Source organism: Citrus sinensis, chromosome 3 (assembly GCF_022201045.2).
Source record: "Citrus sinensis cultivar Valencia sweet orange chromosome 3, DVS_A1.0, whole genome shotgun sequence".
In the NCBI taxonomy this organism is placed as follows: domain Eukaryota; kingdom Viridiplantae; phylum Streptophyta; class Magnoliopsida; order Sapindales; family Rutaceae; genus Citrus; species Citrus sinensis.
Genome location: NC_068558.1, coordinates 7955156 through 8059083, shown reverse-complemented (window position 1 = coordinate 8059083; position 103928 = coordinate 7955156). Strand labels below are relative to the sequence as shown.

Below are 103928 nucleotides of genomic sequence, written 5' to 3'. Positions count from 1 at the left end.
TTATGAATTTAATTTAACATATTGAATTTACTCAACCCCTTATTCGTATTTGAAAACTAAAGGTGAGAACCACTTAAATTACGTGCAGTAATTTATTTTATGATAGTGAACATTTTTTAAGATATATGGAATGCTCGAGATCTTTTAAAAGGTTTGGCAGTACAACCGATTTTTGTCTTCAAAAGTCTTTCCGCTGAAAGAAAAAAAAGAAAAGAGTACAATGCAATTCAATTTTTTTTTAAAAAAAATTTGTGGTGAAATTTGAATTCAAATTCCGATCATATGATTATAAAGCATTAATGAAATGAAAAGAGACGAAACTAGCAGAGGCATGAAATGAATCTGAGTTATACAGGCTTTTAACTTCTTGTTACTCGTAGGCTTTGCCTTTATAAATCCAACGATCATAGCTGGCCGTGGACCCTACCTTGCTGCGCTCTTTCTTGCTCTCCATCATCGTGTCCTTTGATCCTTTCATCTCGATCCGATCGTCCTCACAACATTTATGGTCCTTATTTTTTTTGTTTTGTTTTATTTTTTTAAAAATTATCAATAATATATCATCGAAATTAAATTTATTATAACACTTTTAAAGAATATCAATTGTCTATCCTAAATTAATAAAATATATATATCGTTCACTAAATTATTAGTTATTGTTTAAATATAATAATATTAGAAGAGTAATTTAATCTTTTCATATGATATAAGTAATAATTTAAGGATATTAGTAATTTTAAAAATATACAAGTGATAATTTTTAAGGGTAAAATTATCAATTTATTATAGTTCCGTTAACTTTCAAATAACCGCTAACGATTTAGTAGTCGATAGATAACTTTTATCAATTTAAGATAGATAATTAATACACCCTTAAAATATTATAATATTTTTTTATAAAAACACAAATTTAAAGTATGCGAATGACAACTTCTTTTTTATTATAACACTTTTAAAGAATATCAATTGTCTATCCTAAATTGATAAAATATATATATCGTCTACTAAATTATTAGTTATTGTTTAAATATAATGATATTAGAAGAGTAATTTAACCTTTTCATATGATATAAGTAATAATTTAAAGATATTAGTAATTTTAAAAATATACAAGTGATAATTTTTAAGGGTAAAATTATCAATTTATTATAGTTTCGTTAACTTTCAAATAACCGCTAACGATTTAGTAGTCGGTAGATAACTTTTATCAATTTAAGATAGATAATTAATACACCCTTAAAATATTATAATATTTTTTTTATAAAAACACAAATTTAAAGTATGCGAATGACAACTTCTTCTTTTTTTTTGGTCACCAACTTCTCCCTCTTACCTCAAATTATGAAATATTCTTATTGACTGAATATTAATTACTCAATAAATTAATAAATTATTAATTTATGGGAAGCTCTTAACTTTGAAAATTTTGATCATGTCTATAATATTTTTGTAGGTAAGACTATTTGTGTTCTAAAACAAATACCCTTTATTTTTAAAATATTTTTATTACAAGAATTTTTTTATGAAATTACTTAAAAGAACATAATTATTTTTATTTTCTTGCAATAAAATTTGATTGTTCTTTTAAAGAGTCCGTCTCCCCGAAAAAAAAAAAATACAAACACTCAATATCATATCGATAATTTGTATAATTTCTTGTTGCCAAAACATATGAAATCTAAGTGAAAAAAAAAACACAAACACTCAATATCATATCGATAATAAGTAAGCAACATTTTGATTATCTTTTGTGGGGATGGGCAGAGGGCACAACATGAATTAGCCTGAAAATTATGAGAGATTGGCTCTAGAAGCTATGGCCTGGCATGTGACAAAAACTTATTTTTATTATGTAAAGATATATAAAATAGTAAATAAATTAATTAAAAAAGGAAAAAAGGTAGAAGAAGCAGTCTCCCACTGTCAGTATCTTTCTTGCCTGGGGTTCGTAAGATTGATGTTACAGGCCTAGGGCTGGGTAACAAACATCTAATATGGAGCGCCGAGCGAGCAGCGATTTTAATTTTTGATAGCGGTGAAAGATCGCTTTATGCCCTAAAAGAATTGGTGGATTACAGCTGAGCTGAGCGTCGATTCATCTCTCTGTCGGCCCCACTCAAAAGTTTTGCTCGCTCTTTTTTTATTTTTTTATTCTTTTTTTTTTCGAATCTCTTTTTTATTTATTTACTTTTTCATCCATATTATTAACCAAATGATTTTTTTTAACACTTAGAAAAATACGTGAAAGAAACAATTTCAGAGCATATAAATATCGACGTTGGCAATGATTTTCTGCAATGTCAGATCTGCTTGATGTGCCCAGCTCTTACAAACCACAAGCCCACATCAAATTTTCATAAAAGATTAGGCATTTTGACGCCTCTTTAAATTCTTTATAAAATCAATTTTTAATTAAAACTACTTAAATAATTAAAAATAAATTAATTTATTTTTTATTCTGAAAGAAAATTGAATTTAATACTTAAATAAATTATTCATTTAATAATTTTTGTACCCGTTTTGTAATTTATAGTTTTATTTAAATTTTGACTAAAAATATTTTTTAAGAAAGTAATAAGAATTTAGATTTTGGAGATAAAAATTATATAATGAAAATAAAATAATTTAAGATTTTATGACTTGTATGGATTTTTATGAATAGAAACTTAAAAGAAGTATTCTTTTTAGGGTATAATTTTATGGCTACGATGTTAATTTTAATTTATAGATTCCATTTTTCAAAACCCTTCAATAACGACACGCAATAAATAGGCCAATTCTGCAGCCTTTTGCTCAATTTCTTGCGGAGTCAAATTCTCATAGGTATGATTATTTTATCAATTTAGTTAAGGGTAATTTGCGAAATAAAATTCTAAAGGAGTGTTTTGAGGATTTTGGAAGGGTGTTAGAAGCTCCACTCTTGGTAAAAATTCATTGCAGATTAGGTTTACTTAAAAAATATGCTGCGATGTATTTGAAAACAGTAGTGCTACACATCTCAAATTTTTTATTTTAAAATGTTATTCTAAATGATGTATCATTAATTGAGTGGTTAATAATTCTTTACAAGATCCAAGTGAATTAATTGTATTATCTCACCAACCAATTGATAAATAACACATCATTTGAGATAATTTTTTAAAATAAAAAATTTAAAATATGTAACATTACTCATTTGGAAACTCTTTCAATATTAGTTTTTATGCCCATTTCTGCCTAACGTACAAAGTTAAAAAAAAAAAAAAATCCCTATTTGAAGTTTGAATGATGTGAGGGGTGCATGTGCCATGTGGTACAAAGTACAAACCCAGCTGCCGTTTATTTGTTGTTGTTGTTATTTTATTATTATTATTTTAAAGCAAATGCATACTTGAATTGCAATCCATAATCAAAGAGATGAAATCAGCTCAACAGGCCAAATTCTCAAGCTAGACAAGACAAGGGAGGGCTTAGAAGTTGAATTTTACCATGTATGAAGAAAATATTATAAGAACCCGGACATGTACGCCAAAGTTGAAAATTGTTTCGCGTTTCCGTTAGCGGAACACTTTTTTTTCATCGTGATATCAAGTTCCGTACATGTTTGAAGAATTGCATATGTGTATTGAAGAATTAACGTGTATGTATTTTGTACATTTGTACGTTGTCCATATCTATAATTTCATTTAATTGTCTAATCACTAACGTTTCTCATTTGATTAAAATAGGTCATGTAAAATAGTTTTTTTTTTCGCCCTTTTCGGACGGAATTTGAAATTTCATTAACATAAACACAGAACTCATTTGTAACTTGCACTACTCAAATATTATATGTAGGAGTACATTGAACCAATTTAGTCAGATGACATACAGTCTCGTTATAAGATTGCCGAGTAAAAACCACTTTGAAAGAGTTTTTAAGAGAGGGCAAGACTTTTTGAATTTAAGAGATTAAAGACCCAATTGATATTGTAGTGAAATGGCTAGTTTTTAAGTTATAGTCCTAAAGTTTTTAATAAACACTTATAACTGTTTATTCAAAAGTTAAAGTAATTTTATTTCACAAAAATATGTAAAATATTTGCATTATCTCTATAATTTATCAAAAATATAATTATATTTTTGAATTTTTAATAAATATTTAAATTCCATTACAATAAAAAAACAAAAACCAACAGTGATCGTCACCTGCCAAAAATTTCGAAAAAATAAAATCTACCGAATGATTACATTGTCGGCACCTTCATAATCCTTTTCTTGCGATCTATCCAACGGTGCAATTACCAGTGCCAAACGATCATTAGAGAAGGAGTAGTTGTCGCCCAAATCCGTGGCCTCACTGTGAAGTCATTGTTAGAGGTGAAGATTTACAGTTCACCACCACCTTTTAAACGGTAGATTCTGGAAGGGCGGCTCTTCCAATTGAGGGTAGAAGTACACCTTGACTCGCCGCCATTTAATGGCAACATCACGGCGAGGCCACAATTTTGAGTGGCGACAATACTGTCTTTGATGGTTTTTTGAATTTAGTGATTGTATTGTTGAATAGATTATGGAAAACAGAATCCAACGATGCCTAATTTACTGCCTTTGAGGTCACATCAGCAATTGTCATTGGCCGAAAGTTTGCGATAGCAAAATAAATTATAATGATTTAATAATTGATTTAAATAATAACTATTAATTTAAAAATTAATACATTGATTTAATAATTACATAATTTATTAAATTTAGTTTAATAAAAATTTATAGGGATATAATCATTTTATGACTAAAGTTATTCTGACATATTATGTCAGTACCACGGTTTGGCGAATATAGTATTTTAGCACTAAATGTTTGCGATATTATCAATTTACTACCATTCCGTTAAACAAATTAAAAATTTGCTGATGTTTTGCTGATGTCATAAGGGCATCAAAAACATTTTCTATTGAAGCCAAAAAACTCTATTGCAAGTGTAAAATGAACAATAAAACAAAGAAAAAAAATTCAAGGGAAATAATTAGAGAATTAAGAAATTGATAACCCTAAAATTGACCCCTCTCTCTCATTAATTTTTTTCCTTTAATTAAATTGTTATTGTTTTTAGTTGTGATTAATACTTGAATTTCATAGATTATAATAATAATTTTGAAGCATAATTTTTTTTTATTATTTTTGTTATTTGTCATGATTTTGCATATTCTTTATTATTTTTATTAATTAGAAATTTCAATTGTTTTCCAAATCTTATTAAATTGTTATTATTTTTAGTTGTGATTAATACTTGAATTTCATAGGTTATAATATTAATTTTGAAACATAAATTTTTATTAATTGTTCTTTGCCGTTTATCGTAATTCTACATATTATTCATTATTTTTTATTAATTACAATTTTTAGTTGTTTTCTAAATCTTATTTTTATTAATTATTTCTTTTATTTCAAAGGGTAAAATTATCTTTTATTCTCTTAGCGGTAAAATCGACTTTTAACTCATTTTATATTAAACATTAACATTTTTCTAACGGAATGGTGGTAAATTGATAACAGCGCAAAACGTTTGATGCTAAAATGTTATGTTCACCAAACCGTGATACTGACATGATATGTCAGAATAACTTTAGTAGTAAAATGATAATATTCCTAAAGTTTTATTAAAGACTTTTACATCATAACCGATGGTATTTACCAAACATTAACCGACTTTGATTTTACAGCTACGACTTTGATCTCCTTTGATCTCCAGCAGCTACTACAACTTTAAAGCTGTTTCACCTAAATCTCAAACAAGCTCTAACTACCCTACCTCCCATCTGCTTGCTGTGAAGGATCAACAGCAATAGCCGCAAAGAGTACGATAGAACTCCCCAGTACAGTCATTCGCGAAGTCCCCTCGAGGACGGCTCCTATACAATTTTTTTGAGAGCTAAAGAAGCATCTACGGGTAAAAGCATCGTCTCCATATAACGGCTTGCCACCTACACTCTGCCATCTGTTCCAAGTTCAAAAACCTAGGTGGTAGTATCTTGATCAAACTATAATAAAATGAACCGCATTGAAACAGGATCTGAATCAATTATAGCTGGAATCAGCAGTTTCCAATGCAAGTAGAACTATAATTAAGGAAATTATAGATGCTGTTTGTCAAAATTATACTTGAAAAATTTGTGACCAGATAATCAGGAAATCATTGAAAATGTAACTTAATAGAATACATTAAAAAAAAGAAAATTTAAATGCCTGAAGCAAAGAGCTGTCATCAATCATAATGGCCCATCCCATGTAACTTTGGTCAACACTAAGCCCAAGCCCATTATTGGGCCGGGGCCGGGTGACCCGAAACTTTTATATACAGAAACGGGCGCCCAAAACTCATCCCCAGACTTCAGATGAATCAGATCGTCAAGAATCGATCTTGTTGTATTTAATTGGTCCCCAAGTTTCTCCTCTCTCCTCTACTGAATACTGATCAGCCAAACAAAACCCTCCCTGGGTTTAAATATAAAGCCGTTACAGCAACGATTAAAAGCAAAACCAAAAAATCAGAAAAAAAGGAAAGAATATATAAATTAAAATCAAAATAAAGAGAAAGTAAGCAAGAGGAAGAAGAGCAAAGAAAGAATGTTGCTACAACTTCCTCGCTTGACAAATTCTCTGAGAGAGCCGTTCGATATCGACCAGGCCTATCTCCAACGCAAATCGATTCTCCAGAATCTTCAGAAGCCGCGCAAGTAGAATTCAGAAACTCCTCCCTAATGTTTACTTTCACATTTAATTCAATTTAATTTTTCAAATAATTTTTTTTTTCCCTTGCTGTTTGGTGACGTGATAACGGAATTACATAAGTTCGACGTCAAGAAAATAATTAAATGGATTCTCTTACATAATTGAATTTTTTTTTTTTACATTTAACGATTCTTTTATTTATTGGTTGCTGAGAAAATGCAAGAAAAGGAAAAGATATAGTATTTCGATGTCAAGAAAATGAAATTTGTCAATCAAATGGCTTCTTGTTTATTTTGTTTTTCCTTCATTTCTAGCTTTGATTGTGGAACTGGTATAGGTACGTTTTAATTGTTTTTTAATCTAAAGATTCATTTAGTTACTGTTTGATTCCAAGGAAATGTTAGAAAACAAAGAAACCCCAAGAATATTAAATTTATTAGTTAAATGGCTTCTTGTAGGTTTTTCTTTCTTTTGCTCTAGCTTTCACCGTGGAACTGCTAAATGTATTTTAGCGTTCTACTTCTTTAATTTAATGATTCTCTTACTATGGTTTGGTTGCCTGGGGAAGATAGGAAAATAAAGAAATCTGACATCAAGAAATGAAATTTGTTATTTAAATGGCTTATTGTTTGTTTTTCCTTTTGTTATATAGCTTTGATGATAGAACTGCTATTTACGTTTTTTTTTTTAATTTACAACAAAGATTTATTTGGTTACTGTTTGGTTGCCAAGGAAATGCAAGAAAATTTGAGAAATATAGAATTTCAACTTCAAGAAAATGAGATTTACTAGTTAAATGGTTTTGTTCTGGCCTTAAGTTTAAAACTGCTGTGTCAGTGATATTATAGAAATACTTTCTAAAAGCTCCTAATTATTTGATTTAGTACCACAAACTCGCTTGATGAGTCAGAGACTGCACGAAAGATAGTATATCGATGGGAAGAAGGTATTGTAACACCTTAATTACTTACAGTGTTGTCAATATGTTGTGAAGATGTTTGTATTGGTTGAAATTTGATTCTTACTTTCCGATTTTGAACTGAATGCTGTGGAGTAGCTTCAACCGAAGTGCGACAAGTTTACAAACAATTTATTGGGGCGGTTGTGGAATTTATTGATGGAGAAATGCCTTCTGAAGAGTTTGGTGAGATTGCATTGTCTGCTTACCATCTTTTTGGTAGGCCAGCAGAGGAGGAGGATAACAGTGTTAATAGAAACATTGTTGAGAAGAAGTAAGTATTTAATTTTCGAACACTCGATGCTATGACTATGATCATTTTGATGGCAGTATAGGTGTATTTTTATGCAATTGCATTGGGTCATATTGTTGTACCATTATGGTAATGCACCAATTGATTGAGGACTTTGCATTATCTGGTGTAAAATGTGTGATTTGTGTAATGCATGTATTGGAAATGCTGGTTGATATGTTACAATAAAGCTGGCTTCTTTAGTTTTTAGATGTCTTACATTTGATACTTTCCAGATTTGTGATTGAGCTAATTGATGCTGGAATGCAGGTCAAAAATGCAAACATTAATTGGTCATGCTGTTTCTGACGCGAGCGTGTATAAAGTTGCTTCTCTAGCACAAAGGCTTTCTAAATTGCAGCCTAGTGAACATAATGTTACTCTTTTTTCAGAAAGCCTTGGGAATGGAAGTAGTGATGATTTTGAATTTGGCTCAGATCTCGTTTTTCAAGCACCTGCTAGGTTTCTGGTTGATGGTTCTTTCGAAGATGGGGCATTAATGGGTGATGAAAGCATTGCACCTTCCTCATTTCATGACGGCTGGTATGATGGTAGTGATTCTATGGATTATAATTCTGCTGCTGATGGACGAAATTTCAATTTAAGTTGGTTAAGAGATGCATGTGATCGGATAGTTAGACAAAGTATTTCACAGCTTTCTCGAGATGATCTAGCAATGGCCATTTGTCGAGTACTTGACTCAGACAAACCCGGCGAGGAGGTACTAGTTGATAGTTATTCTTCTTAGAAGTTTATTGGTGCAGCTGTCAACACATCTTTCACGAAAAATATGTTGTTAGTAATTTTGTAAATCCTTTTGTGTAGATAGCTGGTGATTTATTAGATCTGGTTGGTGATAGTGCATTTGAAACTGTTCAAGACCTTATATCGGTATGAATGAGTATTACGTTCAAGTTTATTATATTCATCTGTTAATAGATTCAAAGGATCTATTTTTTTTTTCTAATTTCATTAAATACCTTTTTTTTGGGATTATAATTGATACCTGCATCCTACTTTCCAGCATCGAAAGCAACTTGTTGATGCCATACGTCATGGAATGCTGTTACTGAAATCTGAGAAGACAGCTTCAAATTCTCAATCACGCATGCCTAGTTATGGAACACAGGTATATCTGGATTATCCCTCAAAAAGAAACAGCTTTGGCATTGAGTTTTGAGTCACCAAATGCTCCAACAAGTAGTCACTTGCTGCTCCTCTTTTAGGTTACTGTTCAAACAGAATCTGAACGGCAAATTGATAAACTTCGGCGCAAGGAAGAGAAGCGACATAGACGTGGAACTGAATATGCAGCTGAGAATGATGTGTCATCTACAAGTTTTTCTTCTTTAATTGAAGCAAGTGAAAGGAAAAATCCATTGGATGGTTTGATTGGATCTGGCCAAGGGTCCATGGCAGTTACTGCTCTTCCTCAAGGAACTGTGCGAAAGCACTTGAAGGGCTATGAGGAGGTTATTATCCCCCCAACACCTACGGCACAAATGAAACCTGGAGAAAAGCTGGTACCTCCCATCTGATAAGATATTATTCCTATCCTTAATGGTTAATAATTGATAATTTTGTCTGTTGATTCATTTTGACATGTTACAGATATGCTGATCAATTTGTTGACCAAGATTGCTCAAAAAAAAAAAAAAGGAAATAGAAAAAGACAAAAGAGAACTTGTTAGGAGAACAAAATAAAAAAAAAAAAAAAAAAAAATAAAGTTAAAGATAAATGGTCAGTAAGCACTTCTTTCATGCGAATGTAATTGTAAATATTTAGAGTCTGAAAAATACTATTTTCCTTATTTCATTCATTCTACAAGTTACACTTAAATAGAATGTAGAAAACAAACTCCTAATAGCTGAAAAATCCCCTAATTGTAGGATACTTATCTGAACTTGAATTTAAAAAAATGATTATCGAAAACTTTATTCCGATAAGACTTTAAAACTAAACTAATTATCTAAAACTTTATTCTGATAAGACTTTCAAACTAACTGAAAAATCCTAACCTCTTGACACTCCCCCTCAAGTTGGTGCGTAGATGTCAATCATTCCCAACTTGCTGACAAGATGTCCAAAGTTAGTTTTGAGGAGTCCCTTGGTTAGGATATCTGATGTTTGTTGTTTTGTTGGAACAAACAATAGGCAGATAATCTTATTCTCAAGTTTCTCCTTGATGAAGTGACGGTCAATTTCAACATGCTTGGTCCTATCATGTTGCACTGGGTTATGTGCAATACTGATTGCTGCTTTGTTGTCGCAGTATAACTTCATAGGTAGAACTATAGGTCTTCTCAAATCCTCTAGAACTTGTTTCAGCCACAATACTTCACAAAGCCCATGTGCCACAGCTCTAAATTTAGCTTCAACAGTACTTCGTGCAACCACATTTTGTTTTTTACTCCTCTAAGTCACTAAATTACCCCATACAAAAGTGCAATAGCCAGTAGTAGACTTCCTGTCTGTAACTGAACCTGCCCAATCAGCATCAGTGTATACCTCAATACCTCTATTCTCTGTTTTTCTAAACAAAAGTCCCTTTCTTGGAGTACTTTATAGATATTTGAGAATTCTGTAAACAGCTTCAAAATGTTCTTCCCGAGGATGATGCATGAAGCGACTTACTATACTGACTGCAAAGCGATGTCTGGTCTAGTATGAGACAAGTAAATAAGTTTTCCCACCAAATTCTGATATCATCGTGCATCCACTAAGGCTTTTTCTCCTTCACCTAGTTTTAGATTGTACTTCATAGGTGTATCAATTGGTTTGCAGCCACTTATTCCAGTTTCCTTCAATAAATCAAGGATGTATTTCCTTTGTGAGACAACTATACCTTTCTTGGAACGAGCAACTTCCATTCCAAGAAAGTATTTCAAGGCACCTAAGTCCTTGATTTCAAAATCAGTGGCTAGGCTTTGCTTTAATCTGTCCATTTCAACTAAATCATCTCTAGTAAGAATAATGTCATCCACATACACTATAAGCACAGTGATTTTACCTTTAGCTGAAACTCTAGTGAACATTGTGTGATCAGCCTGACTTTGTCTGTAACCTTGTCTATTTACAGCTGTAGTAAATTTCTCAAACCAAGCCCTAGGCGATTGTTTGAGACCATATAAGGACTTTTGCAACTTGCACACATTTGACCTAAATTTTTCAAAGAAACCAAGAGGAGGATCCATGTATACTTCCTCTTTTAAATCCCCGTTGAAAAATGCATTTTTCACATCCAATTGTTGTAATGGCCAATTTAGGTTTGTAGCAATAGACAAGAGAACTCGTACCGTGTTTAACTTTGCTACTGGTGCAAATGTCTCTGAATAGTCAATCCCATAGGTTTGAGTAAACCCCTTTGCCACTAAGCGAGCCTTGTATCTCTCAAGTGAACCATCTGAATTGTATTTGATAGTAAATACCCACTTGCAGCCAAGTGTTGACTTCCCTTTAGGCAAATTGACCACCTTCCAAGTCTGATTCTTCTCAAGAGCATTCATCTCTTCAAGGATAGTTGCCTTCCATTCAGGTACACTTAGAGCATCCTGTACATTCTTTGGAATTTCTACACTAGAAAGTTGTGAGGTAAATGCATAGAAAGGAGGTGATAGGTTGTGATACGAAACAAAGTGAGACAATAGGTATTTGGCACAACTTCTAGTGCCTTTCCTAAGAGCAATAGGTATGTCCAGATCACTAAAAACCTGAGAATTTGAATTTAACTCACAAGAAGGATTAGAATTAGAATTACTTGAGGAAGAAGAAGTCTGATTTGACCTTGGATTGGAATCATGGCCTTGCTGCAAAGTAGGGTTCTCTCTTCTTTGATTAGTACCCTTTCTTGAGTAAACATTAAACTCAAATTGTTTATTACCCTGTCTTGCACACAAATCTGGTTCTAATGGCACATTAGAGGGCTGTCCAGGTTGATTAGCATTTACATTATTAGATTTAGTGAGGTTTTCTTGTGGTTCGGGTGCATTATGTTCTAATATGGGATCAAGAATGGTAGAACCAGGTATAGCAGTGTTTGGAACATGTACGACAATATTAGGTTCAGGTATGGTAGCCTCGAGACTTTTTTCTGGACGGAGTGAGTCTAGCACAGAAGAAATTGAAGGGGTTTCTAGGTGAATAGTGTTAAAGATAGAATCTTCACTTCTATTCTCCCCTTGAAGATGATTATCTACATAATATCTTCGTTTTTCAAAAAATGTAACATCCATGGTAACAAACATTTTTTTAAAAATAGGATCAAAACATCTATAACCCTTTTGTGTAGGAGAATATCCAACAAAAATGCATTTTCTAGCCTTTGGAGCAAGTTTGCCCCGATTCTGGTTGTGAATATGGACAAAAGCAACACAACCGAATATTTTGGGCGGAAGTGACTGAAATTCTTGAGGTAGAGAAACATTGATTAAAGAAATCAGATGGAGTTTGAAATTGTAGAACTTTTGAAGGCATTCGATTATTAAATAGGCAGCGGTGAGTACAGCTTTCCCCCACAAATACATAGGAACTTGAGTTGTAAAAAGTAAAGGTCTAGCAACTTCAAGGAGATGCTTATTTTTGCGTTCAGCAATTCCATTTTGTTGGGGGGTATCCGTACATGAACTTTGATGAAATATGCCATTTTCCACAAAATAATCTCCCAAAAACTTGTTAAAGTATTCTTTCCCATTGTCAGTTCGGAAAACTTGAATTTTAGTTTGAAACTGAGTTTGTACCATGTTGTTAAAAGTTTTAAAAATCATTCCCACATCTGATTTTTCCTTCATTAAATATACCCAAGAAATACGGGTATGATCATTAATGAAGGTAATAACCCATCTTTTTCTTGTTAATGTAGAAATTCTATTAGGTCCCCAAACATCACTATGAATCACAGAAAAAGGTTTTGAGGCTTTGTAGGGTTGGGAAGGAAATGATGCACGATGATGTTTTGCTAATTCACAAATTTCACATTTAAAGGAAGAAGAACTTTTATTAGCAAACAAGTTGGGAAATAAATATTGCAAATACTGAAAACTAGGATGGCCTAACTTAAAGTGCCACAACAAAACTTCATTGTCATTATTAACAGCAGAAACAGAATTGAAACAAGTACGTGGAGGTTGTCGTCTCAAACTTGGTACTTCTTCAAAGAAATACAGCCCCCCACTTTGTCTAGCACTGCCAATCATCTTCCCCGAGGTCAAATCCTGAAATTCACAATGATTTTGGAAGAAATTAGCACAACAGTTCAGGTCAAGAGTTAATTTGCTAATAGACAAAAGATTGCAAGATAGGTTAGGAACATGCAGAACATTATGAAGAGTGAGAGTGGAAGAAAAAATGATAGACCCTTTTCCAGCAATAGCCGAAAGGGATCCGTCAGCGATCTTAATTTTTTGATTTCCTGCACATGGCTTATAGGCAGAAAACAAAGATGGAGAGCCTGTCATGTGATCGATTGCTCCTGAATCGATAATCCAAGAACAAGGATTCGAATGATGACAAACAAGGGCAGCAGAAAGATAATTACCTTTTTGAGCTAATGAACAAGAGGGAGTAGATGAATTGAAGGATGAGGATTGAAACAATTTATACAAGTGCTCTAATTAATCCTTGGTGAAAGGTGATGACTCTGAAGAACCTGATTGCTCTTGATCTGAAGTAGCTTGGAAGGGCTCGTCCATCACCTCCTTGTTTCTTCTTCACATGAGGAGGCTTGCCATGTAGCTTCCAGCAAGTTTCTCTTGTATGCCAAGACCTTTTATAGAAGTCGCATAAAGGTTTCTTTGAATTCCTTTGATCTCCATCAGGTTCAGGTGCCTTTGAAACAAGAGCAGAACTCTCTGAACTCTCTACTTCTCTGGTGGCTTTAACATCATTAAGCATGACATTCCGTCGTGCTTCTTCGCTTCTTACCTCAGAAAACACTTCTCGAATAGATGGAAGGGGTTTCCTGCTCAGAATTCTGCCTCTCACTTCGTCTAAATCACGGTTTAGCCCAGCCAAGAACACATATACTCTGTCATTTTCCAACATCTTCTTATACCTTACACTATCACTCGAACAGTCCCACTGCTCATCATAGCAGAGATCTAATTCCTGCCAAAGGATCAACAGTTCATTATAGTAAGTTGTGACCTCCCGATTGAGTTTATCAACCACGCAATAACCATCGAATTTGCTGATCTCCAGGTCGGAAGAGAAGGATCTCCAGCAGCTGGTTTTGTTACTTCACCAGTCAAATGCCCCAGCTTTCCCTTTACATCAATTACCAACTTAACGCTGCAACAGCGGCTGAGGAGTTCTGGTGTTACTATCATCATCTTCGGCGGTAGATGCCGATGAGCTCTTTGTAGCTCCAGTCATGGCAGTTTTCACCACTGAAAAATAGACCTCTAAATATTCATAGCTCTGATGCCGTGTAAATATTTAGAGTCTGAAAAATACTATTTTCCTTATTTCATTCATTCTATAAGTTACACTTAAATAGAATGTAGAAAACAAACTCCTAATAGATATCCCCTAATTGTAGGATACTTATCTAAACTTGAATTTAAAAAAATGATTATCTAAAACTTTATTCCGATAAGACTTTAAAACTAAACTAATTATCTAAAACTTTATTCTGATAAGACTTTCAAACTAACGGAAAAATCCTAACTTTTTGACAGTAATTATTGGTGTAGTACTTGGTTGCCAGTTTGTTTTAATTATGTTTAGAAACTATTTATTTAAATGACGTTTGTAAAGCTTTAGTTAGTACCATATAAAAGAAGAAATGCCTACTAGGTCCGTGAATTTTGAAATGTTTATTTTTATTATGTAGAATTGAACTTTGAAATGTTGAAGGACCTTGAGGGGATCTTTTGTTTGCATTATCTCTGGACCTCGGGGATTTAGGGTATTTTCCAACATGGGTGTTGAGCACAATATTATGTTGGCCAATCTCTATAAATTCTGAGCCTTACTTTAAATAAACTGTAGTATTGAGCCTATATCTATTACAAGGGGAAATTTGCCATTTTTTCCTTCTCTTTTTTCCTTAAAGAAACAAAGTAAATTCTATCAGCGATGACAAATGGTTAAGTGCAAGAAGCAAGATTTATGTAGAGCTTTATGCAGCAGGAAATTGGCATCTTTAGCCAAAAATGGGCATTAAGGAGGAGATTTTGTGCATGTTTATCTGTTTTTTGACATCATGTGAATCTCACTTCAAAGTTGATTATTTTAGCCTTGCTCGCCAATTATATATAGAAGGTTTACCTGGAATTTATATTACCTGTCAGCTGGGGCTTAGGGATAATACTTTCATTTGAGACAAATTGCCTAATAGATTGCAATAATATGTTACCACCTTCTTTATAGTAATGAGATGTTGGTCAAATGTTTAATGTATTGTTATGTGATTACTTTTTGCTGAGTTTTTGTAAAGCTAGTCAGCCCATTGCTTGTTTTATTATCGCTGTTACTTGCTGAGCTTGATGCTTCTCTGACTGCATTTCTTCACTGTAACATGTCAGATTGAGATAAAGGAATTAGATGAGTTTGCTCAAGCTGCTTTTCATGGCTATAAATCGCTGAACCGCATTCAGAGTCGGATATTTCAAACTGTTTATTACACAAATGAGAACATTCTAGTGAGTCATCAGCACTGTAGTTACATATTAAACAATAGTGGTATGAGGGATTTAACCAATCTGATTTTCATGCATTTACAGGTTTGTGCTCCAACTGGAGCTGGCAAAACAAATATAGCTATGATTTCTATTCTACATGAGGTGTGCAATCTCTGGGTGTACCAGAAACTTTCTGTCTTTATTTGTGATCTGAATTTCTCTTCTCTTCTTTTCTTTATTTATTTTTGTTTGATTTCGGATGGAAGACTCTTTATTGTCTTTGTTGTATGGTTTCTTACTGGGTTTTGTGTTTACATTCAGTTATGTGGAGTCGTTGTCTTTGCATATGTATAGGCAGAAATGAAGTTCCATTTTTTCTTTAGTTATCTAAATCTACTAACTAAAACAAGGGAAGTTTTTGGTTATTTTATTCTACTGGTGTGGTGATTGATATTTAGATCATTTGCTCTATTGTGGTACTGTAACATGTGATATTTTCAGTCTTAGAAATAACCGTATGTAGCCTTCCGAAAAAATGAGAGGCTATATGCTGCAGGGACAGGAGTCCAATGTTGTATTGTGAGCTCTTTTGCCTGATTTCATTTGGATATATAAAATTATATTGGCTTTAGGTTTGTGGAACTTTTAAACTAAAATCTCTCTCTCTCTCTCTGTCTGCCTTTATTTTTTTCAAAAATTTTATAAGGAAACTTTTCAGCTGAAATAAAAATGAGGAATTTGATATCATATCCAATCAATAGTGGCTCTGCAATCATGGATATTGAAGTTTCGTTTTAGGTGTAGGTGTTGAGATCGCTAGCTTTGTATTTGATCACATTAAGTTATAGAATTTATCTTTATGATATTGTAGCATATGATGTATGTGAGAAATTTATGAGGTCAACGAAAGATGTTCTTTTGCAGATAGGACAGCACTTTAGGGATGGATACTTACATAAAGATGAATTTAAGATAGTTTATGTTGCCCCTATGAAGGTAAAACCCAGTCGTACCGTACTTTGGATCCTTTTTATGTATATGGGATTCTGGGTAGATAATAATTCCTTATTCTATGCGTTGATTTCCTAGGCATTAGCTGCAGAGGTCACAAGAACATTCAGCAGTCGTTTGTCCCCACTAAATATGATTGTGAGAGAGCTTACTGGAGACATGCAACTTTCTAGGAATGAACTTGAAGAAACTCAGGTTGCTTGTCAAATTAAGTATGTTTTGTCTTGTTGTGACTATCTGTAGTATTAATGCTTCACCTCAACTTTCTACATGTACATTTTGTGAATCAGATGATAGTGACAACACCTGAGAAATGGGATGTTATTACTCGCAAGAGCAGTGACATGTCCCTCTCAATGCTGGTGAAGCTCTTAATTATTGATGAAGTGCATCTTTTAAACGATGACAGAGGCCCTGTTATAGAGGCACTTGTTGCTCGGACCCTGCGTCAGGTATATAATTTAATTTATCTCTGATTACTTTATTTAATGGTTGTCGGTTGTTTGATCTAAGCTGGAACCATTGTAACTTATGGCTGTGATGTTGACTGCCAAATTTGTTCTTGCTTTTACTCCCAGATTTTGATGACTATTTGACATTTGAAGCCAAGAATCCACATGCCTTTATTTAACCATTTCTCCTTTCTGCCAGCTTAGAGAATTCAGATATTTTAGATATGTAGCTTGGCTATTCTGAGCATTATTTTGTTGTTTTCACTTCATTGGGAGTGTTTATATAATTCTGTTCTTGTTTTTGGTTGGTAAGGTATGAGAAATTTAGATTATTGATGATATGAAAGTTTAAGGTACAGTAGTGTATGATGTATACATACATACATACTAAAGAGAAAATACCTTTTATTTCTCAGCTTATTTTATTTACAGTAATACATGAGTATTATATAGATTAACTTAACTACTAACACGTAACTATTAATTAGTCTAACCACTATCTACTGACACTCAACCACTAATAGTAGTTAATTAACAACTGTTGACTAATTGAAGCTACATAACAACTGTTATATTTACAGTTCCCAACATAGCACTTTCCAGCACTCCCCCTCAAGCTCATGCAAAGATACTTTGCGTTCCAAGCTTGCTGATTAAATGCTGGAACATGGTAGTGGGTAGTCCTTTTGTAAGCACATCTGCTAGTTGACTCTTGGAAGGAACATATGGAATACAAATTTTCCCCGAGTCAAGTTTTTCTTTGATGAAGTGTATCAATTTCAACCTACTTAATCTAGTCATGTAGAAAGGGTTGTGAGCAATACTTATTGTGGCCTTATTGTCACAATAAAGCATCGTAGGACTTTCTGTCTTGATCTTCAAGTAAGATAGAATTGTCTTTAACCACGATAGCTTACATATACTCAATTTCAACCTACTTAATCCAGTCATGTTGAAAGGGTTATGAGCAATACTTATTGCGGCTTATTGTCACAATAAAGCATCGTAAGACTTTCTGTCTTGATCTTCGAGTCAGATAGAATTATCTTTAACCACGTTAGCTTGCATATACTGTGTGCCATGGTGCGAAACTCTAACTATGAACTAATGCAAGCCGCCACAAGTTGTTTTTGCTCCTCCAAGAAATTATGTTTCCTCCAATAAATTTACAATACCTGGTAGTTGACCTTCAGTCTATCTTAGATCCAGGCCAATCTGCATCTGTGTAAGCTTCTAGTTGAAGTTCTTCTCCCTTGTGAAATAGAAGCCTTTACCTGGTAATCCCTTCAAATGCCACAAAATCTTATAGATCGCTTCAAGGTGTGACTTTAGAGGAGCATGCATAAAGTAACTAATTATACTCACGGCATAAGCAATGTCTAGCCTTGTGTGAGATAGGTATGAGAAAAAATATTGGGAAGATATTTCTCATTCATAGGAGTTGCAATCTTTACATTATATACTAGTCTGACTAGGCTATATAAGGAAGCTATAGGAAATTAAGAAAAAATAAGCTATACAAGGAAAGAATAAATATATGTACACAAAATTAGGCTATAATCTCTGACTTTCAACACTCCCCCTCAAGCTGGCTCGAAGATATCTGTCATTCCCAGCTTGGAATTAGTGATTGAAAAACTTGTTTTGATAATCCCTTGGTGAGAATATCAACTACTTGCTTTTGAGTAGTAACATATGGAATGCTTATTAGACCTCTCTCTAGCTTCTCTTTATAAAGTGCCTATTAATCTCAATATGTTTTGTCCTATCATGTTGGATTGGATTGGATTGGATTATGAGCAATGCTAATGCCAGCTTTATTATCACAATACAGTCTCATTGACCCAGCTTTCCACACCTTCAACTACATTAAAAACATTCTTAGCCACATAAGCTCGCAAATCCTCAATGTCATTGCTCTAAACTCAGCTTCAGCACTTGATCTTGCAACCACTGGTTGTTTCTTACTTCTCCAAGTAACTAGATTTCCCCCAACAAATGTACAATAACCCAATGCTGACTTTCTGTCAACAAAGGATCCAACCAAATCTGCATCTGCATATGCCTCAACCCTTAGGTGATTATTCTTAGAAAATAAAATGCCTTTTCTTGGAGATGGCTTCAAATATTTCAGTATCCTAAACACAACTTCCATGTTCTCTATATTAGAAAAATGCATAAATTGGCGCACAACACCTGTTGCAAATGTAATGTCTGGATTAGTATGACACAAATAGATTAACTTTTCAACTAACCTTTGGTATTGTTCCTTATTAACCAAATTGCTTTTAGTAGTTGCCCCAAGTCTATGATTGGATTCTATAGGAACATCGCTAGGTTTGCATCCTAACATCCCAGTTTCTTCCAAGAGATCCAAAATATATTTCCTTTGTGACAAAAATATCCCTTTTTGAGACCTAGCCACTTCAATTTCGAGGAACTATTTCAGAGAACCTAGGTCTTTAGTTTCAAACTCTTTGGTTGACAACATCTTGAGTCTTTCAATTTTATCTCTGTCATTTCTAGTCAAGATGATATCATCCACATACACGATAAGGACAGTGAACTTATCTTCTTTACCATGCTTAAGAAACATGGTATGATCACTATGGCTTTGTTGATATCCACATTTGAGAATAAATCTTCCAAATCTGTCAAACCAGGCTCTTGGTGATTGCTCGAGCCCATATAAGGACTTTTTTAGCTTGCAAACTTTTCTTCTTCCAAACATAATACCTCTTCTAAATCTCTATGGAGAAATGCATTCTTCACACCTAGCTGTTTAGTGGCGATTCTAAATTTGCAGCAAGTGACAGTATGTCCTGAATAGAGTTCATTTTTGCAACACGGGCAAATGTCTCTTGGTAATCAATTCCATATGTCTGAGTATACACGAGCAAATGTCTCTTGGTAATCAATTCCATATGTCTGAGTATATCCCTTAGCCACCAGCCTAGCCTTGAATCTTTCAATTGATCCATCAGCCTTATGCTTAACCGTAAATACTGATTTACAACCCACGGTTTTCTTTCCAAAAGGCAAGTCTGCAAGAGCCCAAGTTCTATTTTTATATAATGCTCTCAGTTCTTCATGAATCGCTTCTCTCCACTTTGGATTTGCAAGAGCATCCTGTACTGTTCTAGGAATAGTTACATATGATAGATTAATAGCAAAAGCTTTAAACAATGGTGACAATCTATGATAATAGGCAAACTTAGAAATAGGATGTTTAGTACCAGTTCTAACACCTTTTCTATGAGCAATAGGCAAATTTAAATCTAAATCAAGTGATGGAAGAGAATTTAAATTCAAACTCAGATTGAACAGTACCTGTGTCTTCCAACAACTCTATGTTCGGTTTAGAATTTTGGCAGTCAGGAGATGTACAAACTGTTTTATTTCGTTGAGAATACACCTTTAGCTTTTGAGCATCCTCTTGATTTTGTGAGGTGGATGGTTGAATTTGTGAAGACACTTGCTGGTCATCACTTGGGTCAGGCTGTTTCTGTGGGAAAGAACAATATTGTTCTTGCTGGTTGTTATTGAAAGGTGGCAGATTTTGTGGAGAGCAAACTATCAAAGGAGGAGTTGAATTTTTGATATTATCTTTGAAATATAGCTCATCTGGGTGTGTGGATTTTGGAAAAATTTTAAAAAGCTGATCTTTAATATTATATTCCTCCCCCTGCAGAGAGGTTTTGGAGAAATAAGGCTTGGTTTAAAAAAAAGTCACATCCATGGTTACAAAATATTTCTTAGTTGGAAGATGAAAACACTTGTACTCTTTTTGTGTAGGAGAATAACCCACAAACACACACTTAAGAGACCTAGGATCAAGCTTACTTTTGTTATGATTCTTATCATGAACAAAAGCAACACACCCAAAAACCTTAGGAGGAAGAGAAGTAAAGGACTGAGACATGGGATAAAGTTGCTGAAGAAGTTTGATTGGAGTTTTAAACTTCAAAGCACTAGTAGGCAATCTATTTATGAGATAATAGGCAGTTAAAATTGCTTCACCCCAAAAATAATTTGATACCCCCATAGTAAACATCAAAGATCGAGCAACTTCTAGTAAATGTTTATTTTTTCTTTTTGCAACTCTATTTTGTTGGGCAGTATCAACACAAGAGGATTGATGAATAATTCCATTCTTAGTTAAATAATTTCCCAACATAGAAGAAAATTTTTTTTTGCCATTGTCAGTTTGAAACACTTGAATTTTTACTTGAAATTGGGTTTGAACCACTTTATAGAAGATTTAAAAAATTTTAGAATCTTCAGATTTTTCTTTTAATAAATATACCCAACAAACTGAGTGTGATCAGCAATAAAAGTGACAAACCACTTGGCTCCAAAATTATTGGGAAAACAGAGGGGACCCTATACATAACTATGTATAAGAGAGAAAGGTTAGGAAACTTTATAAGTTTGGGCAGGAAAATGAGTACGATGATGCTTGGACAATTCACACAATTCACATTTAAAATTAATGTCACTTTTATTCTTAAACAATGTCGGGAACAACATCTTTAAATATGAAAAATTTGGATGTCCTAATCTGAGATGCACCAAATTAATTTCATTCTCACTAGGCACTTGAGAAACAATTTTGTCAACTAGTCTTCTTTCTTGTACACAAGTCCTGAAATTCATAAATTGAAGGAGAAAATTTAGCCATTCAGTTCAAGTCTTTTGTAAGTTTACTGACAGACAAAAGATTACAAGACAGATTAGGGACATGCAACACTGATTTTAAGATCAGTTTTTTAGAAATTGAAATTGAACCTTTTCCTGCGATTGAAAAAAGAGACCCATCAACAATTTTCACCTTTTGTTAACCAAAAAGAAGTTTTTAAGTAGAGAATAATTTGGACAAACCAGTCATATGATCAGTTGTGATGAAGAGTAGGAATTCATATTATACTAGGATTAGTTTCCTTATTAACTAAAGTTTAAGACTTTTAAATTCCTTTCTAATTTAGAATTTTGTTTCCCTTTCAATTTAGGATTTTGTTTTACTTCATGAATTAGGATAATTACTACTACTATAAATAGCTCCCTCTTGTAGCCTTTGAGGGCAGAGAATTTTGAGTTTAATAATATTTCAATTTTCAAATCTCTTTGTGAGTATTTGAACAGTTAATTCTCGGTATTCTGCGGCATCAACGAGTCTTAACCCCTAAATTCGCGGTATTCTTTTGAATCAACGTGAATTTAATTGTTCTTTTGTTCCGGTATTCTCTAGAATCAACGGAATATTTTGAACATTAAACTTACGCTGCATCAAGTTGCCCCTGAATCAATGATCTAAGGGCAAGAAGTATTTGAGAAGATGCTGAAAGCATTTAGAAAATTACCTGTTTGGGCTAGATTAGCAGAAGGTGTTTGACTCATGAACCTGACAAGTTGCTCAAGTTGTTCCTCAGCGAACATATTTGATCCTTGATTCCCTGAGTTTGCATTGGCATTATCAGTTGCAGCTTGAAAGCCTTTTGAATTTTGTCCAAAAGACTTGGTACCCGTCCCTGAGTTTTGAGGCCTTCCATGCAGCTTCCAACAAAACTCTTTGGTATGTCTCGGCTTATGGCAATAATCACACCAAAGTTTATCCTTGTCATTTTTCTTCTTGCTCATATATTTTTGTTCACTTACCAATGCTGAATCAATAGCACAAGTAATCAAGGCAGAATTATCAGTATTAGAACTGTTCATCATTACCTTTCTTCTACTTTCTTCCCTTCTCACATATGCATAGACTTCCCTAATTGCGGGAAGAGGTTCTTTGTTTAGTACTCGTCCTCTAACTTCATCTAAATTTGGATTCAAACCAGCCAAAAATTCAAACACCCTCTCCTTCTCTTGTAATCTCTTAAATCTTTTACTGTCATCTCCACACTTCCATTCTCCATCATAGTACAAATCCAATTCTTGCCATAAGCTATTCATGATATTGTAATATGCAGCCACAATGTCACTTCCTTTTTTGGTTTCATGAATAAGACACTTAAATTCATACAAGTGTGCAGTATTTTCAAGATAAGAATATGTCTCTGTGGCTGCATCCCATAAATTTCGTGCTGACGGTAAGAAAAGAAACACTTGACTAATGTGAGGATTCATTGAATTAATAAGCCATGACATTACCATAGAGTTCTGTTCATCCCAGATTTTATACGAAGGGTTGTCAGCCTCTGGTATGTCTATTGACCCATCAAGATAGCCCATTTTACATTTTCCCTTCACATACAACTTCATAGACTGTGACCACTGTAGAAAATTTTGGCCATTCAATTTGTGAGTTGTAATATGCAATGACGGATTTTCAACAGAACTATTGGCTTGAACATGTTTAACGTTGATGCTAGAGCTGAATTTGCTCCCATCTGACATTTTAAATCAGAATTTTAAAATCACATAACAAGATAAAACCCTAAAGGTATTGGCGGCTGAAAATTTGTTGACAAAAAAAACTTGTGTAGAAACCCTAACTTGGGCTCTGATACCATGAAAAAAAATATTGGGAAGATATTTCTCATTCATAGAAGTTGCAATTTTTACATTATATACTAGTCTGACTAGGCTATATAAGGAATCTATAGGAAATTAACAAAAAATAAGCTATACGAGGAAAGAATAAATATATGTACGCAAAATTAGGCTATAATCTGTGACTTTCAACAAGGTAGATAAGTTTGCCCACGATTCTTTGATATTATTCTCTGCCCATAGGTTCTTCTCTTTCTATTAGTTCTCCAAGTCCATGATTTGCATTAATTGGAGTATCAATTGGTCGACAACCAGTCAATCCGACTTCTTGTAGTAGATCTTGGGTATATTTCTATTGAGAGAGGTGGATTCCATGTTGTGACCTAGCTACCTTAATTCCCAAGAAATATCTCATGTTTTTGAGATATTTAATTTCAAATTGGTTTGCAAGATTGGCTTTTAAACGAGCTATTTCATCGTGATCATCATCTGTCACAATGATGTAGTCTACATGCACAATCAAGGCTGCAATTTCCTTTTTCATTGCATTCTTAATGAAAAGAGCGTGTCACCTTGACTTTGGAAATAGCCCCAATTTCTTATTGCTCTATTAAACCTCCGAAAACATGCTCATGGTGATTGCTTCAAACTATAAGAGGACCTTTCCAACTTTCATATTTTGTTTCTTCTCAAGTTCTCACGGTATCCTGTGGAATATCCATGTAGACTTCTTCTTCCAAGTCTCCTTGGAGAAATGCATTCTTCATATCCAATTGGTACAACGACCATTCCTTCATTGTTGCCAAGGACAACAAAATTCAGATTGTGTTAATATTTGCCACAGGTGTAGATGTCTCATAATAGTCTATTCCATAAGTTGCGTGTATCATTCGCACCCAGTCTTGCTTTGTATTCGTCCAATGACCTATTAGCCTTGTATCTTATAATGTAGATCCACTTGTAACCAATAATTTTCTTATCTTTGGGTAAGTCCACAATCTGCCATGTCTGGTTTTTCTCTAAGGCTTTTAGTTCGTCATTTAGTGCCTTTTTCCATGGCTTTTGAGGTTAAGGCCTCCTGAACAAATGTAAGAACTGTTTGGGACAACAGAGTTGTGAGAAAAGCATTATATTGTGGAGAAAAGTTTTGCAAAGACACAAAATGAGACATAGGGTGTTGGGTGCAACTCTGAACCCTTTTTTTTAAAGCAATAGGTAAATCAACATCATCTTGAGGAAGAGAATTAGGAATGAGAATTAAAGCATTGTTTTCATTACCTGATTCAAGGTTAACAATTGGAGTATGGGAAGCAGTGACAATCCTTTTCCTCTGGAATACGTTCGTAGAGTGGGTGTTTTCTGAGCCTCAATATCTATCTTTGCATCTGTTGTCAGTTAAGAGGGTATTTTAGGTGGAATAATACACTCAGGTTGGTTGGAGTGGTGGCAGTTAAGCTGAATTGTGGTCTCAAGTGGAACAGTAAAAGAAAGATCCTTTGTGGTAGGATCTCTAGTGGCTGTTACTTATGATTCCTCAGTGACTGACTCCACGCTTGGAGGGTCCTTTGTGGTAGTATCCTTAATGACTTTTACTTTTAATTCTCCAATAGCTGACTCCATGTTTGCTTTGTTACTTGGCTGCACAATGTCCTTCACATTCCAATCCCACCTATCTTCCTCTTTTGTTAAGTCACTCCCCCTAAAGATAGGTCTTACTAAAGTAATATTGACTTTCCACAAAGGTTACATCCATAGTAACGTATGTCTTCTTTGTAGGAGGATGATAACATTTGTACCCCCTTTTTTTGTTGGAGAGTAGCCTAGGAAAACACACTTCACAGATCCAGGATCAAGTTTACTCCGTAAATGGGGTTGAACAAGAGCATATGACACACAACCAAATACCTTTAGTGGTAAAGATCCAATTCCCTGAAAGCTTGGAAACAATGTTAGAGTTTCTTCACAAGGCTTTGATTAACAAGAACTTTGGTTGGCATTCTGTTGATTAGGCAAGTTGTAGTAAGAGTGGCATCCCTCCAATAGCATTTCGATTCTCCAACTTGGAGCAAAAGGATCGAGCAATTTCAAGGAGATGTTTATTCTTTGTTTCAGCATCACCATTTTGTTGAGGTGTATCAATGTAAGTTGACCGATGTAGAATGCCCTTATCTGATAGGTATGTCTTGAGTTCTTGATTAAAGTATTCTTTTTCATTGGTAGATCGCAGAGTCTAGATATAGACCCTTAACTGATTCTTGATAAACTTATGGAATGAAGGAAAACTGGATGAAACCTCTGACTTATTTTTCATAAGTAGACCCATATGATCCTGGTACAGTCATCAATAAAGGTGAAACCACCGAAGGCTAGAAATATTGGTAAAACAGGATGGTCCCCATGCATCAGAATGAACTAGACTAAATGGTGTAGAAGTCTGACTCTCTTCTATTGGAAAAATAAAGCAATGATGTTTAGCAAACATACAAGATGCACAATGTGAACTGTTAGCATCTAATTTCTAAAATAACTTGGCAAACAATTTCTTTAAAAGGGTAAAAGGTGGGTAGCCTAGACAGTTATGCCAAAGATAAATCTGGTCAAAATTGTCTGGATGAGAGATTAGACATTGAGGCTCTTCTTCACCACTTCTCCTATTAGCATCCAAGTAGTAAAGTCCATCTCTTAGGTTACCAGCCCTAATCATCTTCCCTGATCGAACCTGAAAGCAACAACCAGATGGAATAAATTTAACTGAAAAAATTTAGGTCTTTTATGAGTTTTCCAATCGACAACAAATTATAATCCAAGTTTGATTGAAGTTTATGGTAGTTGAGATTTTGACAGTTCCCTGACCAGCAACCGAGGAAGAAGCCCCATCAGCTACACTTTAATTTTTAGTCTACCTGAACATGGTAAGTAATCAGAAAAGATATTAGACATGCTTGTCATATGATCAGAAGCACTTGAATCAATGATCCAGCACAAGAATCAGGTTATGGGAGCATTGAGGAGGCTTTTATACCTGCGAAAGCCGTGGAACAAGAACTTGTAATGGTGGGTTTAGGTTTGGTATTAAAGCAGCCAAGTTGGTTCAACAATTATCAGAGCTTGTCCATTGCTTCCATCAACAGTTGAGGCCTGATTTGGTCGGTCTGTCCAGTTAGGCTGAAATTATCTTTAGTTGCCAAGTTGCTTCACATTTTGTGGCTTCTCATGTAGCTCCCAACATGTAGCCCGTATGTGTCTCTGTTTATTGCAGTAGTCACACCAAAGCTTGTCCATTGAGTTAAGTAACCCAGACATTACCATGTAATGCTCAGTATCCCATGTCTCAAATTTGGGATCCTTCTCATGCGGTGGCATTTCACTCACATATTTAAACTTTTTCAGGGAGATTTTCGCAGACTGAAACTATTATATGAAGTTCATTCCATCAAGTTTGGAGGTGGTAATCTAGAGGGTGGGATTCTCAGAATGGATAAGGTTGAAAGAGGTGTTAGATTGGTCATTTCTGACATGATTTCAGAAAGAATTAGTTGGCAATGAAGGCCAAGAATAAAATGGCAATTGAGGTCGGAGAAGAAAATCGCTACGAAAGCTGTGAATAACACTAGGCAGAAAATCTAAAGCTCTGATACCATGAGAGAAAAGACCTTCTATTTCTTAGCTTATTTTATTTACAATAATTACATGCGTATGTATATAGATTAACTTAACTACTGACACCCAACTATTAATTAATCTAACCACTGTCTACTGACACCCAACCACTAATAACAGTTAATTAACAACTGTTGACTAATTGAAGCTAGATAACAACTATTATTTTTGTAACTCTGTACCTTTTTTTTTTTTCTTTTTTTGATAGGAAGCAAAGAAATGAGTCCACAAGGAAAGAACTCCCCAAAAGATCACTAAGAGTCTAATAGATCTATATAGTTGAGAGCTAATCAGATAACAATAGAAGTATAGGATCTAAAAGACAATGGAAGCTTTGCAACAAAAACATAACAAAAAACACAGAATTAAGCCAACACCCCTTCCCAGTTTAGACGAATGAAGAAGAAAGAAGAATCTTGAAATTACTTTGTAACCGAGGCCCAAAGAGAAGCTAATAACCGCACTCTTTCCCACAAATAGATGATATCTTCCTCTGAATCTTCAAAAATCCTTCTACTTCTTTCAATCCAAAACACCCAAAAGGTGGCTGTAACTGAACATTTCCGCAGCACTCTAGCTTTTTCATCTTTTCCAAAAGCACGAATAAACTCTGAAAGCATAGACATAGTAGAAGCTTGCATCACCCAAGAGATTTTAGCTGCCTGAAACAATCCTTTCCCCAGCTGGGCAGCATTGTGACAATGCAAAAACAAATGATCTGCACTTTCGCCATATTAGGATTCCGCCTTTGAATAATGTCACCAGTATCAAGTTTACCAAGAGCTAATGACCAAGCAAAAATTTGAACTTGGGACTTTAGCTTTCCAAATCATATGGGCAGGCTGAAAGTTCAAAAGAACTTGATCATCAATCAAGTTATTGAAAAAGGATTTGCAAGAAAAGATCCTTGAAGGACTTAACTGCCAAATTCTTCTATCCTGTACTCTTGATTGGTTTAATCTATATCTGATGGTGTCACTAATGCTTTGCATTTTTATGATGTTTCTTCTCACGGCTTCCATTTCATTTGGACAGGTGGAGTCAACACAGAGGATGATACGTATTGTGGGCCTGTCAGCCACTTTACCAAATTATTTGGAGGTTTCTGGCCATTTAGTTGAAATCAATTTTTTTTTTTTTGGTTCATTTGCTCTGATCGCTTTGATGTCACATTCACTTCCGTAGTTTTAATTATGTATCTTTTTACGATGTCTAGGTTGCGCAGTTTTTGAGAGTGAATCCAGAGATGGGCCTCTTCTTCTTTGATTCTAGTTATCGTCCCATTCCACTTGCACAACAGTATATTGGAATTAGTGAGCCGAATTTTGCAGCTCGAAATGAATTATTGAGTGAAATATGCTATAAGAAGGTTCTCCTTTAGAACTTAGCTTTCCTATATGCAATTGGAGGTTTTGATGGTAATTTATTGAGTTGATGATACTCTTTTGCTGCTAGGTTGTTGATTCATTAAGGCAAGGTCATCAAGCTATGGTATTTGTTCATTCACGGAAGGATACTGTAAAAACAGCTCAGAAACTGGTAATCTTTGTCAATTTGTTAATAGAGCTTTTATTGTGTGAACTGACATCAATGCACATACATGCTATTCATACATCCCTATATGTCATTTTTAACAGGTTGATCTTGCTCGAAGATATGAAGATCTCGAGGTCTTTAACAATGATACACATCCCCAGCTTTCCTTAATCAAGGTAAGAAACATAAATGCTTCACTGTTTTTGGGGTTCCATCATATTCACAGTTAACTTTTTGTCATGGATTTCCCATTCTATGCGTTTCAGAAGGACGTTATGAAGTCCAGAAATAAAGATCTTATTGAACTTTTTGGACTTGCTGTTGGTGTTCATCACGCTGGGATGTTACGTTCTGATAGAGGTCTGACTGAGCGTCTTTTTTCGGAAGGACTCTTGAAGGTATAGCTTCTTCAACTTATATATATGACTTTTATATATATAACTTATATATATATATATATATAGAGAGAGAGAGAGAGAGAGAGAGAGAGAGAGAGTTATTTTGGATTTTGGCCAAAATAATTTGTAAGACGATGTTACTTGCTGTTTCAGGTGCTTGTCTGCACTGCCACATTGGCATGGGGTGTTAATCTGCCTGCTCATACTGTTGTCATTAAGGTCTGTGCATGTGTACTTTCTTGAGAAATTATATGCTTTATTGGAAAGAGAAAGTTGAAACCAGGTGCAAGGAACCTGGGATATATTATCCACGTGTATGAAGGACATCCGTTGATCTTATATGTTCATATTTTTGGCAGCTAAACCAAATGCGCCAGTTTGGCTTTGAAAGTTGGCCCAGCTGTTTTTTTTTTTTAAATAAATTTAATATTAGTTGAAAAGAATGTTATAAATCATATTATTTGATAAATTTTGATAATTATGTTTACAAACATCATCAACTTCTATCTTAAAGCTAGTGATTTACCAAACAGCGGACAATTGTAGGTTTTTTCCCACAGTAGCTCAATACTGAACAGACTCTTTAAGTATACAGCACTGCAATAGTAAACAGACTCTTCATTATATTGATATATCTTGATATTTTTATCCATCAAAGAGGAAGAGGGAAAGAACTTACTGTGGGTAAAATTTTACCTCGATTTTTCTGCTTTATGCTACTATACCTTTTTACTCTGTTTTCAAAATTAAGAAAGAGTTGAGTGTTGGTTTCTTAACTTCATTCTTCTAAAAATAAAACCAGTGCAAATGTAGAATCTCCTTGCGGTCAGCTTGTTTTGATGGCTTGACCCTTAATTTGCTCAACTAAGTGTTTGAAACCTGCACGTGAGAAACTTTTCTTACCAAAGTCAGAATTCTGAGTTTTTTATTAAGCAGATGTCTAGGGTATTAAGATTAAATGTAGATGACATTATATTGTTCTGGTAAAGATGATGATAGAATCTCGAAGTTATGTCTCTTGCAAGTCAATACTTTTCGTGGTTGGTATAAGACAATTCTAATCTTGATTTCATTGAATTTGGGATGGTCTGGAAAGTAACTGTTCCTCCTAAAGTCCAAATTTTTGCATGGACAGTAGCTCTTGGAATAATTAAGACTAGAGAGAAGATTGGAGGAGAAATCCTAAGATATGTCTTTCACCTTCCTGGGGTGTTATGTGCAGAAAGAATGAAGAAACCAGCAACCATCTTTTTCTTCATTGTGATGTTGCCTCCTCTATATGGGCTCGTTTATGTGCTGCAGCTAATATTTTTTGGCAGCTTCAGCCTCTTGTGAGGCTTTGTTGATGGGTAATATTTTTGCTTTCGGAGGAGGAATGAAAGATACAACTTTATGGAAATGTGTTGTCCTAGCTCTCTTTTGGGTGATTTGGCAAGAAAGAAATAGTCGTTTTTTTTAGGGTAAAGAGAGGAAGATATCAATGGGTTATATGAGACAAGATTTGATTATTTTCTTCAATCTGGTTGTCGACTTCCAAGGATTTTCCAGATTCCCCATTCTTTTAATTCAGTTTGATTGTGATGCAGTTTTTGGGTTAATTTTGTTGGTTTGGATTCTTATTCCCATATCTCCGGTTTCAAAGGTTCTTTTTTTTGTGTATAGATTTTGGGGTTTTACACTGTAAGGAAGATTTTAGGTTGTGGACCTCCGGTTCACTTTTGTAATATTAATTCTCTTATATTATTCTATAAAAAGTATCTCTGTTTCCTCTCAAAAAAGAAAAAAAAAATTATATTGTTCTGAAAATTTTCTTGCTTGCGCTTGGTTTCTAGAAAGATGGTACATTTGACTGAATTTCAGTGGTAAGTTTCCAATAGCTTTCTTTGTATCATTAGTTTTTATCTGTTTTGTATCATCCTCCAGGGGACCCAATTATACGATCCAAAGGCTGGTGGGTGGCGAGACCTGGGAATGCTTGATGTTATGCAGGTTGGCCTAAATTCCCTTTCAAAAATACATACAAAAATAAGTTGATATTAGATTTTGACTTGCAGTGTATCTGTCTTCTATGGTCTTTTTGTACTGCTTTTTCAGATCTTTGGAAGGGCTGGGAGACCTCAGTTTGACAGAAGTGGTGAAGGCATCATAATCACCTCTCATGATAAATTGGCTTACTATCTCCGGTTGCTGACAAGTCAACTGCCAATAGAAAGTCAGGTAAGTACTTGGATGTTGATTGATTTCAGCATCTACAAAATTATGCTAAATGCATTGTTATCATTTTAGGCACACAAATATTTGTATATTTTAATATGGTTGATTGTTGCGAGTGCTGGTGAGATAACTTCAGGAAAAAGTAATTTTGATGTGTCGTATTAAGAACTTTCCCTTTGAATTCAAGAGACTGTTCTTGCATGTGACAAGCTCACTTACTGACAAAAAGAATGAAAAACTCGTGATGCTTTAGGTGCAGAAGTTTTGAATTGTACACTGTGATTTACTTACCTTTTGGGTTGTTGTCACCCCTTATCATCTTTTCAAAGAGTGCTCCTGGATGGCTTGCCTGTGTAGTGGAATTACTTACTTTGTCCTATCTATTATGCTTCCAAAATGATCATCTTGCTACTGCATATTTGTTCGCTGTTACAAATGGAAGTTCTCTGTTCTGGCGTTTGGTCAAATTTACTTACTAAGGAGTGTTTTCCAATGATTATGTTTAAGATCTTTAGTGCTCAAAAAAGTCTGGATAAGACATAACAAGATGCTGAAAATCAGGGACTGGCTTCGCTTTATATTTTTAGGTCATCAAATAAATATTTAAATCAAATTAAGAGGGCGAAAAAGTGGTTATCCCTTGGTTACAGAACTGACAAAAAGGGACAGAACCCTGCAAATTTATTCAGTATGAACAGAACATGATGGTGCTTTATTGTAAACTAATTTGTCATTTTGAATAGGATTAAAATGAAAAGGATTATATGTTTTTGTGAATATTATTGCATGAGATTTCTGCTGGACTTCTATTTGTTCCTTTTAACTTTTTACTTTTTACTTTTTTGCCTCTCTGGATAAATCCGAAGGATATTATGTTGAGTACTCTTCTCTGTTTGCTTACAATGTTTTCTTCATGCTTGCAGTTTATTAGTTCCTTGAAAGATAATCTAAATGCTGAGGTGGCATTGGGTACTGTGACCAATGTCAAGGAAGCTTGTGCATGGCTTGGTTATACCTATCTTTCTATCCGGATGAAATTAAATCCTTTGGCATATGGTATAGGATGGGACGAGGTATGGTCTATACATTTCTGTTTTCTGTAAATACGCGTCTGTTGATGTAACTGAAGTGGATTAACTGAGCTAGATAAGATAGATTTTTATCAGCTTTTCTTTTTTTCTTTTTTTTTGGGAGGGGGGGCCGATTAATTGGTTCACCTATGTGAAATTAGAATTTTGGTTCTGTTAATCTTAAATTATCCACTAAGGAGTCCAAAAGATAGCTTATCTCATCATTTATAAATGCTAAGGGGCAAGCCATCATGCGAGGCTCCTGTCTGGAAGAGGAAATTTATGCACTATTAGGTCTTCTAGATGTTTGGCCATGTGATTGAGGCATATAATTTCCTCTCAACACCAAAAGTTACAGAACTTGACAGAAGTGGAAGAAAATGTTCATGAGCAGGTCTAAAATGTGGGATGTCAGCAATAGGTTAGCTGGTAGAAATCGTTTCAACTGATGAAATAATGTTTCGTAACTTGTATGTGGTAGATTTACCAATTAACTGTCAAATGAAACAATTTTGTCACCATTTTTTTTTTTCATTTTTCTCTCTTTTCCAAGTGATGCATGAATGGAGACCATTCATATGGAGCCCCCTCCCCACCATTCGAGAGTTTCTACCAATTTACCTACTAACATCCACACTTATGTGGGGTTTAAGAGACAGAATTTGTGCATATTTGTATCTCATCAATTCTGCTGTTTGGTCTTACAAACTCTAGGAAAGATGAAAGATCTGAGGATCATACCAGTGACTGTTATATCAGGGGTGGGTGATAAGAAATTGCTCCTAAATATTAAAAAGAGGAGGCCATCAGTCTGGATGTGAGTTTTAAGAGTTGCAGTGCTCTTGATACACGTTACTTGCTAATTGAAAATTCTATTTTTCAAAACCTAGTTTGCATCCAATAATGATATATCTACAAGCATTGTACGGATTAAAATTGTACAAACTGGTGGGGACATTATATCATTGCCACTTGTCCTATACTGTATGTATCATTACTCTTCTGCATCTGACTGTTTGACCCCTAGTTTCAGTGTTAATAGATGAACTGATAACCATGCTTGAGCAAACTCTGGATTGTGAGCCATGGTGTAATGACTGTGAAAACTACATCTTATGGGGGTAGCCAAAACCACAGTATCTTTTTCCTTGGCAGCCAACCTTTGTCAGGGTAGAATTCAGACTAGTGGAATTTTTTAGATGTTTTGCATAGGAGGACTTCTTATTAGATTCAAAAGTTAGTACGGCAACTATATGCAGTTGCTGTTTTTACTTATGCTTTACGTACTTGAAAAGATATGTTGAATTTCAGAGTTTTTGAGGTAAATAGCTGCTGCTTGTGCATTATTGAGTCCTCGAATTAGATGTTGTAGAACTTATAAAAGAAGAACTGCTTTTATGACCTGGGTAATTGGTATGTCAGACCTCACTGATTATTGCAACGATCCTGCATCTCGTCTTCTGATTCCTGTTGTTCTCGTATGAAACACTCCTTTGGTGAGTCTGAGAACCATTAACATTAAGTGATATGATAGACTTCTTTTATTGAGTCCTTATGAGCCTTAACATCCAACTAAAATGCTGATTTTTATCTACTTAACATGAAACTGAACACATCAAACTATCAGCTCCTCTCTAATCTATCTTGTGCATTTGCCACTGTAACATTGCTCCATCAGGCAGGAGTTGAAAAAATAAAATAAGGAATCGAGGTCACTGTTCTACCTCTTTAGTTGTGCTTTCAAATACCTGTAACCAGTATTAGATAAGGTGCTTACGTGTTAACAATGTCCTGTCTAATAAGGTGAAGTGGTGAGCATAAAATTATCTCATTTAGACACTTTTCTTGATCTAAGTCATATGCCTGATCCACCAAGATGCTGATCATCCTCTCGATACTGGCCTAACCTGGCTCTCAAAATTCTTCTCATGTTTCTATTGGTTGACAACATGTTTTTTATACAACATCCTATACTTTTGTATTTGACAGGTAATTGCAGATCCGTCTTTAAGTTTAAAGCAAAGAGCTCTTGTAACCGATGCTGCGCGTGCACTTGACAAAGCTAAAATGATGCGGTTTGATGAGAAAAGTGGCAACTTTTACTGTACAGAGCTTGGTCGCATTGCCAGCCATTTTTATATTCAATATTCTAGTGTTGAAACATACAATGAAATGTTGAGACGCCACATGAATGACAGTGAGGTTATTAATTATGCTATCACACTTTTATAATGTTTTCATCTTTTATTTATTTATTTTTTGTTATATTTGTAGATTTTTCTAAAATTTTTGAATATATAATTGAAATGCTGGCAGGATATTGAAAATCCAACAATTGCTTGTTATTATTGTTTCTTGGTGATGAGTGATTATCATTTTTTTTTTAAGTATCCATTATCTGCTTATTGTCATATTAGTGCATTGTTGCTGCCACTACAGGTAATTGAAATGGTTTCCCACTCTTCTGAGTTTGAAAATATTGTTGTTCGAGATGAGGAGCAGAATGAGTTGGAGACATTAGTACAGACATTATGCCCAGTAGAAGTTAAAGGTGGTCCTTCAAACAAACATGGGAAAATCTCAATTCTTATTCAGGCATGTATTCTTGTTAACATCAGTGTCGATGGTTTTTACTGATTTCAAAGTAGAACAAACTATGACACTTGACAGCTTATGCCTTTATTCTCTAATTTTCAGTTGTACATATCACGTGGGTGGATAGATACATTCTCATTAGTCTCTGATGCTGCTTATATTAGTGCAAGTTTGGCTCGTATTATGCGGGCTTTATTTGAGACTTGTTTGCGTAGAGGGTGGTGTGAGATGTCTTTGTTCATGTTGGAATATTGCAAGGCTGTGGATCGCCAAATCTGGCCTCATCAACATCCACTCAGACAATTTGATAAGGAGCTCCCGGCAGAAGTTTGTCAAACAATTTACTATCTTCAATAATTGCTTGAAATTCTATTTATCATTTAACATATTTTTATGATTTCTCTTAATTCGTTTAGATATTGAGGAAACTTGAAGAACGGGGGGCTGACCTAGATCGCCTGCAAGAGATGGAGGAAAAAGACATTGGGGCGCTGATTCGTTATACTCCTGGGGGAAGGGTATGGCTTTTCTAATAGAAGGGTGCTTTAAAATTTCCAATGCACTATTTTTATTATAATTCTTTTTGGGTTTAATTAACCTTTTTTATTTGGGTGATACAAGTTGGTGAAACAATATTTAGGATATTTCCCTTCAATCCAGTTGTCTGCTACTGTGAGTCCAATCACCAGAACTGTTTTAAAGGTAGCCACAGTGTATACATATTACTTTTTATCTTTAATTTTTTTTTTTTGGGACTTTTATTGTTAGTATTGAAGATTCCTAATCAAGGTGAGGCATTTTGTCGAAATAACTTTACAAAATTTTCAGTTTGATTCTTTATCTTTAACTTTTTAGGTTTGAATTCCTTGAAGATTCTTAGTCGAATATGATTTTTTTTTTAAATATAAATATATAACTTTGCAATTTGCAGATTGGTTTGGCAATAACTCCAGAGTTCACATGGAAAGATCATTTTCATGGTGCTGCGCAGCGTTGGTGGATTATTGTTCAGGTTTTTACTTCAATATCCAATGCTATTTGAATTAAAAAGTAGTCATGGAGTTCTGATTTGATGCGAAATTAAAAGTGACATTGAAGGTCACTTTTAATTCTGGGTGCTGTAAAATAATATTCTTGCTGTCTGTAAGTCTCGATTTTCAAGTTATGCCTAAATGGACATGTTATTAAGTTAATTAAAGTATCTTGAAATTTCCAACTTTTATGCTATCTTAAAATTTCAATTTGTTTCTATTATTTCCCAACTTTATGCCACTGGAAATTTTATAGATCAAACACTTGTTCAAGTAATTACCATATGATGGAAAAAAAAAATTAATTGAAAATTGTTCTGTAGTTTTTAGTATGGTGTGACGATAATTCTTTGTTTTATGGTTTTATTATGTGATACTTGTTATTAGATGCAATTGTACTACATGTGAACTGGAGGAACTATTGTTAACAGGATTCTGAGAGTGACCACATTTATCACTCAGAGCTTTTTACATTGACAAAGCGAATGGCTAGAGGGGAAACACAGAAGCTTTCCTTCACTGTGCCAATTTTCGAACCACATCCTCCGCAATATTACATCCGTGCTGTGTCTGATTCTTGGTTGCATGCCGAGGCATTCTACTGTATATCTTTTCATAATCTGGCTTTACCTCAGGTACTTATGTTTTTGTCATTCTTTTACCTGCTCGTCTCTTGGCTTTTGTATGACAACCTCTCTTCCCAAAAATTTGTCTCATTTGAAGGTTATGCTTCATTCAGGCTCGTACTTCACACACAGAGCTCTTAGATCTAAAACCTCTTCCTGTGACAGCACTTGGAAACAATATTTATGAAGCCTTGTACAATTTTTCACATTTTAATCCGATACAAACACAGGTATGATTTAATAAATTATGTCTCAAGTTCTATTGATATTTGTTGATGTTTTTTAGTTGTAGTTGGATCTAAAACTATGAGTTTCTTTAACATGCAGATCTTTCATATCCTGTATCACACAGACAATAATGTTCTCCTAGGAGCACCCACTGGAAGTGGGAAAACAATATCTGCTGAGCTTGCTATGCTCCATCTCTTCAATACTCAATCTGACATGAAGGTATGAGAATTAATATTATTTGTATGTTAAGAGGTTGTGTCTCAGAGAAATGAGAATTTAGGAAGGGAAAAGAAACCAGAAAGGTTTGTTTACAGTAGCTGTCACTCCTTGCTGCCTACTGATAAGGGAACTGTAGGGAGGCTGATAGCATCACAAAGTTACAATTGAAAGATTTATTGCTCCTTTCCATATCAAAGAAAATGTCTTTGGTCAAATTTTAAGCATAGTTTTATACTTTTATTCCATATCAAAGAAACTGAGGCCAAGCTTTGGTCGGATTCTATAGTTTAGTTTATTACTAAGGAAATAAAAAGTTATCTCATCCAACAATATGCTGTACAACAGTAAACTTCATGGCATCTATTTGATTGTTGATTCACATGTTAACTAAATTTTAAAGTTCTAGTCAGGTGCTCTTCTGAGGTGTCAATTAGATCTGATCTAACTTACCATGATATTGCTTAACCAATGTTTAGTTTGTTTCCGAGCATAATGACAAAAGTTTTGAATTTTGAAGTAGAATCCTTGTTCTGTTAAGCAAACATTTCGTGCCATATTTTCTCTGTTCTGTCCTGTGACAAGTGTCACATGTTTGACATCTGGAATTTAATATTTGTCTGGAAACAGGTTGTTTATATAGCACCATTGAAGGCAATTGTTCGGGAGAGAATGAATGATTGGAAAGATCGTCTTGTGTCTCAGCTTGGGAAAGAGATGGTATAACGTTTATTTATTGGTCCTGCATACATATGCATGTATTTATTGTATTTATATTAATGTTGATCTTGCATCAGGTTGAAATGACTGGAGATTATACTCCTGATTTGATGGCCCTATTGTCAGCAGATATCATTATATCTACTCCTGAGAAGTGGGATGGTATAAGTCGTAATTGGCACAGTCGAAATTATGTCAAAAAGGTTGCACTTTCCACATTTGTCTATAAATGTTTTAGGAAATTGTCAATTTTCTAAACTCAACTGTATGCCTATTGGTTGTGCTGACTGCTTAATAATTATTTATAAATAATTAATGAATAGGTTGGACTTATGATTTTGGATGAGATTCACTTACTGGGTGCTGAACGAGGACCCATCCTCGAGGTATTTACTTATCTGTTGCTGTAGCATATCTGTGAATTATTTGTTTATTAAATCTCATTCTTAGAACCTTACAATTCCTTTGCTGGAACCTTTGTCAATTTGCAAGTAATATAGAGAAGATTATTAAATTGTCAAATTTTAATATTTTGGCCATTGTTAGAATGTTATGGCATAACATATTACAGAAGGGAATTATATGAGTCTTGTTAATAATCCTTTTCTTTTGGTTATTGCAAAATCTTGCCTATTGATCTGTAAGACGTTGGGGAATCTGTAAGTGTTCATGTCGCTGTAGCAATTTTGGTTTTTGGATAATAATCTCTATGCTTACCTTTTATTATAATTTTAGGTTGACCATTTCATGAAAAAAAAAAAAAAGAAGAATCAATGTAAAAATTAGAAAAGCATAAACACACCTCTTTCTTGAGATCCCACTTTTCCTAACTTTACCAATAGTTAGATGTGCCTGCTTTAAAACTCATGAGATATATAGGGATTGAGAAAAGTTAATAGAAAAGTTTCTCCTTAGGGTTATCACTCTAAGACAAGAACGTTGTTGGCAACATAGTCTAAAGGGGTATGCTCCAAAATATTGTTGTCTTATCAAAATTTTACCATCAACCTTTAGATATTCTCTTTGTTATAGATTTTACAGTCGTCTTATGCAATTTCTAGTCATGTATTTGAAACATACAGCTTGATTCTTGTTAAGCCAAAATTTTTTTATATTTTAGAACAACAAAATTTTTGTTTTGGGCTTTCTTCTATTCAATTTCTCTGATCATTGGTACTAGTTATCTTTATTTTTATTATTTTTTTCCCCTCCATTCAAACCAATAACTGAGGGTATGTTGTCTCAATAGTTATGTATCTGTTTACAGAAGTATGTTCAACCAAATAACTGCATATTGTCGAAATCTTGGAAATCATCATGGGTATTTTTTCCAATAAAGGTTCATCTTGAAATAGATTTTATATTATAACACTATAACTGATTTAAAAGGTAAAGTTTTTTTGTGGAGTTTTGGATGTTAGTGAAAGTAAATGTATCAAATCTTTCTATTGCTTGAAAGCCAATTTCTATTTGTGTTTCATCAGCTTGCAAAAGTGCCCTTTGATTCCGTTGAAATTTTAACTCTGGAAGTTTATGTTTCCAGGTTATTGTATCAAGGATGAGATACATATCATCACAAACAGAGCGTGCAGTACGGTTCATTGGTCTTTCGACAGCTCTGGCAAATGCGGGGTTTGTAATATGTATATGTATAAATATTATTGCTATCTTTGAATTTCTAGATCTTCTTGCTTCTTATGTTGGGTCTTAACTTTAATGACCTAACGTTTCTAATATTAGTCATAATATTACAATTTACAAGCTCGTTCGTTCTGGCAGGGCATACATTAGCTGTCTGATGTGAACAGCATTTTGTTTTTCCAGCATCATGGTCTATCATGATTGCATTTCACTCTATACAAGTAAACTGCTGAAGCAAGTGTTCTGTGGCTGTATATTATCAAAAAGTTGTTGAATATAAAAATTTATTTAATTACTATGAAGAATTATAAATTTTGTCATACCTACTTTGCATGAAAAACTCTTAATGGCTTGAATTGCACAAGTGCAGTAATATCAATATTTATTATATTCGACATAGCATTATGTAAAATTAAAGAAGATCACTTCTATTGTTCTTTTTCGGTCCCCCCCTTCCCTAATATTAATGATTGGTGCTATCAAGTCCTATTTTGATCCAGTTTACTAGTTTCCAGAATGATGACTTGGCCAGAGAAATGTTTGGTTTAGCATTGGGTGAGGTAGTGTGAAACAAGTGTTCGTTTTTAAAAATGTGAATCTATAGATAATGTCATGTGGATCTGTTGATGGAAAATCTTTTATTATGTAGGAGTTACATTTTTTCAACTTCTATTTAATGATTTATCTCCCCACCCCTTTCTTTTTCCCAGTGATTTGGCTGATTGGCTGGGTGTTGGAGAAATTGGACTCTTCAATTTCAAACCAAGCGTGAGGCCTGTACCTCTTGAAGTTCATATTCAGGCAAGTGGATCCGTGGATATATGCATTTTATTTATGATTTCACTTGTAATCCTTGTTATCTTAATCTCTTGCATGGTAACCTTTCTTAATTTCAAAGAACATGTCTCCTCAAAATTTCTCACAGGGATAATATGACTTAAAGGTTATTAAATCTTTTCTAACATGTCGTTCGAAATAAATGTAAAGAGAACTTATTAATTTGACCTGTTGACTAATTAGCATTATGTGGTTTGACAAATGAATCAGTCTAAATTTACCTTATTATTTATCTTTATATTCATGGCTTGGAAGAGGATAGGCAGAGCAGAGATTAGATTCTTCCATCAATTTTCTGATGAAAAATAGTTTTTAAGGTCTCTTTAACCAATAAAATGTTTCTTTACTTTGAATTAAAGTATTTGATTATGATCTTCAGGCATTTCCTGAATGAAATAACAATAATTTACTAAGGTGAGGAAGGGAGAGAACCAGAGAGTAGTTTTAATCTTAGGGCCTTGGATAGGCATAAGGAATGAGTGTGGAGCATATTAATGCTATAGCGTCTTTCTAGGGAGGAAACAAGGGCTGCTATGTTTTCCGAATTTTTTCATTATACACCAAACAAGTGCATCATTTTGGTAATATATGATTGTTACAAGGGTGCTTGAGAAGTGGATAATTTCAAATTGTGGCAAATGAGAATCTTTTGGTCTGGGTTGATGCATATTGAGTTTTCCAGTGACAAGGCTTGTCCTAATAATCCTTAGATGCTCTTGTATAATCAGTTGTTGATGATTGCATTTTGTGGTTGATGCCTAATGAAATGCTGTTTTGCTTTTAACAATTAAAATCTTTTAATTTTTATGAGCAGGGATATCCTGGAAAGTTCTACTGCCCAAGAATGAATAGCATGAATAAACCAGCATATGCTGCAATATGCACCCATTCACCGACCAAACCAGTTCTTATATTTGTTTCATCTCGTCGCCAAACAAGGCTTACCGCATTGGACCTTATCCAAGTTAGATCTTGCACTTCACAATTATGATTTTTCTGTGACTGTATCCAAGTTAGATCTTGCACTTCACAATTACGAATTTTCTGTGACCATATCTGTTTAACTGTTGTGTTTTTTCTGTAATTGAAGTTTGCAGCTTCAGATGAAACTCCAAGGCAGTTTCTGGGTATGCCAGAAGAAGATCTACAAATGGTTCTTTCTCAGGTCACTGATCAGAACCTGCGGCAAACCTTACAGTTTGGTATTGGGTTACACCATGCTGGACTGAATGACAAAGACAGATCTCTTGTTGAAGAACTTTTTGCAAACAACAAGATTCAGGCATCTCTTAATTACTTCAGTTGTGTTTCTTTTCTGGCCTAGAAATATAACAATAATAAATTAATTCAACTGCCCATTTTCACAGGTGTTGGTTTGTACTAGCACATTGGCATGGGGAGTAAATCTTCCTGCTCATTTGGTTATTATTAAGGTGAGATAAAGCCGTGCATGGTATGTTCACACATTTACTTCCCATAGCTACGAATTCACTTGCAGGAAATTATGAGGTCAAGTATTCTTTGGAAGTTCGCCTTTTGGTTGGTTTTCAAATACTTCTGTTGCAAATTCTTTTGGCATGGCAAACAAGAAGGTTATTCAGATAAATAAATAAGTATTAATTTTTGGCGAGTTTTTCTAGTTTATTACCTAAACTTTCATGGAAAATTTGGTGTCTAATTCACTGGAGTACCAAGCTCATCTAGCACTTAATGAGCCAGTCTCTAAAATGAATAGCTGGCAAATACCCATCCTCTCTCCCAAATTACTCTTGCTTAGCTTTCTAAGCCTGGACTAATGTTAGATTCATTTAATGCAATATTCTTAGGAGCTAAAATATTGTGTTTGGAATTATGTTCCTGCAAGTATATAAGAAAATAGAAACTTTATTCAAATTGAGCTACATGCTTTTTTTCCCTTGCTACTGAAACATTTTCTTCTCCGATTATCCTGCATAGCTCCATGACTGGAAAGTGAAACCTTTACTTTGATTTGTAATGGTTGAAGACATATGTAGTCGTGTTGCCTTCTTCGAGATATAGAATTCTTTTTATTTTCTTTTTAAATTCTCAGGCAGCTTCATGCTTGGTCTCCTCTATTTTTGAATCCTCATTTCCACCTCACAGATGATGCTGTTTTAATAAATGTTGCATTGCTCTGTAGGGAACAGAATATTACGATGGAAAAACAAAGAGATATGTTGATTTTCCCATCACTGATATCTTGCAAATGATGGGTCGTGCTGGCCGCCCACAATATGATCAGCATGGGAAAGCAGTAATTCTTGTTCATGAACCAAAGAAGAGCTTCTACAAAAAGGTTGAGTTAGAATTGGTGCATATTTATAATGATTTGAGTAGCCTTTCTACTGGGCATGATGGAAATAATGTGGTTTTATGTTTGTAGTTTCTGTATGAACCATTTCCAGTTGAGAGTAGTCTGAGGGACCAGTTGCATGATCACTTCAATGCAGAGATAGTGTCTGGAACAATTTTTCATAAGGAAGATGCAGTGCATTATCTTTCATGGACTTACTTGTTCCGTAGACTGGTATGTTTTTGGTTATTATCAAGAGAAGTAAGACATGAAAATACTTGTAAAGCTTTTATGGTCTTATTTCCCTGCCTAGTTCTTTGCTAGTTTGAAAGGATAAATTTCGTAATACCGTCAACTTCTTTGTGAGCATTGAAATATGTCAATGAGTAACAAAACAGTTATTTCTTTGTCTAGTTGGTATCTGTTTTTATCATAGGAATTCATTTTCCATTATGTTTAAGCTTCTCTCTAATATAACTTCTGGGAATTTAGGGGAATTTATTTTCCATTATGTTTAAGCTTCTCTCTTATAACTTCCTAGTTATTTACTACTTAGGTAGAAAATACCTAACGTAGCTGGATATTCCTAATATGAATGACTTGCTTAGAAAAGACCTAAAATCAATGATTTTTTTTTTTTTTTGGCTTAGAAGAGATCCAAAATCAATGATTTTTCTTTCTCTTTCCTTTCCTCAGTAAATGTTGCCTCTGTTCAGATTTTTTTCTTACTAAAAGAAATTCTGCACTTTTAGGCCATTAATCCAGCCTACTATGGATTAGAGGATACAGAAGCTGAAGGCCTGAGTTCATATTTGTCTAGGTAAAAGCATAATTACCAAGACTACAGAACCTCTTTCTTTAGGTGTATCCCTTTTCCTTGAAGACATTACATATAACAACTACTTATGCAGGTTAGTGCAGAATACATTTGAAGATCTGGAAGATAGTGGATGCGTCAAGATGACTGAAGACACTGTGGAGCCAACAATGCTGGGCACAATAGCATCTCAGTATTACCTCAGCTATGTGACTGTATCAATGTTTGGATCTAATATAGGACCAGATACATCTCTAGAGGTGATATGAATATCCTATTGTTTATTTAAAATGTTTCTTCACATTGTTCCTTTAAATTATCTTTCTAAGAATTGTTGTTCATATTAGGTGTTCTTGCATATTCTTTCTGGTGCTTCTGAATATGATGAGCTTCCTGTGCGGCATAATGAGGTAATTTGTTGTCTCATTTCACCTCAATTTTCTTTTGAGTAGAGAGTTACCTGACAGGTTAAATTATCTGATAATAGTATCATTCAGTGCGTATTGACTTGATGATCTGAAGTCGGAAGTTATATTAATATTATAAAATGTTTGGCTCCATTGCATTACATGCTTTGTGTATTTATCAGGACTTGACAATAAACTGGTGTTTGCTTTTGATTTCCATTGTGGCATTTTGCATTTACACTTTTTGTTATTAACTGTTACGTCATGATTAATGCCTTTAACAACAAAGGGTTTCTTCATCCTTTTGCCATCTCACTTGTACAAGAACTCTCATCTTTTTCTATGTGAATCTATTGGTGGTAAAGTTTCTTGGCTGGTACAAATGGTCTGAGGTTCAATCCCACTCCCTGCTGTTATATATTTGGAAAAAGGAAAAAGAAAATATATTTTTAGAGAATCCACTTAAATATATAGGTCTTTTCATTGGCATATTTGAGCTTTATATGGATGGGTGCATGAAATATTAATTTGATGCTGAATTCCTATTTGTTTCTTGTTTTTCTTAGGATAATCACAATGAAGCATTGTCCCAGAGAGTTCGATTTGCGGTAGACAATAATCGCCTGGATGATCCACATGTCAAAGCAAATCTGCTATTTCAGGTCTTATTAATTTTTTTTTTTTTTTTAAATTGGACGTTATCTGTTGAAATGATGAAAATGAAAATGAATTTTGTTTGTACATCATTATTTTTTTTTTCTTTAGTTCCTCTGTGTTCATTTGTTATTCACTCATTCCATGTGATGTTTTTCATTTAGGCACATTTCTCTCGGTTAGATTTACCTATCAGCGACTATGTCACTGACTTGAAGTCGGTGTTGGATCAAAGTATACGCATCATCCAGGCCATGATAGATATATGTGCTAACAGCGGGTGGCTTTCAAGTTCAATCACTTGCATGCATCTTTTGCAAATGGTTATGCAGGTACCTCACTCTATATTGCAACTTTCTTTTTGCCAAACAGATGATAGCTATCACTTGAATGATAAAGAGTTGTAGAATACTCCTTCCTACTATTGGTTGGTTCGCATATGCCTTATTTGTTATTTGGTTGTACATTTGATTCCGTTGGTGTGTCTGATCTCTGTTATTGTTTCCATCATCACAGGGCCTATGGTTTGAACAAGATTCTGCGTTGTGGATGTTTCCATGCATGAACAATGATCTTTTAGGTACGCTAAGAGCAAGAGGAATTTCCACTGTGCAGCAACTCTTGGATATTCCAAAGGAAAATTTGCAAACGGTGATTGGAAATTTCCCTGTTTCAAGATTACATCAGGTGCACATTCTCTCCAGAAGCTGGTGTATGGTTCAATGCTAGACTGTTTCTTATCTGTGCGAATTTACATGAGAAAATGGGAAAAATAGAAAGAATAAGAAAATTTTATTTGACAACAATAATTTTGGAGATGCATTTAGTCTCACCTAAACAGTTCAACAATATAGTTGAGAGGTTTGCCAATGAATATGTTTATGATTATGGTTAGAGGGACAGGCCATTCCTGTTGAAAAGATGTGATATGTAGTAAACATGTAATCACTTCTTGATGTAGAGAAATGAAAGACATCCTATGTCTTCTCAAATTGATTCCTGTTGAAAAGATGTGATATGTAGTAAACATGTAATCACTTCTTGATGTAGAGAAATGAAAGACATCCTATGTCTTCTCAAATTGATTTGTCATCTATTCATCAATTAGAGAGTTCGACATGTGGTTACTTATTTTTCTGTTGCTTGGATTATGATCTAAGCATCAAGAGTGTTGTAATATAGACACATAGTTCAAGTCTTTTTATTATAATGTAATAATGGGAAAAAGACCGCTATGCCTGGACAGTTCTAGCATGTCTTAAAAGGAATTATAACCTTTAAAATTTAGTTCTAAAAGAAATTTAAAAATAATTGTTTTGTCAAAAAGAATGCATATGGCTGATACAGATTAACTTGCAACCAAAATCTAGAGATTGGAGAATGGAGACAGACAATATGATATGGATAGACAGACAAAATGGTTCGTTAATACAGATTTTAGCAAGAAGAAATTCAGGCACTTTGCCTATAGTCATTAGTTACCCTGATAAAATTATAAGCACAAATGAAATTTGAGTTGAAGGTGAACAAAATTAGTCATATGGATTAATATTTGGGCATTTCCTCTTATATCATTCCTTTGGTTTTTGTATATTATTTTTCTTCAGGATCTGCAACGTTTCCCAAGAATTCAAGTCAAATTAAGACTTCAGAGAAGGGATATTGATGGTGAAAATTCACTAACTCTAAACATCAGAATGGATAAGATGAATTCATGGAAGAACACATCCAGGGCTTTTGCTCTTCGGTTCCCGAAGGTAGATCTTATACCTCTATTTATTTATTTATGTATTTTAGTTTTTAGCACAGACTAATTTTGATGTTCACTTGCAGATAAAAGATGAAGCTTGGTGGTTGGTTCTTGGTAACACCAACACCTCAGAATTATATGCTTTGAAGAGAATTTCTTTCTCTGATCGCTTAAATACCCACATGGAGTTGCCATCAGGCATAACCACTTTTCAGGTCAGAAAGCTTCTAGGGTCATCTCTTTTCTTATTCCAATATATTTTTGCTTATTCTTTTAAAATATCGGGGTAATGCATATTGCATCATATAGAATTTTTGTACATTTCATCTTTGATCTAGCTCATGGCTACGGGAAAAGAGAACTGTCAGTAAAAAAGTAACATAGCTCCCAAAGAACGAATTAACAAGGGAAATATTTGTGTCTGCTGCAATGGGACTTAAAAAAGGTTCTTGATTTAAAGTTGAAAGAAATCTATATTTTAACTGTCAAACAATTCTTGTTTAGTCACAATCCTGTAACTACAATACCAGCTTGGGTTAAATGATAATTTATCATAGTGGCAGTCTAAAGGTTTCTAAAGATACCCGAGTCTTTGGGGTAAGTAGGGTTGTTGTACATGAAGCTTTTGGGAATAAGGGTTACCCACTTTCCAATGGCATTGACTTTGGAGAAGAAAGGGATTCACTGCCCTTTCCTTTATGTCCTAGATGAAGAATACCTTGAGCATCCTTCCACTCGAGGCAGTAGATTTTAGATCCCCTCAAGTGGTGTTAACTATAATGTTTATGATATGTTTGCTCTCAAGAAATCTAATATTTAAATTCTGTTCTCTTTTTCAGGGGATGAAACTGGTTGTAGTTTCAGATTGTTATCTTGGTTTTGAGCAAGAACATTCCATTGAAGCCCTTGTTGAACAATTAGTAATATAAATATGAAGATATCTTCGACCCAAACAAATCTCAGTGGGAGTATACTCGACGATTAAAGTCCTCACCAAAGCAAATATTGAAGCCGCAGTCATACTCCTCACCAAGCCCTAGTGACAAAGAAAGCTGAAAGAAATCTTATGTTAAAGATTGTTTTTCGAGGAGCCATACGAGGAACTTGCACCGGATATAGAGTAAATGTATGTAGTTGCAGTTTTAACATATTGCTCTTTCGTTAAAATTTGTAAAATCATTTTTATTTAGTTAAAACCGCAATACATCACAACTTAGGTTAAAGTCAAAGTAGCCGAGGATACAGTCTCTGTCATCCAGATGAATATAAAATAATATATTTATAATGGTGCGTAGGCTGAGAAAGTGAGAAGACATGCAACAATCAAATTTCATGGTAAGCAAATGTCGTTCATTACAGTTGCATTTACAATTATAGCTAACAAAGAAAAACAAAAATTCTGTTCAATTTTATTTACAGTGTGTACAACTAAGCAACTAAGCGCCTGTGTTTCTCATTCATCAAGAAAATTTGCTATTCCCAATCAGCGTCAAAGAACCCTGCATCCTTCATCTCAGAGTAATATGCATTATCCAGAAGAAAATTTTCCTCCTGTAAACATCATAACAGCACATAAGATTACAACAACAATTGATTGAAAAGACAAAAAGGAAAAACTATGCAGTTTAATTGACAATGTTATGAAGAGATCACCTGGAAAAAATCTGCTAGAAAAGTTGCATACAGAAGTGGAAGATAGAGTGAATGGTAGCAGATTACTGTCAAGTTGTATAACCTGCAAAAGGAAAGAGAGCGCTCCGTAAGTACAAGACTGGACTGCACCGCAAATCTCTTCTTTGTAAATGAAGAAAGATCTTATGGTACCAAATGCCAAAAGCAGCTCCAGTTCCAGCAAGCACACAACCGAAAAATGCAACTGCACTAACGACAAACATCACAACAACGTAGTGATAAAATGCTGGTCTAGCTGCAAATCACAAGAGATAACTGCATGTTAACTCTCAAACCTGATTTCAGTAATTATTAATCAATAAACAGAAAAAATTATGTACTCACAAGGCAATTTCTCTCTCCATTTTGAGAAATGCACAAATAAGATGAACCCATAAACTGCAGTAAGTAATAATTCGTGGATTATCCAAAAGCCCCACTTCATGCGATGTGTACTATCCACATCAATGAACAATGGAAACCCAAATCCAAAGACATAGATTACCTGATAATGAAGTATCCCAAAAAGGAAAGGATGAAATTTTTATAAGATTAATATTCAAAATGGTTAAAGTGCAGCTACAATATATGCAAGTGACTGACAATACAGTGAATAAAATTACATAACAGAGTGCAGATGTGGCAATTTGTGATACAACCCGTCAACCCAACAAACACAATATGAAGTTAGTAAGTTCAGGCATACCTAAGGTTGCATGATTAATAATCATATATGAATCAGTACAGTGACACATGTTTAATAATCATGCCGAGTCGTATCAGGTTTGGGTTTAGAATTTCACTCGCCTAATAGGTTGTCATTCAAATGCTAGTGAAAACACACCAAAAAAAATAATTATTATAAAAAAAAAAATAACAAATTTAACATAACCAGTATCAGAAAATTCAAAAACTATGGCAAATAATAAACTTATTTAAGTTGCCTACTCACTGGACATCTGCAGGTGATGTTGCAACTTGCAAGCCATGTTTGCCCTATAGGCTCAGTAGGTTAAATTTAAAGCTTCTCTATTAAAAATTAATCATATAAGTTAACAGGTCAACATTACTCAAGTAATAGGAGACCGGGATAGAAAACAATTGGCGTGTATCATTGCCAAGTTGAAAAGCATCATGGACAACAAACAACAGCAACAGAAGCTGGAGCTGGAGCTGAAAATTTAATAAGTACATAACCACATATGAGACCATATAAATATCTGCACTGATTAATCAAGCATAAGCACAAAAATGATATGATGTGCATCTAGAACAACGTACACCAAGGTCTTTGATCTCTAATGCTATCGAATTTGCATAATGCAATTAGGTGTGCTAGGTCCAAGATTTATATGCGGGAAACTGGTCACAACTCGAAAGGAGCTTTAGGAAGGAGAGAGTCACCCCATTTCTGAAGGTTAACTATGTGATCAACAAAAGTACAAATGCACAGAGGTGTACAAGTCTCATTCAGGCACATATCAATATTACCTTAAGAAGCATATCAACACCAACAATTATCCCTGAGATTATGAATGTAAGTGCTAAAGTCTCCAACCCACTAGCATAACTTTCTTGGAGCAGAAAAGCCATCAAACTGATTTCTAAATACAGCACTGCAGCCACTGTAAATAATGACAGTAGGTTCCAAGCAACTTCCTTCCCAGCAGAGCACTGCCAACCCTGTTCATCATAAAGGAAATGAAAAACCAAACACAATAATCAATTAAGCACACAGCACACCTAGAAAGATCGTCGACCAAGGAAAGTTTTATCATTTAATAAATTAATCCGGTGCACTTAATTTAATTATTCATACATCCACACTATCATATCCTGGAAAATTTATCAAATATCACTTTCAAGATATTAACCTTGTCCTTCATCATGTCGCTGGATAAATTTAACCTTCAGTTGCATTATTAAGTTAACTGCAAATTGTCATTTTCTCAGCTCCCAACAGCAAATTACAAATAATATCATAATAACTAATAACATAGATTATTTTTTCAACAGAATGTAATAATAACTAGCAAGAATAAAGTTCAATATTAACCAAAAATTCCAAATATTATAAAAAAAAAACTTAAATTCTTCATTTTAATTTTCTGCTCAATGGAAAAATGAAAAAACAGAAGAAAAAGATATGTTGAAGGAAGAAATAAATAAATAAAGGACCTGAAGAGAACACCAAGCGAGATTGAGAACACAAGCGAGCCAAAGAAGGGCATAATAGGAAATCATAATATACGATCTCCCGTTACACAGTTTCGTCAAATTCTTCTTCGCGTGAACCACCAGGTAAAGCACGAACAGCACTGTGGGGACCACCAACGCGGCGTCGTATAAGACCCCGTGGCATTGCCTTACGCTCTCGTTCCCGCCAATGCTTTTGACGGGAAACGGAAGTTCGGCGATTGGCGGTAAGGAGACGGAGAAGCTCTCGGACGCCGTGGTGACGTTGATCGTTGCTTCTAGATTTTTTGCCATCATCTCTTTTTATCTTGTTCTAGAAAACACTAAAATAGACGGCTGTGAATTGGTCGGCTCATGATCGCCTGATGGTGGTGGTCGTGGTGGTGATGATGATATGATTAGAGTAATTAGAGATTGTAAGTTTTGTCGCAGTGATCTTTTTAGAAATCGGGCACGGCTGCTAACTGGAATGAAATAAACGACATCGTTTCAAATTCTTCCCTTGACCACAGGACTACACAATAAATGTAATTTGCCTTTTTATTTTTAAGTCAAAGTTGAGATAAAAATATTCGTTTAGTTAAAATAATGTGCTGTAGAAAAAATATCGGGTCTCTCTCCATTTATAATTTTTTTTTTTTGAAAAAAATCTCTTTTTAACTTTAGCTAAGTTTATAGTAAAAAAAAAAAAACTTTACCTAAGTTTCAATTCCATTATGAATGCTTTAATTAATATGAAAAAGTGAGTAAATGGATAAATTATTTTTCATTGATCATACGAATGCGATTATATTGATTCTATTACATTTATAAATATATTAAGGTTGGGCAGTTGTACACTACTAAAATATTTAATAAATACTAACTGCTGTAACTTGAAAGATAAGTTGATTAATTTTATACTTAAATAATAAAAAGTCTATTATACCTTTACTAATTTTGTTAAAATTATTATTTAAAAATTATTTTTATAATCTTTTATTTTATAATTATAATTTACTTTTATTTCATAATTTTAATTTTTTTTACCATACTTATATCTTTTAAACTACAACATTGTCAAATAGTGATAAAGTCAGTATGTCTCTTAAGGCCTGTTTGGTAGCGTTTTTGGGCCAGTGTTTTCATTTTCATTTTCGGAGTACTGATATAATATGTGTTCGGCTGATTGAATCCAAAAAAAAAATTACAAAATAAGAAATCCAAATTCACTTTTTATAACTAGTAAAGTAAAAACATGTTTAACATGTTCTCTGCTTATTACAAAACCAAACTCAAAAACAAATTAAAAAATAAAAGCCAACAAAAAATCTCATTTGCGAACTCGCGGTGCTCTCTCTCCATCCTTTCTTGATCTACTCACAGTGTCCTCTCTCCCTTCTTTCCTGATCTGCTCACAACGAAGCTCTCTCTCTCTCTCTCTTTATCTTTGCCGATCTACACACAACAGCAAGCTCTCTGTCATTTTCTCTCCAGATCTGCTCTTTCTCAGTTTGCCCATCTCGGTTGCTGCACTTCATCTCTGGCGTCGTTGCCGCTTCACTTGATCTCCGTCATTGCTGCTTCATCTCCGACGCTGCTAGTGCGCCATCTCGCTGCAACCACTGTTGCTCTATCCAACTACCTTGACTACTTTTGCTCTCTCAGCTCCATCTTTGTTATGTGAGTTGCTGATATTTTTCTTTTTTAAGGCTTGCGTACAATCGAATTTGGCATTCATTGGGTTTTAATTTGCTTGGGAAAATGGTGAATGTTGAGAATCCATACTCAATAATTATTTTCTATTTTAAAAGGGATCGATTCCATTGCCATGGACACGAAGGAGAAGAAATTGAGAGTGATAGGAACTGTTGATCCTGTAAACGTTATGAGCAAATTGAGAAAATATTGACCGGCAAATATAATATTAATTGGGCCAGCAAAGCAGCCAGAGAAGCCAAAGGAGGAGCCGAAGAATGAAGAACCGAAGAAGAAAGAGGAATCTAAGAAAGAAGAGCCCAAAAAAGAACCCAAGAAAGAAGAAGAAAAGAAAGAGGAAGAGAAAAAGCAAGAAGCGGCACCGGCACCGGTACCACCATCGGATCCTATTTTAGAGCTTGTTAAAGCTTACAGAGCTTATAGTGCCAATTGCGCCCGGTACACCTTCATACTTCAAAAATTATCTCAATACCCTAAAATCTGTTTTTGCCAAAATTTTCATCGATACCCTTTAAAAACTAATAGAAAATTACTAAGCTATCATCATTTTAAAACATTTTAACTCAACGGACAACACCTCTCTCTTCTCTACTGAAGCAAACAAACACTCATCTGCTGCAATTCCCTCACCAGCATCACCTCTGCAATTCCCTTACCGGCATCACTTCTACCGAAACAAACATTCATTCTCCATACATGGTAAATCGAACTTCAACACGAGCAAACTAAACCTGAGAAGGGAAGCTGCCACAACTAAGAAAGTGAAGCATAGTTCGTCACTACATAATTGCCGGAAAGAGTTGATCATTTACTGCAAAATTGTCAGAATGTAACTAGTTGAGACAAGTAATTCCATGTAATTAGTTTTCTTGTTAATATTCAAGGGAAAAAAAAAGTTAGGGTTTTATATTGAAAAAATAGATTAATTAGTTGTGGGTCTCTCATAACATGTTCGAAAACAAATTTCTAGTCATTTTACTGCATGCAAATTGTGAAAAATTAATGGATTGTGCTTATTATAATTTTATTATGTAACACAAGATTTGGTCATGTAAGGTTATATAAGATTCAAGATTGTGTATTACAGGACCTTCATGTATTGCACGATTACACGACCTTCATGTATTGCACGATTACACGACCTTCATGTATTGCACGATTACACGACCATCATGTATTGCACGTTTATACGACCTTCATGTATTATACAATTACACGATCTTCTTGTATTACTCAATTACACAACCTTCAATTCCATATTTTGTTTCTTGTCAATAGAATCTACACATTACATTTAGTTTAATTAGGCTCACAATAAATTGGAATGGTGCATATATCTTTACCTTGTGAAATGTCATTAGTTAGAGAGATCCTTAATTTTCAATTATAAGCCATGGTAAGTCATGATATGTCTAGTTATGAGTGGAAATATTTTATCACTGCGAATGGTGTTGTTATGTGTATAACATTACATTAATTTCCTATAGTTGATTTTTTTAATTGATTTCATGGATTAATTATATGCATGCATTCCTCATGTATGCTTGGCCAGAGGAAGAAAGCACTTTGAAGATAAAAAAAAAAAAAACTTTTTAAATTGCTGTAATATGTTTAATTGTAATTTTAAAATTACACGAATTTTTCCATTAATCATTAGATTAATTTAGCTCTTTAAAGACTTAATTTGTGCTAAGAATTTATATTTGCTGCTATGCAGAAAATGTCAACGAAAATTATTAAAAAAAAGAAGTGAAATTAAATTAGAATCTAAAAAAATTCTACATCATCATTGGTTTGAATTGTAACTGGTGGCATAGGTTGAACTTCATTGTGATTTCGAATTTCGAAGTATCTATATCAATAACTTCAGCTATCTTCTCCACCAATTCGGCATATGTTGTCGATCGTGGTATCATTATCCCTTTAGCCTTGGAACCTTTGAACTTATACTCATCATTTTGCTCAATCCATTCACCATTGAAGAGAATAGGCACACGTACCAAAACTATATCTGATGATACAATAAAAACAATAATATTAAATTTCATATATAAGTAACTACAGGACCTACACGACCTACGCGATTATATTATTTACACGACTTACACAACTTACACAACTATATTTCTTACATGACCTACACGACTATATTTCTTACATGACCTACACGACTATATTACTTACACGACCTACATGACTAACTATATGACGTACACGATATCAAAAAAATGCATGACTTGAAATATTTTCGCCATAAATAAGTTATATTGCTGAAAAAAATAATTAAACAACCTACATTGCATATATTTTTACATATAAAAAAAATGGTAAAAATAAAACATTGTAATGTGAGGAAAATTTCTAAATTTTCCTCAAAATTAAAAAATTTAAAACCCAACAACATTAACATACCTTATTGGGTTGTTTAATAAGCAATGCACCTTTAAAGAAATAGTGGGTGTTAAAGAAATGAATACATAATTGTATTTGTGTAAGAAGTTATGAGAGATTTTGAGAGATTCTAAGAGATTTTGAAAGAATCGACAGCAAAAATAGAGTTGGGTGAAAGAAATGAGAAAAGAAATATAAAGACTATTCATTGAGTGAATTTGATGTATTCATTAAGGGTATTTCCGACTTTACTCACATTTGTTAGGGTATCCATGAAAACTAAAAAGAGAGGGGGTATTTCAATAATTTTGAAACTATTAAAGGGTATTTAATTAAAAACCCCGAGCTTATAATCCTTACTTAACCACTCATTACCATGTTCAAAGCATTGAAGAGAATCCAAACACTTGCGTTATTTGTTAATTTCTCAACAGAAATTAAAGACATTTTGCTAAATTTGTGACTTGATTTGAATGTCATCAATTCTTATAGTAAGCAGGCAACATCAAGATATCAAACTTGTGAATATAAAAGGTGATGCCTCCTTTGTTTCTTTCCATGTATGAGTGAGTAATTGAACTGTAGAGAAAATAAATAAAATTTTTTGAATTTTGTTTCTGTTCATCATCAATTTTTTTCCTCTTTCTCTTTTTTTTTTGTTATTTATTTTCATTATGTACACCAAAGTCGATAAAGATTTAGCCCCGGATTAGGGTTCATTTCTAGTGCCATTTTTCTTATTTTTGCTAAGCTAAAACTGATTATAATGTGCTTAAATAATTAAGCTTAAAAAAATTTTATTCAACAAGAAAATACAAGTGATTACCAAATGTATATTCTATGTTTTTATTATTTTTAATTGCGTCTACCAAACACATATTATTGTTTTCAATTTTAAAATATAGGATATTAAATAACATCATACGCATATTTAAATTTGAGATACAACAACTTTTAAACACTATTTTTATTCTCAAAAAATATAAATTCAGAAACAATAACAAACGGGCCCTTAATTTCCTCAACTCTAAGCTTGATAAGCATTTGGCGACAACCGGGGCCTTGGGTGCACAACCAAGGGCGCAGCACGCTGTAAGGTCAGCCCGTAAGCCTCGTCCATGTTCAGTTTCTCCGGCTTCAGCCCACCGGGCAGCTCCCAATTAAAAGCATGGGCCAATGTTGCAGTCCCCAGTTGAACCATCCGCAGGCCCCAACTCAAGCCAGCGCAAATTCTCCTTCCGGCACCAAATGGTATTAGCTCATAATCATTTCCCTTAACATCAACGTTGTATTTTTCTCCCCCGGGTAAAAACCTTTCCGGCCGGAACTCCAGCGGGTCGGCCCATTCATTCGGATCACGTGCAATGGCCCATATGTTGACCAAGAGTGTGGAGCCCTTCGGAATATCGTATCCATTGATCTTGCAACTTTCGGAAGCTGCTCGCGGTAGCGAGAGTGGTGTTGATGGGTGGAGCCGGAAGATTTCCTTGATCACGGCTTGAAGATAAGTGAGCTGAGGTAGGTCCAATTCGGTGACCAGTCGATCTCGGCCAACAACTGAATCCAGCTCTTGTTGGACTTGGGCCCAGACTTTGGGATGCCGGATGAGCTCTGCAATGGCCCATTCTATAGTACTTGATGACGTGTCGGTGCCTGCTGTGAACATGTTCTGCAGCATGATAACACGTCATATAATTCATAAAGCTCTCACAACAAAGAAAAGAGAAATATCTGACCTAATAAACAGAGCACTTATGAAATTACCTTGTAATTAGAATAATAAATTAACAAGAAAAGAGTACTTCTCTACTCATAGGGAGAGATTATGGTGAAATCATTATCTTTAATTAATCAATATAGGATATAAGTTGCAAAACAAAAACAGTAATTATCTATTCGACCATAATTCTCTACAAACACTATAAAGGTGGTTGGATTAATCATTTACAACAAATAATTATAATAATAGTATTCAATTAATATATTTTTCATCTAAAAAATCAACTTCATGCAACTAAAAATATATCTGATACAGTCAAACGTAATGAAAGATTGTGTAACCACCGCCCGCCAACTATCACAAGTGATTATGTGACTTCCACGTGAATTTGACAGTCAAAAATGTTCTATTTTTTCGTCAAGCGCCGTACCCTAGCAGCTAGCACAATTTAAAGTCTAACAGTCTGATAAAGAGATATCATAGCGATGGAATATAATCCTCTTCCGATCTGCAGATATCTTTTTATTAGATTGTTAACTTTCAATTGTAATGTTACTTTTTTTTATTTATTAATTATCAATTAGTAACTAAATTATTTACTTAGTATATGATTAGAGCAAGAGAGAATCTCAATCTCATAGCAATTCACTCAATCATCAAGAGACTAGTTTTCAGATGAAATCGTAGAGGCAACCGAGAATTTAATAATTAAAAGCAGTTCAAGTGTATATTCAAGTAAGTTTCAGTTTAAAAAAAAAAAAAAAAAAAAAGAGTCTATATTCAAGTACAAGATACACTATTAATTAATTAGCTCATGCCTTCTCATTATCTAGGCAATTCCAGATTTTGACGAATGTTATAATCAATCATTAATTCTATTATATAAAATACAGTTAAATGGTTAAAAATTAACGTTAAATATAAATTAAAAAAATAATACTATAGTTATTAAATAAAAATATTCATTAATTATTTAATATTACGTATATAATATTAATTAATTTTATTATTAATTATTAATTTATACTTTCATAACTTACTCGAGATATAGAATCATTCTATATCTCAATAAAATATTTAAAGTATGTTAATTTTAATTCAAATTCAAATTTAAAAATTTAAAAAAAACTAAAAAATCTAAGAGTAAAGAGAGAGAGAGAGAGAGAGAGAGAGAGAAGGGAGTGAGCATACCAAAAGCAAAGCTTTGATTTCCGTCTCCGTGAGCTTCTCTTCACCGTTAGCATCATCCATCAACGAAATCAAGGTACCCAGCAAGTCCGTAAGCTTATTCCCTCCGTCACGACCGTTCATCTTGCGCTCCTCCAAGATATCACTCAAAAACACATCAAATCTTTTGTGCAGCTTCTTCATTTTACGTGCCACTCCCTGTAAGTCTAGCCGCTCAAGGGCGGGGACAAAATCACCGACGTTGAACACACCCGCCAGCACCATCAGCTCCACAACCATTGATTTGAACTCGTCAGCCCTCGGGTCGCTCCCTCCGGTACCGTCGCCGAACACTCTGAAGCCTAGCATCACCCGCCCTAGGGCATTCACAACGCACAAGTTCAACCGTTGAGCTAAGTTCACCGGCTCCGTTCCTGCACTCGCCAACGCGCGCGTGAGCACCGCCATCTCTTCCTGTAACACGTTTTTAGTTTATTATTTGATTATAAGAAATTAACTAAAAATTTATGAAGAAAAGAAAGCTTCCCATCCAAAACGTGGATTGCATAGACAATGGTGCTACGACGAAATTGAAAGTGGGTGCAAAACGCCACACTAACCTGGCGAACGTGCCTGTAGTCATCCAAGGCCTTGCCGGAGAAAAGATGAACGGAGCTGATCTTCCTCAGCATCCGCCAGCGGGGGCCGTACGGCCGGAAAACGATGTCCTGATAGTTGTAAGCGATGTGCTTGGCGCCGGAGTTGGGAGGGCGGTTGGAGAAGTTGGAATCATGGATCTTCAGGAATTGGGCCGCCACGGAAGCGGAAGCGGCCACGACGACGTCAACGAAGCCTAACCGGAGGTACATGAGGGGGCCGTGGGTTCGGGCCAGACCCGCTATGGATTGGTGGGGCATAGGGCCCAAGTGAGGGAGGTTTCCGACTATTGGCCAGGGTTTCGGACCGGGAGGCAGACGGTGGGAGGAGTGTCTGCGTCTGTTCCGGAGGAGGCTAAAAAGGAAAGAAATGACAATTGCCAAAAGTGATGTGTACAGTATCAGTAGTGGTAAAGTAGACATTGCTCTTTGTTTCGTTTCCCAGAGAAAGTGTAGAAATGGTACGAGTAGTCGCACAAGGGGCTGCTTGGACTGTCGTATATATAGAAAGGCGGTTACGTATTTACACTACCTGCATGGTTGCTACGACTAGCTCGTTCGTGGTGGTTACGCTTGCTACGAGCTCACGAGTGATTTTGAAATTGAATGTTAGGTAACGAGTGTAATGTGTAGAGAGCTATTGTTCTTTTAATTAAAATTTTCATTGATAAACAAACAAATTAAATTCTTTTGGTATAAAATCTATAAATAACTCTAAAAATTCTATTTAAGGAACTTTTATTTGAAAAGTTATTACAATAGAACGTCATATACATAGGACAATGGTGAAAGTTCGTTTATTAGTAAAAATACCCCCTACGAATTGCAAACATTAGTTCTCTATTAGTTAATTGTGGGCACTTTGGTAATCTCATTTGACAAGTAAAAATTTTACACTTTTTAGTTGACATGAGACAGTGTGTTGTCAAATTAGTTTGAAAAATTCTGTCTGAATTTATAAAGCAAAATTTACAAAACAATTCAAAATGACCTTTTCTCTCATGAAGCACGGTTAAGAGCTCTGTTTAGAAGGTTAAAAAAATTTAAGAATAAATTTATTAAATACATGAATTTAATGAATAGTTTGATGCGTTTAAATAATCATATCTTTTGTTACATATGACAATGGTGGATTGTCGATTGAAACAGTCTAATTTTTTTAATTGTTTCTTCGTAAACCCACCTAACTACCTTGTAGATTTCACTTGGGCTTATAGTTCAGTAGTGAATCATTGTCCTTAAAGTCAAGCATGACTATGAGGGTAATGATTCGAGTCTCCACAGACTCAACCTCCCTCAATTAAATATAATTGTGTGGAAACTACTTATAACGCCTTTCTCCCTTACGAAATGTGAATGCAGTAAAGATATCTCTCCTCCATGAGGGGTATTTGGTTGGACATGTACTTTATAGAATAAAAATATAATAATGTAAGTTCCATGTATATATATCTGATTGTAAATATCAGTGCAATGACCTGCTGTTATAACAGTTATATATATTTTTGTATAATACAGTAACCTGATACTTAATCAGTTAAAAAAAAACTCCCTTGTGGATTTGTGATGCTCACGTCGCCAATCTTATCTTTTTTTTTATTAATTTTTTTTAAATGACAGTTGAAGGGATTGACTAATATAGAGAGTAAGTGACCCAAACACTTCCTTAGGTTCAAAAAATGATTATGAAACCCTCCATTATTAATAAGAGATCATTTTATCTTCTAAAAGCTTTGAAAAAAAAATTATAATTATAAAAATACCCCTACATTTAATAAAGAAATAAATCTAAAAATTAGAATTTTTTATTTTTAATAAAAATTACTTTAATAAAAAATTATAATTATAAAAATAATTACAAAATTTTGGGATTTACTAAAAATCCCCTAAATTATTAAGATTTTGGGATTTATTTTTAATAAATAAATTCAGTTATTTTAATAAATTTTGCAAAATTGTAATTTTTTAATAAATAAATAAATTCAGTTAATTTTTTATTAAAATTTTGCAAAATTATAAAATTTTAATAAAAATAATTATTAAAATTTTGTAAAATCTAAATTTAATAAAAATCAACTGAACACCTCTATTTTGGATTTATTTCTTTATTAAATGTAGGGGCATTTTTATAATTATATTTTTTTTTCATTTTCAAAGCTTTTAGAAGATAAAATAATCTCTTAGTTTATTTCGGGATAAAATTGTCATTTCGTTTAAATTATTTAACGGTGTTAGTGCAAAAGTGGCTAATTGATACAAATTTTAAAAGAAAGGTGGTGCAGAGAACATGTTAGAATTTTGTGGTGGTTGGATATACATAAGGCAAAAGAAAAGCGGTGCAATGATAATTTCTCTATAAATAAATAAGTTTCAGTTATTAAATTTAAAACGATTATTAACACATTTTTTTATTAAATTATCTTTTAAGTACTTGAATTATTTACCTAATTAATGATATAATTATTTATAGAAAATGAATATTTATGTAGGGTTATATTTTTTAAAATTCTAAATACATTTTAAACTACTTTAATAGTGTACATATATCTTATTGCAGTAGACATATATATTTTAGGTGGGACTTTTTGCACGCTAAAAGTTGTTTTGAATACTTTTAAAAATTATTTATAATGTAATTTATTATTAAAAATAAATTATTATTAATAAATATAATATAATTACTTTAAATACCAAAACACACTCATTGAAAAAAAAAATTAAAGTTATCGTTCAACAACACCAATTCTACCAAAATCACGTCTAATAGCAATCAAAATCTCCAATATCAACAATTGAAGTTCAAAAACCCTAGGTTAGCAATTTCAAACACATGCTTTATATTGTTCTTGTGTTGTGTTGTGGTTGTGTGTTGTTGTGGTGGTGGTTGTGGTGGTGGTGTTGGCGGTGTATTATCGGACTTTGTTGGCGATAATATGTTGCAATGGGTGTTGACCAATTCGTGAAAATTCAAAATTTTTGTGCGACAGGTGCCCGTTGCACCAAATTTTGTGCGACAAGCAAGCGTTGCACAAAAAATCAAATTACACAATCTGAAACTTTGTGCGACATGTTCCCGTCGCACCAAATTTTGTGCGACTGCTTATCTATCGCACAAAAAATCATATTACACAATCTGAAATTTTGTGCGACAGGTTCCCGTCGTACCAAAAAATCATATTATACAAAATTTAGGCTATTTTCTAGAGGTCATAATTTAGGCTAAATATATATATTTTTTATGTATAAGATATCGTTTCGAAACTTGCAACGAAACAAATCAAACCCATAATGTGTAACCATATTTGTTATGTTTTTTTTTATATTTTGTAGATTTAATGGATTCAGTTGTGCTTCAATTGTGTTACGACGGTTGGTGGGAGACGTTGGCGGATGGGCGTATGGAGTACGTGAATGACAATAATACAACTTTTCTAATTTAGAAAGATTGTACGTTTAATCAGTTTCTGGCAAGAGTTTATAACTATTAAAATAGAAATAGATACAAATTTAATAGTTATATTGATGGACGAGAAGAAATCATGTCGAAATGTTTTACAGACGTCAATATGGTTAGAATAGCTACACAATTCAAGATAGTTTCTATTTTTTTTAAGATCTTAAACATAATAATTAACTTGCATTAATTAATGTATGTAGGTTTTCATTCCTGTGAATCTGGGCGGCGATCATTGGATAGTAGCTCGAGTGGACCTTCGCAAGAAAAATGTGTGGATTTATGACTCGTTGGTGGCGGTTCATGATGATAAAACGTACAAGGATAAATTCAAGCCACTTGAAGTCATATTCTCTCGATAGTTAGAAGATATCGGATTTTACAACGTCCGACATGACTTGTGGAATGTCGACCCTTGGAATGTCAAAATATGTAAGGGTGTGTCGTAATAAGAGCCTGGTAGTGGCGATTGCGGCGTTTTTATGTTGATGATCACGATGTATTTTATGTTCGGGCTCAGACTCAATTTTACTAGTGGCCAATGGCAGTACTTTAGGAAGAAAATTGCTGTAGACATATTTAATGGTGATACTGGCCTTTAGGATATTGTGGTGCCGATATGTAATGATGATATTGGATTTTAGACGATTGTATTTATAATTATTATTGGTGTCTACAAAACTTTTCTTTTTTTACATATAATTGAAATAATAAATTTGCAATATAATTGAAATTAAATATGTTGTTATATATAATTGTGCAATAAGTAAAAAATATGTTCTGAAAATACATAAGAATTTAAAACGATACAATTAGCTTTGACTCGACACAATGAGATTCTTGCACCTCTTCTGGTTATAAACTCTTGGCAGAAACTCTTGCCAAAAACTGATCATAAACTCTTGCCAGAAATTGATCAAACGTACAATATTTTTTAATTAGAAAAACTGTATTATTGACATTTAAGTACTCCATACGCCCATCCGCCAACGTCTCCCACCAACCGTTGTAAAACAATTGAAGCACAACTGAATCCATTAAACCTGCAAAATATTTAAAAAAAACATAACAAATGTGGTTACACATTGTGGGTTTGATTTGTTTCGTTGCAAGTTTCGAAACGATTTATTATATATAAAAAATGGATATATTTAGCCTAAATTATAATCTCCAGAAAATAGCCTAAATTACATGATTTTTTGTGCGACAGATAAGCTGTCGCACAAAATTTGGTGCGACAGGTTTGGTGCGATAGAAACCTGTCGCACAAAATTTTGTGTGATGGGAACATGTTGCACAAAATTTGGTGCGACGGGCACCTGTCGCACAAAAATTTTGAATTTTTACGAATTGGTCAGCACCCATTGCAACATATTGCCGCCAACACAGTCCGACAATACACCACCACCACCACCACCACCACCACCATCACAACAACACACAACCACAACACAACATAAGAACAATATAAAGCATGTGTTTGAAAGTGCTAACCTAGGGTTTTTGAACTTCAATTGTTGATCTTGGAGATTTTGATTGCTATTAGACGTGATTTTGGTGGAATTGGTGTTGTTGAACAGGATGCCGGTGAGATTTTCGCCGATGATGGTCTCTGATTTGGCTCTCTATGGTGCTTCCGTTTGGTGAGAAGTGTGGGTGAGTTACAAGTTTTGGTGAGCTTTGGGTGAGATTGACAGGGATATTATGGTCTAAAAGTTTTTTGTTTGGCTAGTTTTGATATTAAAAAAACTTGTGTGGTTAGTTTTGTAATTTCTTAAAGTATTATGGCTAATTTGGTAAATTTCCCCCGTTAGGTTAGAAAATTCTTTTTAAATGAAATTGTGTTGGTAAAAGTATTCATCCGTAATCCATTTATCTCCTATTATTTTAAACTGTAGTCATTAGTAATACCTGCGGAAATTACTTTGAAAGAAAATCAGCGGAAATTATAATCTTACTTACTTAAAAGATCTTTATTTTAAGGCTAATTCTAAGTTACATGCATGTAAGATAGGGAGATCCTTATTTTAAATGAATTATTAAAGTATAAACTAATTCACATACAATTTGTGTGCTTTATTTTATTTTATTTGTTTAAGATGAGTTGAGTATTTCTATAAGTGTGTCGAGTAAATAAAGATAATTAATTTAAGCAGTTCAATTGAGGGTTTTTGGGCATTGAAAGAGGGTACAAAATAAAATTTAATTTTTTAGATTTAATAAATGAGCGTTCAAAAATAATAGATGATTAAAAGTAATTTTTAGAGTATAATAGATTCAGTTATACATTTTAAAATATTAAAATTTAAACCCAACACAATTTATTAATTCATTTGATACTTATTTAATATAATTTATATTAAATATTTCATATTTATTTGATAAAAATTATATATTGATTAATATATTTAAATTATATATATATATATATATATATTAATTTTTTAGATCCGGAATCTTAAAGTGCGTGAAAAGTCTGAGAAATATTTAAAATTACAAAGTTTTAAATGTTTAAAACTTCAAGCGCTTAAACCGCATAGTTTATATATTATTCTGTACGATCTCGTACTTTAAAATTCTAAATTTGAATATATATATATATCATAATGGATTAATCTAGAGATTTTTGTTATATTATATAATCATGTAACATATATAATTATGTAGCAATTTTTAAATTCCATTCAATGGTTAAGAAAATAATATAATTTTATTATTTTAACTTTTTATAACAGTTAAATTTTCATTTAACGGCTAGTATATAACTATATATATTACGTGATTATGTAACATAATAATATGCTAGATTTAATATGATGCGTAATCAATACCACAATAAACACAATTGAGTGAGTAAAGTGATTTTCACGTTTGCAATTATTTGGCGGAGATGGCTAAGGTACAGGCGCTGTACCTAACAGCTGCACCTCAGCCATCCCCGCCAAGGGTGCATTTTGGAAAGCAATTTCTCACTCCTGCGCGTGTGAGCGTGTACCTAACAGCGAATGTACCGTAACAAGCTCCTGGCACAAGTTGCAATACTGAAAAAGTGAAAAGGATACGAGATCGGAAAATGGGTGGCCAACACTGCACACGTACGTCCTTCGGACTTAAATCATTCAGATCTGAACTTTAAAGACATTTAGAAGACCGCAACAAATGAATGGACGAAACAAGTTTCATGCAACTTACGCTAGATTTATGTTCCTTCTCCACCACAATCTATGACCACGTGATAGATAGACAGTGTTAAAAGTTTTAAATCATGCAGATCTTCCGGATCTTTTTTTTTAATTAGAATATCTTTACTCATATTTTCAAAAGAAGATCTAACAAGACACCAACCTCCCAATCCGTGTCGTGAATCTCATTCACACAAGGCACCAACCTTGCAATCCGTGTCGTGATAATGAATCACATTCACACACGACACCAACCTCCTCCTCTGTACAAAATTTAATGATTCTTTTCCACCGCAGTCAATGACTTAGTGATCAATATTCGTAAAGATTCTCGTCCACAGATTTGAACTTTTTCTGTTTTCCAGCAAAAGAGCATGCATAGTGGCTGATTGAACTTTGGCGATGACCAAAGCACTCCTTTCACTACAATGACGAAAGTACCCCTAGGTTTATACATATGTCTGTATACTTAGGGTGTTGTTAAGTTACAATCATCCTTATGATATGTCAATGGCTCCACCACAATCTTATAATTTTTTTGCATGTTTTGCATTGGTTGTAAGTTATATTGATTCTAACTTAACAAAATTTATATAATTATTCTCATATGCCAACACTCTTATAGTTTTAAATATAGACATACTATTAACCCACATGGTTTAATAATATATTTATTTTATTAAAACGTATGATTTAATAATGTGTTCGCATTAAAAAAAAAAAAGAACGTGTACACTAAATAAGGATTATATATAATTTTCTAATTAGGAATAAGATAAAAAAAAAACCGACTCTAATGCATTGTTTTTTAATCTTTTAGTTTATATAACCTAATTCACATACAATTTGTGTGCTTTATTTTCATTGATAAACATCACAAATTAAATTCTTTTGGTAAAAAATCTATAAATAACTCTAAAAACTCTATTTAAAGAACTTCTATTTGAAAAGTTATTACAATAGAACGTCATATACAGGACTCATGGAGGAGTAAAATGAGCTCTGCCCCTAGCAATGATCACAAAGGTAAAGCATCCACGGGGAATAACGATAGATCACAAGTTATTAAAAGGACATAGGGCCATATAGGGGTGGGCATAAACCCACGACCCATGGGTTTATCCAAACTCAAACCAAATTAAATGGTTTGGGTTGGGTAAATCATGAAAATGGGTTAAATGTGGGTTTTATGAAGAAAACCATTTCATTATGGTTTGGGTATGGTTTACCCATGAGTTATGAACAAAACTCCAACACTCAAATTTTTCAAATGAAATAAATGAAAACAAAATAAATGAACACAAATAAGTGAAAGACCACCATTAAATTTTTTACGGCGTGATCAATTGTCAACAGTTAGAAAATGAAAATAACAGTAAAAATAAATTTAAATTAAATAAATATTGTTGTAAATAACATAAATTTTTTTCTTATTTACAAAAATAATTCCTCCGACATGGAAGGATCATCATAGAAAGAACAGGAGACTCTACTAAGAAGAAATAACATAAATTTCTTCTTATTTACAAAAATTTTTTCTTATAATTATTTATTTTGTGAACATTTCTTATAATAAATATTTTAAAATTAAATGTAAAAAGTATAGGTAAAATATTTTATTATTTATCTTATAATAAATTTTTATTTGTCATTCAAGTTTTCTTATAATAATTTTTTTATCATTTGACTAATAATTTTCTTATATATTTATTATAAGAAAATTTTCACAAAATAAATAAGTATAAAAAAATTTTATTATTAATTTTTTTGTTCATATCAAAACATATATTTCTTGTTTTTAATGCTTTATTTTTTATTTAGTTTCTATTCATGTGATTTATTTAATTTAGAATAAATATAAATAAAAGAGTAGTTGAAAATAACTTATTTGACTATTATAAAAGCATAAGGGGGAAAAATAATATATGTTGATTACTGTAGGGGGAAAACTGGCAATCTCCCTAAAATTAAATATATAAGTAGACAACATAACGCAAAACTACCAAAATAATAAATAAAAATAAATATTACATAATTAAATAAATAACAAGTGGCAAAATTTATTATTAGATTGTTAATGTCATGTTTGTGAAAGTTTATTATTAAAGTGTACGTTCTTATTTATTGAGAAATAATAATTTTTGTGATTAAACTTTATTTTGATTTTCTAGTATTCTTTAATTTAAGGACTAAGTTATTGTAAAATTTATAATTTTTATCCACTATATTTTTTTATATTTTAATATCAATTTAATATCAATTAATAATTATTATAATTTTGATATAATTAAATTTTATTAAAATAAAAATTATTTTGATAATAAAATTCAAACCGAACCCAAACCAAACCCAAATGATTTGGTTTGGTTTGGGTTAAAAATATTTGGGTTGGATCCAAATTTTTATGGTTTGGTTTGGGTTGACTTAAAATCCAACTCATGCCCACCCCTAGGGCCATACAATCCTGAAAATAATTTTTATATGATACGTGCGTGGAAGCACAATACTAATTTCTCGATGATTCATAAGCGGTTTCTTGAACTCTATGCTCAAGAGACCCACTAACATCACATTATTTAACAAAACAATTAATAAATTGTGTTTTTCGTTGAATTCTTCTTTTCAACAATGAACTTTTTATATTAAAAAAAAGACAGATTTTGGATTAAAATCCTTTTTTCCAATTTCTTTAATCTTTGAAGACGCTTTGAACAAACAGGGGGGGGGGGGAATAGTCGAAGAAAAATACAGACAAGTGAAAAAAAAATGGTGAGATAAGATTTAAAACAGATGAAAAATGTGAAGTAGAAATAGAAGATAATGTTGAAGAGAGAGAAATTCTATTAATTAATTACGCATAAAAGACTTTTTCAGGTATAATTAAAAATCTAATTCATTAAGTGTAAATTTAAGGTTGTATCGTTAGATAAAGTCTACAATTTTCAAGTATTAAAAAACTAATTTATCAAAAGTCTAGTGTACATGTTGACCAAAATTAAGTTAGTTACATTGTTTTTGCATTAATAAAACAAGAGATAATATACTTTTGAGTTTTGAGCCAACCAAACTAAGCTAAACAGTCAAAGACATACAAATTTTTTATCTAATTTCATTTTTTTTCTTTAATATATTAGGAGGTTCGTATATATTTTATTAAGTATGAATGTCCCCTTTATAAGGATTTTACTTCTGTCAAAAGTACTTTATCTAAATACAGTCTTTGTTTGTATAAAAAAGTTACTTTAAAACGATTTGTTTTTTATACTTTAATAAATTTTTTATATACAAATTGTATCACAACTAATGTGAAAGTTGACATTATACTACGATAAAGGGATATGCATTGGTTAGAAAGATAATTAATGTTTAATGTATAAATTTCTTTTAAATAGTTATAGATTACAATCATCACAAACTTTAAGTTACGAGAATAAAAAAAAAATGTTAACATAAGTTGAGCTCTGACCAATCAGAATTATTATTATTTTTTTTAAATTAAGAAAATAAGGGTGCAGTTATTTGAACCCATGGGATTACTTGCTAAATCCATTTTTTAAAATTATTTTTAATGATTAAAATATTCCTAAATCAAATTACAATTATAGACACTAAAAGAAATTTTACTCTCTAAACCAGTCTCTATATTAAATGTTAAAATTTTATTAAATGCTAAATTGATATTCTTTATTTTTTTTATTAATCTTAAAACACGTGTATAGGGATTACAAGTCTTAATTCTTCAGATGCCTATACCTTTGAAGCTCCTAAAGGAATTATTACAAGTTTTTCTAACTCCAAATATCTTAATTTCTGAGCTGACATAGATTCTCCAGTTTTGTGCATTTCTGTAATCTTAGACATATCATGAAGGGTTATAGTCATCTCATCAAATGTTAGGTGAAATATGTTTGTCCCATGATGCCACCTTTCCTCTCAAAATTAAAGCTAATACAAGCATACGATCAATGAATTGAATCAATTGATGATATGAGCACGTAGCTAATGATAACAAAATAGACTTTGCAACAGTTTTCACTTTTCATAAGCCTTTCACACTCTGACGGCTCGTTACAAGACCACTCCTATCAGTTTGATCGCATGATTCAACATTTAAGAGGACGTAGGGGTATATAAATGAATGTAAAAAAAAAAACTATTATTATATGAATTAAATTTCGTAAGGGTATATTAGATATTTAGGTGGATTTGTTGAATAAAAATGAACACTTTTAAAATTTAAGAATGAATTTAATGAATAGTATGATGTGTTTAAATAATCTTATCCCGTGTTACATAGGACAGTGGTGTATTGCCGACTAAAGTCTGAAACAGTCTAATTTTTTTAATTGTTTCTTCGTAAACCCACGTAACTCCCTTGTGGATTTGTGATGCTCAAGTGGCCAATCTTATCTTTTATTTATTATTATGTTTTTTTTTATAAATGACAGTTGAAGGGATTGACTAATAGAGAGAGTAAGTGACCCAAACACTTCCTTAGATTCAGAAAATGATTACGAAACCCTCCTTTATTAATATTTATTTTAAAAAGAATAACGAAGACGCCCTCATTAAGCAGTACAATCCTCTTTTTATATTGAGAAATAAGCATGTACTTTTTTTTTTGGCATATAAACCTATTTTATATTAAAAAAATGATAACTAACTCACATAAATCCTACTAGATTTGTTTAAAAAAATTATTTAAAAAAAGAGTTTGTAACTTTGTATGACTAATCTCACTGAATCACTAGTATATTAGGGCTATCGTCTTATATATATACGAGCTTTCTGCTTTTTATGAATAAAAAAGTTATCGAGTCCGCTACAGAGAAATCTTTGAATTTAATGCATTTGTATTACGTGTCATATTATTTGTATGGTGACAAATAATGGAATTTTTTACTTTTGTAGTTGTAATCTACCAATATTATTAGAATATGAAATTTATTAAGGCTTTAAGTACATGACTCATAAATCTAACAAGGTTATTCCAAAAATTTATTTGTATTCTATATTTTTGTGAAAAGAAATAATACCTCACATGATAAATGTTCAAATAAGCATCGAGATTGAGAGCATCAAACAATACCTCACGCGATAAAGGTTCAAACTAACCTCAAGGCTGAGTGCATCCACCTCAACACTAGACTGCTGAAAAGGCCATAAAAATAGTTGGAATCTATTACTATTGATTAATGCTTTTTTTTTTTATAAAAAAAATGAGTAATTAATTAATTTCATATTAACAAAGGGAGCATGATAATTTTGAGTTGCGAGTTGCGGTAGTTGCGATCGTTACGTGGTCTAAATTGCAACCCACTGTAATCATTCTCATTTTATTAGTCCCTTTGTTAGTTTATTTGGATCTACATAATAAAAATAGAACCAATAAAAATATTTAGTCTGAAATTTGGTTTCTTAAAATTACTGAAATTAATATTTTTTATTAATAAATAAATAAAATTTAAGAATATGGCTCAATTGAGAGATTTAAAAAATCGATAAATTTAATTTGAACAAATATTTGGGCCAAATATTATTTTTTAAATGGAACAACAGGAACAAAAATATTTAGAGGTATGTCCCGTACGAAAGTAACAGCAAAACAAAAACAGTGAAGAATCGGTTGGAACTCGATGGAGGGGATCTTGTTTGTCGCTCGGTCACTTCTCGCGCAAAGGAGAGGTATCGTGGAATCGGTTGGAACTCGTCCCCATCACTATCAGCATCGCTATCGGCTTTTGAACTACGGGTGTTACTTTGCGGGCTCTGGCTGCGATACGTGTTTCATTCCGGTACTTTTAAAATAGGATAACAATCCTGGTGATTAGAACTAAATTTTAAAGCATTCTCTGATATATGTATAGACACAGGGGTGGCTAGGGATGGCAATTCAACCCGCATCCGGCCCGGACCCGGATGAAACCCGGATTTTTTAGTCCGGGTTCAACCCGTACCGGATTAAATAAAATCTGGATCCGGATGTCATTTTAAAAACCCGCATGTCCCCGGGTTCGATTCCGGGTTTAAGTAAACCCGTACATCCGGAACTCGGATCCGGATATATATTAATTTTTAAAAATTATTTTTAATATAAATAGAAAATCAAAAAAACCCAAATGGTGCCCTAGCAGCTCATTACACTTTCCCAGCCGCACAAACATTTCCTCTCTTATATCCTCTTCAGCTCATCTTCATCCAATCAAATCATCGTCGCATCACTTGCCCATCTTCGCGGCTGTTCAACTTCAACATCATCATCATCATCATCAGCCGTCATTTCATTTCCTTTTCTGCCGCGACCGGTAAGCAGCTGTCATACGGGTTGAACCCCGCCTTCGCCAATCGCAATCGCAATTGCGGCTGTGTTCATCATAATCAAGAACGATACTTGAAAATATTTTGATGGGAATCTTGTTTTTGGTCATTTTAGTAAGAGTGTGTGCGAGTGTGAGTGCGAGTGAGAGAGAGAGAGAGAGAGAGAGAGAGAACGTGGCTTACTCGATGCCACTTATCTGAAATACTAGCTAGGCAACCCAAGAGGGGGGGTGAATTGGAATTTTAAAAATTATTCTAAGCAAACCACACAACAATTCAATCTAATGCCTTAATCAATTCGAAAACAATAAATTCAATGAAACACAATATTAAAAGAGTAAGGGAAGAGAAAACGAACACAAGGATTTTTACATGGTTCGGCTATCCCCGCCTACGTCCACGCCTCCAAGCTCACCCGGCTTGAGAATTTCACTATCCAAGCCTCCCAAGGCTTCAAATGTTTACAATTGAATTCCAAGGTGTCAATGAACCTTTACAACAAGAGATTATATCCGCAATCTCTTCACCCCAAGTGTTTCCCACACTTGTACACTCACAAATTGATGAGAAATGATAAATACAACAATAAATCTCTCTTTAAGAGTGGATATACAAATTGAAGAACAAAGATGATTTAATGAATGATGATTCATGAAGTTGAAGCTCAATATATGTTGTGTGCACTTGTTCTTGCTTGTTGGAGATTGTTGGAGAGCTTCAAAATGAGTTGGATTTGAGTTCTTATAGCTTGAGCTCGAAAACTAGCCGTTACTCACATTCTGGGCTATCCGGTTTGCCATTTTATGGAATCCGGTAAGCCGGATTTATGTTACCGTTAAGGCAAAATTCAAAATTTTGCCTAACCGGCTTGCCGGATTCGGAATCCGGTAAGCCGTTTTCGTTCTGGTGCTTACTGCCCCGAATTCGGCCTGCCGTTTATCAGTATCCGGTAAGCCGCTACAGTAACTGCTACAGTAAAATATTTCCTAAAATTTATAGTTTGACCCCAAAACTTTATAAAACTATAGTATCACCCAAAACGTTATAAAAGTTTGCAAATAGGTCCAATTTCAGAATTTTAAATAATGCTTTCTCAATCCCACAACTTTATGAAATTATGACTTCGCCCAAACTTTATGAAATTATAAAATAACCCAAAAACATTTAAATAGTTTCAAATAGGTCCAAATCCGAAATTTCAAGCACTACTTGTTTATTTTAAAGTTTTCAAAATTCTTTCAATTAAACCATAAACTTTGAAAAACAACTAATTTCATAAAATCATTTTTCCATTAAATATGAAACATTTATAATGTGAAACTAATGATTTATTTAAAAAGAATATTAAATAGTTTGAGCTTAAAAGATTAATCATTTTTAATCTTATTTGTTATCATCAAAATCAATATTATGGAAACATATATGTTAACAATCTCTCCCTTTTTGATGATGACAAACATTTCATGTATTTAAACAATCATTTTTCATAAAATCATTTTTTCATTAAATATAAAACATTTATAATATGAAAATAATGATTTATTTGAAATATATAAAAAATAATTTGAGCTTAAAAGATTAATCATTCTTAATCTTGTTTGTTATCATCAAAATCAACATTATGAAAACATATATGTTAACATTATCATGCTTTCATCTTTTTTCATCCAGTGCGGGGTCTGTCTTTGTTGGCTTTTTGGAAAACTTGTTGCTTTTAATGGCGTATTATTTATTCTGAATATCCAATCAATGTAAACTTATTTGCATTACCCCTCCAGCTTTCCCATCACCATTAAAAGTGCTTTGGTTGCTCCTTGACTGTGCTTTGGTTGCTCCTTGACTCTTGACTTCCTGTTCGCAACAAAAGCTAGTTCTTTAGCTCTCTTTACTAATTGAACGAGTCGCCACATTGGGTTGCTAGTTCTGGGCAGCCAAACAAAATTGTTGTTTTTGTTAATTAGTTTCCAGATGAAATAATTTTTCTTTGATTTGCTGAAATCCTAGATATGCATTTCTATTTGATTTTTTTAGTCGAATTTAGGTTTTTTTTTTCAATTGGATTCATCAATCCGGGTTGAAAACCCGCAGTCTGGGAACCCGAATTTTTTCGGGTTGAACCTGTATCGGACCTGGAGTAAAAAAATGCGGGTTTATTTCCGGGTCCGGTACAAAAAATATTCGTCCGAGTCCGGATCCAGAATGGCTAAACCCAGACCCGGACCCGTATTTTGCCATCCCTAGGGGTGGCAACTGGCAATAGAGTTGGGTGGGGTGGGGTGCCCTATCCTATTTTTCACCCCACAAAAATTACTCTATTTCCTACCTTATTTTTTGGTAAATTTAGTGGGTTAGGGATGAAGAATTCTCATGTAGAGAAGATTTCAGAATTCTCATGTAGAGAATGATTTCAGAATTCTCATGTAGAGAATGATTTCAGAATTCTCATGTAGAGAATGATTTCAGAATTCTCATATAGAGAATTCCACATTTATTTATTTTATAGTAGGTATAGATACATAATTTTAATAAATTAAAAATTAAAGACTTTAAATAAAATTATCACTATATTATAAAGTATTTAAATTATTTTAAAAAAACTCTAAAAGTTTAAAACAATATCTTAAAATGATATCAAAATTGAAAAAAATTTGAAGAGAGCAACACTATAAAAGAGAAAAAAAACATAATAATGTTTTAGAGTCGAAAAAGAAATATATTGTAGAGTTTTCTTTTAGTTATATCTTGTTTATATTACATAAAAATAAAAATAAAATTTATTAATTGACATTATATATTTGATAAAATAAAAATTATTAAATAAGAATTAAAAAAATATTTATATATAATGGGGATTGGGGCGTGGGTGGGTGGGGAGTACAAAATCAAATCTCACCGCATTAAGAATTTGGAAATTATTTTGCCCTCATTCTCCAAAAATTATTCAAAAATTTCTTCATTTAGGGTGGGGTTCCATGGGGCCCCAAACCCGTAGAAAATTTTACCATCCCTAGGTAGATAAAACTATTATTTAGTGAGGATATTTTTACGTTATTAAAATAAAAATATATATTTTAATATTTTAATAATAAAAATAGATAGTCTAATATATTAAAATTCGTGTTTCTTATATTTTACTAAAGTGAAGATATCATTATTATAAAAGGATTATGTGTGTGTGTCTATATATATATAATTTTTTATTTAGCACATTTTTATTTATGTATTATTTTTTATTCATTAACTATTAATCATGTAATATATTCACTAAAAAAATTAAATTAGAAAAAAAGATCTTGACCGTAAAAAGTAATGAAAGCGAAGTAACTTTATCTCTGTCTGCTCAATTTTTTTATTTATTTATGAAAATAACCATTTTTATCTGCTTGATTTCTTAATTAGCAACCCGAATTAAAAGGCTTTAGTGTTCTTAAAATATCGTTTGTCATCCATTTATTATTTATCATCTATGTATGTATATTATTATAATTAGTTAAAATATACACATAACAAGAAATAAATAAAAAAAGAACAATATTTTAAGGGCGTCCAAATTTTTTTATTGCGATATGCTTTGATTGCAACTTCGCCACCTTTCTTTTGGTAGTGGTGAAGCCACTTGTTGGCTATGCCTAAAATATTGATAAAATTTCAAATAAGCTTTCTAATTAAATAGAATTCATCATCATCATCATCATCATCATCATCATCATCATCATCATCATCATCATCATCATAATAATATCATTAAATTTAATAAAATTTTAACTTTTCTTCATACTTTTTAATTCATTTCATCTCAACTTCAATTTTTTTTCTCTCATCTTCACCTCTCTCACTCTTTATTTAATTCAATATTTTGATACATGAGAAAATTTGTGATTCTTTCCTTTCATAATTCTATCAATCAAGTGCTTGACAAATTGCAAGCCCACTTAATTTCTATTTATATTGCTTGAAATTTAAAAATAACTTTTATTATTTTTTTTTAATCTGATCTCCTTGATAAACCCTTCAATAAAATATATTTCATGCATCTTTTTGTTAGTAAAGATTTTTTTATAAATGCACAGTGGATGTTTAATTTTTTTTAATAAAAATAAATCTTGCAATTAGTATCTTCATTAAAAATAATTTTAGTCCAGTCTAAAAAAGAAAACAATAATGATGATTTCCCCTCTGGCTGTTGATCATCTGAGAGAGCATCAATGACCGATCTCTTCATGACAATTCAGCAGCTCTGAGAGCTGAAGTGTTTCCTCATTAGTTTGATAATAATATAATCCAATTTAGCAGTTGAACCACATCCAATATATATATATAGATAGAACTACAACTTCGTTTGCAAATGTTTTAAAAAGTGAGGGTAAAAAGAAAATAGATTCAAGGCAAGCATTTAATAATTAGTATATGAAATTTTATATATATTAAAAAAAGAATTATTATATTTATACTTTTCTAGAGTTTTATTTTAAGTTATTTTTCTGTAAAATAAATAACTAATTTTGGTTATCAAAATTAGTTTTGGTCGCTTCAGCAAATACCAAATACAAAAATTTAAAAGTTGACAGCTCAGACCTAGAGGAGAAGAAATGCGTTCCTCACAAAACTCTTCAACTTGGTGGTCAAAATTTAGTGATCAATCATATCTCATCCATGGATTAAGATTCTCTCTTAATTTTTTACAGATCTTGTGTTATTTATCTTTTAGTGTTAGTGTATGAATATGATTTAATCATTTTTTTTTTTTAATTTACTAACCATTAATCACATTAATAAAATTTAATCAGAACAAGATCATATCATGAGAGAATCCTCATATCTCGTCCACGTCCTTAATCCTTTTCAAAGGCCGTGCATTATCATTATCACCATCATCATCATCATTCCATGGCCCATTGGAGGTTTGAACCAATACTACAATAGATTTTCCTTCGTCAATTTCTTCACAAACAAGCAATTCTTGATAGCTTCGTCATCACCTTCTTCTCTAGCCATCTCCTAAATTTACTAGGTTAATTTGCAGATGACGACAAACACTAGTGCCTGCAAAGTCGGGCTGAAGTTTGACCCTCAAATCGTCAAGATCTTTCCGAAACTGAAGCATTTATTACAGAGTTAGATACTATCAACAGAAAAATAGAACCAAAATAATTTTCAATTTAACCATTCTGAAGACTTCTAATAATACCTACCTCAACAAGTCGTGCTATGCATGCTAGCCTTATTTTTCTTACTTTTCAAGCGCATGAAATTAAAATTCTAATTGCATTATCTTTCTCTCAAGGTTATCAATTTCTTCAAGCTGACCATCTGGCTGCAGGGACGGAGCCAGCATGGGACCAGCTGGGGCCTGTGCCCCAGCTGGCGTTTAATTTTTTTTATGGTTATATTAAAAAATTGTATTTTATTTGTTATTTATGAAAAATGTCCTAGTTGAATTGCAAAATTTGAAAGTGACTCTAGTAATTTTAAAATATTTCATATTGTCCCTAGTTTAAATGTCTAATTCTAAATAATTTAATTAATTATTAGCATTTCATGAAACTCGATTAAAGACACGAGAACAAATATTAAAATAAAAACAATCATAACAAAATGTTAGTATAATGGTTAATGGACCAATCTTTAATCTTTTTGTTTTCTATTCAAGCAAAATCAATTATTCGGTCATTCAACATTGACCCATAAGTTGTAAGTCTATCTAATTCTAATTTTTATTTTTTTGATTAATCTTTTGTCTAGTTTTAAAATCTATAATTTTATCATGCATTCATGTTTGCTCTGTGTGTTGCAATATATGAATATTTTTGTTATTATTAAAAGATTTTAAGAGCAAATTAAGTAATAACCTAATCTTGTATATTAAAAAATATATTTTTACTTATATTGATAATGAAACTATCATATATTATTTTCAACTCATAAAATTTCATTGAGGAGTTTTCAACGAGAACAATTGTAATCAGTAAATTTATTATCAAGGAATATTATAGTTGTAATGTTATATATTGCTATCTAAATTTTTAGAAGTGTATTATACTTCAAATAGGGTTTCAATTAGATGCATGCAAACGCATTCTATAAGGAGCATGATTGTGCATGTAGCAAGCTCCCATTTGGAGTTTGTGGGGCCCACAACTCAGTTTTCGAATGAGAACTTACCACACGCGCAATCACACCTTCGAGTCATGTTTGATTTTAAATGTGCCTCAGCTCGATCAAAATCTTGGGTATGTCCCTGGCTGCACAAGACAACAGTTCAAACACACACTAAGAATATGTAAATGAAAATTAAAAAGATCACTATTTATAGATAAATATGTATGAAAATTTAACTTGGCATACCAGCTATATAGTGGGCTGATAAATGTGCAGCATCAACAAGAGCACGATCCTGAATCCAAATACTATGGTGGCTCTCATACCGCTCCTTCAATCCTCAAAGGATGCTAATTATATCAGAACTAGGCTCAGCCACATAAACCTGTTGGAACCTTCTCTCAAATGCAGCATCTTTCTCCACATACTTCTTATACTCAGTGGGATGGCACCAATGCACCTAAGCTGACGTCTTGCAAGCCCAGGTTTCATGAGGTTAGCAGCATTCCTACTTGACCGCCATCTAGACCAGCTCCAAGAACAAGGTGAATTTCGTCAATAAACAAAATCACTTTCCTCTTGGCTTCTTTTGACTTCTTTCAAAATAACCTTTAACCTCTCCTCAAACTCTCTCCTATATGTGGTGCCCGCAAAGAGTCTCACACAGTAGGATTGCTAGGCCCATCTCCTCTCACAATTCTCTAGCCAATCCTTCAGCCACAGTAGTCTTACCTGTTGGGAAAATATGCTCTTTAAAAGCATATGTATTTATTTAATTGTAATAAATATTTTTTCTGATTAATAAAATTAATGAGGTATTTTATTCAAATATCTTAATTGCATTAATATTTTTATTAAAGTTCATTTAATCATATTATATGTATTTATGTGATCACCATGTGGATTCACAGAAGACATAAATACAAGTTATCTTATGATTAAATAAATTTTATTCGCAGTTGATAAATAAAGTTGGGCACTTTATTTAGGTATAGACTGTAATAAATTCATTGAATGATTTGTCTTAATCATGTATGAATTTATTGATATACTACGACTACATTGAACATGATCACATATGAGATTTAATTAACTTTGTAATAATTGTCAGACTTATTAAATCTCATAGGCGTTGATTTTACTGTAATCTTAATCTAGAGTTAATTATGATTTCATGATTGTAATTGTTATTCCATTTGAGTTACTAATTGGGACGACACATCCTTGTGGTCAAGATTACCCGGTATCTTAGTGGGAGCAATTATGAGTATTGGAGTTATGGATTAACAATATAGAATTTGTACAACACATCTCTTGATGGGTTTTCGGCACTTGATCATAGAATTCTCTGGCCAGAGTGTGTCAATATATTTAGTATGTTGAAAATGATCATTAGAGAAAACCAGTAAGGATCAAGGAATAAGATGTTATTAAATTGATTTGACAGTTGAGATATCAATTTAATTAACGATGTGGTACAAAGGATTATGCAGTAAAGAAATCAATGTGGCTTGAGACGAATTATTATTCGAGCATACAATTATGGAAGTTAGTTTCAATCTTTTAGTGGAGTAGATTTGGAATTAAATAATTGGGCTAGTTTAATTACATGCCTAATTATTGTAGCTATTGTGTGTTCCCAAATGATCCCCGGGTTAGCTCATTTAATTGACTGCACCACTACTGGACTAATAAGCAAGATAACTAGTTATTTGGGTCAAAAGCCTAAATATATCATTTAGTGGGAGGCTCCATTTAATTAGCTTATGTGTAAGGAACCTTATGTTATTTTACATGGTGGGTCCCCTATTAAATGAAAAGTAACGTGAGTTTTATTTTGGGGCATTATTTGGAGCCTAGGGTTTTCACTAAAGGGAGATATAAAAGGCTTATTTTCTCTAAAGAAAAGGGAGAAGCCACTTTATACAAATCAGAGAAAAAGATTTTTCTCTCTATTGTTGAGAGAAAAATTTTCTCGTGCTAGTTGCTTTGGTAGTGATAAAGGCGCCCACACGTCAAGTGCAGATCGAACCTGAGTCATAACCTGGAAGATCATTGGAGACAATTCGTGATCTAACAAGCGTGGTGGTGACGGATCATGATCTAACATGAGTGGTGGTGGCGGATCGTGATCTAGGAGCCTAAATCACTTTAGCGGAAAAAGCCAACTCGGATTTTCAAGGTACGATTTCTAGAATAAAAATTCTTATATATTATATGAGAGCAATCTTCAAAATATTTTATAAAATTTAAAAACCTAACTTTTCCCCAACATTACCAACCCCCCGCTCTGTAATAAGAACAGGTTGTTTATAGTCCTCCTAGAGAGAATATGAACAGCCCTTCTAATCTCTTCATTGCAGCCAATGACAGGATCAAGCTTTCCTGCTTGCTCAACACGATCTCTTCCATAAGTCTCGAGAGCTTTAAAAGTAGTATCGCCAGATTTTTCCACCTCGGATTTCACTCTTGCTGCGACAACCCCAGCTTTCTTCAACAAATCCGCACTCTGGATATCCTCAAAGAGTCCTAGAATTAACTGATTAACAGCCAAATGAGTGTCTCCATTTGCCTTTTGTGTGATTTGGGCACATCTAATTACTTCTATTAAGTGTAGTACTGGCTGGGATATAACAACGGGGTGGAGTTTGAGATGGGAGTTTCTTTATAGCTTGATCGAACACTCGTTCTGTTGGCTGTTTTGCCACCAGCATTGTTGAATGCCAATGCAAAGATTACAGTGGGATCATATAATGGAGCAACTGTAGGGTGGAGAAGAGGGAACTGCACATGACCAGCGGTCTTTGCCAGGTTTATAGTTGCGGCATTAACCCCATTAGTCTTGTGGGTGAATTTTGTTGAAAAGTCGGCACAATTGTTGAAAAGTCAGCAACCAAAGTTAACTTTTCAACAAGCATGTAGCTGGCATGTAAGTTTGCCACAGCTACATGCAAGCTTGGATAAATGGGCAAAATATGTTGAAAAATTGGCCAAAGTTGTTAGCCTATATGGCTATAAATATTGATTTTGATGATAACAAACCACATGTATTTTAAAAGCTTTGATAATGTTTTTAAAGTTTCGGATTTGGACTTATTTGAAATTATTTAAATGGTTTTGGGGTCATTATATAATTTCACAAAGTTTGGGCAAAGTCATAATTTCAGAAAGTTTGGGGTTAACGAAGAATTATTTAGAAATTCTGAAATTGGACTTATTTATAAATTTTCATAACGTTTTGGGCCATACTACAGTTTTATAAAGTTTTGGGGTCAAATTATAAATTTCGGGAAATGTTTTACTGTAGCAGTTACTATAGCAAGCGGCTTACCGGATACTGATAAACGGCAAGCCGGATACGGGGCAGTAAGCACCAGAACGAAAGCGGCTTACCGGATATGGTTAAACGGCAAGCCGGTTACGACCAAAAATGTGCATAACGGCTAGTAACGGCTAGTTTTTGAGTTCAAACTATATAAACTCAAAACCAATTCATTTTTGGTAACTCAAGCAAGCATAAACAAGTGCACACAACTTATATTGAGCTTCAAATTCGAAAATCTTCATAGATTAAATATTCATTGAGCTATCATTTGTAAATCCACTCTTAAAGAGAGTTTTTGTTGTAATTTTCATTTCTCATCAAATTGTGAGAGTACAAGTGTGAGAAACACTTGGAGTGAAGAGATTGGAGAGATAATCTCTTTTGTAAAGGTTCATTGACACCTTGAAGTCAATTGTAAACATTTGAAGCCTTGGAAAGGCTTGGATAGTGAAATCCTCAAGCCCGGTGTGCTTGGAGGCGTGGACGTAGGCGGGGATTGCCAAACCACGTAAAAATCCTTGAGTTTGCTTTCTCTTCCCTTGCTATTTAATTATTGTGCTTTGATTGAACTTATTGCTTTCAATTTTTATTAAGACATTAGATTGCTTGTTGTGTGGATTTGTTAGTATAATTTTTAAAATTCCAATTCACCCCCCATCTTGGGTTGCACACTCATATTTCAAAAGTTGGTACCGACCCTTGGAAATTTGAAAGGGGCTCAAGATTTTTGTTTTGAAAATGACAAACATGAATGGCAAGACTCAACTATAAATAGAGGAGCGATCGTTCATTGAAATCATCCCAAAAATTTATTAAGCTTATAAGTTTCTAACTATTAAATTTTAATTCTTATATGTTATTCGTCTATTAAATAGTCAATTTCATAACTTATAAAATTAATATCCTGCCATTTTATATCGATAATTTTGATGCAATAATTGGTTACTTATGGTGTGAAATTGTAATATTAATCAAGTTTAACTTGTTAATTGATTTCTGAAACTACAAGTGCGAAAATTAAATTGTGTTCCCATGCCATCATTCTCGGACATGTAAGACGCCCAATAAATAAATATATAATTGCTGCCTACGTCAATAATATACCTTTTTAATGCACAATAAGCAATCTGTAAATTTGCGAAGTAGCAGAATAACTAAACAATCCATTGCCCTCAATTATCCTCCGAAAAAAAAAATAATTTCACAGATTATAAGACCAAAAGTGTTCATATACTAACAAATTCAACCATTTTAACTCATTTCTAATCAAATTTTTTAAATTTTGATTGTAGACACACTCTCTCTGAGTCTTGCGGGTGAATTTTGTTGAAAAGTCGGCACAATTGTTGAAAAGTCAGCAACCAAAGCTAACTTTTCAACAAGCACGTAGCTGGCATGTAAGCTTGCCACAACTAGCATGCAAGCTTGGACAAATGGGCAAAATGTGTTGAAAAATTGGCCAAAGTTGGTACCGACCCTTGGAAATTTGAAAGGAGCTCAAGATTTTTGTTTTGAAAATGACAAACATTAATGGCAAGACTCAACTATAAATAGAGGAGTGATCGTTCATTGAAATCATCCCAAAAATTTATTAAGCTTATAAGTTTCTAACTATTAAATAATCAATTTCATAACTTATAAAATGAATATCCTGCCATTTTATATCGATAATTTTGATGCAATAATTGGTTACTTATGGTGTGAAATTATAATATTAATCAAGTTTAACTTGTTAATTGATTTCTGAAACTACAAGTGCGAAAATTAAATTGTGTTCCCATGCCATCATTCTCAGACATGTAGGACGCCCAATAAATAAATATATAATTGCTGCCTACGTCAATAATATCCCTTTTTAATGCACAATAAGCAATCTGTAAATTTGCGAAGTAGCAGAATAACTAAACAATCCATTGCCCTTAATTATCCTCCGAAAAAAAAAATAATTTCACAGATTATAAGACCAAAAGTGTTCATATACTAACAAATTCAACCATTTTAACTCATTTCTAATCAAATTTTTAAATTTTGATTGTAGACACACTCTCTCCGAGTCTTGTGGGTGAATTTTGTTGAAAAGTCGGCACAATTGTTGAAAAGTCAGCAACCAAAGCTAACTTTTCAACAAGCATGTGGCTGGCATGTAAGCTTGCCACAACTAGCATGCAAGCTTGGACAAATGGGCAAAATGTGTTGAAAAATTGGCCAAAGTTGGTACCGACCCTTGGAAGTTTGAAAGGAACTCAAAATTTTTGTTTTGAAAATGACAAACATGAATGGCAAGACTCAACTATAAATAGAGGAGCGATCGTTCATTGAAATCATCCCAAAAATTTATTAAGCTAATAAGTTTCTAACTATTCAATAGTCAATTTCATAACTTATAAAATTAATATCCTGCCATTTTATATCGATAATTTTGATGCAATAATTGGTTACTTATGGTGTGAAATTGTAATATTAATCAAGTTTAACTTGTTAATTGATTTCTGAAACTACAAGTGCGAAAATTAAATTGTGTTCCCATGCCATCATTCTCGGACATGTAAGACGCCCAATAAATAAATATATAATTGCTGCCTACGTCAATAATATCCCTTTTTAATGCACAATAAGCAATCTGTAAATTTGCGAAGTAGCAGAATAACTAAACAATCCATTGCCCTTAATTATCCTCCGAAAAAAAAAATAATTTCACAGATTATAAGACCAAAAGTGTTCAAATACTAACAAATTCAACCATTTTAACTCATTTCTAATCAAATTTTTAAATTTTGATTGTAGACACACTCTCTCCGAGTCTTGTGGGTGAATTTTGTTGAAAAGTCAGCACAATTGTTGAAAAGTCAGCAACCAAAGCTAACTTTTCAACAAGCATGTGATTGGCATGTAAGCTTGCCACAGCTAGCATGCAAGTAAGGATGGCAAAATGTCGGGTCGGGCTCGGGCTTGGCCAAGCCCTACCCGACCCGATCAAAAAAAATTTAAAGCCCGACCCTAAAAAAGTTCGAACACTATTTAGTTAGGGTCGGGCCGAGCCCGGCCCGAATCGGGCCAACATCGGGTCGGGCCCAACCCGACCCTACCGAAATAATTAACCCCAAAATTTAATTCTTATTTTCCACCACCATTTCAACCAATTCGGCAATTACTCAACCATTTCAAACATAATCTAATCCACTTTCCACAACTATTTCAACCAATTCCACAACTATTTCAACCCCACACACAAATCAATTCCAAAATCCAACATGAAAAACACACAATGTAATAAAATTAAAAACACACAATGTAATTTCACAACTATTTTACCCATACACAATTTAATTCAAGAACCCAACATAAAAAATAAAAAACTCATGTCTTATATAAATAAAAATACAATGCAATTAAATTAAAAACACACAATATAATTTCACAACCATTTTAGTCATACACAATTCAATTCAACAACACAACATAAAAAAAAAAAAACTCATGTCTTATACAAATAAAAATACAATGCAATTAAATTAAAAACACACAATGTGTGATGTTGTGTGCGTGTGTTAACTTGTGTTAGTTTTTTTTTTTAAAACAGGGTCGGGTCGGGTCGGGCCGGCATTAAGCCCTACCCTAACCCTAAATTTGTTCGGGCCTTAAAATCTTGGCCCTAACCCGACCCTAAACTTGAAAATTCGGGCCAAAGCCCTAAACATTAGGGTCAAGTCAATCGGGCCAAAAATCGGGTCGGGCTAAATTGCCAAGCCTGCATGCAAGCTTGGACAAATGGGCAAAATGTATTGAAAATTTTGTTGAAAAATCATGCACGTGGCATGCAAATTCAAGAAAGCATGCAATTTTTCAAAGAGCTACCAAACATTTGAAGAAAAAAATGAAAAGTTGGCAAATTTGTCAAATTTGCCAAATTTACCAAATGGACACCATTGACATATTTGCATGGGTTGGGTGGAATAGTACTTGTGTTAGGTGGAATAGTACTAGATTCAAGCCTATAAATAGAGAGCATTTCTTCATTCCATTTCATCCCAAAATTGTTAAGCTTATAAGTTTCTAAGCTTTTGAGAGAAGTGAGAGAAGTTTGTCTGGGGAATTTATCTTTCCTGCAGAGTGTGAGAGTACTGGATATATTTGGGTTTCTGGGAAGTGAGATTCGTTACTCAAATATTTGTACTCTATTAATTGTTAAATAAACAATTATTCTTTCTTGCCTCCATGAATGTAGGTTTAATTACCGAATCACGTAATTCTTGTGTTCTTTATTTTTCTATAATTATTTAGTGTGCTTGATTCCGCATTCCGCGCACAATAAAATTGGCCAAGTTGGTACTGACCCTTGGAAATTTGAAAGGAGTTAAAGACTTTTGCTTTAAAAATGGCAAGCATGAATGACAAGGCTCAACTATAAATAGAGGAGCGATCATTCATTGAAATCATCCCAAAAATTTGTTAAGCTTATAAGTTTCTAAACTTTTGAGAGAAGTGACAGAAGTGTGCCTGAGAAATTTATCTTTCCTGCAGAGTGTGAAAATACTGGGTATATTTAGATTTTTGAGAAGTGAGATTCGTTACTCAAATATTTGTGCTCGATTAATTGTTAAATAAATAATTATTCTTTCTTGCATCCATGAATGTAGGTTTAATTACCGAACCACGTTAAATAATTGTGTCCTTTATTTTTCTGTAATTATTTGGTGCGCTTGATTTTACATTCCGCGCACAACAAATTTCTCATGATCCATATGTACTTTTTAGAGTATACACAATAACTGCAGCAAAGCGATTTAGATAAATTAGAAAAATCTCCATACCCAATTGAATAATGCAAACACTTAAACAAGAAAAGAGATTGTGAAGCATATATCATGTAAATTAAAACCAGTTATAATGTACCCTTAAGCAATTCATTGAATGAATACTATTTTTTCTCTTAAATTACTAAGCGAATGTCAAGATTCAAACTTTCCCGACACTGTTTCTTTTGCCTTTTTTCTCTACAACCAAACAGAGGACTTTTCCCGTGGTAAACGAAAACTTAGAAATAGAGACATAACTCCAGCACACACCCCTCCCCCCCCGGCGGCCGGGCTCCAAAAAAATAAGGACTTTAAAAACAAATCACTGCTTCAATTGCATGCATGCATATAAAGACTTAGAAATGGAGACATAACCAAAAAAAAAAGAAAAAAAAACTTAGAAACAAATAACTTCTACAATGGCATTGATGATCATGCAAATACATCCAAACAACAGAAAGCAAAAGAGCAAGAGAAAAATTAGTTACCTTATTCACCAAACTTTCTTAGTGGGAAGTTGACAGAAATGCTGCAAATTGCTCGTGTTAGCTGATGTTTTTTGACTCGAGGATGATAAAGAGAGCAAGGGAGGGAGTCCTTTTGCTGTAAGCTACTAGAGTGTTTGTTTTTAATTTTGTGTGTGTGTGTGAGAGAGTTTTTTTCCTTTTTTTTTTTTTAAAGATATGGGGATTGGAATATGAATATAATAAATCTTTAAAAAATTAACGCACTCAGGATCAAAAATATTATTGTAATTCAACGAAAATCAATAAATGGATAATTAGTAAAATTTATTACTTATAAAGATATTTTCTTTGTTCAAACGATTTTGCCCGCAAAATCATAGGTTGTGGCCTTTGGCCTTGGGAACAACTTTTAAGAAATTCAAAAAACTCACAAAAAATTAAGACAACCTATCGGATTAGTGTGAAACTCTTTGGGAGGTATGCTAAAGTCCCGAAGCTCATTTTTCGAATGAAAACGGTGAAAATTAATTGCATAATTTACTTATACGCATTGACCATAAGCCACCAGCCAGTAAAAAACATAAGTTAACCGAGATTGTCCATTAGTGGAATATTAATCTATGGAGATTCATTTTAACTCTACTGAGCTTCCAAAACAATACCAAACACAGCTTTCTGGCTTAAATGAATTTACCAAAAAAGGCAAAGCTTTGCCATCAAAAGTCAAAACCAACAATGCCGAGGAACATAATAAGAAGCCCTTAAATTTAGAGGCAGCTAGCTCTGTGCCGCAATGTAAGAGCTAGCTCGAGATTATGCTGCCTCCAAAGGCAAAGGGATAGCCTCTTGAGTTTGGGATGAGATCGTTAACATCATAATGCTAGAGTGTCACATGCCTTGAGCTTGATGAAATTGTATAAATCTTAAATTATCTGATTTACATTGCTCAAAGGAACATACGAGGAAGGTGCAAAGAACACCAAAACTGCAGGCTTTGCAATTCGTCCAGGTATCAAGTATTTGTGCACAAAGTCAATCATACAAGAAAGCACATTGCACAGAAAAAAATATTATCTAAGCAACAACATAAACAGAACAAGAAAATAATGCATTACAAAATTAATTACCTAGGATCATTTGCAGTTGGCATGACAAGTTACACAATAATTATCTCCTAAAACGGTTTTCAAGAGCAGAGTTAAATCAACAGTACATTTCATTGATTGCTAATACTGAACAAATATACTTTTGATTTCGTTAATACTAAACGAAATTACATTTTGTGGAAAGTGGAAGCCATCACTCCAAGCAGCTGCTTTCTTGCCCTTCTCTCTAAATCAAGTATTAAGTTGCAAATCAACACAATATTGAAACGACGATATTTGTTTGCTGAGAACAAACAAAGTTGGGAGAATGGTATTTTATTCATTAATTATGAAGGAACTCAGCCACCTCCTGAAGAGTTACGAGTCTCCTATTAAATTTAAAATGTAACAGACAACTTTCAGCAAAACAAAAAAGGGATTAGGTTCACTTCAAAAATACAACGAAGTTGACCAAAAATTCTAAAAGATGAAGCCAACTTCACAGGACAAAAATGCTTTCCTCACCACCTATTCAAACACTTTTAGAAGGACAGCAAATGCTCTCCTCAGTCCTCACAAACAATTTTAAAACAGATAATGTTAGGTGAACAATTTAGTCAATAACTATTACTTCAGCACCGACAGTTTCTTCAATCTTCATCTTCTTTAGAGCCCGTGTAGCATCACCTCGTGGTCCTTTGGAGATTTGAATCAGTAAATCAGATTCTTGTCCCGTGGCTGCACTGCCGTGCCCTTCATTCTTCTCCACCCGGTACACCAAATCGTCATCCGTTGGACTGGCGTCTATGCACACTGTTGAATTCTCATCAATTTCTTGGTGAACAAGCATTCTTGATCGCTCGGTCACCACGTTCTTCTCCAGACATCTCCTAATAGGCCTTGCACCATAGACCTGAAAAAGAGGAGACACGATTCTTGTTACTGTTGTGTTGTATGAAAACAGACACCGAAAATGCAAAATGTAATGCTGCTTACTGGGTCATTACTCTTAGCCAATACAATATCCAATGCAACATCCGTTCCAGTCAATTTGACACCCTTCTCAACAAGGCGGGCCGCAACCCCGTCCATTTGCAACCTCGCCACCTTCCTTAGTTGGTCCTGTGAGAGAGGATCAAAGGCCACAATCTCATCAAGACGATTCAGCAGCTCTGGCCTAAAATGCTTCTTCACCTGTTTGGAAATATAGTTCAATTTAGCACTAGTCTAAATAAGTAAAATCTAAAAGAAAAAAAATAAGTAACTATGCAGAACACATTGACAAAAGGCCATTCAACTTACCTCTTCCATTACTCGATCACGTGCAACTTGCATTGTGACCTTGCCTGTCAGTCCAGATAAAAGGTGCTCGGCTCCAAGATTTGAAGTCATGATAATAATTGGTTTCTTAAAATCAACGGTGCGGCCTTGGCCGTCGGTCAATCTTCCATCATCCAAAACTTGAAGCAGAGCATTAAACACATCAGTGTGAGCTTTCTCGACTTCATCAAACAACACGACACTGTAAGGTCTTCTCCTCACAGCCTCAGTGAGTTGTCCGCCGTTAGCATAACCAACATACCCAGGCGGAGCGCCAATTAATCTCGCTACGGAGTGCTTTTCCATTTACTCGGACATGTCCATTCTCACAAGTAGATTTTCATCATCGAATAGTTATTCAGCGAGAGCCTTGGCCAGTTCAGTCTTACCAACACCAGTAGGGCCCAAAAAAAGGAACGAGCCATTTGGTTGTTGTGGCCTACCCAACCCAACCCTCGACCTAAGAACTGATGCCACTACAGCATTAATTGCTTCATCTTGTCCAACAACTCTGTTACGCAGCTTCTCAGGTAGCCCTATCAATCTCTCCTTTTCATCGTGGCCAAGCCTTGTAACAGGAATGCCAGTCCATCGGCTCACAACTTCTGCTATTTGGTTTGGCCCAACCGTCTCTGTTAGCATGAAGTCTTTATCAGATTGGTTTCCTTCAAGTTTTGCTATGTCAGCTTTCACTTTTTTAATTGCCCCGCATCTCAAATCGGTAGCTCTGACCCAATCACATCTTTTTCTGGCCTCTTTTAATTCAGATAAGAACTTTTCTCTCTTCTGCTTAAGCGATCGAATTTTATTAATTCTTTTCTTTTCATTTTCATGCTTCGCCATTAGATGCTGAAGCTTGTCCGTCAACTCCACAAGTTCTCTCCCCACCTGAGACAATAATTACAAAGTTAGATACAGCTAATAATGGACAGAGTAAAGTTCAATTTAATCGTTCTTCAAACTCTTACTACCTACTTCAACAATCCGTGCTTCGCTAGCCTTATCATTCTCCTTCTCAAGCGCATGAAGTTCAATTTCTAATTGTATCCTCTCTTTCAAGATTATAAATTTCCTCAGGCCGACTGTTTAGCTGCACCTTCACATTCGCGCAGGCTTCATCTACCAAGTCAATTGCCTTTTCAGGAAGATAGCGCCCTGGACACATGAAATCAAGTAGATGTTAGCACAAGCCACTGAGATAGAAGAAATAGATATATAAATAGCACAAAAAGTTGATAACATTGTATTGAAAGGAACCCGGCATACCAGTTATATATCGGGCTGATAACTGTGCAGCAACAACGAGAGCACGATCCTGAATCTGAACACCATGGTGGCCCTCGTACCTCTCTTTCAATCCCCGCAGGATGCTAATTGTGTCAGGAATGCTAGGCTCGGACACATAAACTTGTTGGAACCCTCTCTCAAATGCGGCATCTTCCTTCACATTTTTTCTATACTCCTTAATAGTGGTAGCACCGATGCAGCTGAATTGACCTCTTGCAAGCATAGGCTTGAGGAGGTTAGAAGCATCCATATTTGTCCCACCTCCAAGAATAAGGCGAATTTCGTCAATAAACAAAATCACTGTTGATGCGAGATTCTGGTTTTCTTCTCGTCCACGACCAGAATCTCTCCTCAACTAACTCATCCACGACCAGGATTTCTCCTCGTAAGACTTCCTCTCCGCAAACTCCTGCGTACACAATAATAGGTCAGAGCACGCTGGGTGTTTTTCCGGTGTAAACTCTCCGACGCTCAAGTCAAAAACGTAGGTTTTGTCTTTCTAGGAAACACGGCCACTAATATTATGACTTTTTATGATCTCTCAATAGAAAGCTCTTTTCCGAAGTTCCAATCTCAAAAAGTCTAACCCATTTACCTTCATTGGTTACCTTTTTATAATCTTCCTTTGAATCCGGCCTTTCCTACGATCCACGTCCATTACCTCCCTCAACTCTCGGAAGTGGGTGCTTCATTATCGTAGTTGTGGCTGAGTGGACTTTGTGCCTTGATTCTCGGGCAGGAGTGCGCGTCTTGTCAACCGCCATTGACCGGGTCTACCCACTTCAACCTCTAGCAGGAATGGTCTTAAGCTCCTAGTAGGAGGCCGGCACCTGCTGTGGTCCCGTGGAGGGTGCATTCGTGAACGAGCAGAATATTCCTGTTTGTGGACACCTGCTACCAGACATTTGCTCATCTGCTCCATTATAAGGAGGCTGGCTCATCGTGAAGGGTGCATTCGTGAACGAGCAAAATATTCTTGTTCGTGAACACCTGCTACCAGACATCTGCTCATCTGCTCCATTATAAGGAGACTGGCTCATCGTCCGGGGCATGACTGGTCTTGTCGAAGTATATCCCCCAAACAATCACTTTGCCTTTAGCTTCTTCCACTTCTTTCAGAACGGCCTTTAAGTTGGAGACCGCGAACAGATTACTCAGATCCAATGCAATGAGCCTCACGCCAGCAAGGTTACTGGGCACATGTCCTCTCGCGATTCTCTGGGCCAATCCTTCTACCACAGCAGCCTTTCCAACCCCTGGCTCTCCAGTAAGAACATGGATGTTCTTAGTCCTCCGCGAGAGGATATGAACAACCCTTCTAATCTCTTCATCTCGACCAATGACGAGATCGAGCTTCCCTGCTTGTTGGACAAGGTTGAGAGCTGAATTGGTGCTCATAGCTTGGTTGAACCCAACTGTAGACTGTGCAGCATTTTTGCCACCGGCGAGATAAATAAGAAAAAGTCCCCACACCCAATGGACTAAAGAAATACTTAAAATAAGCAAAGGAGAACGTAAAACATATATCATCGTAATTAAACTATTTATGATGCTCCATTATTACGAGATCACAGAAATCCACAGCAACCAATGCCATTCAAAGAAGGTCTCATCAGCACCAGAATCCAAATAATGTATGTTTACGTACAGATAACCATAGAGCTTCATTAAACAAACCTCAGGAAAGACAAAACTCTCTCTCAAAAGAAATTTTTGAATTTTATTTGAAAATCAACAGACAACCAATGAGTGATCTATAGAACAGAAACATAGAGCATGGCAAAAGAAAGGGTGACCGTTAAACAAACGACCTATTCTATTTTTTACTTTTCTTTTTTTCGGGAAAAAAAAAAGGCAAGCAAGTTCCATGTCAAGTTGACACTTAAATTAGTTTAAAATTTAAATTAGATTCAGGAGTCAAACTTTTACGACACTGCTTCTTTTCCCGGTCTTAATATTTTACAACCAAACAGAGAGTTTCCGAAATCAAAAAGACTCAGAAGAGACAGAGACATAACCAAAAGACTTAAAAACTCGTAGCTTGTTGACACGCATTCATTCATATGCAAAGCAACAACATAAAGTAAAAGAGCATGAGAAGGGAAGAAGATTTTTTATTACCATACTAACGAAAATTTCTTAATGGGAAGTTAACAGAACAGAATTACTCTTGTCGTGTTAATTTCTTTGCTACTCTGTACCTTTTTTTTTTGTCTTCTTCGAGCTCTGTTTGTTGAGGGCGAGACGGAGAGAGTCTTTTTGTTCATTTCGAATTTCGAACTTTTTTGCTGCTATAAAAACTACTAGAGAACGCGCAGCAGTACAATAAAAAGATTTTCTATTTGGTTTAGGTTTGCTTTTCCGAGATTTAAAAGGAGAAAAACAAAGTGCTTTTGACAAAAACACATTGAATATTTCATCATTGTATATACAATTTTACTTCATTCTCCAGGTAACAATAATAATAATTTTATTATGAGTTTTATCAAGATTATGACCTTTTTTTTTCTCCAGGTAACATTGTTCGGGGAAAAAAAACATATTTGGTGGACTAATTTGCTGATAGGTAATGGTAAAAGAAGTACGTCTTAGGTTTTCTATGTGGACTTGGCCAAGCGACAACACAAGATACAATTTTGTTGATAAAACAAAATTTCCAGAAATCAATCTATTCCCCTGTTCCCCTTCATTTATCCTTCCTTTCTTTCTTTTTTTTTTCCTTTATATTCTATATTCTCCGCTTCCTTAACTCATGTTTAGCATCTAGGTCTAGATACAATTTTTTAAGTATTGACTTTTTTCTTATTTAAATCGTGTATCTCCATCACTTTTAGCAATTTATCATTCAATGACCGAGTGAAAAGCGATTCAATGATCCAATTAGAATATTTCTTATTTTGTACATAAGCAAAGCATTCAAAGCCGCACTAACCTTACTTTTTCTACCCATCCAGAGGATCTCGTCGATATCACCGATCTCATAAGTATCATACCAAATCCCATCAACCGAATCACTTTTTCGAGAAATACGAGACATCTAAGTCATACAAGTAAAGAGATCTATTCATTGATAAGAAAAAGAAAAAAGGGGAACGGTGATTGGATTGATGATAAAATAGAATCCTGGGTCGCGAACAGTGATTCGATTGATGATAAAGAAAGAGAATTCTTGGTTCAGTTCTCCACCTTAACCTTAACGACAGAAAAAAGGATTGATCAAATTCTATCGAGTCTGACTCATAGTGATCATTTATCAAAGAATGACTCTGGTTATCAAATGATTGAACAACCGGGAACAATTTACTTACGATACTTAGTTGACATTCATAAAAAGCATTTCATGAATTATGAGTTCAATACATATTATTTAGTAGAAAGACGGATATTCCTTATTTATTATCAGACAATCACTTATTCATAAACTTCGTGTGGGGCTAATAGTTTTCATTTCCCATCTCATGGAAAACATTTTTCTTTCCGCCTAACCCTATCCCCCTCTAGGGGTATTTTAGTGATATTACTATTTATTTATAATATAAAGATAATTTTCTATTAATAATATATATTTCTATTACTTATTAGATAATTATATTATTTTTATCAGAAATCTATTAAATAGATTCGAATTATCTAATTTCGATTATTATTATTTTTTAATCTTATTTTTTTATAATAATATAATTTTTCGCTCTATCTAAGAATAGAATTTTAAATAATATAATTTTATTGTTTATTTTTCATTCTAGTTCCATAAATTTGACCCCTCCCACGAATTTTTGTGTTTTTTTATTTACATTTTGGAGACATATAGTGAATACCTAAATCCATTAGTATAGAACATTTTCTTTTCCAAGTGAAATCCCCTAGTATATGAAGAAAAATCAGAACTAAAAAATTTGTGTCCCGTTTGATCATTATTCACTGAGAGCGAGAGGCTAGAAATCTCTCTTCGTTCGACAGAAAGAGAATGAATATTCATTTGATCTTGATCCTTGTGGAGTGAAAAAGAAACTACACTAGATCTGCGTGAACCCCCCGACAATATCCATAAATGGCTTGTTTTTGGCAAGAGGTGGACATTACTATATGTAAATTCGGGTGCTCTCTGAGGAACTTGGCAAAATAGCCCCGTAACTTCAGGAGAAGGGGTGCCTCCTCACAAAAGGGGTCACAGTGACCAGGCCCGGGCGACTGTTTACCAAAAACACGTCTCCACAAAAAACATATCTTTCTGTGGCATCGAACAACTAAAAGAAAGACCGATTCTTTGGGATCCTTATTTTCTTCAAGCGGAACAAATAGAGATAGAATCAGACCGATTCCCTAAATGTCTTCCTAGATATTCCTTAATGTCTCGACTATTCACGAGACGTGAAAGGTAGATGAATAAGCATCTACTTTAACTTTTTTGGAAATGACGGAAAAAAATAATTATCTTTTTGCAACCGAAAAACTATCCTCTCATGAATTTTCTACACATTGGAATTACATTAATAAATATGGGCAGAATTTTTTTCTCTTATCACAAGCCGTATGGTCTATACGATATATGTAGAAATGAACACCTTTGAGCAAGGAATCCCCGTTTTAATGATTCCCAATCCATATTATTGCTCATACTGAAACTTATTCATCAAAGAAACGACCAGAGCCGTTTTACAAACAAATTCTCATAGGTTGATGAAGCATATAGCCCTATGATTTCATCGACTAAGAAGGTTATTAAATAAATTGTAATTTCAATTGAAAAGACTGGAGCCATTTTACAAATAATTTCTCATGGGTTGATTAGTACTGCACTTTTTTTCTTGGCAGGGATTTGGGAAGGGATCATCGAAGTTTTGAAATGAATGGAAAGATAATATACTTTCATTAAGTGATTTATTAGATAATCGCAATCTGAGAATTTTAAATAGTATTCGAAATTCAGAAGAACTACATAGAGGGATCATTGAACAATTGGAAAAAGGCCAGCCCCGGTTATCAAAAATCAAAATAGAAGCAGATCAATTTCAAGTTAATGGATACTCTGAGATAGAACGAGAAAAATTAGGCTTTAAACTAAATAATTAAAATTATCTTTGAATTATAATTTAATTGACTGAATAATTATAGTTATTCTATTGACTAGGTCTAGCTATTATACTCTAAATGATTAATAGAATAAGGCCAAGCGACGGTTTGTTTTTGTAAGGAGAGTGGATCCTCCCGCGCGTTCTTGTTTAACGGTTCACTCCCGAGTGAATTTGTAATAAGTAGAAACTGGTCTTCCTCGGTCCTTTTGGAGTTCAATGCACCGTGTGTTCATTAATTTAATCATCAACCTCAATGTCAAATCTTGCCTCGATTTATTTGTTATCTTGACTGCAGATCAAATCAAGACTACCCATTTTGAGACTTGATGCGAGACAATCAAACCCAAACACAGACAATGCTGATAGACATCAGAATAAGCCCGTTAAACTTGAGAGGCCGCGCCATCCTCTCCCTTTTTCAGTTTCTTCTTTTCTTCGAACTTGGAAGTAACTCAGCCGACTCGTCGGAATGCGACTATGAGCATTCACCATCTCTTGATTATGGAGTCCCCAGGCTTCCAAGTGATACTCATTGTTAACATGCTAATGCTAGAATTTTATAACATGGCGTATAAATCCCAAAACATCTGATTGTTTTGAGCTCAAAAAACTTAAAAGCTCATTCCTCAAACGAACCTATAAGATCAAAAAATATATATACATATATACACAGAAGATCATAGAAATAAAGTGAAACTTATGAATTTCAAGACTCAGTTCCAAGCTAGTCAATTTTCACTTGGCAACTCTTCGGAATGAGGGCAACAAGCATTACAGTGAACACTTCCTACAAATCTCAGCTCCACAGTAGTATCGTCAGTTCAAATATGGAGAAGTTATCAACAAAAGCTAAAGGTTGAAATTATTCCACTTCCCACCCTTTCTCATAAGGAGAAAAAATTAACTATATTTCATTGAAGGATGTGCAGAATAACAAAAACGTTAGAGCTATAAGATTAATCTACGTACTCCCTTGAAGTATAATCCACAATCTCTCCTCACGGCTCTCTCAATTAGAGAGGTGTCCAATATTTGTGCAGAGTCAATTATACAAGAAATAACAAATTCTTTCCAACTAGTCACAAAAAGCAAAAACATAAACAGAGCAAGAAAATTATGCACTTAACCGCTTACCTGGGCATCATTTCCAGATAATGATAAAAAAGGACAAAAAAAAAAATCACAGGTAGCTTGACAACTTCCACAGTTTTTGCCTCCAAAAACAATTTGAAGTGCGGACTTGAATCAACCAAGCATATAAGAGATTGCTCATAATGGACAAACTAATTATTAGTATTAAACGAAAGTGCTCATCTAAGATTTAAGGAAATTACCCTTGTTGGAAACGATCACCTGCCGGAACTGAGATTGTACCAGGCGAATTCATCAGGCTAAGGCTTCAAATCCACATGAACACCACCAACTTAACAAATAAATTTGTTTAAAAAAAATCTGATAACTCAAATAGGAGATACAAAATTCAACGGCCAGAGAATCAACCCACCCCACAATAAATACTTAAAATTTTCTTGCCCATCTCCCAGAGGTCAGCCCAATATCAATTAGCATTCTCTAGTAAATCTTCCCTCACTCTGATGACCCCACTACCGTTCCACACGACCATGCCTAATACAAAAAGGAGCAAGGTTAAGTTAATGATATCTACTCAAATGTACGATATTTATTTCGATTAAAAACAAATCCCAAGACAAAGGGAAGGTCCCTTAACGTTTTCACATTTTACAAACATAACAAGAGAAGATACCCTCCACCTATTAACATTTTCACAGTTGGAAACAAAATAAAATTCAGCAAATTACAAAATAAAACCTTCAGACTCCAACACAAACTCTTCAAACACTTGTGAATTGTCAGTTCAATCGTCAACCATCTCATCATCATCAACAATTTCTTCGATCTTCATCTTCTTCACAGCCTGCGACGGATCAGTCCGCGGGCCATTGGGGATTTGAATTAATACATCAGATTTCCGCCCAGTAGCTGCGTCCACAAACCCTCCATTTTTCTGAACCCGGTACACCAAATTATCGCCCTTTGGACTGGCGTCTATGTACACTGTTGAGTTCTCGTCAATTTCTTCGCGAACAAGCATTCTTGATAGCTCAGTCACTACCTTTTTCTCCAGCCATCGCCGAATAGGCCTTGCACCATAAATCTGAAACAAGTACTAGTTAGTTTTCCCTAGAAATAAAGTGTAAAAATAGACAAAGATAAAATAAAATAAAATGTAATGATGCATACCGGGTCATAACTCTCGGCTAATACAATATCTAACGCAGCATCAGTTACTGCCAATGCTACACCCCTCTCAGCAAGACGAATTGCAACATCCTTCATTTGCAGCCTTGCCACCTTCCTTAGTTGTTCGTGTGAGAGAGGATCAAACACAACAATCTCATCAAGACGGTTCAACAGCTCTGGCCTAAAGTGCTTCCTCACCTGTTTAGTAACATAGCTTAATTTAGCATTTAGCAATTAACCACAGCAATATGGAACACAATAATTGTAGGGCATTTTAACTTACCTCTTGCAGGACTTGATCACGTGCAACTTGCATTGTGACCTTGCCCATCATTCCCGATAAGAGGTGCTCTGCTCCAAGGTTTGAGGTCATGATAATAACTGTGTTTCTAAAGTCAACTGTACGGCCTTGGCCATCAGTTAATCTTCCATCATCCAAAACTTGAAGTAGAGTATTAAACACAGAAATGTGAGCTTTTTCCACTTCATCAAACAACACAACACTATAAGGCCTTCTCCTCACAGCCTCAGTAAGTTGTCCACCTTCCTCATGTCCAACATACCCTGGTGGGGCACCAATCAGCCGTGATACAGAATGTTGCTCCATATACTCAGACATGTCGATTCTCACTAGAAGATTCTCGTCATCAAAGAGTTGCTCTGCGAGGGCCTTGGCAAGCTCTGTCTTACCAACACCAGTAGGACCCAAGAAAAGAAATGAGCCAGTTGGTTGCTGCGGCCTACCCAACCCAGCCCTTGAACGAAGAACAGACTCTGCAACAGCATTGACTGCTTCATCTTGTCCAACCACCCTGTTATGCAACCTTGCAGCCAGCCCAATTAATCTTTCTTTTTCATTCTGGCCGAGCCTAGTGACAGGGATACCAGTCCATCGGCTCACAACTTCTGCTATTTGGTCTGGGCCAACAGTCTCCGTGAGCATTAAGTTCTCATCAGATTGGTTTCCTTCAAGTTGGCCTATCGCAGCTTCGACTTCTTGAATTGCCCCGTATCTTAAATCAGCTGCTCTTGCTAAATCATATCTTCTTTCAGCCTCTTGCAAGGCAAATAAGAGCTCTTCTCTCTTCTGCTTAAGCCGTCGAATCTCATCAATCCTTTCCTTCTCTTTTTTGTACCTCATCATCAGAGGCTGAAGTTTGTCCCTCAAATCATCAAGTTCCTTTCGAACCTGAATCATCAATCAAGAAAAATTAGATACTAAATCAAACGGAAAATAACTAGAAGCAACCAAATTATCAAAACACCATTCTTCACACTCTTACTACCTACCTCAACAAGTCGTGCTTTACTAGCCTTATCCTTTTCCTTTTCAAGCGCATGAAGTTCAATCTCTAATTGCATTCTCTTCCTCTCTAGATTATCAATTTCCTCTGGCTGACTATCAAGCTGCACCCTCACATTTGCGCAAGCTTCATCAACCAAATCAATTGCCTTGTCTGGGAGATGACGTCCTAGATAAAAGAAAATAAAAAAACATTAGTACAAGCGTCCCCCCCCCCCTCCTTATGCACACCGAAACAAAATTAAGCAAATATAAATAGAAGATTGTTACTTCTTGATAAAATCGTAAAAAACTGAATTTGGCATACCTGTTATATATCGTGCTGATAGTTGTGCCGCAACAACAAGAGCACGATCCTGAATCCGAACACCATGATGACCCTCATACTTCTCCTTCAATCCACGAAGAATGCTAACTGTATCAGGAACGCTAGGTTCAGCCACATATACTTGTTGGAACCTTCTCTCAAATGCAGCGTCTTTCTCCACATACTTTCTATACTCCTCGAGCGTGGTAGCACCAATACATCTAAGCTGGCCTCTTGCAAGCATAGGCTTAAAGAGGTTAGCAGCATCCATTGATCCCTCGGTTCGACCAGCTCCAAGGACAAGGTGAATCTCATCAATAAACAAAATCACTTTTCCCTCAGCTTCTTCTACTTCTTTCAGAACAGCCTTCAACCTCTCTTCAAACTCTCCCCTATACTTGGCGCCTGCAACCAGAGCACCCATATCCAAAGCAATGAGCCTCACATCAGCAAGGTTGCTAGGCACATCTCCTCGCACAATTCTCTGAGCCAATCCTTCTACCACAGCGGTTTTACCAACTCCTGGCTCTCCAATAAGAACAGGATTGTTTTTAGTCCTCCTTGACAGAATTCGAACAACCCTTCTAATTTCTTCATCTCGGCCAATGACAGGATCAAGCTTTCCTGCCTGTTCGACAAGGTCTCTCCCATACGTCTTGAGAGCTTGGAAAGTAGTATCCCCTGAAGCACTCTCCACCTTCCTCCCTTCCTTCCCACGAAGCTTTTCCACCTCGGATTTCACTCTTGCTACGGCAACTCCAGCTTCCTTGAACAAATCCCCAATCTGGGAATCCTCAAGAAGTCCTAGAATTAACTGGTCAACAGCTAAATGGGTGTCTCCATGCGCTTTTTGAGCGGCTTGGGCACGTCTAATTACTTTGATGAGTGTGGTACTAGCTGGAATTTCATCGGGGGCTGGAGTTTGAGATGGGAGTTTCTTCATAGCTTGATTGAACACTCGTTCTGCTGACTGCGCAGCATTTTCGCCACCAGCATTGTTGATTGCCTGAGCAAAGATGCCACTGGGGTCAGATAGCAGCGCAACTGCAAGATGCAGAGGAGTGAATTGCGCATGACCAGCGCTTGTTGCCAGTTCATGAGCCATGGCAATGGCCTCATTGGTCTTGTGGGTGAATTTGTCAGGATTCATCTGTACTCTTTAGCGTATACAATCCCTGAAGTCAAAGCCGAAAAGATAAATTCGATCAGAGATATACACACCAACTGAGTACTACTAATACTTGAAAATGAAACGGCATTTTTTATTTCATCCAAGAACCGACAGACAACCAACGGGTAATTTACAGAACAAAAACAATGGCAAAGCACGGCAAAACAAAGAGGGGCAGTTAAACCACCAGCCTTTTCAACTTTAATAATAATGATAATAACTAAAAAAGAGCAAGCAACCATAGAAGTTGACACTTAAATGGCGCACAAGGTTCGATCACGCCAGAAACATTGTACCGGTAAGCAGTGCACAAGGGAGGAATGACATTTTATAAAGAACGAAAAATAAGATAAACATCCACACATTTCCTGTTCTGTTTCTTTCGCCATTTTTTTTCCCCCTCCACAACCAAACAGAGACTTTTCCAGAAGAAGCACAAAAGAAATGAAGAGCATTTCAACAGAAGGATTCGACGGCTGACGGAAACCATATATAAGAAAAAAAAAAGAAAAAGAAAAAACAAAGACATAATCAAAAGGCTCAAACACTCACGTCGAGTTTGCAAATTAAGAGCAAAGTTATCAGCACACATGGACGCTCAAACACATACGTCGAGTTTGCAAATTAAGAGCAAAGTTATCAGCACACATGGACACTCATTGACGCTACGGCGCAATAACAGAATGGAAATGAGAAAGAGGAGAGTTCGTGTCTTACTTACGAAACTTTCCTCGATGGGAGGTTGAAGAAATGAATAGCTCTTTTCTTAAGGCTTTTGTGTATGCTTCGATCGTCTGCTTGTTTGGTTTCTCTTCGTCTGAATGAGAAACGAGGAATGAGTTTATTTAAGTTAAGGCGATAGAGGCATCTGGAAGAATTTTACTTTGTTGCTAGAAACTACTAGAGAACGTGGCAAGGGTTTTTTAATTTTATTTTATTCTATTTTTGGTAGCTAGAACCTACTCGAACTCACTCACTTGTTTATCGCACGCGCCATGGAAGAGATTGTGATCAATTTCCTAGTTTATTTGCTTTTAATCTTTTTAAACTATCTATGCCAGTTCTAGAATCGAGGGGTATGATTGTCAAAGAAAACAAAAACAATCTCTGCCGCTTTTAGCAAAGAAAACAAAATTGATATGTTAAAAGGTCAGCATTTAAAAGTTATTCATACTCATTTCAAGAATATCAATACATTTTATTTTGTATTTTGTGAAATTTTAATTAACTGTTAATTCCATTCATCAGTATCTTATAATTTCACAAGATCTACATTTCAGCGCAAATAAATAGCCGCAAAAAATTAACGAGAACCATCCTCACAAAGTTAATTCTTTTTTTTTTTTAATTTACACTCAATTAAATTGAGAGAAAAATGGGTTAATTTAGCATTAAATTAAATTAAAACCTTTTTTTCATTAAATTAAAAGTTAGAAATACAAATTTAATGCAGAAAGCTTCTTTGTACGGTTTGGTAATTTACTAGTTAACTGATTCGGACAAGGTAACCTTTTAACCGACAACAAGGCTTCCCGCTTTCTGACTGCACCTATTGCACGTGTTCTATCTCCTCTGTTTCTTTCAGTGATGATGTACCTTTTGCATCGTACTCCGTAAAGATACTAAACGCAGCGTTTTACGTATTTGAATTTAAAATAGCTTCGTCTGTCTACTACTCAGTAACTCTCTTTCAAACAAAATAAAATAATAATAGTAATAAAAATGTGAAAAAACAAGCTTTGCAATCAAAACAAACAATGCCAGGAAACATCATAAGAAGCCCGTTAAAATTAACTGGCAGCATTCACATTCCATCATCGTCTTCTCCTTCCAGTTTCTTTTTCTCTTCTAACTCGGTTATTGACTTCACTTGAGGGATGTGACCATACTTCACTTGAGGGATGTGACCATAAGCAGTAGCTCGTGAACTACGGAACCTCCTAAGGCTAAGGGATACCCAGTTCCATATGAGATCATTAACATCATAACACTAGAGTAGTACATGCCTCGAAGAACATGGTAAAAATCTTATATTATCTGAATATTTTTGAGCTTCAAAGCTTTATTTCCCACAGCAAATGCCACGAGGCTATTAAGATCTTTCACTATGCGGCAAATTTCTGACCTCACCTCACAGTAGAGTAAGTGATAAACTCACTTGATGTAAACTGAAACTGTTGATGTGGAATGGGGTTCCTGCAACAAATCATTACAAGAACAAATAAAAGTTAAGAGCACTGTTCATTTTGGAACCAATTTAAGAAAGGAAGGTCACATACGGTCGAGGTCCATAAATTTTGATCTGGCGCACATGAGTATCCCTCCCATTAAGATGGTTTGACAACACAACAATTTGCAACATAAAAGTGTTGACAAAAGTGTCCCTGCCATTAGTTGAAACAGAACTGAATGCTTAAAAGATCATTGCTCAAAGGAACATATAAAAGTCAAAGAAAATAAGGCAATCTAATTGCTTCATCGTTCAATTCCAAGCTACTCAATTTTCAATTTGCAGCTCTTTGGAATTAAGGCAAGCTGCATTATGGTAACCACTTTAAACTTTTAGGAAAAGGACTTCCAGTCAAAATACAAAAAGCAACAGCACTTTTACATATCTTTGTGCTCCAAATTTTGTCTCATGTTGCAGTTAAGACCTTCCAGGCACATAGCATTAATGCCATTTTTAATTTGTGACTATCGACAACAGGCTAGATCTTGTTAAAGTTTGATGAAATATAAGCATTCGCATATTTCCTTACCGGGGTTTAAAATTAAAAAAGGAGTCAATGCAGCTGGACTTCAAAACTTGAATCCTAAATTTAATCTAATTAGGTAGGAAAAATCCCTCGGTTTCCAAGGCTTCAGCTACGAATTACTAGCCGTCAGTTCAAACGGAAATGATATTAACTAAAACTACCGTCAGTTCAAATGGAGATGATATTAACTAAAACTACAGTTTGAAATGATTACATTTTCAACCCATCCAAGAATGGAAAAGATAAAAAGGACCCAACAATAGATATACAGCAAGATAAATAGTGAACTAGTCACAAAGCAGCATAAACAGAACAAGAAAGTGATGCATTAGCACTTACCTAGGATCATTTCCAGATAACGATATATAGACCCACCCAGTTGGCTTGACAAGTTCCACAGTTTTTATCTCCTAAAACAAGTTTCAATTTGCAGTCTTAAATCCACCAATCATATATATCATAGATTGCTGACGATGAACAAATGTACATTTTAATTCTTTAATTGTAGAAGGAAAGTTCTCATCTAAGATTAAAGAAATAATTACCTTCAAGTTATGAAAACCATCACCTGCTCGAACAGAGATTTTACTAGGTGTATAGCTCTCATCAAGCTTAAAATCCACATAAAGCACAACTAACTTCAAAACAAAAACAAAACAAGCTCCCATAACTCATTATGATCCCACAAAAACCTCAACAGGTAATATATATATATATACATATATAGATATATATATATATATATATATATATATGTATATGCATATGTATGTTTGTATGCATGGGGAAAAAAAACAAAAACATACTTGCAACTTAACTTTCTTCTGGAACTGAATATTAACCAAATGAGGCTGAGCACCGTCCGATCTAAAACAGTAAAACCCACAAAATATACACATTAAAAAATAAAAACCCAGAAAAAGAAAATAAAATCATAGCTATTTATTTTTATACAACACAGAAAAGAGAGAGGGAGAGAGAAAGAGATAAAAGTAACTGCCAATAAGTATCGAGATTGTCATCGCGAAGAGCAGAGACGCCATTGCCAGGCTTGCAAGAGCTGACACTCCAAGCAGCTTTCTTTCCCATTTCTCTAAGATCGTCATCAATTAATAATTGATGATTTCCTCCAGTGATCTTCCCTTCTTCTTCTGATTCTGATGACTCTGTTGCCATTAGCTTATTCCACACAATAATTGACTCTACATATGCAGAAGAAGCAGCAAAGTTTCAGCGAATGATATGCATAATAAGAGTCTCGTCTTCCAGCTAATAATTCAACTAACAGAAAATGCAACCGCAAATGCTAACCCGCTCCGATGGCTTTGGATGGACTGATGTCGATTTTGCTGGGATTTATTGGGGAAAGGGTAGTTGTTGATCTATTCTGCTTCCTCGAATCTAAAGGGGGCGTCTCCGTTTGTTATTTTACAAACGACAAAACCATGCTTCGGCAATCGAGTCCTGTTGATGCAACACTTCTCGTCTTAATAGGATTTAGGGTGGGCATGCGGATCGGATTCGAATTAATCCGGACCTGATTTCGGATTATTCGGATTGATAAAAATATCCGAATGCAATCCGAACTTAAATCCGATCCGAATATTGGATGACTAGTTCGGATTACTTCCGATTCGGATCGGATCGGATCGGTAATATTAGATTGAAATCAGATTCGGATGTGTTCGAATAAAGGAGATGAGTCCAGATCATTTCAAGTTGCAATACGAAATCGAAATCCCACAAATGAAAAAGGAAAATGGAGCAAGCCAGCAAATGGAAAAAAGAAAGACAAAAAGAAATTCTGTTCATTTTCACATCAATTATTCTGTTAAGATCTTCAGTAACAACTGCATCCCAAAGGTAGGAAAGCTAATGCAAACAATCAATTAACTTTACAATCACCAAAAAACCAAGAAGCATGATGTTGATGCCGAGAAATCCGGATAAGTTGGTCAGATCTCAGATCCCTGTATCATCATTAAATTTGTTT

The 103928-nt window shown here is 34.2% G+C and overlaps 5 protein-coding genes and 3 pseudogenes across 10 annotated transcripts; 2 read left to right on the top strand and 6 right to left on the bottom strand.

The window, feature by feature from the left end:
• The first annotated feature begins 6356 nt into the window (after positions 1–6356).
• Positions 6357–47452, top strand: LOC102616786 (DExH-box ATP-dependent RNA helicase DExH14). Its single transcript, XM_052438636.1, has 49 exons — positions 6357–6695; positions 7575–7636; positions 7748–7922; positions 8211–8661; positions 8766–8831; positions 8965–9069; positions 9167–9463; positions 15465–15581; positions 15663–15722; positions 16485–16556; positions 16650–16766; positions 16862–17023; positions 28208–28273; positions 28389–28541; positions 28628–28711; positions 28810–28884; positions 28975–29106; positions 29260–29325; positions 31030–31095; positions 31201–31323; positions 32244–32393; positions 34380–34592; positions 34830–34985; positions 35088–35312; positions 35402–35503; positions 35607–35687; positions 35917–35997; positions 36448–36651; positions 36756–36872; positions 36970–37092; positions 37720–37809; positions 37887–38012; positions 38133–38195; positions 39353–39441; positions 40161–40251; positions 41102–41251; positions 41378–41569; positions 41655–41720; positions 42449–42604; positions 42692–42835; positions 43354–43421; positions 43513–43678; positions 43766–43828; positions 44392–44487; positions 44644–44811; positions 44996–45166; positions 46087–46236; positions 46313–46444; positions 47069–47452. Exons 1-49 carry the CDS (start codon positions 6586–6588, stop codon positions 47156–47158), a joined length of 6282 nt encoding a protein of 2093 aa, XP_052294596.1. The 5' UTR covers positions 6357–6585; the 3' UTR covers positions 47159–47452.
• A 79-nt stretch (positions 47453–47531) lies between these two features.
• On the bottom strand, positions 47532–50563 carry LOC102621193 (protein CANDIDATE G-PROTEIN COUPLED RECEPTOR 2-like). The gene is made up of 6 exons (XM_006477593.4): positions 50079–50563; positions 49392–49583; positions 48246–48405; positions 48054–48156; positions 47883–47964; positions 47532–47780 (listed from the first exon to the last, which is right to left on the bottom strand). The coding sequence occupies exons 1-6, from the start codon at positions 50391–50393 to the stop codon at positions 47703–47705; spliced, it is 930 nt and encodes a 309-aa protein (XP_006477656.2). The 5' UTR covers positions 50394–50563; the 3' UTR covers positions 47532–47702.
• Positions 50564–51273: 710 nt separating this feature from the next.
• LOC102617048 (heavy metal-associated isoprenylated plant protein 39-like) lies at positions 51274–54664 on the top strand (annotated as a pseudogene).
• Positions 54665–55007: 343 nt separating this feature from the next.
• Positions 55008–58331, bottom strand: LOC102620909 (flavonoid 3'-monooxygenase). Its single transcript, XM_006477592.4, has 3 exons — positions 57693–58331; positions 57097–57546; positions 55008–55854 (listed from the first exon to the last, which is right to left on the bottom strand). Exons 1-3 carry the CDS (start codon positions 58149–58151, stop codon positions 55213–55215), a joined length of 1551 nt encoding a protein of 516 aa, XP_006477655.2. The 5' UTR covers positions 58152–58331; the 3' UTR covers positions 55008–55212.
• Positions 58332–75451: 17120 nt separating this feature from the next.
• On the bottom strand, positions 75452–79664 carry LOC112498363 (chaperone protein ClpB1-like; annotated as a pseudogene).
• A 6935-nt stretch (positions 79665–86599) lies between these two features.
• Positions 86600–89983, bottom strand: LOC102616496 (chaperone protein ClpB1-like; annotated as a pseudogene).
• A 4833-nt stretch (positions 89984–94816) lies between these two features.
• On the bottom strand, positions 94817–100064 carry LOC102620452 (chaperone protein ClpB1). Of its 6 annotated transcripts, none has more exons than XR_008052901.1 (8): positions 99897–100064; positions 98009–99183; positions 97689–97870; positions 96682–97587; positions 96399–96596; positions 95967–96312; positions 95641–95762; positions 94817–95559 (listed from the first exon to the last, which is right to left on the bottom strand). XR_008052901.1 is itself a non-coding variant. In XM_025099344.2 (7 exons), the coding sequence occupies exons 2-6, from the start codon at positions 99156–99158 to the stop codon at positions 96013–96015; spliced, it is 2736 nt and encodes a 911-aa protein (XP_024955112.2). In that variant the 5' UTR covers positions 99159–99183; positions 99897–100064; the 3' UTR covers positions 94817–95762; positions 95967–96012. The 6 variants fall into 6 exon arrangements, 4 of the variants coding, with proteins under 4 accessions (XP_024955112.2, XP_006477653.2, XP_006477654.2 ...); XR_008052902.1 differs by having other exon boundaries at positions 94817–95533; XM_025099344.2 differs by having other exon boundaries at positions 94817–95762.
• A 799-nt stretch (positions 100065–100863) lies between these two features.
• Positions 100864–103399, bottom strand: LOC102619597 (anaphase-promoting complex subunit 10). The gene is made up of 7 exons (XM_052438724.1): positions 103247–103399; positions 102933–103137; positions 102742–102802; positions 102481–102573; positions 102275–102345; positions 101459–101563; positions 100864–101375 (listed from the first exon to the last, which is right to left on the bottom strand). Exons 2-7 carry the CDS (start codon positions 103109–103111, stop codon positions 101306–101308), a joined length of 579 nt encoding a protein of 192 aa, XP_052294684.1. The 5' UTR covers positions 103112–103137; positions 103247–103399; the 3' UTR covers positions 100864–101305.
• Positions 103400–103928: the final 529 nt, after the last annotated feature.

Coding starts and splice junctions, on each gene's coding strand:
- LOC102621193 (XM_006477593.4), bottom strand. CDS start 50,393: ATGATGGCAAAAAATCTAGAAGCAACGATCAACGTCACCACGGCGTCC. Junction 48,406..49,391: donor GTGTTGATATGCTTCTTAAG/GTAATATTGATA, acceptor CTTCATTATCAG/GTAATCTATGTCTTTGGATT. Junction 47,781..47,882: donor TTCTAGCAGATTTTTTCCAG/GTGATCTCTTCA, acceptor TGATGTTTACAG/GAGGAAAATTTTCTTCTGGA.
- LOC102616786 (XM_052438636.1), top strand. CDS start 6,586: ATGTTGCTACAACTTCCTCGCTTGACAAATTCTCTGAGAGAGCCGTTC. Junction 16,557..16,649: donor TTTATGTTGCCCCTATGAAG/GTAAAACCCAGT, acceptor TTGATTTCCTAG/GCATTAGCTGCAGAGGTCAC. Junction 38,196..39,352: donor AACGAGGACCCATCCTCGAG/GTATTTACTTAT, acceptor TTATGTTTCCAG/GTTATTGTATCAAGGATGAG.
- LOC102619597 (XM_052438724.1), bottom strand. CDS start 103,111: ATGGCAACAGAGTCATCAGAATCAGAAGAAGAAGGGAAGATCACTGGA. Junction 102,574..102,741: donor AGAAGAAAGTTAAGTTGCAA/GTATGTTTTTGT, acceptor TTTGTTTTGAAG/TTAGTTGTGCTTTATGTGGA. Junction 102,346..102,480: donor ATGGTTTTCATAACTTGAAG/GTAATTATTTCT, acceptor AACTTGTTTTAG/GAGATAAAAACTGTGGAACT.
- LOC102620909 (XM_006477592.4), bottom strand. CDS start 58,151: ATGTCTACTTTACCACTACTGATACTGTACACATCACTTTTGGCAATT. Junction 57,547..57,692: donor ACTACAGGCACGTTCGCCAG/GTTAGTGTGGCG, acceptor AACGTGTTACAG/GAAGAGATGGCGGTGCTCAC. Junction 55,855..57,096: donor AAATCAAAGCTTTGCTTTTG/GTATGCTCACTC, acceptor ATCATGCTGCAG/AACATGTTCACAGCAGGCAC.
- LOC102620452 (XM_025099344.2), bottom strand. CDS start 99,158: ATGAATCCTGACAAATTCACCCACAAGACCAATGAGGCCATTGCCATG. Junction 97,871..98,008: donor ATCAGCACGATATATAACAG/GTATGCCAAATT, acceptor TCTTTTATCTAG/GACGTCATCTCCCAGACAAG. Junction 96,597..96,681: donor GTGATCAAGTCCTGCAAGAG/GTAAGTTAAAAT, acceptor GTTACTAAACAG/GTGAGGAAGCACTTTAGGCC.